This window comes from Chlorocebus sabaeus, chromosome 23, assembly GCF_047675955.1.
Source record: "Chlorocebus sabaeus isolate Y175 chromosome 23, mChlSab1.0.hap1, whole genome shotgun sequence".
NCBI lineage: Eukaryota > Metazoa > Chordata > Mammalia > Primates > Cercopithecidae > Chlorocebus > Chlorocebus sabaeus.
In genome coordinates, this window is record NC_132926.1 from 41054920 (window position 1) to 41170351 (window position 115432).

Genomic DNA, 115432 nt, shown 5'->3' on the forward strand with positions numbered 1-115432 from the left:
AGACTTCCAACCTCTAATACTGTAAAAAATTACTTTCTGTTATTTATAAGCCACTCAATCTATAGTATTTGTTACAGCAGCCCAAACTCATTAGGACAGTGACCTTGGGGAAATTGCTTTACCTCTGTGTGTTACAGTTTGTTCACCTTGAACATGTTGACACTAATTGTACCATTATTTTGAGGATTAAATGAGATATGTATAAAGCATTCAGAAAATAGCCAAGTACGCCGAAAGTATGTAGTAGTAATAATAGTACATAATATATAATAATGTTTAATAACAAAGTTTGTAGAAACTTGAATATGCCACTAAGACTAAAATTTCATTAGAAATACTCAAAAATAAAGTGAGAGACTTCAGAACATAGAAGAAAAGCTAAAGATGTAAAATAAAAGAGAATATAAGAAACAGAGAAATAATTGAGAATATTCAATATCTGACAAGCATAAGTTTCAGAAGGAAATAACAAGATTAAACTTAGGGATACAACTATTAAGAAAATGATAGTAGAAATGGGCCAGGTACAGTGGCTCACACCTGTAATCCCAGCACTTTGGGAGGCTGATGCAGGTAGAACACTTAAGGCCACGAGTTCGAGACCAGCCTAGCCAATATGGTGAAACCCCAACTCTATTTGAAAAAAAAAAAAAAAAATCAAAAAAAAAAAATTAGCTGGATGTGGTGGTGTGCACCTATAGTCCTACCTACTCAGGAGGCTGAGTCGGGAAAATCGTTTGAACCCAGGATGCAGAGGTTGCAGTGAGCAAGATTGCAGATTGCACCACTGCACTCCAGCCTGGGCGACAAAGTGAGATCTGTCTCAAAATAATAATAATAATAATAATAATAATAATAATAATAATAATAGAAATGAAGTAATCCCAGAGATAAAAAGGTATAAATTGTTAGAATACACAAGTACATTGAGTGTTCAGCAAAATGAATGAAAAAATTATAATACTATTATGAAATTCAAGACATCTAAAAAGAAGAGAGAAAATTCTGAGGGAAGGAGACACAAAAAATTCTTTTCTCTACAGAAATATGGAAAGAGAGAGAGAGAGAGAGAGAGATGGGGGTATAAAAAATCAAGAATCACACTGGCATAAAATTTTTAATAAAAAATTATAAATCAATAATCAATATATTAATGATTTTAAATTTCCAAGCAATAATTCTGTATCTGACAAAATAATCAATTAAATATGAAGGAAAACTAAATGCATTTTCAGACTGGCAGCGATGCAGAAAGTTGTTTTTTTGTGAACCCTCCCTTAGGAAGACATTTCAGGATATATTGTAGCAAAGAGAGGGAATAAAAAGGGAAACAAGTGATCTGACTCAACCAGGAGAGGTATGAAGACAAGATGACAGTTTTGTACAGACTTAGAGATCATTTAGTCCAGATGGAAGCAGAAAGCTAGAGGGCTTCAGGTTAGGAAATATGGTAAAGTGAATTATTGATTGAGATTTTGAAAATATGGTAAAGCCAACTAATGGAGTCTAAAATGATGAATCTATTTGGTCTTGATTTTAGGAACATACTGTTTTCAATGGTACAGGAAGCACAACATTGGATCCAAAGAGCAGGAAAGATAGTCCCTATCACTAAAAAATAAAGTGAGAGACATCAGGACATAGAAGAAAAGCTAAAAATGTAAAATAAAGGAAATATAAGGAACAGAAAAATAACTAAGAATATTCAATATCTTTTCTGTTTTTTTGTTTTTTAAAATTTTCATTAAGAATATTTAATAATGGACAAGCACAAATCTCAGATGGGAATAACAAGATTAAACTTAGGGATACACTCTTAAGAAAATAATAGTAGAAATGAAGTAATCTCAGATCTAAGATTACTTATATCCCTAAGTAATCCCAGACTACTTAGAGGTTTCAGTAAGTAATATGGCTCAGCAATGAACAATATTTTGAGAAGATAATCAGCCCAACAACCTGGAACTGTTCTGACACTCATAGGTCGGCCATAATCTTCTCCTATTGAATGCAAACAATTTCATACAACACCAAGACCAGAAAATAACCTTGTAACCCTGATGGAGCAAGACTTCATGCTTGAGGAGACAATGTCTAAAACAAAAAAGAAAAAACAAAAAAGCTCTTTTTCCTTGCTAGTATGAGCGAATGCTGCTTATTTACCAATAACAGATTTAATTTCAGTGTTTTTCCCACTTCCTAAGTGAAATTCATTAAAATAATACAGAATTACCCCAATTTTCTGAAAGCATCCAATCCAGAGCTAACCTGTACTTGTTGAATCTCTGTTAAAAACACCTAACAGAAGACCAAATCCTATAACTCCTTTGTAAGACTCTGTTACTAAAGTGGCCCCTGTTTCCTACTGTGAGCAGTCTCCTTCATTGCAACAAGTCAATAAACCCAACTTTGTTCTGATGCGGTGTGTTCTTGGTAATTTGGAACTGCAGGGCATTCATAATTTATATAGTCATGAAAAGTAAATTTTAAATATTATCTTCATGTTCTAAAATATATCTATAGATAAGACAAGTAATTCTTAGCTATGGTTGTAAAAATGTAAAATGTAAAAGTAGAAGTTAACTGAGAGAGGTTGGAAAGTGTAAGAGAGAAACAGATATAAAAGGAAGAATAAGAATGATACTTTTTTTCCATATAAAAATCTAATGAAACTGTTATTACTGGAACAATAAAGAGAGGTTTCAGTTTGACCAGAGAAGTACCCAAAAATGGTAATATAGCTTTATCTGAAAAACAAAAGATTGAAGTTGTTTTAAGTGTGCTAGTTACTCAGCAATCTTAATAGGAAATTGTCTAAAGTTTGTGAAAGTTACTACATTAGTTTGCGAGGGGTGCTGTAACAAATACCACAGACTGGGTGGCTTAAACAACAGACATTTCTTTCCTCACAGTTCTGGAATCTAGAAGTCCAAGATCAAAGTGTTGGCAGGGTTGGTTTCATTTGGAGGCCTCTCTCTTTGGCTTGTAGATGGCTATCTTCTTCTAGTGTCTTCACATAAGCATCCCTCTGTGTGTTCACATGTCTGGCATCTCTTTATGTTCTAATCTCCTCGTCTTATAAGTACAGCAGTTATATCGGATTAAGATCTGCCCTGATGACCCATTTTAATGTGATTACCTCTTTTTTTAAAGGCCTATCTTTAAATATAGTCACATTCTGAGGTAGTGGGAGTTAGGGTTTCAACGTATGAATTTGAGGGGATTTGGGAACACAGTTCAGCTCATAACAGTTACAAACATATTCCTTAGTGATAAGAAAGTAAATATAAGAAGAGCTTTTAAAAATGTATAAAGTGCTTGCCAATGGGATAAAATGAAAAAATAGACAATACTAGTTTGTTGGCAGAAATGTGGAAAAATTTGTACATCCAGATACTGGGGATAGCAGTGTAAATTAGTGCAACCACTGGAAGACTATTGGGAAATGTCTACTAAAAGTAAACATGTACTTACAAGATGGGCAAGAATTCCACTTCTAGGCATATACCCAACAAAACTGCGTATACAGGTTGCCAAAAGGCATGTTAAAATAATGGTTATAGCAGTATAATTCGTAACAGCCAAACTTTGCCCTATCCCAAATACTGATCTAAAGGATAGAAAATAAATTGTAGTATATTCATACAGTGGAATATTATACAGCAATGAGAATGAAAGGACTAAACTTAAAAGCTGTATTATGGATAAATTTCATAAACATAATGCTGAGTGAAAAAAGCCAGACACAAGCAGTTCATACTCTATTACTCTGTTTATGTAAATTATAGTATAGGAAGTCAGCATATTTGCCATACTTGGGCTAGCAGTGATTGTAAGGAGTAATTTGTGTGGCACCTGGGGTGCCAGTGATGTTTCATTTTCTCTTCAAGTTGCTGGTACTAAATATGTTACTTTGTGAATATATATTGAGTTGAACATAAAGGATTTGTTCACTTTTCTTCATGTAAGTAATAATTCAACTAAACTGTTTTTAAAAAGTTTGCTAATAGGAATCAGGGCTGCAAAAAAGAGTAAATAGAAGATTGCTGCCTTTTACACATTTTTTCACATATTTGTTAGCATATGTATGTATTTGTCTTTGTTTTAAATAATTAAAATAAAATGATTTGAAACATTTTTAATTTTTGCATTTTAGCATCAAATATATAATACTTAAGAGTGTCATGAAATAGAATGGATAGAATATATAGAAAATAAAATTAATATTTGATTTTATTAAGATGGTTTATCACAACAAGTACCAACAAGAAGAGAAAAATATCTCAGGAAAATCAACAACATGCATGGATTTGGAATGACCCTATGTAAATAAATGCAATGAAATAAAATTGAGTTTTCAATACTTGGACAGAATAAAGTTCAGCAGACAAATCCATTAAAAAGGGAAATAAAAGCTAAATCTCAAGGTGAAATTTTTGTCCATGACACTCTCGAATTCTAGATCTGAAAAAGTTTGGGATAAATGGCAGAAAACAATGTGTTATAACGAGATCTCTAATTTAATCCAAAGTTATTCCGGAAGGCGGCAGTTTTCCCTATTTCTTCACCAGCGCTCTGGGGCAAAAGGTTAGGAATAATAGGCTTCAGGAATTTGAACTCGCCGGTCCCTGAGTCTCCAGTCAGACACACCTCGTACTGGTAGCTCTGGGACAGGGTCCCGGTGCCGCTTACGTCCACCAGATGCCCTGGAAAGGGGCCCTCGGGCACCGAGCAGCGACCCACTAAGGCCTCCCTGCTCCTCCTGCACAGCCGCACCGCCACGAACAGGAGCACCGACAAGAGGAAGAGCGACGACACCGAGGCCAATGCCACCACCAGGTAGACGGTGAGCGAGTCGGCCTCGGCCTTGGCCGGGGCCGCCTCCGGGAGCGGCAGGTAGGGCTGGGAGAAGCCGTCCACCAGGAGCACGTGCAGCGTGGCGGTGGCAGAGCGCGGAGGCTCGCCATTGTCTTTGACCAGCACCACCAGCCTGTGCTTGGCCGCGTCGCGCTCGCTCAGCAGCCTGGAGGTGCGCACCTCGCCATTGTGTGCCCACACGCCGAACAGCCCGGGCTCAGTGGCCTTGAGCAACTGGTAGGACAGCCAGGCGTTCTGGCCCGAGTCGCCGTCCACCGCCACCACCTTGGTCACCAGGTAGCCCGGCTCGGCCGCCCGGGGCACCAGCTCGGTGCAGGGCGCGGAGCCATTCTGCAGCGGGTACAGCACGAAGGGCGAGTTGTCGTTGGCGTCCAACACCAGCACGCGCACTAGCGCCTCGCTGCTCAGCTCCGGGGAGCCGCGGTCTGCGGCGCCCACGCGGAACTCGAACTCCTGCAAGGCCTCGTAGTCCAGCGACCGGAGGGCGAACAGGTGGCCGTTGTCTGCGTTGATGGAGACCAGGGAGACGAGGGGCATGTGAGGGTCCTGGGGCGGCAGTAGCGAGTAGGTGACCAGGGCGTTGGTGCCTGAGTCTCTGTCTGTGGCGCTGACACTGCCGATGTGCAGGGCGGGGCTGTTGTTCTCGCGGACGAAGAGGGTGTAGGAGGTTTGGGTGAAGGCGGGGGCGTTGTCATTGACGTCGGAAACCAGCACGGTTATGTTGTACTCGGTTTTCAGCCTGGGTGTCCCCAAGTCGGTGACGGTGATAGTGATGTTGTACTCGGCTTGGCTCTCTCTGTCCAGTGTTCTCTGTGTCACTAGGGTGTAAAAGTTTTTTAATGTGGGCTTCAAAAGAAAGGGGAGATCATTCTGAATGGAACAAATCATCCTACCGTTGTCCCCGGAGTCTGGATCAGAAACACTGAAAACAGCAACTATAGTTTCTGGGGCATTTTCTGGGGTAGGGCTGGAGAGCGTCGACATGGTGAGTTCAGGGGCGTTGTCATTCACATCCACCACTTCTATAGCCACAGTGCATTTTCCTGAAAGGCCCCCACCATCTGTGGCTACAATTTCCACGTTATAATATGGAATTGCCTCGAAATCCAATGCCCTTTTCAGGCGAATTTCTCCTGTTTTTTCGTCTATTACAAAGGGTTGAGTAACTTCATCGCCTTGGAATAGAGCATAGGCTACACTTCCGTACGCTCCTGCATCTAAATCTCGGGCGGAGACAGCGACAACTAAGGAGTTAAGGGGGCTGTTCTCGGGCACCTGTACCTCATAGAGTGATTGCAAAAATTCAGGGGCGTTGTCATTATTGTCCAAGACGACAATGCGAACTGTGGTGGTCCCAGACCTGGGCGGAGCACCACCATCCAGTGCAGTGAGCGTTAAGCTGAGCTCAGGCCGCTCCTCCCGGTCCAGAGCTTTGTCCAGCACCAGCTCTGGGTATTTTCTGCCATCTCCGCGATTATGAGTAGCAACATGAAAGTGGGAATTTGTGCTGATTGTGTAGTTCTGAACAGTGTTGCTACCTATGTCAAAGTCCTGGGCTATTTTTAAAGGAAACACAGTCCCTGGCTGGGTGCTTTCTGGGATTTTTAGCAGCATTTCCCTCTCTGGGAACTCTGGGGAATGGTCATTTATATCTGTGAGCTGCAGATCAGTTTGAAAAAACTGCACTGGGTTTTCTAGTAAGAGTTGGAAATGCAATATACAGGGTTCTGTTGTCCCGCACATCACCTCCCGGTCTAGTTTTTCATATAGAAGCAAATTGCCGGTCTTTATATCAAGCTGCAAGAGCTCTTTGTCTCCTTTGTAATGGATTCGCGCGCTCCGAGTGGCCAGTTCCCCCACCCTAAGACCAAGGTCTTTTGCCAGGTTGGCCACAGAATAGCCACTTTCTGTTTCTTCTGGTATGGAATACCTAACTGCCTCAGAGCCAGCCTCCCACAAAAGCAACAGTATAGCAAGAAACATAACTTGCCTTTTCTGTGGCGTTTTTGCTAGCGCAGTCTCCATTGTTCAGACCCGGTCCAGAAGGCGCAGTTTCTTTAACTCTGTATACAATCCACCCAGATGATTTGCTTAAATAACCGCGATTCCGATCTTTCTTAACCGATTTCCACAAGAACGACGCCCACTCTGAAGATCTAGCCACTAGATCTTACCTAAAATGCGTCCTTCTTTTAGGAAGCATTCAGGCTTTGGATTTCTCAGCTTAATGGCGCCTGAGTTATCCGTAGAGCCCACTATCCACACTCTTAGCCTGCAGCGCCACCAGGCGTCCTAATTTACTATTGCATATAGTATTTGCCATTTCATCCTAAATTCTAACCCTGACGTGTATCCATACCCTTTTGTCACATAAGCTTTCCCGATGGTATCTCCAGCTCTTAGTTACTGAAAGTTCTAAATAAACGTTGTGGAGTTAATTTTCAGTGAGAGAATACTTTTGAGAAAAAACTAAAATTATATATTAATCTCCATAAAAATACCCTTGAGTACACAAATATACTTTATTTGGTGTTTCTTATTTGATTATATTAAATAAGTGATCATGAATAGCTATAGAGATTTAAAGTTTAAGAAAAATTACTTTTACTTTGAAGTAAACACCAGTAACACCCAGAAAATGGCACAAATGATAGGTGTACAACTCAATGAATTTTGCAAAGTGAACACACTCCTATAAGTAGAACCTAAATTTAAAATACTACCCAAACCCAAGTCCTCACCTGCTATTGTCTGGTTACTGCCCTCTCCCCGAAAGATAAGCACTGTCCTGACTTCTGTTGTCATAGGTTTTTTTTTTTTTTTTTAACTTTATACAAATGGAGTTATAGATTGTTACTCTCATGTGTCTGGCTTCTTCTCCTCAATATTATGTTTGTCAAATTGATCTGTGGCATCTTGTTCTTATTTGTTTTATTCTCATTGCTTTTTATTATTCTGTTGTATGAATATACTATGATTTGTTTATTCATTCTCCAGTTGATGAACGTTGTTTTTTTCCCAAGTTTAAACTATTTTGGGTAGTACTGGTATAAACATCCTTGTACTAGTCTTTTGGTGACTACATGTATGTGTTTATGTTGAATATTTTCAAAGGAGCTGGATTGCTGTGCATTAAGGTGTGCACATATATGTTGCTTTAGCAGATAATCGGAAAGTTTTCTCAAGTAGTTGTACTAATACCAGCAAAGTATGAGAGTTCCAGTTGCTCCACATTCTTGTCAACATTTGATGCTATCTTTTCCATTTTAAACCACTCTAGTTAGTGTTTGGAGATCTCATATTGTAATTTTAGTTAGCATTTTCCCCAGTGATTAAACAATTTGAGCACATTTTCCTGTTTATTGGCCATTAGGATACAATCCTGTGAAGGGCTTACACAAACCTTTTTACTTTTTTGGGGGGAGGCATTTGCCTGTTTGCTTATTGATCTGCAGAAGTTTCTCATATATTCTGGGTATAAGTCCTTTTTCAGATATATGTATTGCAAATATCTTTTCCCACTCTATGGTTTATATTTCAAGTCTATTATGTGTCTTTGATGAATACAATTTCTTCACTTTAGTCAGATTTGTCAATAATTTTTCATTTACGATTAGCATTTTTTGTGTTCTATTTAAATGTTCACATACTCCAAGGTCATGAAAATATTCTTATATGATGTATTTTGGAAGATTAATTATTCCACTTTTCACATTTAGAGCTATAATCAACCTGAAATTAACTTTTCAAGTGAATGAGGTTGGAGTCAAAAGTTTTAAAATATAAGTGTCTGAATGCCTTAAACCTTTGCACCATCTATTTAAAAAACAATCCATTTTCCATTGTTTTTGAAATGTCGTGTTTGTTATAAATTAGGTAACCATAGCTCTGAAGATGTTTTATTCAATCTTGTTTATCCTATAATAACTCATTGTGTTAATTATTATAGCTTTACCATGAGTTTTGTTATCTATGAAGTAAGTTCTCCAGTTTTTTAAAAGTAGACTTTAATTTTTAGAATGGTTTTAGGTTCACAGCAAAAATGAGAGTAAAGTATGGAGATTTCATATATACCCCTGTCCCCACACAAACACAGCCTCACCCATTATCAACATCCTCCACCAGAGTGGTTCATTTGCTACAGCTGATGAATCTACATTGGCATGTCATTATAACCTGGAGTCCATAGTTTACATTAGGGCTCACTCTTGGTGCTGTATATTCTATGGCTTTGGACAAATTAAAAATGATGTGTATTCACCTTTATAGTGTCATACAAAGTAGTTTCACTGCCCTAAAAATCCCCTGTGCTACACTTATTTATACCTCCCTCCCTCCCCTAGAACCCAACGTAAATGGATTTTTTTACTCTCTCCACAGTGTTGCTTTTCCTAGAGCACCATGTAGTTGAAATCATACAGTATGTAGTCTTTTCAGATTGGCTTCTTTCACTTAGTAATATCCATTTAGATTTCCTCAATGTCTTTTCATGGGTTGGTAGCTCATTTCTTTTTGATGCTGAATAATATTCTACAGGTTGAATGAACTGCAGTTTGTTTATCCATTCACCTACTAACCGACATTTTGGTTGCTTCCAAGTTTTGGCAATTATGAATGAAACTGCTATAAATATCCCTCTGCAGGTTTTTGTGTGAACATAAATTTTCAACTCCTTTGGGAAAATACTAAGGAACATGAGTGCTGGATAACATGGTAAGAGTATATTTTGTTTTGCATCAAGCTACCAAATTGTCTTCCAAAGTGTCTGTACCATTTTGCATTCCCACCAGCAATGAAAGAGAGCTCCTGTTGCTCTCATTACCAGCATTTGGCACTGTTAGTATCCTGGAGTTTGGTCATTCCAATAGGTGTGTAGTCGTATTTCACTGTTATTTTAATTTACATTTCCCTGTTAATATACGATATGGAGAATCTTTTCATTTGTTTATTTGCCACCTGCATATCTTCTTTGGTGAGGTGTCTGTTAAGGTCTTTGGCTCATTTTTAAACTGGGTTCTTGTTGCTGAGTTTCAGTCATTCTTTGCGTATTTTGAATAACAGTCCTTTATCAGATATGTCTTTTGCAAATATTTTCTCCTAGTTTATGTCTTGTCTTTTCATTCTCTTCATAGTATCTTTTGCAGAGCAGAAAGTTTTAATTTTAATGAAGTCCAACTTATTAACTCTTTCTTCTATGGATCATGACTTTGGTGTAGTATCTCTAGTTTGGTTCCTTTTCATCAAAGTTCCTTTGGTTATTATTGTTTTTGTATTTTCAAATAAACTTAACATTCAGCTCATTAATTTTCACAAAGAAAGCTGCTGAAATTTTGTTTAAGATTTTATTGAATCTATAGAATGACTAAGGGAGAGCTGACATACTCCCAACACTGAGTCTTCCAACTAGTGAACATTGTATACTCCCGTAATCATTTAGATCTTCTTTAAGTTTTCCCAATACTTTAGTGTTCAATGTAGAAGTCTTATAAATATCCAACTAGATTTGTTTATAAATAGCTGCTATTTTTGAAATTATTGTGCATAATATTTAAATTTTTCACTTTTTTGTTGCTATATAGAAATAGAACTCATGTTTGTATGTTGACCTTGTATCCAGTGGCACTGTTAACTTCATTTGTTAATTCCAGTAGCCTGTAGATTCTTCATGGCTTTCAATGTATACAATCATGTCTACTTAAAAAGACATTTTTATTTTTTCCCTTCGAACCAGAGTGCCTTTTATTCCTTCTTTGCTTTATTCCGCTGTTTAGGACCTGTGATAGAATACTAAATTGGAGAAGAAAAGACAGGTATCCTTGTTTCATTCTTGATCTCCAGGGGCAAGTTTTTGAAAATTTATCATTAATGATGTTTCCTGTAGGTTTTTAAAGTCATCCTGAAAGTTCCCTTTGATTTTAGTTTGTTAATAATTTTACCACTACTGTGTGTTGAATTTTATTACATGATTTTTTCCTGTATCTGTTGAAATAATCATGTTTTTTCTTTATCTTTTAATATGGTAAATTACAATGATCAATTTTCAAATATTGAACTGCCTCTGTATTCCTAAAATAAAATCCATTTTCCAATTATTATTTCTCTTTTATACATTTTAAATTTTTATTTGCTAATATTTTTTAAAATGAATTTTCCATATATATTTATAAAAAAGAATAGTTGGTAATTTTTATTTCTTATAATATCCTATTCAGGTTTGAATGTTATAACCTGTTCAGATTTATGCTGGCACCCAAATGATTTGGAAAATGTTGTCTATTTTTCTACTCTCTGAAGGAGTTTGTACAAATTAGTGATAATTTTGACATAAGTATTTGGGAGAATTCACTTCTGTGAATTAGAGTGGGAAGGTTTTTAATGAACAACTTCCATTAATATAATAGATATGACTAATCAGATCTTAATTTTGTCCTGTTTTTAAAGGATGGTTTCTGTTTTACATAAATTGTCAAGTTTGTTGGCATAAAATTGTTCATAATATTTCCTTTTTATATTTTAAATGTCTGCAGGTTGGTAGGTTTTTTTTGTTTGTTTGTTTCGTTGTTTTTTTTTTTTTTTTTTTTGAGACAGAGTCTCGCTCTGTCGCCCAGGCTGGAGGGCAGTGGCGCGATCTCCGCTCACTGCAAGCTCTGCCTCCCGGGTTCACGCCATTCTCCTGCCTCAGCCTCCCGAGTAGCTGGGACTACAGGCGCCCACCATCACGCCGGGCTAATTTTTTGTATTTTTAGTAGAGACGGGGTTTCACCATGTCGACCAGGCTGGTTTCAAATTCCTGACATCGTGATCCGCCCGTCTCTGCCTCCTGAACTGCTGGGATTACAGGTGTGAGCCACTGTGCCCGGCCTCAATTCTTTTTTAAATATTTGAGGCTTCATTCATGACAAAGAACATGAACAATTTTTATATATCCCACAAGCATGTAAGAAGAATATGTATGCTCCAGTTTGCTATGTATGTCAATTTATTTGAATATGATGTTTGTGTGGTTCGGATCTTCAATATTTTTTGTATGTGTGTGTTTTTTCTTCTTATTCTAATAGGAATTGAGAGAGTTGTATTAAATCTCCCAGTGTAACTGGGTTTGTCTACTTTGTATTCTGTCAACTTTATATATTTTGTAGTCATCTAATTGGGATGTATTCAGGCTTAAAACTAACATATTTCTGGTATATTTACCTCTAAAACTTCTCTTTATCTCTAGTAATGTATCTTTCCTTAAAGTCTCTTTTGTCTTATGTAAGTATACCTACCTAGATTTATTTTGGCTAGTGTTTATATAACTATATACCTTATCCAATTCTTTAAATCTTCACTCTTTCTGTGTTCACACACACACACTTATTTGATAGCACAGAGTTGAGTTTTTCTTTAGTCTGACAATTTTTGTTGTTTAATTGGATTATTTAATCCAAATAAAATTAATATAATATCTGATCTCTTTCCATTCATACTTCCATCTAATTATTTTTCTATTTGTCACTAAAGTTTAATTTTTCTTTTGGATTATTCAAATATTTTTAATTTTTCTTCCTTCAATTACTGTTTTATTACTTTGAGGGTTATCCAAGAAATTACAGCATGCATCTTCAATATATAAAAATCTAACACACATTATTAATTTTACTACTTGCATGATAATGCTTACAGCCTTAACACTTTTTTTTTTTTTTTTTTTTTTTTTTGAGACGGAGTCTTGCTCTGTCGCCCAGGCTGGAGTGCAGTGGCCGGATCTCAGCTCACTGCAAGCTCCGCCTCCCGGGTTCACGCCATTCTCCTGCCTCAGCCTCCCGAGTAGCCGGGACTACAGGCGCCCACCACCTCGCCCGGCTAGTTTTTTGTATTTTTTAGTAGAGACGGGGTTTCACCGGGTTAGCCAGGATGGTCTCGATCTCCTGACCTCGTGATCCGCCCGTCTCGGCCTCCCAAAGTGCTGGGATTACAGGCTTGAGCCACCGCGCCCGGCCAGCCTTAACACTTTTTAACTCTATTTATACCTTTGCCTTTTACATTATTGTTATAAATTTAAATTTTACATATAATTTAAATCCTTTAAGAAATTAGTGTTAATATTATTGCCTTGTATAATCAATATTCAATCAACATTCATTTACATTGACCTTTCTTATTGCTCTTCATTTATTCCTGCAATTCTGTGATTTCTTTTGGATTGTTTTCCTTCTGCCTAATGCATTTCATTAAAAGTATTTCTTGGCCAGATGCAGTAGCTCATACCTATAATCCCAACACCTTCAGAGGCCAAGGTAGGCAGATCCCTTGAGGTCAGGAGTTTAAGACCAGCCGGGCTAACATGGTGAAACCCTGTCTCTACTAAAAATAGAAAAATTGGCCAGGTGTGGCGGCACATGTCTGTAATCCCAGCTACTCAGGAGGCTGAGATGGGGAGAATAGCTGGAACCCAGGAGGTGGAGATTGCAGTGAGCCGAGATTGTGCCACTGCACTCCAGTCTGGGCAACAGAGTGAGACTCTGTCTCAAAAAAAAAAACAAAAAAAAGTATTTCTTTTCATGCAGGTATGACTGTCGTTAATTCTTAATTTTTGTCTGAAAACTGCATTCATTTTTTAAGGATATGTTTGCTGGCAATAGAATTCTAGCCTGGTAGTAATTTTCTTTCAGGACTTTAAAGATGTCATTCCTTTGTCTTTTGATTTCCTGATTCATGTTGAAAAGTCAACTCTCCATTTTACTGATGTTCCTTTAACAGGAATGTATTATTTCTTATATGATTGGTTTTAAAATTATCTCTTTGACTTTGGTCTTGAGAAGCTCTCCTATGATTTGCCTAAGTGGGCTTTGTTTTTATTTAGCCTGTTATTATTTATTTCTTGAATATCTTGAAATATTAAGGATTTTCACCAACTTTGGAAAATTCTTTATCATTATCTCTTCAAATATTGCTTATTCCTCATTCTTGTTGTCTCTTTTAGTATGTTAGCATTTTTAAAAATTACATTCCATATATCACTAATGTTCTTTTCTGTATTTTTTATTATTTTATTCTTTGTGCTTACATTTGGATGTTAATATTGAATTGACTTGCATCCACTAATCCTGTATTCTTTAATGACTATGACATTAAACTATTTAAATAGTTTTAATTTCAGATAATATAATTTTTCAGTTCTAGAACTAACTTCCACTTTTAAAGTTCAATTCTCCAGTGAAATTATCTCTTTATTTTCTCTATTGTTCTTTATTTTTAACATATTAGTCTTACTTATTTTAACATCATTCAGTTAATTTTAATATCTGAATCATCTATGGGTAATTTTTATTGTCTGTTTTTGTTCTTTTGGTTTTATTCATGTTATCCAGTTTTTGGTGTGTGTATCTAGGAATTTTTTATTGAATGCTGAATATTTACATAAAAAGCTATCCAAGGTTAAGATACTATCTTCTGGCCGGGCGCGGTGGCTCAAGCCTGTAATCCCAGCACTTTGGGAGGCCAAGACGGGAGGATCACGAGGTCAGGAGATGGAGACCATCCTGGCTAACACGGTGAAACCCCGTCTCTACTAAAAAAAATACAAAAAACTAACCGGGCGAGGTGGCGGACGCCTGTAGTCCCAGCTACTCCGGAGGCTGAGGCAGGAGAATGGCGTGAACCCGGGAGGCGGAGCTTGCAGTGAGCTGAGATCCAGCCACTGCACTCCAGCCTGGGCGACAGAGCGAGACTCCGTCTCAAAAAAAAAAAAAGATACTATCTTCCTCCAACAAGAGTTCACCTTTTCCTCTGTTAACTTGATAGAGTTCTGTCTAAACAAATCATCTCAACTGAAACAGGCACTGGGTTTTGTCAAGGTTCCAGCTCTCCAGAATTTTCAGCTGAGAACTTGGTATATTCTCCACAGTCCCTTCCCATGGCAGGTCCTAAGCTCTAATGTTTCTGTAACAAGACTATTAAAAGTTCACTTTGCTTTTCAGAAATTTTCCAATTAGGTTTTTAGTTTTTTTCCCTGGGCTTCCCTGAGTTTGACAAGTGTCCTGAGGGGAGAATTTGGCCATGAACTTGAATCTTCCAGTGGACCCCAAGTTACTCTGTCTCTGATGAAAGTTTTTTGTTTGTTCTCAGACTTAGCATATTTCCTCAGGGTAAAACTCCTATCAGGAATCAGTTTTCACCTCCAAGAATTTTCCTTCTCAGGAATCTTGGCCCATTCAGATCTTATTATATTATCTGTTTTCAGTTACTTCAAACAGATAATTTTACATTTTAACAAATTTTTAGAGTTGCTTTCTGCTGCTAGATAATCCATCTACTCTGGAAGCAGAATTTCACCAAATATATGCATAAGCTTTAACCTTAGACTATTTAAAATATATTTTGTAACTTTTGATAGTAAAAGAAGAGGGGATGATTTTGTTTTTGTTTTGTTTTGTTTAGTTTTGAGACAGGGTCTTGCTGGGTCTCCCAGGCTGGAGTGCAGTGGCATGATCGTAGCTCACTACAGCCTCAAACTCTTAGGCTCAGGTGATCTTCCTGCCTCAGCCTCCCAAGTAGCTGGGACTACAGATGTGTCCATGACCAGCTAACTTTTTGTTGTGGTTGCTGAAACAGGGTTCTCGGCCAGGCGCGGTGGCTCACGCCCCTAATCCTAGCACTTTGGGAGGCCGAGGCGGGCGGATCACGAGGTCAGGAGATCGAGACCATCCTGGCTGACACGGTGAAACCCCATCCCTAGTTAAAAAAAAAAAATAGCCGGGCACGGTGGCAGGTGCCTGTAGTCCCAGCTACTTGGGACGCTGAGGCAGGGGAGTGGCGTGAATCCGGGAGGTGGAGCTTGCAGTGAGCAGAGATCGCTGGTCTCAAACTCCTGGCCTCAAGTGATCCTCCCCACTTGGCCTCCCAAACTGCTGGGATTACAGGCATGAGCCACCATACCCAGCCAAGGAGAGGGGATTCTAAATTGAGATGGGCTACAATGCCTTCAGAATTTCTGTCTCCAAAACAGCGTGTGTTAAATTCACTATATGCTGTGCCTAAAAATAACAATAGCAGAGGAACTGTAAAAGATGCATATATAATAATTTGAGAAAATACCTGTTAGAATGGGTGTTATTATCAAGATTCTTGGCCTCCATTCTCTAATTTTATTCTGTGACAAGAGAACTGGCCTATTTTCATAAGGTATGCATGTTGTGAAAGTTATTTGGATCATGTTTACAACTAAATTCTAATAATTGAGTTGTTAAATGTTGATCTATACTACACCAAACTCTGGTAGTAGCCCCTAGGTGGTAAGAAATAATTCATGCTTTATGAATACATCCAAGGATGATGTGGGTTTGGGGTGTTTATTTGAACAGTCTCATTTGGGTGATTATATAAATTGGACTTACCCTGCATAAACAACAACAAAAAAAGATTTTGGACTTTCATCATGTCAATATATAGTTGGTGAAAACTGCAACCAGATTTCTTACTTGTCATAAATAAAAGCTATTTCATTCCTTTTTTTTTTTTTTTTTTTTTTTTGAGACCGAGTCTCACTCTGTCGCCCAGGCTGGAGTGCAGTGGTATGATCTCTGTGGCTGGAGGTGCGGCTCACCACAACCTCCACCTCCTGGGTTCAAGGAATTCTCCTGCTTCAACCACTCCTCTAGCTGGGATTACAGGTGTGCACCACCACACCTAGTTAATTTTTGTGGTTTTTTTAGAGACGGGGTTTCGCCATTTTGCCCAGGCTGGTCTTGAACTCCTGGCCTCAGGCGATCCCCCTGCCTCCCAAACTGCTGGGATTATAGGCATTAGCCACCACGCCTGGCCTCAAAGCTATTTCATTTAAATAGCTAATAATAAATGGAAGGAGACATTAAAGTTGGCTACCATATTTATGTCATATATTTGTATGTTATATTCTATTCTCACTTTTATCTCTTCTTCACTTTGATTTTTAAATTGAATAAATGCTAAAAAAATATGTTTCAAGAATAACTTGGTCAATTTTCCTTTTTATTTCATTACATGTTTAGAAAAAAAGAGTAATTCACAGAAAAGTGCAAGTAATTTAACTCCAGTAGGATGATACTTGAGATTTAAAAAAAGTGCTAGATTATAAAGCAAGTTCTTCAATTGCTCATATTCTGCCAAAAGTAAAATAAAGGTGTCCTATAGTTATATCCATACAACTTTACCTGGTTTACTGGACTTACTGATCACAGCATAAAACAATTTAAATTCAGATAAATTTATTACTGTTCCAGTCTATACAAGGACAAAATAATATTTATTTCATGCAATGCAACTTTGGCATAATGGAGAAGTTAAATTAATTCAAAATAACTGAAGTTTACATTAAAGAACAAACAAAAATAATTAAGCATTTAAAAATTATTTTTGTAAAGACTGTCCATATCTGCAAAGTAATGTACAGTGAAAAACCTGAGATCAACTGATTACCAGATTTAAACAGAATAGCCAAGGTGCAGAAGAAATTTCCTGATTCTTTTGAAAGATGGGGAGAAGCTGTAGGAAAACCAAAAAATATATACATATTAAAGTATACTTGGATTTCTATTTATAGGGAGTAAAAGGGAGCACAAGGAGACCTATGATGCTCTCAAGAGTCTTGATTTTGGGGAGAAATTTGGGGCTTATTTCAGATTCTGGGTTTTTTTTTTTTTTTTTTTAAAGATGATACCAGGCCGTGATTTAACAGTTTTATTTATTGAAAGGTTATGGCAAATTATATGAGATTTTTCTCTTTAATAATTATTTATAAATAAGTTATTTTGACAAAATTTAATATTAGCATTTATGGATCATTACAATGTGCTAGGTAAGTAGCACCCAAATAAACAAAATAATCACTAGACGTATGGTGGTCACGAGAAGAAAAGGACCACAATTTTAGTGTGTTACTAATGTAATGAAATGCATGTTTATATACAATTTGTGAAAAACGAGTATACTAAATTTTATACTCATGGCTATTAAGAGGGCTTAGCCTAGTATAGTCAACCAGGAAGGACAAGGCAATTATAAAGTTAAATACAAAAATTTCAAACACTCTGGCCTTGCAAACATTAAGTTACATGGTAAAGACAGGCACAACGAATATTGAGAAATTCAAGAGTTCATATATTCATTTAAATGTTCCATTAAAAAGATGTTAATTTAAGGATTTCATTAAAATATAATTTATTTTTATCCTAATTGAGTAATTTATGGTTACAGAAAGATTAATCATCAATAGATCAAATATAGAGAAAACCCGTGCTCAATATCCAGTATAACTAAAAATGTTAAGTGCAATTAATAGCAATAAAAAAGGGACAAATTTAGCTCTATCAGGGACATGCGTAGGTTTGAAATTGTGATATAAATATTTAGATAACTAGACAATTTTTTAAAATAAAGGCATTGCAATGGGAAGTTTGACAAAACTAATAAACGGTTCACTAAACTAAATACAACACTTAACTGAATACAAAGCTATTCCTGAAGTTGGGGTTTTCCTTAACTTCCCTCCCGGTGTCCTGGACCAAGAGATTAGGAAATATTGGCTTCAGGAACTTGAACTCACCAGTCCCAGAGTCTCCTGTCAGACACACCTCGTACTGGTAGCTCTGGGACAGGGTCCCGGTGCCGCTCACGCCCACCTGATGCCCTGGAAAGGGGCCCTCGGGCACCGAGCAGCGACCCACCGAGGCCGCCCTGCTCCTCCTGCACAGCCGCACCGCCACGAACAGGAGCACCGACAAGAGGAAGAGCGACGACACCGAGGCCAACGCCACCACCAGGTAGACGGTGAGCGAGTCGTCCTGGGCCTGGGCCGGGGCCGCCTCTGGGAGCGGCAGGTAGGGCTGGGAGAAGCCGTCCACCAGGAGCACGTGCAGCGTGGCAGTGGCCGAGCGCGGAGGCTCGCCATTGTCCTTGACCAGCACCACCAGCCTGTGCTTGGCCGCGTCGCGCTCGCTCAGCAGCCTGGAGGTGCGCACCTCGCCATTGTGTGCCCACACGCCGAACAGCCCGGGCTCGCTGGCCTTGAGCAGCTGGTACGACAGCCAGGCGTTCTGGCCCGAGTCGCCGTCCACCGCCACTACCTTGGTCACCAGGTAGCCCGGCTCGGCCGCCCGGGGCACCAGCTCGGTGCAGGGCGCGGAGCCGTTCTGCAGCGGGTGCAACACGAAGGGCGAGTTGTCGTTGGCGTCTAGCACCAGCACACGCACCATCGCCTCGCTGCTCAGCACCGGGGACCCGCGGTCTGCAGCGCCCACGCGGAACACGAACTCCTGCAGGGCCTCGTAGTCCAGCGACCTGAGGGCAAACAGGTGGCCGTTGTCCGCGTTGATGGAGACCAAGGAGGCGAGGGGCAGGTGCGGGTCCTGGGGCGGCAACAGCGAGTATGTGACTTGGGAGTTGGTACCTGAGTCTCTGTCTGTGGCGCTGACACTGCCGATGTGCAGGGCGGGGCTGTTGTTCTCGCGGACCAACAGGGTGTAGGAGGTTTGGGTGAAGGTGGGGGCGTTGTCATTGACGTCGGAGACCTGCACGGTTATGCTCTGCTGGGTTTTCAGCCTGGGTGTCCCCAAATCAGTGACGGTGATGGTGATGTTGTACTCAGCTCTGGTCTCTCTGTCCAGTGGTCTCTCTGTTACCAGGGTGTAAAAATTCTTCAAAGTTGGTTTTAGAACAAACGGTAGATTATCTGGAATAGAGCAAATCGTCTTTCCATTTTCTCCGGAATCTCTATCTCGAATTCGGAAGATAGAGACTACCGTCTCAGGAGCATTTTCTGGGATGGAGCTGGTGAGTGAAGATATGATAAGTTCTGGGGGATTGTCATTCACATCCACCACTTCTATGACTACAGTGCCTTTCCCAGAAAGGCCTCCTCCATCTGTGGCCTCAATTTCTACATGGTAAGATTTAATTTTTTCGAAATCCAATTTTTTTTTCAGTAGTATTTCTCCCGTGACTTCATTTATTGAGAAAGTTTGCTTAATTTCATCTGATGCTTGGAATAAGCCATAAGAAACACTCCCGAAGTTTCCAGCATCTACATCTCTAGCTAAGACCCTAACAATTGGAGAGTCTAGGGGGCTGTTTTCCAGGACCTGCACCCCATATGGAGTGTGCACAAACTCAGGAGCATTGTCATTGATGTCCATGATCAGGATTCGAACCATGACAGTGCCAGACCTAGGTGGAGACCCACCATCCAGCGCCACAAGGGTTAAGCTGAACTCAGGTTGCTCCTCTCGATCCAGTGGTTTGTCCTGCACCAAATCTGGGTATTTCTTGCCCTCACTATGATTTCGAGTGAGAATGTGAAAATGAGAATTGGGGCTGATTGTGTATTTTTGGAGACCATTGCTGCCCACATCCAAATCCTCAGCTATTAGCAACGGAAATAGAGTCCCCGGCTGACTATTTTCTGGTATTTTCAAGAGCACTTCCCTTAAAGGGAATACTGGAGAGTGATCATTTATGTCCTGGATCAATAATTCTCCTTGAAAAAATTGCACGGGCATTTCCAGGAACACTTGGAAATGCAGTATACACGGTTCAATAGGACCACAGAGCTCTTCCCGGTCTAGTTTCTCCCTCAGAAACAAAGCTCCAGTCTGACGATCCAGCTGCAAACGCTGCTTGTCATCGTCAGACACCACCCTGGCTGACCGGGCGGCCAGTTCCGTAATTCCCAGGCCCAGATCCTTGGTCAGATGAGCTACAAAGGAGCCGCTCTCTGTTTCCTCCAACACAGAATAACGAATAGTCTCGAGGTGAACCTGAGACAAGAACACCATCAAAATAAAGGCCAACACTTGCCTGTTTGGATGAATTCTCCCTAGCTTCTTCATGTTGGAGTCCAGGTCCTTATATCCAATCCCTTCAGCAACCACAACAAGACTTTAGACATTCAATTCTAAAATCTTGCTTGGAGGAATTATCACACAGTTGCTTTTAATATTAAATTTGTTTAGTATATCGCTGCCCCAAGCCGTTGATAAACCTGCACTGCTTGCAACGTTTCTTCCGTGTGTTTTTTATTGCGTCTAAGCGACACAAAAGAATACGCGAGCTTTTTAGGACTCTTTATTCACAACTTAGCCTGCAGCGCCACCCTGCGTCTTGATTGAGAAATTAACAACTTCGAGACAGCGTATTTGGGAAGTTTTCAAATGAAAGCCATTTTTAACTGTACAGAATTTTTACAAACTTTGTTATTACATTAAACTGCATAATTTAAAAGGTTATTTCTTTACAGTGCATGAACCAGAATAATCATGAGCACAAATCAAGAAGATATCTCAGTCTCCCCACACCCTTATCAGTGAAACTTCAAAGAACTCCATTTCTTTACATAATCCAACCACAGGAGACAAATTTTTATACACTTCCAATTCAATTCATAATAGTTACATATATTCTTTTTAAGAATGTGAGAACTTTGTGATGATGCAAAAGTTTAAGATGCTCTCTATACATGGTCTAAAGGGGGACTACTTTGAAAAGATAGGTTCTATTTTCCTACTTTAATGTGCAAATAGTAATACAGGTGAATAAACAGGTATCTTATTTTGTACCAAGTAATTTACGGTGTGAACCTACACTGAACCTAGGAGTAAGGCAAATACTATTAGAATCACAGATTCTTATAACTAAAAAGGAAATAAAAGATAAGGAAACTGAAACTGAAGCTCAGAGGGTGACAGGACTTGATTATTCTACATGACTATTATATGGATAATGTCAAGACAAAAGTGAGTCACAGTCACAGAATTTTGTGAAGATAAAGGTTTTAAGCTGAACTTATTTAGTGAGATAGATGTAATCTATATTTTATAATGAGTTTGCCTGTTACCACACTCACCTTTTGTATCCCAGATATCTTATTCCTTGACCAGCTAATTTTGGGGGAAACAAGAAGCACTGATTTAAAATATTTTATTCTGTGACCAAAGGGTGACTTAGGCTGTCTCTACTCAGACATGGTCAAGTAAAGAGACGTGTATATAAAATGGATCCCACCACAGCATGCAGCTACTGTGATTACTCTCCAACAATAAGAAAGAATGGTACCACTGAGACACAGTTAACCAATTTATTGGTTGCAATTAATATATTGAATGGAGCACCACTTATCTTGCTACATATAAGATTTTCTCCCCTTAAATATCTTGTTATTTTAATTATCCAACTCATATAATGATAATTTATAATTCATGCTAAATGAATTATTTTTAAAGCATGAAATCTGAGATTTCAGATTCTGGTAGTAATAGAAAGTATTAGTAAAAATTATTTTTGAAGGATATATGGATTTTATTTAGTAAATACCGGTTGAATTAATAAATTAATCCACTCAAATGATGTTTTTATCTATATAAGTAGATTATTGTCAGATCATATATTCAGCCATGAACGTGTCTGAAATTGAATACAGAATTTTGAGAATATAATACATGCTAAGCATTATATAACTCAATTTACTTTGATTATATTTCCATTAATTACTATAAGGGATATATCAATGGCGGTAATAATATTAACATCTTAGAATTTTCTTTCACATTTAAAGTAAATCAGAAGGCCGGGCGCGGTGGCTCAAGCCTGTAGACCATCCTGGCTAACACAGTGAAACCCCGTCTCTACTAAAAAACACAAAAAAATAGCCGGGCGAGGTGGCGGGCGCCTGTAGTCCCAGCTACTCGGGAGGCTGAGGCAGGAGAATGGCGTAAATCCGGGAGGCGGAGCTTGCAGTGAGCTGAGATCCGGCCACTGCACTCCAGCCCGGGCGGCAGAGCAAGACTCCGTCTCAAAAAAAAAAAAATAAATAATAAAATAAATAAATAAATAAATAAATAAATAAATCAGAAAAGATACACTATGCATCACTATTAAATGAAAAACAATAAAAATACACACTGAAAAGAATAAAAAGAAAGAATATTATTTTAGACATAACTGGAAAACAAATCTCCTGGGCAAACCAAAGAGAAAATTGTTTCTAATATAGTAACCAGATTTTAGTTAGATTCAATTTAATGCATTCAGGACAAAATTCAAACCATATTTTGTTTACTTATTCCTACCTGTTGACGTAGAATAAGAATTGGGTCTTTTCAGTTCCTTTTGCAATCCAAAAGTAAATGAAATCTCAATAACATTAACATATGTGACCACTATACACCAGATGTTATTCTAAGCATTTTACACATATTGACTCATTTTATCACCCCAACAACCCTATGAGGTGGGCAGTCTTATGAGCCACATTTTTAAAGATTAAGAATTATGGCACACAGAGTTTAAATAATCTGTCAGAAGTCATACAGCGTGTGAAATGGCAGAGCCAGGATTTAAACTGTTACCATGTGACTCCAGAAACCATTCTTTTATATGCCTAAGTAGAGCTGGAGAGGTGAACAACTTTTTAGATAATTTAGATCCCAACTTCAGCCTTGCCTTGGGTACATGGTATGAAATATATTTATATTCAAGTTTTCAATTATTATTAGAAACTTAAAAATTATTTGTCTCCCTTTAGAGACAGTTAGTTACCAGTAGAGAGAGATGTTTATACAACTTACACATTGGAAGGAAAACTAATACTCAACATTTTTGCTGCAATCATTAATCAGGTGAAAAAATTAAGAGTGACATAATGAATTACTTATAGCCTTAAATATTGGGGAAAAAAAAGTATAGATCTTTTGAAAAGTTGTTTAGGTTCTGATAAAGAGTTTAAAGTTACAATCAAGAAGGGTGGCCTAGAAGAATGGCCTAGCATATTATGCCATAGTTTATTTCCCTAAACTGCCATATTTATGAGAAAAGAAAGATCTATTATACCTGAATGGAGGATAAGCTAATTATATAAGATAAGCTAATGATATAAAGAATGAACACCTGAAAACTATTTCGTCCCAGTCAGAAAAGCTGTATTATCCATTCTGAAGGATTCATATGACTATTTACATAATTGGTTGCCATATCTGAAGCATGATATTTAATTTTTTTCATTTTAAATATACAAAGAAAGATAAAATAGAGGGATACGCAGGAAACTAGTTGCTTTCTGGTAAAATATAGGCAGGAACCTTATCACTGAAAAAAGATAAAAATCATTTTAAAGAAATTTTAGGCCGGGCATGGCAGCTCATGCCTGTAAATGGCAGCACTTTGGGAGGCCAAGCAGGAGGATCACTTGAGCCCAGGAGTTTGAGACCAGCCTGAGCAACACAGCAAGATCTTGTCTCTCAAAAAAAAAACAAAAAAAAGTATACCAGTGGTGGCATGCACTGGTAGTCCCAGCTACTTGGGAGGCTGAGGTGGGAGGATTGCTTGAGCCTGGGAGATTGAGGCTTCAGTGAGCCATGATTGTGCCACTGCACTCCAACCTGGGTGACAGAGTGAGACTCCGGCTCAAAAAAATAAAACCAAAAACTACTAAAATAAATAATTGAGTTCCGCAGGGTTGCAGGATACAAGATCACTATGCGGAAATCAATTGTATTTCTATACAGTAGCATTGAACAAACCAAAAATGAGATCAAGAAAACAATTCAATTTATAATAGATATCATCAAAAGGAATAAAATGCTAAGGAATAAACTTAACAAAAGAAGTGGGAGAACTGAACACTGAACACTGCAAAACATCATTGAAAGAAATTAAAGAAGATCTAAGTAAATGAAAAGTGTTCATAGATTGAAAGACTTAAGATTGTTAAAATATTGGTACCTTTCAAATTGCTCTACAGATTTATTGCAATCCCTATCAAAATTTCAGCTGGCTTTTTTGCAGAAATTGGTAAACTGACCCTAACATTCACATGAAAATGCAAGGGACCCAGAATACAATCTTGGGAAAAAAGGAACAAAGTTGAAAAGCCCACACTTTCTAATATGTGTGTGTGTGTGTGTGTGTGTGTATATATATATATATATATTTTTTTTTTTTTTTTGAGATGGAGTCTCGCTCTGTCGCCCAGGCTGGAGTGCAGTGGCGCGATCTCGGCTCACTGTAAGCTCTGCCTCCCAGGTTCACACCATTCTCCTGCCTCAGCCTCCTGAGTAGCTGGGACTACAGGTGCCCGCCACCATGCCCAGCAAATATATATATATATTTTGTATTTTTAGTAGAGACGGGGTTTCACCATGTTAACCAGGATGGTCTCGATTTCTTGACCTCGTGATCCGCTGACCTCGGCCTCCCAAAGTGCTGGTATCACAGACATGAGCCACCGCGCCCAGCCCACATTTTCTGATTTTAAAGATGTATTCTAAGTTATGTATCACATATTTGAGTATTTTGATATATTAACACAAATACTATTTTTATTCTAGAAAAAATTATTAGAAATTATCTTAGATTCCATCACAAATTTCTCAAGTCAACTCTAATTATTCAAGTATCTCCATCCTACATTTACATTTCAGTGAGTGTGACTTTAAAAATATCTTACAGGTTTAAGTTTGGAAGGTTGGCTAATGTAAAATTTACTTTGCTTTCACCACTGAGCACTAGTGTTTGCTTTACAGCTATTTCATTCAAATGGTCAGCTGATGTATCTAATGTACCTATTTAATAGAACATTCCAGGAGATCATTCCTTTTATAAGAATTTCCAATAAATTCCACAAACCATTGATATGAACCATTTATTATTGATAGCTTAACATTTTGAAATAGGGCTATTGGAAATATGATTTAAGGAAATAATAGTCAAAATCTAATAATTATTTCACCCTTTATCTCTCTCAAAAATTAATGTTTAATTTTCCTCTATTCCTCCCTTTCAAAGTAAGAACAAAACCATCCTCAAGTCATGGTGAAGTTTTAAAAATACTCTTTCATTTTTAAAATAGACATTCAAAATAGTACAAATTTAACATTTTTAATTTTAGGACTACGTATATTTAAATCTCTTTTTAAATCTTTTTTTCTTTTTTGAGACAAGGTCACACAGGCTGGAGTGCAGTGACACAATCATAGCTCACTGCAGCCTCGAGTTCCTGGGCTCAAGCAATCTTCATGCCTTGGACTGCTGAGTAGCTGGGATTACAGGTGCAAGCCACCACACTCAGCTAATTTTTTAAAAAAAAATTGTAGGGATGGGGTCTTGTTATGTTGATCATACTGATCTTGAACTCCTAGCCTCAAGCATTCCTTCCACCTTGGCCTTCCAAAATGCTGGGATTACAGATACGAACAACTGCAACTGGCTCATTGCTTGATTTTAACATGCTGAACCAACCTTGCATTCCTGAGCTAAATCTCACTTGGCCATGGTGTGTAATAATTTTTATGTGATACTAGAGTCAGTTTGTTAACATTTTGTTGAGAATGTTTGCATCTATATTCATAAGGGAAATTGGTATGTATTTTTTTTGTTGTGTTATCACTGTCTGGTTTTGTCATCTCGTTAATACTGGCCTCTGTAGAATAGAGTTGAGAAGTGGTCCCTGCTCCTCTATTTTTTGAATGAGTATATCAAGTACTGGTGTTAATTCTTCTTTAAACATTTCGTAGAATTGACCAGTGAAGCCATCTGGTCCTGAGCTTTTCTTTGTGGAAAGTTTTTGATTACTGGTTCAATCTCTTATTACAGGTCTATTTGGGGTTTTTGTTAGGTTGGTGTAAAAGTAATTGCGTTTTTTGCCATTGAAAGTAATGGCAAAACCACAACTACTCTTGCACCAACCTAGTATTTCTCCTTAGTCAGTTTTGGCAATTTCAGGTCTATTCACATTTTCTATTTCTCCTTAGTCAATTTTGGTAGTTTATGTTTTCCATTTAATTTAGGGGTTTTTTTTCCGTTTCATCTGGGTTTTCTCATTTGTTGGCTTAAAATTGTGTATAGTATTCCCTTATAATTTCCTTTAAGACCTGTGAAATAGGTCATACTTTTCCCTCCTTTTTCTTAATTTTAGTAATTTGAGTCCTCTTTTTTCATCATCAGTCTTGCTAAAGCTTTGCCAGTTTTATTGATCTTTTCAAAGCACCAACTTTTAGTTTATTTTCTCCATTGTTTTTCTATTTTGTTTTATTTATTTCCACTCTAATCTAATAATTTTCTTTCTTCAGCTTGTATTGGCTTTAGTATGCTCTCCTTTTCCTAGCTTCTTAAGGTGGAAGTCTGGGTTACTGATTTGAGATCTTTTAAAAATATATAGGTATTTCAGCTATAATTTTCCCTCTAAGCACAACTTTTATTGTATCCAATAAATTTTGTTATGTTGCATTGTCATTTTTATTCATTTCAGAGTATTATATAATGTCCCTTGTGATTTCTTCTTTGATTCATTTTTTTAATGTTTAATTTCCACATATTTGTGAATTTCCCAAATTATCTTCTGCCACTGCTTTCTAATTTCATTTCATTATAGCTGAAAAACATACTTTATATGATCTTAACTCTTTCAAATTTATTAAGACTTGTTTTATGGCCTAATATACAGTCTATCCTGGAGAATGTTTCATATGCACTTGAAAATAATGTGTATTCTGCTGTTGCTAGATGGAGCATTCTGTTAAGTACTGTTGGTTTATAATGTTATTCAAGTATTCTTTTCTCATGTTGATACTCTGTTTCATTGTTTTATCATTTTATTGAAAACTGGGGAATTAAAGTCTTCAGCTATTATTGTCAAATTGTCTAACTCTTCATTTGTGTCTCTTTTTGCTCCACTTATTTTGGGTTTCTATTATTAGTTGCATGTATGTTTATTATTATTATGTTTTCCTGATGGATTAACTCTTTTACTATTGTAAAATTCCCCTCCTTAACTTTTTATTTTTAGTAACTTTTTTGTTTGTTTTAGAGTATATTTTGCTTGATATTAATGTAGGCATTCTAGCTCTTTTGGTTACAGCCTACATAATATATCTTTTTCCATCTTTTTACTTTCAATGTATGTGTGTCTTTGAATCTAAAGTGTCCCTTGGTAGACAACCTATAGTTGGATCATTTTTAAAAATCCATTCTGCCAATTTCTGCTTTTTAATTGGAGTGTGCAATTCATTCACATTTAACATAGTTGCTGATAAGGTAGATTTATATTGGCAATTTGCTTTGGTTTCTACATCTTATTATTTTATTTCCTTATTGTTCTCTTTTGTGTTAAACACATATTTTCTTGGGTTCCATTTTAATTGACTTGTCATTTTTTTTTACCTCTTTTAGTTATTTTCTTGGTGGTTTCCCTGATTATTAAAGTGAATATCTTTTACCAATCAAGTTCAGATTAATACCAATTTAATTTCAACAGTATACAGAACTGTGTTTCTATATAACTATGTTCTCTCTCCCCTCGTTTGTGTCACATTGTCATACAATTACATCTTTACAATTTATATACCTATGAACATAGATTTATAATTACTGCTTTATGCAGTGTTCTTTCCAATAACAAGTTACAAATAAAAACACATTTACAGTTCCCTAGATATATATATACCTATAAGTTACTTTCCCTTTATGATGCTTTTATTTTTTCATGTAGATTAAAGTTACTCATTGGTGTCCTTTTATTTCAGCCCAAATGACTACCTTTAATATTTCTTTGTAGAGTAGGTTTGCTAACAGTGTAATCAGTCACTTACTGTTTTTTGGTAATGTCTTAATTTCTCTTTCATTTTTGAAAGATACTTTTGGTGGATATAGAATTATTGGTTGATAGTCCCTTTTAGCACTTTGAATGTGTCATCCCACTCCCCTTTGGCCTCCATTATTTCTGTAAGAAATCAGTGTTAGTCATGAGGATAAGATTTTTGAGGATAAGGTATGTGATGAGTTGCTTCTCTCTTGCTGTTTTTGAGGTTCTCTTTTTGTCTTAACTTTTGACAGTTTGATCATGATGTGTCAAGGCATGAATCCCTTTGATTTTATCCTGGTTGGAGTTTGCTGGGCCCCTTGAACGTGAAGATTAATGTTTTTCATCAAATTTGAGAAATTTTCAGCCATTACTTCAGTTACTCTTTCTGTCATTTTGTCTCTTTCCTCTCCTTCTAGGACTTCAAGTATGTGTATTTAGTAGGCTTCATGGTGTCCCATAGGTCTCTGTTGATTTTCATTTTTAAAAATCTTTTTGTTCCTAAGACTGGATAATTTTCGTTGATCTATTTTCTTTCTTTCATTTCTTTCTCTTTCTTTCTTTCTTTCTTTCTTTCTTTCTTTCTTTCTTTCTTTCTTTCTTTCTTTCTTTCTTTCTTTCTTTTTCTTTCTTTCTTTCTTCTCTCTCTCTATCTCTCTCCTTTCCTTCCTTCCTTCCTTTTCTTCCTGTTTTTTTTTTGTTTTGTTTTATTTTATTTTATTTTTTTCCAAGACAGGGTCTTGCTCTGTCACCCAGACTTTTTGCACTAGACAAGCTCTGATTCAAGGCAGTTAAAGATAGCCTTGCAAGTGGAGTCCTCCAGGGAGCCAACAAACAGATCAAATAATAGCAATTCTTTGTGGTACTGTTCTGTTTCCTCTGGTGGCTGCCAAGCTGCTGATTTTCACTGTGATTGTAAATTGTTAATTTTAAAGGCTTCTAAGAGGCTAGAGAGATGGAGATGGAAATAGGCCAGTTAAAACGCCACAAAAACCACCGTTTTTAACCAAGAGTCAGACTGTTTTTCCTCAATAAATTCTCCCTAAGTTGCTGCACACCTTTGTTTAAATTTCAGAGTTCTGAAACAGTTGATTTTGACAATTTCTCTCAGTTTCCTCATTGCTTTCCTGAAGAAGAGATTTTTCGGAGGTTCATTCTCTACCATTTTCACTGATGTTCAGAAATATATTCTTTTTTCAAATTGCAGTAAAATATGCAATACCCTTTTTCATAATAACAAACATAGACAATGAAACTTCAACACTGCCGGTTACCTACTTTAAATTAAATAGAACTGAAACATTTGGGATGAAGAAATTCATTTCCTCAGAAATAAAGAAATTTAAACAAAAAAACCTCAGAAAGATACAATTTAGAGAATACAATTTCTTTTTTAAAAATAAATCCCACATTGTTCTAGAAGTTAAATTTCTTTTAAAAGTCTTTCCTCATAGATAGCTCACATTAATTAGAGAAAATTGGCTTCTGAAATTTGATATTTGTTTCTGATATTCCAGAAACTTCTCACATTGAAAGCTCTAGAACTAAATCCCAGTGGTGTTGATACTCCCAAAATGCTCAGGAAGAGGCCTTGTTTTGAGCAGCAGTAAACTGAAATTTCCCAGTTGACCCTCCACATCTGAGTAGCACAGGAAGAGAGAGAATCGAAAGAGAAAGAAGCCTGAGTCGGCCGGGCGCGGTGGCTCAAGCCTGTAATCCCAGCACTTTGGGAGGCCGAGACGGGCGGATCACGAGGTCAGGAGATCGAGACCATCCTGGCTAACATGGTGAAACCCCGTCTCTACTAACAAATACAAAAAACTAGCCGGGTGCGGTGTCGGGCGCCTGTAGTCCCAGCTACTCGGGAGGCTGAGGCAGGAGAATGGCATGAACCCGGGAGGCGGAGCTTGCAGTGAGCTGAGATCCGGCCACTGCACTCCAGCTTGGGCAACAGAGCGAGACTCCGTCTCAAAAAAAAAAAAAAAAAAAAAAAAAAAAAAAAAAAAAAAAGAAGCCTGAGTCAAATCAGTGATGAAGAAAATGGAAATCCTTTTATGGGTGCTTAAAGAAATGGAAGAGAAGACTAGGGTAAGTCCTAGACCAGGTGTAGGACGATCATGGCAAATAAAGGTGGCTTCCAGTTGTCCTTAATAACAGCACCAGCTTGTGCCTGGTTGTGGTTGTCTTTTAGGAGCCTATATGTGCTTCACATACTCTGTACTTCCAGATTGTGTGCCTACATGCTAACATCCAGGGCTCTGAGGCCTTGAATCGCCAATAAAATAGTCATGAGTTCTAGCCCAAGTCATCATCTGGGTTACCACTTTTTTCTACCTGGACAGCTCAGTACACAATATAGAATTGTTTTGTAATAAATTTTCTTTGTTATCTAGCTATTACAGTTGTGTGTCATCCAGGATCTCCACATCTTGATGCTCAACTCCAGAAAGCCCCAGACACATTTAGAACTCAAACTCTTCAAGAATCTCAAAAACCAGGGACATCAAAGCACACAGGTTCCATTGTCCATGCTGATGGATACCGAGAGGACTGAGGAATATGTCCTTGGGCAGCTGTGGGAAAGTGACTTAGGTATTAGTCCCTAGATAGTCTCTGTTTTTGGCAGTGATACTATCAGCATTCTGAGTAGGACTTTTTTTTTTTTTAAACTAATAAGGTGTATGAGGTTTGGGTCAGGGAATTGTTGACAGTGTTGAAGAACAGTATGATTATGCTATGCTGTATTTCTGCATGTTAGATTCCACCCTAGTAAGAGATGGTACAGAGCCCTGACTTCTCTGTTACAAAAATAATTTTATTTTTTGAGATAGAGTCTGGCTGTATCACCCAGGCTAGAGCATAATCATGGCTTGCTGCAGCCTCAACTTCCTGGGCTCAAGGATCCTCCCACCTCAGCCTCTTCAGTACCTAGGAACTCAAGTGCATGCCACCACACCGAGCCAATTTTTAAAATTTTTTGTTGCGATAGAGTCTCACTACGTTTCTGAGGCTGTTGTTGAACTCCTGAGTTCAAGCAATCCTCCTGTCTAGGCCTCCCTAAGTGCTGGGATTAAAGGCATGAGCCACTCTTCCCAGACTCAGAAAACTAATTTTTGACAAAAGGTTTCATGAGGAGATTGTCTTGGAAGGAGCAAGCCCATTTTGCATTATCACCAGAGTCCCAAGCTATTTTCTAAAAAAAAGAAAAAAATAGCAACCACTATTTCAGTGGAATCTTGGATTATGTTATTATTTTTCTGAGCATTACCATGAATGCTGTAACTTGAATCAAGACCATGATGTTTTCCATATAGTCCCCATGTGTCAATTGCTTCAGCTACAGTTCAGTTTTCCTAAAAATCAACTTGTTTACTCTGAAGATTGAAACATTTTAAATTTATCCATTAGCTTCCATGTCTATAGCCTTAGCAGAAACCATGACAACCAAGGAGCAATGACATTCCCTGAGATTTTTGCCTTATTGAGTGAATGCAGAACAATACCACCCAAAAGAGCATGGGTCCCATCTCAAACATACTTTTAGTGCTTGGTCTAGAACTTTTACCTGGGTGTGGCAAAGTTGAGCTAAGCTTTTAAATGAAGGCTTGGGTTTGCAGCAGCCAGGGCGAAACCACCTTGAGACCCCTCTTCTTCCTCCCTTCCCCAAGATTGTCAAAACAAGCGCTACTGTGAAAGAAGCTTCCAATAAGAGATAAGTTCTCGATAAAATATCAGCAAGCAAATGAAGATTAACACCACAAAAAACAGACTCAACAAATAAAAGAGTTGTTTTATCTACTATAAGAAATAGAAATTTGAAACAATATGGAAAGAACTTAAAAGACTCAAACAACAAAGAAGGAAATAGCAATTGTGAAACAAGAGCAAATAGTTGTGAAAACTTGCCAAATGAAAGTTTTCAAAACAAAATTGTAATTTCTCAAAGAAAAAAAATGCAGTACGTTATGTGAATCTCAGGTTGGGGCCTACCATATATATCAGAACAGCAAGAATAAATGAAAAAATCTAAAAGAGAGTAAAGTAGTTTACGGATAAAAGAATGAGAAGTAGACTGACATTGTACTTTTCATCAATGTGTTGAATACCTAAAGAATAGAAGGAAAATAAGCTTAAAATTTTGAATCTATGATCAAGCAAACTATTGGTTAACCATATGCATATTTGACATTAAAATAATTCATAATTAGGACTAACAGATTTCTGGCTTAAAAAAATCTAACAATTACTTTAAGAAGCAAAAGATGTTTCCAGAATAAAGTAGGGGGATATAGAGAAAAGCTGTTATTTTTTTTAAAACAGAGTCTTCTTTTGTAAGGAAGTAGAATTTATTTATCAAAGAAGATTTATGAAAAGTATGGTGGTATAGCAAGTGGCCTCACTAGTTTTAATGATTGATATTTGAATATAGCTTAGTCTTGTAACAACCCCACATAAAAATTTAAAATTCATTTGTATCCCTTTGATTTTCAGTGTTAAAAACTAGATTGTGAATGTCAAGGAAATATTTAAGTTATTTCTGAACTAAAGTATTTGTAGAGAGAAGAAGGGAGTATGCACATGATCGAGAATTATGTTTTGAAAATAAATGAATGATTGACTATTTTTAAAAAGCTAAGCCTTTGGGATCTTGAAAATTTTATTTAATCTTGATATCATTAAGACTAATCCAAGTTCAATAGAAGTACCAATTAGAGGCCAGAGAATTTAAATACCAATTTCAGAAAGTTAATTTGATGTACAAAAATGTCTTACATTTAATTTCTTCTTTTTCCCTGAAATCAAAGATATGAATAAGCTCAATTTAGAACCAACTTGGAGATTAATACATAATTTTACAGTTCTCCAAGCTTCCACAAGTCTCAAGATGCAAAGGGAGACATTAAATAAAAAATTGGCTCTATAGGGAATTATTCTTTATTCTTTATACTCCATCCCTTTCTGAATATAGATAGTTCTTTTAAAATTCAATGTGTAGATCAGGTCCAAATAAACAAGTCTGTAATTCCTTAGAACATTATTTTATTTACCAAATAATTTAAAATGTATTTATTTAACAAATATAAACTGAGCATCTACTATGAATGAGGCATTGTGCTATTTGCTGGAAATACCACTATGAATAAACCAGAAACAGACGCTACCTTCAAGTTGCTTAGAGTCTACTAAGGTCATTTTACATATTCTAGAATGAGGGAAGGGAGTAAAATTTTTCTTTCTCTTACTTTTTGACAATTGGAATACTGGTGAGATTGATTTGTAAATATTTTACAATAATAAATTAGCCTGCCCAGAAGAAAAATTACTAGAAAATTATTAATAATATATAAAGTCATCCCTTTTACCTTGTGCCAGGCTTTTAGTTTCTGGAATTCCAAAACGTGGCAACACTAGTTAGTACCGTACATGTGGTACTCTCTCTATATTTAATGAAATATCCAGATGAATACATTGTTGGAAGTTGTCTTCAAATAAAAGGGTAAAACGTTTCTAACTGCCTTGAAAGAGAAGCAGGTTTGAACCAAGAGTAAGATGTGATTGCTTCCCATCTTCAAATTTAGTCTAGATTATCTTTTCTGGCTTTGCTAAGTTCTATTCATTTTCTCAACAATGTATAAGTCCAGTACATCTAAAAACTAAATTACTAATGGTATCTGTTCTTCTATTTTCAGTGTCTAAATGACTCAGCATATTGCCTTTTGAACTTTAGTCTCCGATCATTTACCATATTAGTCCCCAAACGAACTGCCCTCTATATTTTCCACAGTTGAATACTTCCCTGGCTCTGATACCACCTGGGACTATGGTAATCAAAGAGAGATAAATCTTGATAAGAATTCTATGCCTCTTCCTGATATTCATGGAAAATCAGCTACATATGCAAAGAAGAAAAATATCTGACCAAAACAGCCAGATTCTACTTAAAGTGAAAGGAAATATTATATTAATTTTCCTCTGACTATTAAAGATTCACACATTTGGCTGTGCATGGTGGTTCATACCTGTAATCCTAGCATTTTGGGAAGTGGAGGCAGGAGGATCCCTTGAGCACAGGAGTTCCAGACCAACCTGGGCAACATGGAGAAACCCCCTTTCTACAAATAAATTTTTTGTTGTTGTTAAATAGCTGGGTGTGGTGGCACACACCTGTTGTCCCAGCTACTCTGGAGGCTAAAGTGGTCAGATCCCTTGAGCCCAGGAGACTGAGACTGCAGTGAGCCATGATTGTACCACTGCATTCCAGCCTGGGCAACAGAGCAAGACCCTGTCTCAAAAGATTTTTTATAAAAGGGTTTACACATTTGATGCTCAGTTACATAAAATGACACCATTTAAATGTGATAATAACTACACTTTAACATATGTTTGAAAGCATGTCAATCTTAAACTCTTGCTTTTTGGGGAATTTTTAAAATCTTTGAGAAATTCTCTTTTCTCTAGTCATGAGTATTTAATTCCTAGGAAGATATATAGATGTTCTGTGGATGAGGAAATGCTTATAGGAAGAAAATTAATTTTTTCCTAATACAATTCCCTAATTAGGAGCTAAATATTTTGTTGCTTAAAATAAGTTTTTTGATTTTACTCAAGATAACCATAAGATTCAATGTTTTGGTTGTTTCCAGATTTTATTCTTTGTTGTAGCTAATTTAGAGTTTCACAATGATATTGCCTTCTCCTTTTTAGAACTTTCTATTCTTGTACATCTTCTTTTAATTACATTGTAGGAGGCAGGATGCTGATATGGATGGACAGTTCCTATCCCAGAAAGATCATATATAATCCTAAATCATGTTAGGTTAAAATCTGAAGGAGGGAACCAAGACAGGAAAAAAAGAAAGTATCTTTCTCCTATATCACCATACAAGTAGCAAGTAGGTATTAATTATAAAGTAGGACTGGATAGGATATAACTTTTCCCATGAAGCATTTAGATATCATATACCCATGTATTTTCTTAAAATTAAAAATTGGCTCTCAGATTGATAACACTTACATCTCAGAATTTATGAAACAAATAATTGTCATTCCACCAGATGTCTTACTAAACAATGTTTTTGTGTCAAATGGAAAAGAACAGTCAGTTTTTAAAATGGCATAGGTTTAATTTTTTTTCCTCAGTCATCATGAACACACTTTAGACAAACTTCAAAGGGTAATTATCCCTATTAGTCTATATTTGTGTCCATATTTTGGCCAATATAAGCACATAAAATATTGAAATATTAATTGCAAATGTCAACACAGAAAATGAACTAAATTACTTTCATTTGAGTACTACATCCCTAAAAAGATGATATATTACTATAAATTAAAGAAAACACATTCTTGTCTATTCTCAAAACTTTGTTAACCAGAGACAAAGCTGCTTTGGGCATATTATACAATACATTATGTGAATATATTCAACAAGGGAAATTATAAAATTGGTGGTTTGGAACTCTCTCTACATTGCTTTATAATATAAAAATTGAAAGGAGTTATTTCAATAAGCTATTTGAAATCACTATTAAAAGATAATGAATTCCTTTTTGCTTCCCATTAGAAAAAAAAAGGCGAATTAAGACTGCGTTGGCAAGCTAGGATGAAAGGAGAGTATGCATGGATTAACTACGGAAAAAGTAGAATCAATATATAAACAAAATGTTCTATCGACTAAGGATTCTTGATTGAAATACAAAACATTCAGAGCCAAACAACTATTTTCCAGTTCTGTTAATGAAACCTAAGCCATCCCTGGATTTGAAATTTGGCTCTACTCTTGCTGCTTGCCTTGAACCATACCAAAAGAGAATTCTCCAATAGGCAAAGCAGTAAAAACGGACTTTCCACAGATTAACTGAGAAGCTCAGTAGATCCTTATTAACACTTAACTGAATTCAAAGCTCTTCCTGAAACTGGGATTTGCCTCGATAACCCTCTCTGCACCCTGAGCAACAAAATTAGGGATAATTGGCTTCAGGAACTTGAATTCATTTGTCCCGGAGCCTCCAGTCAGACACACCTCGTACTGGTAGCTCTGGGACAGGGTCTCGGTGCCGCTCACGTCCACCAGATGCCCTGGAAAGGGGCCCTCGGGCACCGAGCAGCGACCCACTGAGGCCGCCCTGCTCCTCCTGCACAGCCGCACCGCCACGAACAGGAGCACTGACAAGAGGAACAGCGACGACACCGAGGCCAACGCCACCACCAGGTAGACGGTGAGTGAGTCGGCCTGGGCCTGGGCCGGGGCCGCCTCCGGGAGCGGCAGGTAGGGCTGGGAGAAGCCGTCCACCAGGAGCAAGTGCAGCGTGGCGGTGGCTGAGCGCGGAGGCTCGCCATTGTCCTTGACCAGCACCACTAGCCTGTGCTTGGCCGTGTCGCGCTCGCTCAGCAGCCTGGAGGTGCGCACCTCGCCATTGTGCGCCCACACACCGAACAGCCCGGGCTCTGTGGCCTTGAGCAGCTGGTACGACAGCCAGGCGTTCTGGCCCGAGTCGCCGTCCACCGCCACCACCTTGGTCACCAGGTAGCCCGGCTCGGCCGCCCGGGGCACCAGCTCGGTGCAGGGCGCGGAGCCGTTCTGCAGCGGGTACAGCACGAAGGGCGAGTTGTCGTTGGCGTCCAGCACCAGCACGCGGACTAGCGCCTCGCTGCTTAGCGCCGGGGAGCCGCGGTCTGTGGCGCCCACGCGGAACTCGAACTCCTGCAGGGCCTCGTAGTCCAGCGACCTGAGGGCAAACAGGTGGCCGTTATCTGCGTTGATGGAGACCAGGGAGGCGAGGGGCAGGTGCGGGTCCTGGGGTGGCAGCAGCGAGTAGGTGACCAGGGCGTTGGTGCCTGAGTCTCTGTCTGTGGCGCTGACGCTGCCGATGTGCAGGGCGGGGCTGTTGTTCTCGCGGACGAACAGGGTGTAGGAGGTTTGGGTGAAGGCGGGGGCGTTGTCATTGACGTCGGAGACCAGCACGGTTATGTTGTACTTGGTTTTCAGCCTGGGTGTCCCCAAATCAGTGACGGTGATGGTGATGTTGTACTCGGATCTGGTCTCTCTGTCCAGTGCGCCTTCTGACATGAGGGTGTAAAAATTCTCTACGGATGGTTTCAGGATGAAGGGGAGATTGTTCTCAATGGAACACACCACTCTTCCGTTGTCTCCAGAGTCTAGATCAGAAACACTGAAAACAGCCAGTACAGTCTCTGCTGAGTTCTCAGGGATAGGGCTGTTTACTGAAGACAAGGTCAGTTCCGGTGGGTTGTCGTTGACATCAACCACCTGGACTATGACTGTAGACTTTCCGGATAGGCCTCCGCCATCCTTGGCCTCGATGTCGACTTCATAACTATTAACAGCTTCAAAATTCAAATATTTGACTAGTTGCATATCACCAGTAATTGGATTTAGCTGAAAAGTTTTGCGAATTTCTTCAGAAGCATGAAAAAATGCGTATGATATTGTCCCAAAACTTCCTGTATCTAAATCAGAAGCCGAGACAGTGACAATGACAGAGTTAACGGGGGTATTCTCTAGAACTGCAACCTCATAGAGCGGCTGTGCAAATTCTGGTGCATTGTCGTTTATATCTAAGACCTGGATGTTTATCTGGGCTGTCCCAGACCGAGGGGGAGCGCCGCCGTCCAGCGCAGTGAGCGTTAAGCTGAGCTCCGGCTGCTCCTCACGATCCAGCGCTTTATCCAGTACTAGTTCCGGGTACTTCCTTCCGTCCCTACGACTGCGAGTGAGTACGTGGAAGTGGGAATTCGGAGTGATAGTGTAGTTTTGGAGGCTGTTTCTTCCCACATCCAAGTCCTCAGCATTTCCCAAAGGAATTACTGCTCCTGGTAGAGTGCTTTCTAGGATTTTCAGATGCATTTCATTTTCAAAGAATACCGGAGAATGGTCATTTACATCTATGATATGGAGCTCGTTTGTAACAAACTGCAAAGGGTTTTGCAGTAATATCTGAAAATGCAGTATGCATGGTTCTGTGGGGCCGCATAGCTCCTCCCGGTCCAATTTCTCATTCAGAAGCAAATCACCTGTCTGATGACTGAGCTGAAAATGCTGTTTGTTCCCTTTGGACACAACTTGGGCCCCCCTCGCGGCCAGTTCCTCTACCCTTAGCCCCAGATCCTTTGCTAGGTTGGCTATTAAAAAGCCCTTCTCTTTTTCCTCAGCCACAGAATAGCGTCTTGACTCGGACCCAGCCAGAGACCCTCCCAGAAAAACAAAGAGAAGCAGGACTTGCCTTTGTCTAAGAAATCGCTCTCCTCCCGCCTCCATTGCACTTTCCGTCACGCTTTTCTAGGGAATGTCTCCAAGCTGAACCTCAGACAGCGCTGGGAAACAGTCTTTTGTCCCACAACCTTTGCAGACGGCCTAGTCAATAAGCCTTTCCAGAGGCTCAGACTTGCTGACTCAAAAATCTGCCTGGGCTCACAACCCCTGGTTTACCACACTGGATCCGTGCGTCACCGAGCATGCACAATGCCCGTGGTTTAATTCGCCTTCTTAGTCAACAGCGCCACCATGCGTTCGCTTGCAGTTTCAAAATCTTGGAGAAGGTGTTTTTGTTTTGCTTTATCGTTTATTCTTATCAACCCTGGTTGACGCTACTGGAGGAGTTTCTCATGTTATATGAATTAAATAAATGCAATCTAGGGAAATAAAATGCGCTCTTATCTAAGAGCAGCGATTCTTCCTGGTAGAGTCCTCATTTACATGATTTAACGGAAGTGTACAGACACTAGCTTACCCCTCCCCTTCTGTAATAATTACACACAAACTTCAAAAGACTTTTCCTCTAGATGATAGCATGCTTCGCTATCCTATTTGTTTTTCTTTTTTTTCTAAACTTTGTGAAATGAGTCCGAATTGCCTATACCAGAAAAATAAAAGGAAAAGACACCTCCTGCAAGGTGGTAAAAAGGAAAATATATAATGTCAGAGGTGGATCCGGAGGGCTACAAATGCCTAATTTCTTCCACATTATCACGCTCAAGGAACATTTAAAGTGCTTTCTCTTCTTATTTCAGAGCAAATTTGCAATTATTCATTTCATCTGTATTAGCTTGTTTCCACAGATAATTGTTGAGTTTGTAGAAGTTAGGCAAGTGGTGGTAACAAGACAATGTCTGTATATCTTACAACAATTTTCCATCTAGTGGGTGTACAGTCTTTAAACAGATGTTTAAACAGTGTGAAAAGTGCTACATAGAAAAGGTACTGAGTGCACTGAAAGTATGCAATACAGGGACCTACGTTAATGGAGAGTGATTAAGAAAGTTTCCCCCAAGGTGCACCATTTAATCTGAAACATGAAATAGGAGAAGTGTGCCAAGCTAAGACTGTAGAATGTGTGAAGGCCCTGAGAGAGTGAAGCATAGCTATTAAGAGATAATGAATGAAGGACAGTGAATACAAAACTTAATGTCTCAAGAGTAAGTGGAAAGGAAGGCTGAAAAGGTAAACCAAGGCCAAATAATGGGTGCTTGCATTTTATTCTGAGAACAAAAGGAAGCCATTGCAAGGTTGTTGGTAGAGAAATAAAACAATGCAAATATGTGTTCAATGTAGCCTCTTTTGTACTTCTACACAATTATCAAGAATGTTTGCTCTTAATACTAATCACTTTATGTCTTTATATTGAGTATAACTGCAAGCTATTCAAATACCTGTTATCATTTGGGGTAGAAGAAGAGAAACTTTGTGACTTATCCAAAATCCTACAGGTAATGAGTTGGTTGATCAGAGACTTTTGATACCAACACAGTGCTCTACCCCACTGCTAATCTCAAAACAAGACCTTCAAAGTTAATATTACAATTTTAATAGGAAAGCTCATTCAAATGTATGTAAAAATCATATAAAAATGTAAAGATAGATTGAATAACATTAATAATTAAGATTTGTTTTAATGTATGGATCAGAAAGTAAACTGCAAGAAATGAAAACAGTTGGGTGAGTCATTTAGGGAACTAGGGAAGGAAATTTAAGTAACAAAATTAAAAACCACAATTTCATCTGTATTTCTTACGCCAGTGGACAGGAGAGGAGGCTCAATTTAAGCATTAAGAGAAAAAGGAAAAATATGTTGAAGGAAAGCAACAACAGAATGATAACTGCATGTTTGAACAATGGTGACCAATTCAATTAATAAAAAAACTGTAATTCATTGTACACCGAAGAGTATTTGGCTCCAACAAAATGTTTTCTTTTAAGTGTTTTAGTTTATTTAAATATCAATATATCACAGGTAAAATACTTTTCTCTCTTTCAATCATTCAAAAATTTTATTAAGAACCTATAATGTTCCAGTGACTGTGTGAATCATGCAATAAATGAGGGAGCTGTTGAGAAACAGAACTCAAGCACCTTTATAAAAAAGCATTGAGAAGTCTAGGGAAATGAAAGGGGGAAAAATAGAAGTAGCCAGTGGAAAAAAAGAGAGTGAGTGGTGCTAGATACATTTTTCTCCCAAAAAGCTTATTTCTAAGTGAATCCTAAATGCTCCAGAAAATGTTAAAAACAGCAATACCAAGCTATATTTGAGGTTTCTAAAGGTCAAGGACAAAGACATGTACTCCCTCATATTTTCTGGATTTTAATGAAGTGCTCAATGTTAATAGGTTATTAATAATTTTAAAAGATTTTAAAGGGGGGTACTGGAATAAGCAGAGGGCTCTTAAAAAGCTATTTGAAAGAGAAAGCATGATGAATTAGCATGACTTTGAAAACTGCTAGACGTGTATTATTTACCTACATTTTAGAATATTAATGATTGATTTTTGACAAAAATTTATTAGAGCACTTATGATATTAATGCCTTGTAGAATCCAACAGTTAGAATTCTTACAGTCTCTAAAGATTAATACTTTTTATATGTCAGTATTTTAAGAAGTATATATATTGGGCCTGGGGGCGGTGGCTCATGCCCTTAATCCAGCACTTTGGGAGGCTGAAGTGGGCAGATCACCTGAGGTCAGGAATTCAAGACCAGCCTGACCAACATGGAGAAACCCTGTCTCTACTACAAATACAAAATTAGCCCCGCATAGTGACTCATGCCTGTAATCCCAGCTACTTGGGAGGCTGAGGCAGGAGAATAGCTTGAACCTGGGAGGCAGAGGTTGCGGCAAGCCGAGATTGCACCACTGCACTCCACTCCAGCCTGGGCAACAAGAGCAAAACTCCATCTCAAAGAAAAAAAAAAAAAGTACATATATTGAAAAATGTAAGGACGGTGCTTGTTGTATTATTCATAAATATACCTATTTAAATGGTTAGCCAATGTGAATTCACAGGATAGAATTTACACTAGCCTAAGAGGATATAACAAAAATATTCTGGGCTGGAAAATATAACTCATGTAATGATAACAAATATTTTCAAATGTAGGACTTCAAAATTATCTAGGACCACGAACTGTGAGGTCTGGAAAAGATGCTCTAACTTAAAGATTTCTGAAAATACAAAATTTACACTTAATGCAATTAAATTGCAATGAAACTAACCAACAATTAGAATACAAAGAAAATTTACATTCATTATACCGCAAAAACTCATACTTTATAAATACCAGTAACATGCATAGAATTGGAATAAGATAGTTACGTTCTAATAAAAGGAGACACCTCCAATGGGCAAAGCAGTGAAAAAGGACTTTCCACAAATTAAATGAGACTAGCCTCAGTAGATCCTTATTAACACTTAACTGAATTCAAAGCTCTTCCTGAAACTGGGATTTGCCTCGATAACCCTCTCTGCACCCTGAGCAACAAAATTAGGGATAATTGGCTTCAGGAACTTGAACTCATTTGTCCCGGAGCCTCCAGTCAGACACACCTCGTACTGGTAGCTCTGGGACAGGGTCTCGGTGCCGCTCACGTCCACCAGATGCCCTGGAAAGGGGCCCTCGGGCACCGAGCAGCGACCCACTGAGGCCGCCCTGCTCCTCCTGCACAGCCACACCGCCACGAACAGGAGCACCGACAAGAGGAAAAGCGACGACACCGAGGCTAACGCCACCACCAGGTAGACGGTGAGTGAGTCGGCCTGGGCCTGGGCCGGGGCCGCCTCCGGGAGCGGCAGGTAGGGCTGGGAGAAGCCGTCCACCAGGAGCAAGTGTAGCGTGGCGGTGGCCGAGCGCGGAGGCTCGCCATTGTCCTTAACCAGCACCACTAGCCTGTGCTTGGCCGTGTCGCGCTCGCTCAGCAGCCTGGAGGTGCGCACCTCGCCATTGTGCGCCCACACACCGAACAGCCCGGGCTCCGTGGCCTTGAGCAGCTGGTACGACAGCCAGGCGTTCTGGCCCGAGTCGCCGTCCACCGCCACCACCTTGGTCACCAGGTAGCCCGGCTCGGCCGCCCGGGGCACCAGCTCGGTGCAGGGCGCGGAGCCGTTCTGCAGCGGGTACAGCACGAAGGGCGAGTTGTCGTTGGCGTCCAGCACCAGCACGCGCACTAGCGCCTCGCTGCTCAGCTCCGGGGAGCCGCGGTCTGTGGCGCCCACGCGGAACTCGAACTCCTGCAGGGCCTCGTAGTCCAGCGACTGGAGGGCGAACAGGTGGCCGTTATCTGCGTTGATGGAGACCAGGGAGGCGAGGGGCAGGTGCGGGTCCCGGGGTGGCAGCAGCGAGTAGGTGACCTGGGCGTTGGTGCCTGAGTCTCTGTCTGTGGCGCTGACACTGCCGATGTGCAGGGCGGGGCTGTTGTTCTCGCGGACGAAGAGGGTGTAGGAGGTTTGGGTGAAGGCGGGGGCGTTGTCATTGACGTCGGAGACCAGCACGGTTATGTTGTGCTCGATTTTCAGCCTGGGTGTCCCCAAGTCGGTGACGGTGATGGTGATGTTGTATTCGGATCTGGTCTCCCGGTCCAGGGCTGTGCTTATCACCAGAGTGTAAAAGTTCTCAACAGAAGGTTTCAAGAAAAAAGGAAGATCATCTTGGATGGAGCACACTGTCCTTCCGTTGTCTCCGGAGTCAGGATCTGAAACACTGAATACAGCAATAAGGGTATCCTGCAAGTTTTCTGGGATCTGATTGATAAGTGTCGACATAGTCAGTTCCGGAGGATTGTCATTCAAATCCATTACTTGGACAAATACCACACAAGTTCCAGATAGGCCCCCACCATCTGTCGCCTGAATATTTACTGTGTACGTCTGGATGGATTCGAAATCCAGTTTCTGTCTTAAAAGGAGTTCTCCCGATTTTGCACTTAATCGAAACGTTTTGCGAATGTCTTCAGAGGCTTGGGAAAATGCATAAGATATTTCTCCATTAGTTCCAATGTCTAAATCCCTGGCAGAGACGATGGCAACCTGGGATCCAATAGGGCTGTCCTCCGGGATCTGCACCTCATAGAGCAGCTTTGCAAACTCTGGGACGTTGTCATTGATGTCCATAACTTCAATCCGTACCAGGGCCGTGCCGGACCTGGGTGGAGTCCCGCCATCTAGCGCTGTGAGGGTTAACCTGATCTCAGGCTGCTCCTCGCGATCCAGGGCTCTGTTCAGCACCAGCTGTGGTAACATTATGCCATCGAGACTGTCTTGTAAATTAAGATGGAAGTGGAAATTGGGACTGATTGTGTAATTTTGGAGACTGTTGGTTCCTACATCCAAGTCCTGGGCACGTTCTATTAAGAAAGTAGTTCCAGGAGTGATACTTTCTGAAATTTTCAATAGTATTTCTTTGTCTAGGAAAACTGGGGAATGATCATTTATGTCCCTAATCCGCAGCTCCGCCTGAAAAAATTGCAAGGGATTTTCTAGTAACACCTGGAAAGGTAAGACACAGGGCTCTGTGGGGCCGCACAGCTCCTCCCGGTCCAATTTCTCATTTAACAACAAATCCCCGGTCTGCTTATCGAACTGCAAATGCGTTTTTTTTCCTTTGGAAACGACCCTGGCCCCCCTCACAGCAAGTTCTCCTATCTCCAGCCCCAGGTCTTTTAACAAATTGGCCACAAAGGAGCCACTCTCCGTTTCCTCGGCCACTGAGTAGTGCCTAGGCTGGGAACTAGCCTGAGCTATGCCCAGCAAAACAAAGAATATCAGGACTTGCCTTTGTTTCGGAACGCGCTCCTTCCCCTCTCCGGCCTCCATTGCCTTCTGGTCTCACATCAAACCTGCTCCAGCTCGGGCTCACGTTGTCGCTGACTCTATCTCCCCGTATCTCGCTGATACTGGGATGAGTGGACAATCCTAGGGCCTGGATTTCCCGAAGCGACCGCCTTAAAAAGCCTCCTCTTCCTGCTTGCTGCTTCTTTAGCTGAGTATCTGGGTGAAGGAGCGTCGGCTGGATACTTTGTTTCTGCTACTTCTAAGGCTGCAGCGCCACCCCGCGTCTCTTTCGAGTATTTATTTTCTCCTAAACTAAGAAAATCCCAGGGCTTTCTTTCAGGTTGATGGCAATAGAAATTGAGTATTTTCAAGTAGTTTCTCTCAATATACCGAAGTCTTATTGGCGTTTCGAAAGGCTCTTCATTGCACCCACAGAGACATGGCAAGAATAAATAAATCTTCACTTCAGTTCCCTCACAGATCCAAGCGTTTTTTGGGTTTTTTTTTTTCAAACTGGAAAAAATAAATTTCAGAACCTGGAAGGGAGTGATCTCAGTCCTAGCATGCTTCAGAAAAAAGGCTTAGACTAAAAAAGTTCTATTTTTATTCAGAGTTTGGGCATGTGTGCAACTCAGTGGTGGTTAGGTTACCATCATCACACTCAAACCCAACCGAAAAACACAGAGACCCAGGAAAAGCACAGAATCCAAATAAGAGTATTTTAATGGGCACTGAAATAGTCTCCTTACTCATACTTCTTTCTTTGCACTGCTCCCGCTTCACATTTCCCTGAACTTTGATGTGTCTGAGCCTCATGAAACTCTCCAAGAGCAGCCAGGTATCTTCTTCTTGTAAATGTATCAATATTATTTTCCTTTCTAATGCCTAGAACTTTCAACATAACCTCAATTCAATTACCACATCTAGTAAAGTTAAGAGCAGTTTCATAACATTAAATAGCCAGTAAATATTCCAGTTTCCCCAATTATCTTTAAAAATGTATTTCCAGTGATGGTTTCTTCCAGCTGCTTCCAAACAAGGTATATATGTCGTTGTTTGTTGTTAGGTTTTTTAAATTTTCTGTCTCTTTGGGTTTTTTTAAATATTAATATAAAGAAATAAGTTATCAAGCCACAGAATGACACGAAGGAAACTTAAATGCATATTTCTCAGTGAAAGAATCCAGTCTGAAAAGGAAATGATACTGTATAATTCCAATTACATGATACTCTGAAAAAGGCCAAATTATAGAGACACTTAAAAGATCAGTGGGTAGCTAGGAAGAAGAGGGAGGGGGAATGAAGAGGTTAACACCGGGGACTTTACGATACTATAATGGTAGATACATGACATTATACAGTTGTCAAAATCCACATAAATATACAACACAAAGAGTGAACACTAAACTATGGAATTTAGTTAATAATTTACCAGTATTGGCTCATCAGTTGTAACAAATGTACCACAGTAATGCAAGATTTTGATAACAGGGAGACTTTGAGTGGGAGAAAATCGGTATGTGAGGGGAACTATTTGTACTGTTTGCTCAATTTTCTGTAAAACCTAAGGCTGCTTTAAAAAATAATTTTACTTTGGGAAGCCGAGGCGGGCAGATCATGAGGTCAAGAGATCAAAACCATCCTGGCCAACCCGGTGAAACCCCATCTCTACCAAAAATACAAAAAACAATTAGCCAGGCGTGGTGATGGGTGCCTATAATCCCAGCTACTTGGGAGGCTGAGGCAGGAGAAGCACTTGAACCCAGGAGGCGGAGGTTGCAGTGAGCCAAGATCATGCCATTGTACTCCACGCCTGGTGACAAAGTGAGACTCTGTTTCAAAATAATAATAATAATAATGATAATAAATATTAGGATGTGTCTCTAAAAGATCCATTGGGTTAAAAAATTGGAGGATGAAGAAAAAAATTAAACATATAGAAAAGTTAAAACAACTATACACAAACTACAACTCTAACCTCCATCCAAATTAACAATTTTTGTTTTACCATATTTATTCTATCTTATTCTGCACACACACCTGCTTTTCTGCTGACTCATATGAAAGTAACTTGCAGACATCATATTTCACCTCTAAATATTTCAACAGGTATCACATAATTACAATATTATTTCATATAATCATAATGCTACTATCATACTTAAGAAAATTTGAAAAAATTCTACAGTGTTATCTAAAATACAGTCCCAATCAAATTTCACTGTCTTTCCATTATCTTTTCCTCAATTTTGATAACAATTCACATTCACTCAAGTTCCTTTGACAAATGCACTTACTTTTTTAACTATTTGTTATAAGGAATGTCTTAGAAACTTTTTCAACCAACTTTGACAATGGTATTTGGGTGTTAGATCTATTTACTCTAGAATAGTCTCCCATCTTTAATGACATTAAATTTCTGAAGTGTCCAGACTAGTTGTTTTGTAGGATGTCCTACATTCTGAATCTGATTCTTTCTTCATGGTATCATTTAACCTGTTCTTCTATCCCCTGTATTTTCAGAAAACTGGACTGGATTATTTATTAAATGTAACAATAGCATAATATTTTAAAAAGCTCTCATTTATCCTCTGTAACTGCCAAAAAAAAGGATAATCACAGTTTCCCTTTCTTAATATTTAGAAAACATGCCTATTTCTACCTGTTGATATTATTTTTTGCTTTTCATGACTATTTTATATAGATGTTATAATAATTCAAAATATTTTTATTCATTGACATTGAGCATTAAACAAATTCATGGAGGTGAATAATATCCAAGGCCCAAGTTTTTAAAAACAGCTTTTTATATAAGCTGCAAAACCTAATTAGGGTCTGAAATAGATGTCATGAAGATCAGTTATATCATACAGGCAGGTTATAACTGGAAGGTTACTTGAAATTTTACATTTAACCAGGTATATGGCTATTTCTTTTGGACAGGTTTTCTGAACTAAAGCAGTTGTGGTTAATTTGAGATAAGATAAAGGAGAGGAAAATAGGTAATATGAAGAAAATAACAATCTTGCTCCTCTCACAAGTGGGAGAATAGAAAACTTAATATCTAAGATACTTCAGAGGATACAATAACCAAGAACACATTAGGTTTTATTGTGAAAAAAATTTTAAAACCTCTCATGTTGTCATGTGTCCTCACAATTCAGAAGGTTTTACCCATCTTTCATTTCAATGCTATTAACACATCTAGAAATAAAAGTAAGTTTCTCTTTTTCAAAAATGATATAACCAATATTTTATGTTTGTATATGGATTTCTAGCTTTAAATGCATTATATCTGCTATGCTATTTTAAATCATTTATTTTCTTAAACCTTGATGAGAATACACCTTCCTTCTTTACAAATGCTCTTATTTTCTTAATCTCCTTTAATAAGGAATCATATATATTAGATCAGAATTTATAGCATATTTATAAGTCTGAATGAAATATCATGTTTACATATAGTAAATTTATTGTAATGAGGGAATCTATTACATAATTTAAAAATTATGTTATTACAATAGGTTTAATTTCTTAGGTTTGGCTTTACTTTTCATATGCTGTACAAGCAGAGCCATTATCCTAGGAGTCACTTTCATAATTTTGAAGATTCATTTCAATAAAATCTAACATATTAAAATATTACACAAATAATTTTATATATAGGAATAGAAAAATATTTTCAAAAACACTAAAAAATGAAAGCAAGTCGTTACAGTCTTATTACAAAAGTACAGCCATTCAAAAAATAAACAAGAACACATTGTTCGAGTATCTGTCATAATTAAGCCTCTCTTTTTGGGACGAAAGAGTGATTTGATCTTTTGACTGCCATGAGATGAAAATTACAAGAATTAAGAGAAAGGGTAGTCAAAGGGATTTACATGACCATTTTCCTATCAAAGATAATACCAAATGATAGGGAGATATTATTCCCACTAGTATCCCTCTTTAAATAGAGAGGGATCTTCAGTTTTCAATGCCTTCTGCCCATAAGCTGGCTTTACTTAGCTATAAGACGGCAGAAGAAGGAGGTATTTTCAGTGATCTAACACTAAGACTCTGAAGAAAATATGAGAGAAATATTCTAGGATGAGAAGGGAGTGTTCTGGCATAGTTTATTACCCTAATCTAGGGGGAAAATTGGGGGCATATTCGACTAATTTGCCTTATTGAGGATACAAATAAGTTTTCCCATAATCTATCAAGACATACATTTCATGAAGCTCAAGCAAATAGGATTTCAAAATAAAGGTCGGCTAGACATGGTGGCTCACACCTGTAATCCCAGCACTTTAGGAGTCCAAGATGGGTGGATTGCTTGAGTCCAGGAGTTGGAGACCAGCCTGGGCAATGTAGCAAAACTCCATGTCTACCAAAATAAAAAATCAGCCAGGTGTGGTGGCTCACGCCCATAGTCCCAGCTACGTGGGGGGCTAGGGTGGTAACATCACTTGAGCCTTGGAGGCAGAGGTTGCAGTAAGCCGAGATCACACCACTGAACTCCATCCAGCCTGGGTGACAGAGCGACACCCTCTCTCAAACAACAAAAACAACAACAAACAAGCAAATGAAACATGAAATAAATGCCACTCAAAAGGGGGAAATGGTGTTGTTTATTCTCTTCCCACAGGACAAATAAGCAAGAAAAGGTTTTAAAAGTGATACCTGCACAAGAATCTTGCCCAATTTTGTTTAAGGAGAACCATCAGAGTCTATTAGGACAATCTGTCCCCTTGAAAATAAAAATCTTGACCAGGACTGCAGATAAAGTTAGATAGACAGATATAGATGGAAATAGAGATGATAGAGTAGAGGTATGACCTCTTCCAAAAATCTCAGACCTTTTTTTATGATTAAAATAGGCTAAAACTTAAATCGGGTTTAGGTAATCTGGTAGATGATTGAATTTTCACTAAGATCACTATTGAAATTTTACTTTAAAAGAAAATATGGACCGGGCGCGGGGGCTCACGCCTGTAATCCCAGCACTTTGGGAGGCCGAGGCGGGTGGATCACGAGGTCAGGAGATCGAGACCATCCTAGCTAACACGGTGAAACCCCGTCTCTACTAAAAATACAAAAAAACTAGCTGGGCGTGGTGGCGGGCGCTATAGTCCCAGCTACTCGGGAGGCTGAGGCAGGAGAATGGCGTGAACCCGGGAGGCGGAGCTTGCTGTGAGCCGAGATCGTGCCACTGCACTCCAGGCTGGGCGACAGAGCGAGACTCTATCTCAAAAAAAAAAAAAAAAAAAAAAAAAAAAAAAAAAAGAAAGAGAAAGAGAAAAGAAAATATGGCTAGGCTAAATACAATATCGAAAATTAGTAAATAATGAAGAAGTCCAAAGGTGTAGAGAGGGCAAATAATATGGGGTGAGGGGAAGAAACCTGAAACTCTGACTACAAAATACAAAGCATAATCAATTTAGATATGCTAAAGAAATACCAGGAAATACTTGAAAATTATAATATATATTTTCATATCAGAGTAATTATTTGAACATCTACTGTGAAAAGAAGCAGGCCAACAAGAGAACAAAGGAATACTAAAACCATGGTTATGACCAAATAAATGCTAAGTGAGGAATCTAAGTGACAGACCCCATATTCCTGAGGTCGGTCAAGATGTAGCCAGTAGAGCTGACAGAAACAGCTGACCAGCAGCAGTTGTACCAGCAGCAGTTGTTGTCTTACTCTGGAGTACACAGGTGGCATCTCAGTGTCCTGAACCATAACTTGAAGTCTATGATTGGCTAGATTACCATCACTCTCAAACCTGGTGTGCACACTTCCCAGTCTTGGGCTAACATGCTATGCAGATGGAGACTCAAGTCTTTGAGTAACTGATAGGACATGAAGATCTTCCAGACCTAGTCTCCTTCTACTGCCACCATCTTGAACATCACACAATCCATTCTGCATTAAATATAACACAAAGGGGAACTGCCATTGCCATCAAATATTACCAACCACACCAACACCATGCTGCTAGCTCATTGTACTAGTGTCTGTTTCTCTCATACAGAACTTGACTCCTAATGGCCTTACAAACAGATGATTTGTGTCCACTGTCATGGAGTACTGCACATCCTGGGAAACCAGAAGCAAATAAGTTACTTGAGTGTTTTTCTAAGTCTCTGTCTATGGCAGTGTGCTGCCAAAATGCACACTTTAGGGCTGTGTTTTCACACTTGATAAGTGTAGAGGCAGTTTGGTGAAAATGAAGACCTGGTTATATTGTTTCCTTTCAGCTTAAGGTAACTCCAGATCTCTGGCAGAGTTCATAGAATTGTACTTGTCTTTATTCTACCTCTATTGAAGGCTTTAGGGTGAAGGGAGGGTGATATTATGAAGCCAAAATATCTATTTTTTTCTGTGGTCTGGATCTGAAACACAGGAAACAGCAGATATGGTCTAAAGGCAGATATGGCTCCTTGGGACCCAGTTCATAAATGATAACATGATAATTAGGAGTGGACTGTCTTTTGCATCAAGAAGTTACATTTTCCAGAGTCTTTAATTACTGATGATCTCAGAATCCACACTGTAGATTAGTATAGCCTTGGAATTTATGGGTTTGCATGATGGGTTTGCTTTTGGTACTTTTATACCATTATAAATGTTTTATTAAAGTTTTCATTAAGTCTTCAGTAGCCCAGGAAAACCTTAAAGATAGTTTTCTATTATATCTTATATCCAAATTCCTGATAGAAAAGCGATAGCCAGGGAGGAAAAACTTTTTTTCTGGGATTACTGTGCTGAACTACTGTATATTACAGCTGAGTAAAATTACTAACAACCCACAACTTTGGTGAAGACCAATGCAGATTTGGATCTATGTGGTGACCCACCATCCAATATCATGATAGTTAAATTAACCTCAACCCATTTCTTTCCATTGAGAAAATTGCCCATCCTCTTTCAGGATATTTCCTGCCACCATTCTCTAAACAAACAGAAGAGAAAACATGGGAATTAGGATTCAAAATATGAATACTGCTCTGTCTACATGTTCTGCCATCTATATGGTCTCTACAAGATGCTCTCCTTGATTTTTTGCAGCATTCCTAGATCCAGTAATACACACTAGTGAATGGCTATATCTGTGAGTCCAAGGTACCTTGTAAAAATGTAACTCATTTTTCCAAGTTACCTTTCTCAAGGCAAGTGAGTAACTCAAATGAGTTACATTTTTCAAAGGTGCTCCGAGACTCACAGATGGATCCAATTTCTATTTAGTACCCACTCCTCAGTCTTTTGATTTGAAAATGCTGGGGTTTTTTTAAATCTATAGAAATTTGAGTTACCCTCTCATTCCCCGCACCTCTCAAGTTCCCCATCCTAAGGCCCAAATCTCTACAAAATTAGCAATGAAGGAACCACTCTCCAGCAGCTCTGGAACAGAATTATGCAGTTCAGTATCCTGAATGGTACAGGCCTAGTAAAACAGAATCATACTTTGTTTTAGACTGGGCTTTAAGTATTACATTATTCCTTCTTCTAACACCTTCCAGCAAATATGGTCCTGCAGAAACTCTGATCACCCTAATGTTTCTATTACTTATGCCACCAGAATCTTAGGCATCCAATACAACTTTCACAGACAAGGTAATATAATATGAAACATACAGCACTGTATTTGCAATCTGCTTTAACCACCATTTGAGCCTGCAGTGCCATTATAGGACCGCCCTCGCCCCCCGCCACCACTTAGTGTATTAAACTCTCTAGAAAGAAAAAAAGTATTTAAGAAAGGCCAATGAAAATACCAAACACTTTGTATTTATGTCATTATTATCCAGTGTATTGAATAATGTCTGTTTTCATTTTCGGAGCAACTATCATAAATATATTAAATATCAACAAATAGGTCTTATTTGAGGCATATTCTGTTGTATATTCTTTAATTTTCGTAAACCATATGGGAGAGTATTAAACATTGGCATGAAGAAAAAAAAGATAAGATTGTTTTGTCAGTCTATTTTACATGACATTTAATGTACTGGATATGCTGTGATATTAATTGCCAAAGAATTAATCATTTTTGATGTTTAATAAGAAAACTTAGTAAAAATTAACGAACACAAATTTAACATTGACATAAATAAGCCACACAGCAACTAAGTTGATTTATGTCTTAAATAATGAAAAAGACATTTATTTCTACAGTTTTTTTCTCTTGTAGTTGTACATCTGCATTTGATTTCGTGGTCATCAATATCACCAAAATCATCAAATGATTATTTCAAATAAAAAGTTAAAACCATATATTAATAATAGTAATCAAGTAAATAGTTACTTAAACTAAGTAAATGGAGACCAGTCCTGCTGAAAAGTAGACTATCACAACTTGTCAGCCATCATTTACGAAATATCAAGAAAAGCAAAAGATGACTTTAAAATAAATAGCTTGACCTTCTTTGAGAAGTTATGAAGACTATCATTTTATGGATTGAAGTGGGATGAGTTTCCTTGTCAAGCTTCAGAATATCTGCTAGGACAGTCTATTTAAAGTTTTACGGGTAATTTACCTTTGAGAAAGATCAAAGGAAATTAGGCATGAGCAGAAAAAAATGCGTTCCTTTTCTGTGCTTAACAATAAAGAGGAAATACACTACTAGCTTCTAAATAGACCTTTGTGAGATAGATAAAAAGATAAAAATAGCTAAGCCGTCAATATCTGTTAACTGTTAATAAACAATTAGCTATGCTTCAAGAAAAAAACACGATGGAAATTAGAGCCATAAAATAACCAAAACATTCAGAATGGTGCTGTTTTTCTCTACCTTTTATCCAGAATCCAAAAGGAAGAATGCCAAAGATGATAGCTGTCTCTACCTACTGTATTGTTTTGAGCTTCATGGAATCTAATTTCATTGGAAATAAAGTGATGTTGTGTGTAGCTGTCTTTTCTGGCCGGCATTATTAGGTTGCCAGACTATGCAATATTTTAAATATCCAGTGGAAAGGAAACTCTGGTAGGAAGGATCAAGGCTTTTGTTTTGTTTTGTTTTTATCTCAGGGTGCTGAGATTATAGTTCTTAAACAGATGAAGTCTTTCCAGAAGTGCTCCAGGATGAGGCAGATAAGTGTCAATATGACCAATTCTACGTAATTGTCATCCAACGGCATTGTCTTCCACCGTCCTTCACATAAAGAAACTATTTCTGAAACTATTTCTGCTGTTAATTGCCTGAGTATTTGCCACGTGGCACTGAAATTGCCTGGTAATTCTCTTGCAGCGGATGCTTATGATGCATGGGGTATCCGTGGTATTTAAAATGTTCTGCTAGCATTTAAAATGCTCTCCGGAGGTTGCAGAAATCCGTGAGCCTGGAGAATTCTGAGAGCCAATTCATAATTATTTACTCAGACTAAATCTTCAGCCGAGACTATTACAACCAGGTTGCTGTGAGACCTGCATCTCAAAGTTTGTCGTTGATTGTCATGACTTGGACCTAGGAGGTCTCAAATATCTACAATTCCTCTCTGGGAGAGTTAAACTTACCTTGGGTTGTGGTTCATCCAGCGATTTTTTCACACGTATGGACAAATTACTTAGCCCAATATTGCACAGCACATTATTGTGAAAATGGAAATTGAAAATGAGTGTGTAGTTTCCAATGATGGAAAATTCACCCAAACCTCATTCATGTTCCTGGTGCACATTCCGGAACATTCAGAAGAATTTTTCAAAGGAGGAAACGGTTACACCTCAGACACAGATTTTTCTCAAAAGACAAAAGACCAAAAAAAAAAAAAAAAAAAAAATTATACAGGTAATACTTGGAAATGCAGGGCTCCTATAGGTCCGGTTTTCTACTTGAGAGTAAGGGCTCCTCTGTGGGTCAATCTAAAATGTTATTTGGTCTCTTTGGAAACTATCTTGCTCCCGTCTTTTCTCCCGCCGCTCCCCTTTCCGCCGCCAGCGCCAATCTCCAGAAACCCTGACCATAAAAAAGCAGTTTTCCTTTTCCTGGGCCGCCTGCGCTACGCCCGGGAAGACAATGAAAACCCACCACTTGCGTTTTCTGCCAGATTTTTTCGCGCACAATTTCCTGTATATCCTCTGAGTGCATTGCCCTTAGTAAATGAGGTCTTCGGAAGTCCTGTAAGACTTCCAAACATTTGTGTAGTCCCCATTCATTTGAAGAAAGCTCTAAAATCTGAGCTCGCTGCGGACGTTTTCCATCTCGTATCTGTTCCCAGCACCTTTCAGATTTTGTCTTTTCTAAGATGGAGTCTGCAGGCAAATGCAGGGCTCCTCCTCCTACTACTTTTTAGCCTGTAGTGCCACCAGGCGTCCGAACTGAAAATCTGGTCTGTACAGCGCTTTCCTGCAGAAACTCAAAATCTGTTCATATTCACATCTAGTGGCGGAATTCTCACCTCTTGAGTTTTAATTACTTCTCCAATATTTAGTTTGCTTAATGTGAACAAAAACAATGGTTAATTGTTTATTATCATAATATCAGCTGTGAGATTTCCTTTGAGAGGAACCGAATTGGATTTCTTGCATTTCCATCAAGCCAGTCGTTTGGCCATGAATTCATTGAACTGATTAATTCTTCGCAGGTATTTTTTACACACAGATTATATTCAAGCACTGTAAAAAGCACTGGGGATATAAAGTTGAGTAAAGCCTGGTGCCTACACCACAGAAGGTTAGAATATTAAAAAGGTGACTCAGGGTGATTTGCACAGGCACTATCACGTACTAAAAAGGGATATTTAAGTAAGAATAGAAGTGAGTATCAGGAAGAGTCTCAGAGGAGGTGAGGCTTGAGCTAAGTTTAATTTTATGGTACCAACTTAAACACAAACCCATTGAAATGATCTTCTGCTGCAGATAAAGTATTTCTGATTTTGCAGGAAACAAGATTTTTTTCAAATGATGTGAATGAACATGACGGCCCACGGGGGGATTGCAGTCTTTCAGTCAGTCAGTCAACATCACAGAGACCTGTATGAAGTGTCAAGGGATGACAATTAAAAGACTAGGGATAGGGCCGGGGGTGGTGGTTCACGCCTGTAATCCCAGCACTTTGGGAGGCCGAGGCAGAAGGATCACTTGAGGTCGGGAGTTGGAAACCAGCCTGGCCCACATGGTGAAACCTCTTCTCTACTAAAAATACAAAACAACTGCCTATGGTAGCGCGCGCTTGTAGTCCCAGCTACTTGGGAGGCTGAGGCAGGAGAATTGCTTCAATCCAGGAGGTGGAGGTTGCAGTGAGCTGAGATCACGCCACTGCACTCCAGCCTGGCTGACACATCAAGACTCCGTCTCAAAAAAAAAAAAAAAAAAAGGATAGGAATAGGCCTCTTTTTTCTGTTTGAACTTGGCTCACATTCCCAGTTTAAAGGAAAATCCTGCAGCTTGAGTTAGCAATACCTTAAGGAAATATTTAAAGTGATGATTAAGACTTTATGATGTTGACTGGGCACAGTGTCTCACGCCTGTAATCCCAGCACTTTGGGAAGCCAAGGTGGGCGGATCACCTGAGGTCAGGAGTTCGAGACCAGCCTGGTCAATATGATGAAACCCTGTCTCTACTAAAAATACAAAAATTAGCCAGGCATGGTGGCATGCACCTGTAATCCCAGCTACCTAGGAGGCTGAGGCAGGAGAATCGCTGGAACTCAGGAGGCAGAAGGCTTCAGTAAGCCAAGATCGCACCACTGCACTTCAGCCTGGGGAACAGAGCAAGACTCTGTCTCAAAAACAAAAAACAAAACAACAACAAAAAAAACAACTTTATGATGTTAAGTGTTGAGATTCATATTCAAGTCCTGGCTCTGCTTCTTCACATACATTAAATTAGGAAAATTATTTGATCTCTCCAAACTTCTGCTTTATCATCTGAAAAAAATTATGGATATAATGGTGTTATCTCCTTCATGAAGTTGTGACAATTAAATGAAACAGTGCAGACTGGGCGTGGTGGCTCACATCTGTAATCCCAGCACTCTGGGAGGCTGAGGTGGGCAGATCATGAGATCAGGAGATTCAGACCATCCTGGCCAACATGGTGAAACCCTATCTCTTCTAAAATACAAAAAAATTAGCTGGGTGTGGTGGTGCGCACCTGTGGTCCCAGCTACCCAGGAGGCTGAGATTGCAGTGAACCGAGATGGTGCCACTGCACTCCAGCCTGGCAGCAGAGCAAGACTCCATCTCAAAGAAAGAAAGAAAGAAAGAAAGAAAGAAAGAAAGAAAGAAAGAAAGAAAGAAAGAAAGAAAGAAAGAAAGAAAAAAGAAAAGAAAAAGAAACAGCACTTATGACATGCTCAGCTCAGAGCATGGAACATCATGGTACCTCATAAATGTTTACCGTTATTAGTGTAATACTATGAAAGCAAGAACTTCTCTACATTGTCTGGTTTACTCCCACAAACAAATATAAGTCTAAATGACTCCTACACTACACTCTATTATCTTTCTCCCTTACCTCAATGGAACATGCAGCACATTCTTCTTTATGCAAAAATTTAGAACCTTTAAGCACATCATAAGTTATGAGAATTTCACTCACAGTTTCACTTTTGTTGAATATGAATTATTTTAATTCCTGCATATTCAAACTCTCTCTTTTCAATGAATTATTTGATCTTATCATCCAACTTAAAAATCTTGCCAGAAGCTGGGCATGGTGGCTCACACCTACAATCCTAGCACTTTGGGAGGCTTAGGTGGGCGAACTGCTTGAGCTCAAGAGTTCAAGACTTGCCTGGGCAACAAGGTGAAACCCTGTCTCTACTAAAAATACAAAAAATCAGCTGGGCATGGTGGCGTATGCCTGTAATCCCCGCTACTCGGAAGGCTGAGGCACAAGAATTGATTGAACCCGGGAGGCAGAGGTTGCAGTTGGCTGAGATCACGCCACTGTACTCCAGCCTAGGCGACAGAGTGAAACTGTCTCAAAAAAACAAAACAAACAAAACAAAAGGCGAAAACAAACTTACCAGGGTCCCACACTTCCTTTCAGCTACCATCTCATTTCTATGAATTTCTTAAATATTCAAGCTTCTTGAAAAGATTTTATACACGTACTGACAATACTTCCTCAATTCCTCAGTCTCTCCTTAAACTTTTACAATTCAACACTAAAAGTGTTCATTAATTCACTTCCATAATGCCAAATCCAGTACTTTCATTCTCCTCTCATTTGAACTTTCAGTAACATTAAACATAGTCCACTATTCCGTCCTTCTTGAAACACTCTCTTCTGACTCCTGTGACAGCACACTCTTGAAATTTTTTCTCTCTACCCATTCCCTTTTAATCCCTTTGGGGACTCCTTATTTATCCTTTACATATTAAAGCTTCTTAATTTTGTATCCCCTATGCACTCTTTTCTTGTTCTATCTTCTCTTTCATGGAATTTTAATATACCAATTTCTACATACTAAGTGTGCCATAGTGGGAAGACCCTTTAACCTCCCTGACCTTACTAAGATTCTTCATTTATAAAATGTATAATGTGTTATTTATACTTATACAATACCTAATTTCTACAAGACTCAATTTCTTCATCTGTGAAATGGGCAATAAATTCTTAAGAGACAATGAGATCAAAGATGTAGAGAGACATATTAAAATATACATTTTTCTTTTTTGGGTCTCACTCTATTGCCCAGGCTCAAGTACAGCGGCACAATCTCAGCTCACTGCAACCTCCATCTCCTGGGTTCAGGGGATTCTCATGTCTCAGCCTCCCAACTAGCTTGGATTACAGGTGTGTGCCATCACACCATTCTAATTTTTGTATTTTTAGTAGAGACAGCATTTCACCATGTTGGCCAGGCTGGTCTCAAACTCCTGACCTCAAGTGATCCTCCTGCCTCAGCCTCCCACAGTGCTGGGATTATGGCATGAGCAACTGCGCATGGCCTAAAATATATTTTTTTCATACTGGTCTCCAGTCTACATGGTTTGGTAGCCCTGCCATGAATCTATCTAATTCTTTTAAACTACGAAGTCTATCTTGAATGTCATATTCATGTTGTAGGCACGCTAGCGAGTCTCAAAACTTTTTCAGTTTTCCACTGTTGACAGTGGAATGTTTCTCAAAGAACTGCTATGACCTAAGTTTCTTAAGGAGCCCATATATGGTAGATTCTTTCAAGATTCAGGATGCATCTTCCATACTGTACTACCATAATGAATGTCATATGTTTTGCCACTTTTGAGGGGAGAACAAAGGATTTAATTTCTAAAGCCTAAAAAGGAAGATCTTTAGGCTTCTGAAGATGGAATCAGAAGTATCTTTAACATCTCCATCTCTCTCACCACCCTGTCTAACCCATCATCAAGTTTGGTGTATTTTCTCTTCAAATTATTATGACAAATTATTCCATTTCTATTTGCATCCACTTACAACACCCTCACCCAGAATATCTTCATTTGCTCACTGGACTCTTATAAATATATCTCTTGTCTTTTTCAAACCCACTCAGCCAGTTCTCCACACACCAGTCAGAATGACCTTGTAAAAATCAAAGTAAAATTCGGTCACTCTGAGGCTGAAATATCTGCGGTGAGTTTTCATTGCTTTAATAATAAAGTTTAAAATCCTCAGTATAGACTAAAAGATCTGGCAATGACCCAGCCCCTGCCTACTTTTCTGGCTTCATTTTTAAAAGGCACTCCTCTCCTTAATAAGTGATTTCCAGCCACACTAACCCACTAACCTCTCTATTCTCCAGGATTTCCAAATTCCTTCTAGTCTTCCTTTTTTTTTTTTCATGTGATGTTCTCTCTGTATCCCCATGTTGCTTAGCCCTTGCTTTCCTTTGCATTCTAGTTTAAATGTCAACTCTCTCAATGAGGCCTTCTCTGACTCCACTAGTAGGGTATATATCTCTACACACATATGTATATATGTTAGATACATAGTCTTTCCCAGGATACTATAAGTGCCATGACAGCATGGTATTCCATGGAACATAATGGTTCCTTTATTTGTTAATTGACTAAATCTGATGTGACATTCATATTTATTTCCTTCCCATAATAAAGATTACTGGAGTATAATGTGACAAGCATGTTCTGAACAATACTCTGCTTTTTTCCAAAGGAATATGAATTTTGGAATGAAAGGCAGGTTGTGTTGAACGAAGCCGACTAATATCCTCCCACCAAACTTTTAGTAATTGGATGACAGGGATTCTTATTCATTTTTATCTCCTCTTTCATTTAAATATCACCATAGTTCAGTCTTAGACTTAGATATTAACTGATAAAACACTATATTTTATTTATAGAAATATGGTCCACAGAGATCTGATAAAGAGTATCACTTTCCTACTTCTGAATTTTTATTTACAAACTCATTTTCAACCCTATTTAGGTTTTGCAGTAATCTATACTCATAGTCTGTGGTTTCCCTGCAGAAATTTCAGTATTTACTAACATCCATTTATTTAACAAAATTGTATTGAGGGTCTACTCCAAGAAACGGAGATCATCTCTGAGGAATACAAACTGTAAGTAAAACCAAACACTATCCCTACCCTCAGGGAGCATGATCTGATGGAGAAGAAATAATTTAATCAAATAATCCCACAAATGGATGAAAGACTGAAATTTGGCTACATACTACAAATGTGATCTGGTGGCTCTATGGGAGCCTATAAAAGCCTATAATAATAGATTTTTATCCAGTCACAGCAGTCAAGAAAGACTTCCCTGAATATGGCAAGGATAGATAGGCAAAGAAGGAGCGAAACAGCAATTCATGCAGAGAGAAGAGCATGCACAATATAGTGAATTTCTCTGAAGACTGAAGTCTTTTTTTTTTTTTTGAGACAGAGTCTCACTTTGCTGCCCAGGCTGGAGTGCAGTGGCATGATCTCGCCTCACTGCAACCTCCGCCCCCCAAATTCAAGCGATTCTCCTGCCTTAGTTTCCCAAGTAGTTGGGATTGCAGGTGCCTGCCACCGCGCCCAGCTAATTTTTGTATTTTTAGTAGAGACAGGGTTTCACCATCTTGGCCAGGCTTGTCTTGAACTCCTGACGTCGTGATCCACCCGCCTCTGCCTCCCAAAGTGCTGGGATTATAGGCGTGAGCCACTGTGCCCGGCCGACACTGAAGTCTTAATATATACATTCCCCCCATCCAGATTTTCAGTGAGGACCAAATTTGTTCATAAAGGTTTTTATTCTCATTTCAGAGTTGCTGCAACTAATGGCAACCAAGAAGCCTGGAGGTCGGGTGCGGTGGCTCACGCCTGTAATCCCAGCCCTTTGGGAGGCTGAGGCGAGTGGATCACCTGCGGTCGGGAGTTCGAGACCAGCCTGACCAACATGGTGAAACCCCGTCTCTACTAAAAATACAAAAATTAGCCGGGCCGTGGTGGCAGGCGCCTTTAATCCCAGCTATTCGGGAGGCTTAGGCAGGAGAATCGCTTGAACCCAGGAGGCGGAGGCTGCAGGGAGCCCAGATCGCGCCACTGCACTCCAGCCTGGGCGACAGAACGAGATCCTGTCCCAAACAAACAAAAAATCACTAGCTGTCACCCTCGTCCGCACAGTTAGACATCTGTTGGAGCCGACGCGTAATTTCGGAGGCTGTAAAAATTCCCATCTCGGCCGGGCACGGGGGCTCAAGCCTGTAATCCCAGCACTTTGGGAGGCCGAGACGGGCGGATCACGAGGTCAGGAGATCGAGACCATCCTGGCTAACACGGTAAAACCCGGTCTCTACTAAAAAAGACAAAAAACTAGCCGGGCGAGGTGGCGGGCGCCTGTAGCGCTAGCTATTCGGGAGGCTGAGGCAGGAGAATGGCGTAAACCCGGGAGGCGGAGCTTGCAGTGAGCTGAGATCCAGCCACTGCACCCCAGCCTGGGCGACAGAGCGAGACTCCGTCTCAAAAAAAAAAAAAAAAAAAAAAAAAAAAAAAAAAAAAAAAAATTCCCATTGCCTAAATTATACATCCAGGAGAGAAAGCCGGTTCTATAAGGTGTGACTCCAGGAATCCTGAGCAGTCTACTGGCCTCACTTCCTCTTCCCTCTGGTAGGACCGATTTTAGGGCCGGTACCGGAAGTGCTGGTCACAGCGACTTCCGGTCGTCTAGGTCTTAGCGGAGTCAACGAACTTTCTAGTGTTCCTGCCTACTGCACTAACCGAGCGACCGATTGATACCAAAGTTTAGCCGATGTTTTGAAATCAGTTCTGTAAGAGCCTAAGACAAATTGCGGCTACAGAAGCTGTTTTGAAATGCGCTTGGCTTCCGACTTCCGCAAGGGGAGGCAGCTGTTTCTTGTGTAAGCAAAGCCGAACTGAAAGAGGAGGAAAAGGAAGGAAAGGGATATGTGAAGATTTTATTTGGATCTTTTCCCCTCTTTAGGCTGGAACAGTTCTTCTAATTATTCTTTTTTTTTTTTTTTTTTTTTTGAGATGGAGTCTCGCTCTGTCGCCAGGCTGGAGTGCAGTCGCGCGATCTCGGCTCACTGCATCCCCCACCTCCTGGGTTCAAGTGATTCTCCTGTCTCAGCCTCCCGAGTAGCTGGGACTGCCTACAGGCGGGCGCCACCACGCCCAGCTAATTTTTGTATTTTTAGTAGAGACAGGGTTTCACCATGTTGGCCAGGATGATCTCGATCTCTTGATCTTGTGATCCACCCGCCTTGGCCTTCCAAAGTGCTGGGATTACAGGCGTGAGCACCGCGCCCGGCTGGAATAGTTCTTTACTATTTCTGGCACATTCCGGGGATGGGATAGCTGCGACTGTTTTGCATTGCCCTCATCAGCTGATCTGAATGCTCTTTCGTTTGCTGGGATCACAGCGTTTTGATCAAGTTAAGACCAAAAAAAAGGGGCGGGGCATGAATAGGGGTAAAACTACAAGTGGCATAAAGATCGTTTTAAAATGCATACATTTGAAGAGCCCTCCTTCCATACGTAAAGTGTAATTTGAGGCAGTTTTCTGAATGGAATTGAAATACTCCGAGTTAGGAAATTACACAACCCAGTTAATTTATTTCTGTAGGTTACTTTGCAAGGGTAGGTTAGTAACTGTATACGTGGGCTGATTGTGCTAGTTACATCTGAAAGCATATTAATTCTGGCTTCTGAAGTGGAAATATTACGTGTGAGTGTTTCGTGTGATATGGAGCAGCAAGGTAAAAAACTAGATGTTGAGAACTGGTGCGTTTGTCTGCACAGGCAAAGGTTGGAGAAAAGAGAGAGTAAATCTGGGTAGGTTGAACAGACAGGCTGGAGCGTCTAGGAAGAATTATCCTGAGGCTGGTTCAGGTTAATTGAAAGTTTTAATAGAAAACTTTCAAGAAGGTGTACTTGCTGAACTGCTGGTACAGAAAATTATTTTTCTGAATAATAATTGTCGAAAGTAGTTTGCGTAGGTAGAGCAAACTACTCTTTCCTCAGCTTTTCATTCTCTTTTGGATTTTCTCGGCTTCTCCCAGTTTTCTACTTTGCATTGATTCTTTTTCCATTTTCAGCGTAGAGTAAGGTCAGGTGACTGAGTACAGAAAAAGAGATCAGTTGGCAACTCACCAGTGAATGTAACCATGTACAAAGGGAAACTGGATTATTAAGATGAAAACAAGATAATTTTCCCCTAAACTATACACCTATAATATCACAATCAGAAGGTGTCTTAGAAAGTAAGGCGGTTTTATTTACAAAAATATTTTTGTGTATATATTTGTTTATATAGATAGTCTTCCATAAAGAAGCAAGTACAAATAGCTACAATTGAACTGTATAAATCAACACAAGTGGGAATTAATTCAAGTTTATTTAGTGAATACTAAGTGCAAAATAGTAGAGTAAGAATTATTTTAACACTGAAGATAAAAGTAGATTAAATATTTCTGAATAGGTGCAATTCACTAGGTAGGTTATGTTAAGGACCATATTAAAAAGACATCCCAAACAAGAAAAACCTAGATTCGCATAAAATAGCAATTTAAAAATAAATACCTACTTAAAATAAATTCAGAATCATCTTTTTTCTAGAGCTGATTTTTTTTTTCTAACATGAGGTATTGTCTGACAGTACCACTTCTCTCTCCTAATTAAACATAATCAGGGTTCAGATTTGGTCAAGTAAAATACGTTTCAGGTTCTCCAGATACTAGCATAATACTTGCTGTGTATTGATTACTTAAATGTAAATTCACGGAAGAGAATCCAGGTATATTTGAACAAAAACAGCACTTTTAGTTAAGCATGTTGACATTCTATTGAGTATAATTTCTTCTGTTCCTTTATTCCGTTATTTATTCAAATTCTATTGCTGTTTTCCCTTGTGTAAAGCTGTGCATACTGTGTGTGCAAATACATAGAGGAAAAAATTCAAGCTACCTTGTCAGTCACAATTTAAGGTTGACAAGTATTCAACTGAAGATCAGTTGAATTTTTTCCTTCATATCTCATTTGTTACGTGAGATGAATAGTTTTATTTGGAAGCAAAATAGAGGTTTTTAAGATTTTGCAGGGCTTATGAAGCATAATCTAAATAAACAGATTTGTGACTGTGTGCCTTTTGAGTACTCTGGGGTTTTCTATTACCGTTTAGTTGTTCCAAAAAAAATTTTTTTTTAAATTTGAGACACGGTCTCTCTCTGTTCTCCAACTCCTGCTCTCAAGGGATCCACTCACCTAGGCCTCTCAAACTGCTGGGATTACAGGTTGAGTTACCCCATTGACCTTAAAGTATTATGAGGCTTTCTTGTGTTTGTAAAAGTACTATCTTGAAATTCACAATAGTGGTATTTTTTATGATTTTGCTAGGAAAACATGGGGGGTGAATGGAAGCCCAGTTTAGAAATGTTGAGAGGTCAATGAAAGTCCAATTGACTAATACGTTAAGAGGTTTTATATTGAGTTCTCTGAGAGCTCATTTGATTACAAAAGAAGTCTGCTTATTTACTAAGGGAGCAATGAATTATAATTAAGTTTAATGTTTAGGAACAGGCTTTTCTCATATTCTCCTAAGGCCAAGGGATATTTCACTCTGAAACTATTTTGAGGTCAAAGAAGTGCAGTGTTAACTGAAATGTCAGGAAGAAGGGAAACTCTTTTTCTGAGTTTTGTATGCACACTAGAGAAAATGTGTTTTTATGGGGTTTACTGGGAGTGCAAAGGCTTCAACTAAAAGTCACTGAAGTCCTAGAACATTGAGTTCAAATTTGGATATTTTGCGAGACATTTTTTCTTTATTTTTATTAAATTTTATTTTTCTATTTGTTTATATAAATAGCAAGCAGGGATTTTAGAGGGAAATGGGAAGTTCCTTTATGGTTCTTCATGTATTTAGTGACTGTTTAGAGGTGGAAGTGTATATTTGTGGATTTTATTTTGAAGACTACATTTTCAAATTCCTTTCAAATTTATGTATAATTAGATCAACCAAATATCTATGGCAATTAGAGAGGATCAAATTGACACAAAATTTTGTACTGAAAGCATATTGCACCTCAGGTGATCCACCCGCCTCGGCCTCCCAAAATGCTGGAATTATAGGCATGAGCCACTGCGCCCAGCCAACTTTTAAAAATAAATTTTCTTATTATTTGGTTGCCTAGTACGCCGTGATTTTTTTTTCTTTTCTTTTAAATTTAGGTTCAGGAGTACATGTGCAAATTTGTTTTATACGTAAATTGTGTGTTGCTGAGGTGTTTGGTGTACAGAATCTTTTGTTACCCAGGTAATAATCACAGTAGCAGTAAGTAGTTTTTTTATCCTCCTCCTTCTCACACTCTCCACCCTCAAGTAGGCCCTAGTATCTATTGTTCACTTCTTTGTACCCATGTGTACTCATCATTTAATGAGTATAAGTGAGAACGTGCAGTATTTGGTCTTCTGTTCCTGAGTTAGTTCCCTTAGGATAATGGCCTCTTGCTGCATCCATGTTGCTACAAAGGACATGATTTATGAGGTGATATGATTTTGATGTGTCTATAACGTTTTTGAGCATATCATCTTATATGGCTTTTTTAGTGGCATTCTAGGTATCACATTATATACAGGTAATTTGTCATACTCTGTTTATGTCATGATTTCACCCACTTGAGTGTAGTATAGCAATATCCCCTCTTTTTTTCCCTTTACTTCCCCATGTATAATTGTCTTATTCCCTCTACATACATTTACAGCCATATTAGGCAGTCTTACAATTTTTGCTTCAGCATAATTTAGAAAAGTCAAGAGGAGAATAAAGCCTATTGTATTCACCTACTTTTTTGCTTACTGTGTTCTTCTTTCATAATGTTCCTGTATTCCTTTTTAAATGGCATCCTTTCTGTTTAGATAACTTCCTTTTTAGCCATTCTTTTAGAGAAGGTCAACTGATAACAAATTCTCTTAGTTTTCCCTCATCTGATAATGTCTTGATTTCATTTATTCTTGAAGAATATTTTCAGTGGGTATGAGATTCTTCATTGACAGTCCTATTTTTTCAGCCCCTAAAAAATTGAGTTACATCCTTTGGCCTCCATGGTGTCTGACGAGAAGTCTTCTGCCATTCAAATTGTTTTCCCCCTAGAAGTAACACGTTACTTTTCTGTGGCTGCTTTCAAGAGTTTGCTTTGTCTTAATTTTCAGAAGTTTGACTACAGTGTGTCTTGATGTGGATTTATTAGGGTTGTCCTATTTGAGATTTGCTCAGCTTCTTGAACATCCAGGTTTGTCTTTTGCTAAATTTAGGGAGATTTTCACTCATTATTTCTTTAAGTACTTTTCAGCCCCATCTTCATTATCCTTTCCTTCTCTAATTCTGGTGACATAAATATTAGATCTTTAATTATTCTACTACAAATCCCTGATGCTCTGTTCATTATTTTTCAGTCTGTTATTTTTTTGTTCAGATTGAATCATTTCTTTTGTTCTATCTCTGATTAACTAATTCTTTCTTCTGTCCCCTTTATTCTACTGTTGAACATATCTATTAAGCTTTTCATTTTTGATTATAGTGTATTTCAGTTCTTTTATTTCTTTGCTGAGACTTATTTAATTTTTTTTTTTTTTTTGGCCTAGATATTACTGACCAAGAGAGACTTTCTATTCTTTATTGAGGCTTTCTAGTTCTTAATTTGTTTCAAACATGTTTGCAATTGTTTACTAAAGCATTTTTATGGTGGCCTCTTTAACATCCTTGTCAGACAATTCTAATATTTCTTTCATCTTCGTGTTGGCATCTCTCAATTGTTTTTTTTTTTTTTTTTTTCATTCACTTTGAGATCTTCCTAGTTCTTGGGATGACAAGTGATTTTTTAAATTGAAATCTGGACTTTTTCATATTATGTGTTGAGACTCGGGATCTTATTTAAACCTTCTACTTTAGCTGGATTTTTTCTGACACTGCTCTACCCATGCTAATCATTTTCTGCATAACAGGAATGTTACTTTTTCTAATACCTGGGACAGATGATCTAAGATAAAAAAAATTTGTTCCTTTAATATAAATAAAAACTTTTTTTGAGAGAGAGAGAGACAGGGTCACATGTCACACTCTGTCACATAGGCTGGAGCGCAGTAGAATAATCATGGCTCACTGCAACTTCAAACTTTTGGGATCAAGCAGTCCTCTGGCCTCAGCCTCCCTAGTAGCTAGGACTATAGGTGTGCACCACCATACCTGGCTAATTAAAAAAAAATTTTTTTTTTTTTTTTTTTTTTAGAGATAGAGAGTCTCACTGTGCAGCCCAGGAAAGGCTTGAACTCCTAACCTCAAGCAGTCCTCCCACCTTGGCCTCCCAAAGTGCTACCACACCTTGCTGGATAAATCTTTTGAGGCCAGGCATGGTGGCTCATGTCTGTAATTCCAGCACTTTGGGAGGCTGAGGCAGGTGGATCACTTGAGTTCAAGACCAGCCTGGCCAACATGGCAAAACCCTGTCTCTACTAAAAATAAAAAATAAAAAAAAATGGCCAGGCGTGGTGGCATGTGCCTATAATCCCAGCTACTTGGGAGACTGAGGCAGGAGAATTGTTTGAACCCGGAAGGCAGAGGTTGCAGTGAGCCAAGATGGCACCACTGCCTCCAGCCTGGACAACAGAGTGAGACTCTGTCTTTAAAAAATAAATAAATAAAATAAAAAATTAAACTAAAAAGTTAAAAAAAGAGAGAGAGACCTTTTGAGCCCACTCTCCTCCCTGGAAATGTGTGTGGTACATACTTAACTACTGATTCAGTTATTTTAATTGGATTAAGTCTATAAAATTTTACTATTTTTCTTCAACCAGTTTTTCCAGGATATTCATTTTCATAGAGTTGTTCATAGGTTTTCTTTTGAATTGTTAATCTCTGCTATATCTTTTTTTTTTTTTTTTTTTGAGAGACAGAGTTTCACTCTTGTTGACCAGGCTGGAGTGCAGTGGTGCAATCTCAGCTCACTGCAACCTCTGCCTTCTGGTTTCAAGTGATTTTCCTGCCTCAGCCTCCTGAGTAGCTGGGATTACAGGCACATACCACCATGCCCAGCTAATTTTTGTACTTTTAGTAGAGATGGGGTTTCACCATGTTGGCCAGGCTATTCTTGAACTCCTGACCTCATGATCTGCCCACCTCAGCCTCCCAAAGTGCTGGGAGTACAGGCATGAGCCACTGTGCCCAGCCCAATCTCTGCTATATCTTTAGTTTTGTCTATTCCAAATATTATTTACTTATGCCTTTTTTTCTTTTCTCAATCACATAATTATCTTTTTTTTTTTTTTTTTTTTTTAGACAGGGTCTCCCTCTGTCACCTAGTCTGGAGTGCAATGGCATGATCACAGCTTGCTGCAGCCTTAACCTCTTGGACTCCCTCCACCCTCCCATGGTAGCCTCCAGAATAGCTAATACTATAGACACACACCACCATGCCTGGATAATTTTCATACTGTTTGTACAGCCAGAGTTTTGCCATGTTGTTCAGGTTAGTCTCAAACTCCTGGGCTCAAGCCATCTGCCCTCCTCAGCCTCCCAAAGTGTTAGAATTACAGTCATAAGCCCTGCTTCAGCCATAATTACGTATATAAAGATTCCTTTATAATAGAATCATTTAACAGTACATATTTCTAAGTAGCACTTTAGTTGCATCTTCCAAGTTTTGGTATGTAGCATTTTCATTATCACTCAGGAAATATTTTCAGATTTTCATTATAAACTATTTTCTTCAGGTTTAAGCTTTAAAACTTTACATGGGAGGTTTATGATTTTTAATTATTGATTTCTAATTTAATTAAATTGAGGTCAAAAGATGGTACCTTGGCCGGGTGTGGTGGCCCACATCTGTAATCCCAACACTTTGGGAGGCCGAGGCAGGCGGATCACTTGAGGTCAGGGGTTCGAGATCAGCCTGGCCAACATGGTGAAACCCCGTCTCTACTAAAAATAACCGGGTGTCCTGGCGCATGCCTGTAATCCCAGCTACTCGAGAGGCTGAGGCAGGAGAATCGCTTGAACTGAGGAAGTGGAGGTTACAGTGAGCCAACTGAGCCAAGATCACACCACTGAACTCCAGCCTGGGCGACAGAGTGAAACTCTGTCTCAAAGAAAGAAAGAAAGAGAAAGAGAGAGAGAGAGAATGAGAGAAAGAAAAGAAAGAGAGAAAGGAAAGAAAGGAAGGAAGGAAGGAAGGAAGGAAGGAAGGAAGGAAGGAAGGAAGGAAGGAAGGAAGGAAGGAAGGAAAGGATGTTGTCCTTATAAATTATTGGTGTCTGTTAGATTTATTTTGTTATCTAGTATGTTGTCATCTTATTTAAAAATGTTATGTGTATTTTAAAATAATGGGGATATTTAAACTGTAGAGCATAGGGTTCTCTCCCTATATGTATCTTTTAGACCAAGCCCATTCCTTGAATTATTCAAATCCAAATTTGGATTTCCTAGCTATTTTCTATTTGGTTGATCTATCAAATACAGGAACAAGTAGGTATGTTTAAAACCCCACGTATGATTATGGACTCACCAATTTTTTTTTATTATACTTTAAGTTCTAGGGTACATGTGCACAATGTGCATGTTTGTTCCATATATATACATGTACCATGTTGGTGTGCTGCACCCATTAACTCATCATTTACATTAGGTATATCAGACTCACCAATTTTTATTTTAAATCTTTTTGCCAGGCACGGTGGCTCACACCTATAATCCCAGCACTTTGGGAGGCTGAGATGGATGGATCACCTGCGGTCAGGAGTTTGAGACTAGCCTGACTAACATGGCAAAATCCCATCTCTACTAAAAATACAAAAATTAGCCAGGCGTGGTGGCCAGCTACTCAGGAGGCTGAGGCAGGAGAATCACTTGAACCTGGGAGGCGGAGGTTGCAGTGAGCCAAGATGGCCCCACTGCCCTCCAGCCTGGGCAACAGAGCAAGACAGCGTCTCAAAAAAAAAAAAAAAAAAAAAAACCTTCTGTTTGCTTTATAAATGTTGAGGTTATATTGGATATATTTAGTTGCAGAATTGTCCTATAATGCTTTTTGCCATTAGGACTTTTTTCTGATATTCATACAAGTTTTCAGATATTGATATTCTGATAACTGATATTCATATTTAGTATTATATACGTTTGTTTTCCATGTCTTTACTTTCATTTTACTGGGTGATGGGCAGAATAATAGCCCTCAAAGATGTCTACATCCTAATCCCTGGACCTTGTGAATGTTATGTTACATGGCAAAGGGAATTAAGGTTGTACGTGGAATTAAGGTTACTAATCAACTGACCTTAAAATAGGGAGATTTTCCTAAATTGTCCTGCTAGGTGCAGTGTAATTCCAAGGGTCATTAAGATTGGAAGAGAGGCTAGAGAGGAGAGTGACAGAGTGAGGTGGATATGTGAATATGAAAGAAAGGTATAGAGAGATGCAACATTGGTGGCTTTGAAGATGAAGGAAGGAGGTCTCCAGAAGCTGGAAATGTCAAGAAAAGAGACTCATAAAACCTCCAGAAAGGTATGTATTATTGCAGACATGTTGTTTTTAGCCCTGTGAGACTTGTGTCAGACTTCTGACCTACATAACTGTAAGATAATACATATGTGGTGTTTTAAGCTACTACATTTGTAGTAGTTTGTTAAAACAGCAAGCAGAAAATGGATAAACAGTGTTTTAAAGTTTTAGCTATGTCATTTGTAAAAAGCATTTAGCTGTATTATTTTTAGTTCAATGTGATATTTTTGTCTTTTCATAAATGAACTTGGGAGACTGAGTATTGCTTGAGGCCAGGAGTTCAAGACCAGCTTGGGGAACATAGAAAGACCATTACTGTTGGTCTTCACATAAGGAACTGTTGGTCTTCACATAAGGAACTGTTTGTCTTTATTGTGATTACTGATAAATTTGAATTTATTTTTCTAATTTTTTTTGTACTTTCAGTCTTCTAGGGCTTTTTCTCTACTTTCCTGCTTTTTACTCGATTAAGTTTTCTTTCTTTTTTATTCCACTTGTTTGGAAGTAACACATTCTTTTTCTTTTTAATCCCAGGTGCAGATGGTTAATTGTATTTCTCAGTTTAGAGTACATTATCAACTTTGGTCTGTGCAGGAATCCCCTTATTTTATACTTCATTTTCCCCTAACTTTCAGCACTCCTGTTTCTCTATTTACATACTTAGCCTATATGTTTAATATGTGTCTTTAAATGTATGTTTATGCTTACAAAATATTGTTTTGTTGTTTTTGTCCCTGTAAAATATGTTCAATACCGGGGGGCATTTTAAGTTTCTTATTCCATTTCTAGTTTTTTAAAAAACTCGAATCGTGTTTTTGAGATCTAGTTACATTGTTTTTGAACATCAAGTTTATTGCATATGACCTCTGTGTGACATTCAATAGTGTACATTACCATTACCATTTTACTCTTTCTTTTTCCTGTTGTTGGACAACTACATTTAACTCAGTACCCAGCTATTACAAACAAGGCCATGATGGACTCATTGTATATATTTCCTTACAAGTCAGTGTAAGAAGTTCTTTGATATATTTATACAGAATCTGGATAAATACATTTATTTTCATTAAATAGTTCTAGAATGCTTTCCAAAGTTACTGTACTTGTAGCTGTTTCCTTCAGATGTGTATAAGATGTCATTACCTCACATCCTTGCCAGCACTTGGCATTTTCTAGCTTTGTATTTCTTTTTCATTTTGCTGAATATAAAAGTTATTTTATTTTTAATTTGTATGTATGTGATTACTCATGAGTTTGGGCATTTCTTCCTATGCTCTTTTCTATTTTCTATAGCATTTGACTATCTTTTAAATATTTATTTGCATGGGTTTTTTGTGAGTTCTAAATGTCAATCTTTTGTTGGTTTTAGACATTGGAAATATTTTCTGCATTATACCATCTGCCTCTTATTTTTTTTTATTATGTGCATCTTTGAGCAGAAATCATAAATGTTGAAGTAAATATATAAAACTTTTTGCTTTATAATATGTACTTTTTGGCTGTTGTTTAATCATTTTCTACCCTTAAAGCACAAAAATTTTACCCTAATTTTTTTTTCTTTTTTTCTTTTGAGATGGAGTCTCCCTCTGTCATCCAGGCTGGAGTGCAATGGCACGATCTCAGCCCACTGCAACCTCCGCCTCCCGGGTTCAAGCGATTCTCCTGCCTCAGCCTCCCAAGTAATGGGGACTACAGGCAAGCACCACCACACCCAGCTAATTTTTAGATTTTTAGTAGAGATGGAGTTTGACTATGTTGGCCAAGCTGGTCTCGAACTCCTGACCTCAAGTGACCCACCCGCCTTGGCCTCCCAAAGTGCTGGGATTACAGGTGTAAGCCACCATGCCTGGCCGAGAGGTTACTGTTTTTTGTTGTTTATTTATTTTGTTGAGACAGTCTCACTCTGTTGCCCAGGCTGGACTGTAGTGGCACGATCTTGGTTCACTGCAACCTCCACCTCCCAGGTTCAAGTGATTCTTGTGCCTCAGCCTCCCAAGTAGCTGGGATTACAGGCGCTTGCTACCATGCCCACCTAATGTTTTGTATTTTTAGTAGAGATGGGGTTTTACCATGTTGGCCAGGCTGGTCTCGAACTGCTGGCCTTAAGTGATCTGCCCTTCTTGGCCTCCCAAGTAGCTGGGATTACAGGCGCCTGCTACCATGCCCACCTAATGTTTTGTATTTTTAGTAGAGATGGGGTTTTACCATGTTGGCCAGGCTGGTCTCGAACTGCTGGCCTTAAGTGATCTGCCCTTCTTGGCCTCCCAACTGCTGGGATTACAGGCATGAGCCACTGCGCCTGGCCAATTTTTCTATTAGTTTTATTGTTTACCATTTATATCTAGATCTTTAGTCAATGTGAAGTCCAACTTTATATGGTGTAAGCATGTATCTAGGTTATTGTTGTCCATTTATGAGGCAAATTTTCCCAATATAATCTACTAAACAGTCTGTCCTTTTCTTATTGTTTTAGTGCAAATTTTATCATTTCTCGAATTCCTATATGAATATATGTATTTTTAAGCTCCTTGTGTTATTCTGTTGGTTCATTTATGTGATCTTGTGTTAGTTTTCTTATTACTTTAACTTTGTAGCATATCTTTATATTTGGCAGGACAAGCTCATCTCATGCCTTTTGTTGTAAAAGATAAATTAGCTGTTTGTGAAAATATATTGTTTTATACTGATATTAGAATGAGTTAAGTTCCTCAGAAATCTACCTGGAATTGTAATGAGATTTTATGAATTTGTAGAACTCAATAGAGAGAGTAGGCTATTTCTGTTAAGTCATTCCATACATAAATGTGTTATATTTCTCCATTTTTAGAGTGGTTTTTTTTGTTGTTGTTGTTTTTGTTTGTTTGTTTGTTTTTGTTTTTTGAGATGAAGTTTCACTTTGTCACTCAGGCTTGAATGCAGGGGCACAATCTTGGCTCACTGCAACCTCTGCCTCCTGGGTTCACACGATTCTCCTGCCTCAGCCTCCTGAGTAGCTGGGATTACAGGCACCCGCCACCACACCCAGCTAATTTTTTGTATTTTTAGTAGAGACAGGGTTTCACCATGTTAACCAGGATGGTTTCGATCTCCTGACCTCGTGATCTGCCTGGCTTGGCCTCCCAAAGTGCTGGGATTACAGGCATGAGCCATGACGCCTGGCCTTGAGTAGTTTTATATCCTTTAATAGCATTAAAATTTTTCTCCATAATGGTCCTGTGAATATTTTATTGAATTTATTCTGATTCTTTATAGATTTTGTTGTTATTGCAGCACATATTTTACTTTATATAGTATTTTCTAGTTGGTTATTACTGGTATGAGGGAACACTTCTTTCCCCCTCTGGTTGATATTGTATTTAGGACCTTTGATAAAGTCTTCAGAAAGATGACTTTAGCAAAAGTGCTACATTCTAGTGATTTTTCTTCATAGATGATTATTTCATCTGCACATACCAATACTTTTATCTAGTCTCTTCCACACCTCATACTGCTTAAGCCTTTTTCAAGTTTTATAGTAGTGGCCAGGATCTGTTTACTCTGTTAAGAAGTAGTGGTTCTGGTAGATATTCCTTTCTTCATCCTAATCTTATTGAGACTATTTCTAAGGTTTCCTTGTTAAGTATAATGTTTACAGTAGACTTTTGATATATAGTCTTTTTAAAGATAAGTGTTTCCATATGTATCTATTATATGTAAGTGTTCAACTTTATTTTTTTCTATTACTATTAACAGTTTATTGGAAGTTTGATAAACTATAAAACCATCCAGACTAGTTCTTTTTTTGGGGGGGTGTCAGGTCTGTGATTACCATTTTGATTATTTTAATAATTATTATCTATTCAAAAATTATATGACATTTGTACCAATTTGTCATTTCTATTTTCCTACAAATTTATCTAAGCACTTAGTTTTTCACTCATCTTATTTATTTACTATAGTCTTTATAGTTACTTCTTTTTAACTCTGTATTTTAAGTTATTGTACCTTTTCCTTTTTTGGACAACCTTCCTCTAATTTTTCTGTTTTATATATACATATATAATTATATTTTATATATACATATATAATAGAATAAATATTACATTTGAAATATATATACATATTTCAAAATAACTTCATTTCCTTTGGCTAATTCCTTTTCTTTATTTATACTTTAATTGGTTTCTGCCCTTATCTTTATTACATCCTCTTTCCTCTTTGAGTTCGCTTATTGCTTTTTTTAAATGTTTGAACTCATTTGCTTTAAATATTTCTTTTTTTTCTGACATATGCATTTAAAATAAAAACTTCCATCTAAATTCTACTTTTTCTCTGCCCCACAAATGTGGGCTCATTGTGTTTTCACTGTTGTTAAGTTCCAAGAACATTTTACTTTTCTTTAATATTTCCTCTTTAACTCAAATATTACTTAATAATTTGCTATTTAGGTTTCAGTAAAGTAGGATTTGTTTAAAGAAAATTTTTGGTAATTATTTAAAAATATTTTTGCGCCGGGCGCGGTGGCTCAAGCCTGTAATCCCTGCACTTTGGGAGGCCGAGACGGGCGGATCACGAAGTCAGGAGATCGGGATCATCCTGGCTAACACGGTGAAATCCCGTCTCTACTAAAAAATACAAAAAATTAGCCGGGCGAGGTGGCGGGCGCCTGTAGTCCCAGCTGCTCGGGAGGCTGAGGCAGGAGAATGGCGTAAACCCGGGAGGTGGAGCTTGCAGTGAGCTAAGATCCGGCCACTGCACTGGGCAACAGAGCGAGACTTCGTCTCAAAAAAAAAAAAAAAAAATTTTGCATTTTGATAGATATATCTGCTTTGATTTACCTAGATTTCATGACGCTTGCTTTCTAGACTAGTATTCAGCCATTTTTTAAGATCATTCTATTGTGTGTTCAAAAGAATGTTTTTTGTTCTTGTGATGAATTGTTTCTGAATATATTGCTGCACATCAATTGTGATTTTCAAATATTCTTTATTTTTACTTATCTTTGAGTGATGTTTCTCAACGTAGTGTATTAAAAACTCCATCTTAGTTGCTGATTATCTATTTCTTTCAGTGTTTTTTGGTTGTTCCTTTATGTATCTTGAGGGTACATTATTCTGTGTATATATTTTCATGATCATTATATCTTATTGATTTGTATTTATTTTTGTACTTGTCTTTTACATTATTAAAATTATTCTATATTTTATTGGGTTAATATTTGGATGTAATTCTTTTCTCATCCATTTACATTTAACCTTTCTTTATAACAACTGTCGTGAATCTGTTTCTTATAGGCTCCACATTTCTAGGGCTTGATTTTTAATTCAAACTGAAATTCTCTAACTCCTGATGGGTGAGCTTATGTATGTTTATTTTAGTTGCTGTTATTTTAGCACATATCTCTGCCGTCATATTTCAATATTTCTTTACTGTTTTTAACCCCTTTCCTGACTCCTATTGGCTAAATAAGATTTTATTCTGCTAACTGGAAAGTCGTGCATTTTATTTATATTTTTCTGGTGGTTACTACTAATTTATTAAGACCCATGCTCACATTCTTTTCTTACCTATATCTTAAATTTATTTGTGTAATATCTGCAAGGCATTTTCCTTTGATCCCAGAATGCTGGGATTATGATCCTTAAAGAGGTAAAGTGTGTTTCAGGAAGTGCTCCAGCATAAGGCAACTATGACAACATGACCAGTTTTAGGAAATTTTCCTCCAGCATCCTTCACGTGGAGAAGTGTTAGAAAAATAATATATTTCTGAAAATATCCACACTATTAATTGGCTATTTGCCACAGGAGCCCTGAAATTTCCTTGTAGTTCTCTTGGATGTTAATGGCACACAGCCATCAGCTATTTTTTTCTATTTTGTTAGTCTTTTCCAAGAACGAATACCATGTATTGCCTCCATCCAGTGTTGCTAATGAGAAGTCTGTTGTAAGTTTGATATTGTTTCATTTTGTGTAGTGTGTTCTTCCTCTTTGTCATTATTATTCATAAATTTCATCACAATTTGTCTAGGCATGGCTTTGTCTTGTTTACTACTCTGCAAGACTTCCAATCAGAGGCCTTCTTTCATTATTCTTTAATTCTTAGACATTTTTTTCTATAATTTCTTCAAAAACCATTCTCTCCATTTTTATATTTCTGTTCTTCTGGGACACCAATTTTTGTGCATTGCTACTTCTTTTAGCCTCTGTATCTCTTAACTTTAATTATATATCTTCTAATTATTTTTCTTTCCCTACTTCCTTCTGAGACAATTTTTCAATGTGATCTTCTAACTCACTAAGTAGTTCTTCAGTTTTATCCTTTCTGTTAATTATCTCATCTATTATATACTTTGCTTCAATAATTATAGTTTCATGCTTACTATTTTCACCTTATTCTTTAAACTATAGTTCTTGTTTTATATAGCTTATTTCCATAAGTTTATTATGCTTACTTTTATATTCTTGGTTCTACAGTAATAATATCTCAGTTCTGATATTAACGGTGTAAGTTTATTTTGCTTTTTAAGTACGTATGTTTTCAAATATACCTACTATACCTAAGTAGGTTTACTTTCAAATATACCTACTTATTTTGAGCCAATATTATCAGCTATTCTTTCTGATAGTGTGTATGAAGAAGAGACATGGACCAGATCTAGTCCTTGTCAACCAAGATGAGATAGAGAAGAGCGGGGAGGATGCAGTCTATGGTGGAATTTCCTAAATGCCAGGGAATTCCAGTTCATCACTACTGTCTCATAGCCCCCTAATCAAACAATTCTTCAGGCTTGGATTTCACCTTCCATTCACCTTTTTCCAGGAAAAAGCATTACCTGAAGGAGTTACTGTAAATTATAATTCACCAACAATGGGATTTGAGGTGAGGGGAACGGGAGGGTGCATGTCCAAGGCTAGTCAGTATACAGTTGATTAATACAAATTTTGACCCAAGTAGATTTTTTTAATTGCCTTGACTTTTACCCCAATGACAACTATACCAGCAGTCTGAACTGTTGCCACTTACTTCCAGTGAGAAAGCAGGAAATCACTGTCCAAAGGTGGGAATAGGATATTTATTTTAAATATACCCTACCACAAACATGATGGCTTACCTTCCTTCCCAGGCTGCAGCCACCACTAAGCCTTAACACACCAGTATAAAACAGACTCCATCCTCCTCAAAAGCTTCTTAGGGTTTTTTCATTATTTCCTAAGTTCCTAAGTTTGTTCTCTCTCTCTCTCTCTCTCTCTCTCTCTCTCTCTCTCTCTCTGTTTGAAGCAAGAGTCTTGCTCTGTTATGTATGCTGGAATGCAGTAGCACGATCTCAGCTCAGCTCACTGCAACTTCCGCCTCCCAGGTTCAAGTGATTCTCATGCCTCAGCCTCCTGAGTAGCTGGGATTACAGGTATGTACCACCACACCTGGCTAATTTTTGTATTTTTAGTAGAGATGAGGTTTTGCCATGTTGGCCAGGCTGGTCTCGAACTCCTGGCCTCATATGATCCACCTGCCTCGGCCTCCTAGAGTGCTAGAATTACAGGCATAAGCCACTGTGCCCAACCGCCTAAGTTCTATAATGTTTCAATGTATGGTTCCTCCATGACTGCTCTAGTGGTATCTGTAACCCATGCTAATCTGCCATCTTGACATGAACCAGAAACAGTATATTTCTCTTCTCTGTCATTTCCTCCATTCTTCTTCTGGAATATCTCTGGGACCTATATTACAGTTTTTCCATCTATCTTCCATGTCTCCTATGGCAGCTTTAAAATCTTTTCCCAAATTCTTTACCACTCCTTTATTCAAGAGGTAGGACATATGTCCCCTCATCTTGAATTTGGTCTCTGTGACTGTTTGACCAATGGAAAGCATGGGGAAAGTGACACTTGCTTTTGTAACCCAGCCACCATGTTTTAAAGGCCACATAGGATATATGCAATTATTATGGTTCACTGCCAGCATCAATCATGGAAGAGAGGTCACCTCCAAATGATACTAGCTCGCTGCCACTATGTCACTCCCAGCCTTTGAGCTTTTCTACCTGAGGCCTCAGGCATCATAGAACAGAGGCAATTCATTCCCACTGGGCCTTGTCTGAATTCCTGACCCATGGAGTCCATGAGCATAATATGTCTGTTCTATGCCTTTAAGTTTCAGTGTGGTTTATCACAGTAGATAACATCTTTTAAATACTCTTTCATAATTTTAATCTTTTTGTTCTGTGTTATTGGGCAGATCTTTTTTTTTTTTTTTTTTTTTTTTTTTGAGACGGAGTCTTGCTCTGTGCCCCAGGCTGGAGTGCAGTGGCGCTATCTCGGCTCACTGCAAGCTCCGCCCCCCGGGTTCACGCTATTCTCCTGCCTCAGCCTCCCGAGTAGCCGGGACTACAGGCGCCGCCACCTCGCCCGGCTGGTTTTTCGTATTTTTTAGTAGAGACGGGGTTTCACGGTGTTAGCCAGGATGGTCTCGATCTCCTGACCTTGTGATCCGCCCGCCTCGGCCTCCCAAAGTGCTGGGATTACAGGCTTGAGCCACCGCGCCCGGGCAGATCTTAAAAATCTTCCTTTATCTCAGATAAAAGGGTTTACTGAACAACAAAATAAGTGATAGAATTGGATTATAACCTAAATAATAAATATCCATGTGTCCATATATAATTCCATAGTTACATACCAATTTACTAATTTAGTCTTCATTAGCTTCCAGACTAAAGTTTATACTATCTATTGAGGTTTTGATTACAATGAATAAGTTTCTTTTCTAAAATTTCTGGTTGGCTATATTTATATGAATCCATTCTTTATTTCAGTCTTTTTTTATCTCATAATTTACTATCTTCTGTGGGTGTAACTTCTAAATTCATCTCTGCAAGCATCTTAGTTTTATTTTGAATGACACTTTTTGAAAATGTCTTCCTTTTCATTCCTCTCTCTACTTGTGTTCATTTCCTAGACCCTGGGCATGGTCTAGAATCAGGTTGTATAGTAATGATTTGGGTTTCTGACCCAACATGATACTGGAAATGGTACAGATGACTACATTAAGTCTGTTGGCTACAGAGCCTAGTACATATTCTGAAAGTTGTTTCTCCAGCCTTCACAGGCCTGCAACATACCATAACTTACAGTTTCAGGAATTTTTTGGCAATGGCTTTTCAACCTATCTTGACCCATCCTACCTCTTGACTCTAACCAATGACGCTGGCTTTTATTCTCCATTTATTCTCCATTTTTCATGGTGAACATTTTGTTCCTGAGAGATCATAAGAGCCAAACTAATGGTAGCCAATGCCAACTTCCCATCCCGATAGCTTGAAAATCCAAGGATTTTATCCCCGCTCACCACTTTATGTCTGTTCCATTTCTGGTTTTCCTTTTTTTTTTTTTTTTTTTTTTTTTGAGATGGAGTCTCGCTCTGTCGCCCAGGCTGGAGTGCGGTGGCATGATCTCGGCTCATGCAACCTCTGCCTTCTGGCTTCAAGCAATTCCCATGCCTCAGCCTCCTGAGTAGCTGGGATTAGAGGTGCATGCCACTCCACCCAGCTAATTTTTGTATTTTTAGTAGACAGGGTTTTGCCATGTTGGCCAAGCTGTTCTCGGACTCCTGACCTTGGCCACCCGCCTCAGCTTCCCAAAGTGCTGGGATTACAGGCATGAGCCACCATGCCTGGCCTTGCATTTTTTTTTTTTTTTTTTTTTTTTTTTGGTTGTGGAGGTGGGTAGTGGGGGGGGACGGAGTTTAGCTCTTGTTGCCCAGGTTGGAGTGCAATGGCCTGATCTTGGCTCACTGCAACCTCCGCCTCCTGGGTTCAAGCAATTCTCCTGTCTCAGCCTCCCAAGTAGCTGGGATTACAGGCGCATGCCACCACGCCTGGCTAATTTTTGTATTTTTAGTAGAGATGGGGTTTCATCATATTGGTCAGGCTGGTCTCAAACTCCTGACCTCAGGTGATCCACCTGCTGTGGCCTTCTGGGATTATAGGCGCGAGCCACCACACCTGGTCACATTTTTAAAAATTTTTACCTGTTACTACTGTATTTAGAGCAGAGCATGGTACACAGAAGCATAAACTTACTTCACCAGCTTGACCAGAAACCCTTTGTTACTTTCACTTTTTAACATTCGTTTCAGTGGATTTTTTGTTTGTTTTCGGGGGTTTTTTTGTTTGTTTTTTGAGACTGAGTCTCACTCTGTTGCCCAGGCTGGAGTGCGGTGGCATGATCTCAGCTCACTGCAATCTCCACCTCCCGGGTTCAAGCAATTCTCATGCCTCAGCCTCCCAAGTAGCTGGGACTACAGGCGTGAGCCACCACGCCTGGCTGATTTTTGTATTTTTAGTAGAGAGGGGTTTCCACCATGTTGGCCAGGCTGGTCTCGAACTCCTGACCTCAGGTTATCTCCCCACCTTGGCTTCCCAAAGTGTTGGGATTACAGGCGTGAGCTACCATGCCCGCCTGTTTCAGTGTTATGTAAACACAACAAATACTTTAATAATGTTTTTTAAAGGTGTTACATATATTTGAAAATGAAATCAAACTTTTGGTTGAAGAATGAATGTCCAATTAGTCACATAGTTCGAAGATATTAAACTCTACAGAAAATAGTTATTTATATGGGAGAATCATATGAATGAATTATGCTTCCAAGAACAAGACAAATCATCACTAAATGGAAAACAATAAAAAGTGCACAGACTTGATGAAGAAATTAATTATTTATTTTTAGGAGAATTACATAAAATCAGACAGACCAATTCCATTTCTTGTATATCTGAAAGTCTAATTTCAGCATATAAGTCTATTTTTAAATAGCATCTCCAGTATACATAGCTTAAACTATATAAACATGTCTGCATAATAAATTTAAAATTTTTCAGTTTATATCTATTTTAAAATTTATGACTAATTTAAAATGCTAGTATAATTTTCATTTAAAGTTAAAACTTTATGCATAAACCTTAATGGGCTTACTTTATGATTGTTTAAAATAATCTAACATGTAGAGTTACAAAGAAATACTAATTTTGATAAAAATGTATTCTACATGGATAATTCCAGTCTTAAAAATCTGTTCTTCATCTCAGATAAAAGGGTTTGCTGAACAACAAAGTAAATGATAGGATTAGTTTGTAACCCAAATAATAGAGGAGATATCCAGGTGTCCTTATGTAAAGAAATAACTAACTAAGTGGGGGGAAAAGTAACAAGTTTTCCTTCCGGAAGAATTTTAATTAATGTAAAAGGAATTAGAGAAATAGTAAATCACCATTAGAATGCCACAATATTAATTGCCACAGGAAATATCTAGCAATGGATACTAAAATTGGTTTAAGCAGAAACATGATATTTGCATAGTTTCAAAGTATAACCCCCCAAGTATTTATTAATTACAAAGAGAAAAAAGTAACTTTATAATAGAGAAACATGGCAGACATTATGTTAACCAAGCGATCAAAGTTAGCATCACCTTAACATTACTGAAAAATGGCTAACATACTTAAAAATGGCTAACATGGTACATTTTATAAGTCATTTACCACAATTAAAAAAAAGATTAATATCACCAGTAGTATGACATTGACATCACATACCTGCTGACATGATACACTGAAAAGGATACAATATCATTTCTGCAGTATTTTTCCCAATAATGCATAACCTCAGTTTAATAATGAGAAAACAATCCCAAACTGAGGGGCATTCTACAAATAACTGGCTAGTACTCTTCAAAAGTCTCAAGCCATGATAGGTAAGGTAAGAGTAAGGAACTGTCACAGGTGGTAGAGAGAAAGGAAACAAATCCTTTGCAGGATCCTAGATTGGATCCTTAAATAGAAAAAGGACATTGGGGGAAAACTGTTATATATGAATAAGGCCTGTAGTTTACTTCATAGAATTATACCAAGGTTAATTTCTTAATTTTGATAACTACTATGGTTATGTAAGATGTTAGCATTCAGGGAAGTTAGGTGAAGGATATACAGGAACTATGTATAGTATTTTTGCAATTTTATAAGTCTAGAATTATTTCCTAATAAAAAGCCTTTTTTGTACAAGACACTTTTCAAAGTTCTTGGGTCATAGCTTTGAATACATATAAATAGTTCTAATATCACTCGACACTTTGGAAAGAGTAATTGTCCTAATTATTTACATTCTTTGTCTTAATTTGCTGATGGAGACCTGGACTTAATCTCAGCTAGTGTATAGAGTTCTCTCCAAAAACAAGTAGCCTACTTCACATTCAGTGAATTGATATATTCTTAAGTTATCAGGTAGGACTGGAATTTTCTTGGGAACTTGAAGTCTAAATAAAATTAGATTAGAGTGACAAAATTTTCACCTAAGGCAAAAATAAGAGAAATAGTGGCAAAATATTTTTATATTAAATCAATACATTTTTTAAATTTAAAGGATGGTTTCTTTTATGAGATTATTATCTTACCTTTTTTTATTATTTTTTTTGAGATGGAGTCCTGCTCTGTCACCAGGCTGGAGTGCAGTGGCACGATCTCAGCTCACTGCAACCTCCACCTCCTGGGTTCAAGCAGTTCTCCTGCCTCAGCTTCCCAAGTATCTGGGACTACAGGCGCATACCACCACACCCAGCTAATTTTTGTATTTTTAGTAGAGACAGGATTTCACCATGTTGGCCAGGATGGTCTCCATCTCTTGACCTTGTGATCCGTCTGCCTCAGCCTCCCAAAGTACTGGTATTACAGGTGTGAGCCACTGCGCCCGGCCCATCTTACCATTTTTATATTAAAATGCGATTTCGTTTATGGACTAATGGTGGCGTGAAATGGTAGGTTTTATTTCATTTAATGTGAAAAAATAAAAAGTTGGCAAATCTACATATTCTGTCCATTGTGTGTGTGTGTGTGTGTGTGTGTGTGTGTGTATTCATGAACTTCACTGCTATTTGAATATCAAAGTCTTAAAATCATGAATCTACACCATTTTCTTTCCCTATCCTTGACATGAAGGCAGGCTCCATTGTATGCCTGTAGTCCCAGCTACTCGGAAGGCTGAGGCAGGAAGATCACTTGAACCCAGGAGACAGAAGTTGCGGTGAGCCGAGATCGTACTACTGTACTCCAGCCTGGGTAACAGAGCAAGACTCTGTCTCCAATAAATAAATAAATAAATAAATAAATAAATAAATAAATAAATATTCTAGCTCCTTTGTCACTTAAAGGAAATAGAAATTTCAGCATGCCTTCACCAATTGGAACACAAATACACTGGAGCACTATTCTATGTTTTGTGCAAGAAGACCTTTACTCTAAATCAGCAGAATCATAACTCAATGTATATAAAATATTTAATATTAAAAATAAAAGCAATTCATTGATATAGTGCATTTGCTTCATCTATTCTTTAACATTTTAATATTGAAGGCAGCCATAGGTTCCACCAGTTCTGCCCTGAGCATCTCCAACGTTTAAAAAATAACAGCACTAAGTTTTAGTGTATTCCTGGCCAACAGGTAAACAGCCAGGTGATGCCATTAGGTATCAGTCATTAAGTCCAAGAATGAAGTTTATATTAACAAATATGATTTGGTATATTTAAGAAGTATTTTGAGAGATAATGCTCTACCCTTAAAATTCCAGGTACAAACATTATGTCCTCCTGTGCAGGAAGGAAGAGGATGTATTCTAGTGACTCTGAATTTACACAAATTTGTATAAAATAAGGCACATAATTAAAGCCTCACTAAAGCACACTTTTTTTTTTTTTGAGATGAGGTTTCACTCTATTGCCCAGGCTGGAGTGCAGCAGTGCAACCATAGCTTACTGCACCCCTGAACTCCTGGCCTTGAGTAATTCACTCCTTCAGACTTCTGAGTAGCTGGGACTACAGGTATGAACCACCATGCCCTTCTCTAAAGCAAACTTTTGACTTTCAAGGCACAGTTAGTAGTATTGGGAGAATTCCTGAAATATGTTAATGTTTTAACATTGGCTTATTTTAGAATGAGAGGGCTCAGAATAGCTTATGAAGGCAAAACAGTGGTGATCAAAGAGAAGCCTAACTTGTCTCCCCACTCCATTTCATTTTATGAATGATTTACTAAAAATGCCACTTTTTCTCAGTTTGCATGTATTAACTTCAGAATACTCAGAGAGGTAAATGGCTTACAATCAAATCTGGTACTATGTGAAAATGTTTCTTTCCTTAATGCCACTTAATTAGTATTAATGAACTTTTTCATTTTAATGTCTTTTTATTTTGTATTTATAAACTACAAAATGGTTTACAATAAATGTTGTGTACACTTAATGGCACAAAATAGTTTAGAGTGTTCCGTAACACTTATTAACTACAGCAGGCCTTATTTATTTATTTATTTATTTATTTATTTATTTATTGAGACAGCGTCTCACTCTGTTGCCCAAGCTGCAGTGCAGTGGCACAATCTCAGCTCACTGAAACCTCCACCTCCAAGGTTCAAGCGATTCTCCAGCCTCAGCCTCTGAGTAGCTGGGATTACAGGCACGTGCCATCATGACCGACTAAATTTTGTATTTTTAGTAGAGATAGGATTTCGCCATGTTAGCCAGGCTGGTCTTGAACTCCTCACCTCAGGTGATCCGCCTGCCTCCGTCTCCCAAAATTGGGATTACAGCCGTGAGCCACTGTGCCCAGCCATCCTACTTTATTTTTATCCTCATCCACCCTCCATTTCCCTGCTTTCAAATAGATTATCTCTGGGTCTGCAAGGATAGACATCTGGATATGAAAGAGGGAGATTTGAAACTTGCCTGGCTCCAAACAATCGTTAAGAAATCAAATCTGGCTGGGCACGGTGGTTTACGACTGTAATCCCAGCGCTTTGGGAGGCCTAGGCGGGTAGATCACCTGAGGTCAGGAGTTCGTGACCAGCCTGGACAACATGGTGAAACCCCGTCTCTACTAAAAATATCAAAAAATTAGCTGGGCATGGTGGCGCACACCTGTAATCCCAGCTACTCAGGAGGTTGAGGCAGGAGAATCACTTGAACCCAGGAGGCAGAGGTTGCAGTGATCTGATATCGTGACTTTGCATTCCAGTCTAGGCAACAAGAGCAAAACTCTGTCTCCAAAAAAAAAAAAAAAAAAAATCTACATCTAATTTTATTTTGGAGAACATTCCTAAACTGAATCTTTTTATCCTTATTTCTGCCCTTACTCACATTTGCAAATAAGTGAAATCCTTTTCTTTCTCCACCCTTCCTCCCACCATGATTATTTGGGAAGACCACAATTTACCAGGCATTTCCATGATTATGATTACGAAAGATTGCAGGCAAGGCATTGATCAAAGATAATCACTCATCATGGACAAGAATTTAGAGATTCCTGAATAATAAACTATATCTCTGCCTGTCAAACCTAATCACTTCCCAATATATCAAAAAGGGAAGGTAGTTCTCTTCCCTATGCATGCATAACTTTCTACTGGAAAATAATTTAGAGGCAAATAAAAGGATCTCTCTATGGAACTAAGCCTTTCCTGGGCCAGGACCAATGAACTTCTAGGGGAAATGTGAATAATGGCTTATTCACTACTTGCTAGCACAGAGATGGAAAAGCAGAAGTTCCTACCACATGTGCATTTATAGAGGGTGACATTTCTTTAAACAGAATTCCAACTGGAGAAAGGGTTATAGATAAATGATCTGGGGATCAGGATAACTGCTTTGTATTGAGTAAGCCTAGCCTCACTCTGGGTTTCCCATTTTCACCAAACTAAGTACTCTTATCTTCACTAAAGCTGCAATCTACTACCAGTTTTTGTTTTAATGAGGATGAAACATCTTTGCATACCAAGTATAAAATTCCGCTTCTCTTCTCTCACTGAGGCTGTAAATAGGAGCTACATATAGTCATCAGATACCTGATCATGGCCCTCTGATCTCCGAGACTTATTCCTTTCAGAATTTAGAGGCAAACTGGAGCCAGCCTCCATTTTTATCTCCCCAGTGGCATGAGGGAAAGGGAAGTTGGGCATAAAGCACTTAAGAGAGTGAAACTCACTATTACCAGTGCCAGTGGCTGAACACATTTCATATGGACAAGGTTGGGATAAGGATCCATTGCCTTGTCCTTGTACTAGATTGTTAGAGAAATTACAGTCATCATAGAAATGCTCTTGAATTGTAAACTTTTCTCTATATTTAATCTTTTGGTAGACATGTATAATGAAGATCACTGTGACAGAGAGGAGAAAGAGAAAGGAGAGGATAGCCAGAGAAATTACCAAATATTTAGTGGATGGATTTACCTTTCTGGAATGCTTGGTTGGATCCTGGAACTGCAGGTAGGGCTCTGAAAAGCCATCTACCAGCAGGATGTTGAGTGAGACAGTAGTTGAAAGAGCTGGTTGGCCGTGATCCTGAACAAGAATGATCAATTTCTGCATCATGGGGTCTCTCTCAGATATCTGCCGTAATGTACGGATTTCTCCATTTTGTCTTTGAACACAAAATAACCCAAGGTCAGTGGCCTTAAGTAGATGATATGAAAGCCAAGAATTCTGACCTGAGTCACCATCCACAGCCACCACTTTGGTTACCAGGTAGCCTGCCTCTGCAGACCTGGGCACCAGGTCATTGCAGGGCAAGGTGCCATTCTGCTGTGGGTACAAGATCATTGGACGATTGTCATTGTCATCTAGGACAACCACTCTGACAGTAGCTTGGCTATTCAGTGACAGGAAGCCCCCATCAGTTGCCTTTACCACAAACTGAAAATCTTGAATGGCCTCATAATCCATGGTTCTCAGTGCGTAGAGCTTTCCATTGTCTGAATTTATGGATATGTAAGCAAAGACTGATAGATCTCCATTTTTTGGAGGCAACAGAGAATAAGTTATTTGGGCATTCTCACCCAAATCAAGATCCTCAGCATGGACTTGGCCAATAAAAACTGCAGGACTATTATTTTCTCGAACAGTCAAGATATAGGAATCTTCCCGAAATATTGGAGGATTGTCATTAACATCAGATATTAGCACCTCTATCATAGTCTCAGCAGATAAGCTAGGTGGTCCAGTATCCATGGCAACAAGGGTGATATTATAGCCTGAGACCTCCTCCCGATCCAAGCTTCTGTCAGTGACCAGTGAGTAAGAATTCCCGAATGTAGGTTTGATTACAAAGGGAAGGTCTTCTCTGAAGAAGCAGGTGATTTTTCCTCCCACTTGAATGTCCCGGTCTCTGATAGTGAAAAGGGCTACTACCGTCTGTGGTGGTGAGTCTTCAGGGAGTGGGCTGAACACAGAGAAGACCATCACTTCGGGAGGATTGTCATTCACATCCACCACTTCTACTAGGACTTTGCTGTGGGCAGAGAGGCCTCCACCATCTGTAGCTTGAATGTCAATGTCGTATGTTTCAATGTCTTCAAAATCTAGGGGTCCTCTTAGTCGAACCTCTCCAGTTTGAGAGTCAATCTGAAACGTCTTGAGAATTGCTTCTGGGTTTTGAGCTAAAGAGTAAGTTATCGCTTTGTTCGTGCCCTCGTCTAGGTCCATAGCAGTCACCGTGGCCACCAAAGAGCCATTGGGGCTGTTCTCTGATACCTGGGCTGGGTACACCGGTCGCGAGAACTGGGGCACGTGGTCGTTGACATCCAGAACCACCACGCGGATGTGAGCTGTGCCAGACTTGGGCGGTGACCCGCCGTCCACCGCCGTAATTGTCAAGTTGACTTCAGGCTGCTCCTCTCGGTCCAGGGGTTTGTTCAGCACCAGCTCAGCATATTTAGGCCCGTGGCTGCGGAAGCGGGTGTGCAGGTGGAAATAGCCGTTGGCACTAAGGGTGTAGTTTTGGAGACCGTTGAGGCCCACGTCCAGATCCTGGGCGCTCTGCAGAGGAAAACGTGAACCCAAGGGGGTGCTCTCCGGAATCTTTAAAAGCGGCTCCTTGTTTAGGAAAACCGGGGCATTGTCATTGATATCAAATACCCTGACCTCGGCACGGAAGGACTGCAGCGGCTCCACCAGGATTATTTCAAAGTGCAGAACACACGGGTCGGCTTTGCCACAAAGTGACTCCCGATCCAGTTTCTCCTTCACAAACAAATCTCCTGTCTTGCGGTGGAGCCGGAAGTGCATTTTGTTGCCCTCGGAAACCAGCCGCGCCCCGCGCGCAGCCAGCTTCCCTACCTCCAGTCCTAGGTCCTTAGCTACGTTGGCCACAAACGAACCGCTCTCCATTTCCTCCGCCACTGAATAGCGGATCGTTGTCGCACCCCCCACAGATACGCACAGAAAAATAAGAAGAGATCCCACTTGCCTGCTTTGCAAAGATTTTCTGCGCGCACCCGCCATCAGTTCTCACAAGCGCACTCTCTGCAATCAAAGCCAACTGTTGCGGATATACTTTCACTTTTCTGCAACAGGTTACTGCAACAGTTGCTCTCCGCTTCACCAGCCTCTAACCGCAGCACCACCAAAGGCTAGCCGAGCCGATTAAGCTGTTTTGCACTTGAAAGAAAATTTGCATTGAGCAACTCAACTCCCCAGTTTAGCGAATGTATTAATAGGTATGTTCTCATTCCGGAGAGTTAGGTAGAGGTTGAAAGTTTGTTGCCAAAGCAACCACAGACTCATCTGTTAATTCCCTTTCAGGAAAAAAAAAAGTCCTTGGGAATTGAGAAGCCAATGAGATTAGTCGTTCAAGCTGAAGTCATTCTATCTGCTCGCTTTCTGGAGCCACTGAAGCAGTGGGCGAACAGCAACAAGTTTAAGCTACATCTGCACACTCTGCAGTCCATCCAGAGACGAAGAAAGAAGCACAAGGATCCTGCAGGGTCTTCTGAAGCCCAAGCCAAATATATGAGGCAGGGAGCTGGAGAATGTGGAGGAAGTGGTCAGTAGGAAAAGGAAAGGGAACAAACAGACATTCTCCTTCAGAAACTTGAGGTCCAGTAGGTACACTTACAGGGGACTAAGCCAACTGGCCTCTTGATTTGCGCTACGCTATCATGCTACTTCTACGTATATGCTCCCCCGCAAAAAAATATCTGTATACACGTGCACAAAGGGAGCAACTGGCTTGTCACTTATGATTATAATGGCAGTAGTATCTATTGGATATGATTTCCATGTACTAAAACTATGACAAATTATTTACATGTGTTATTTAATACTTCAACAACTATATGAAGTAGATATTATTTAAAAAAAAAAGACAAAGAAAGTGAGATGGGAGAGGTTATGTCAAGGTCCCCTACCTAGCAAATGTTAGAAATAAAATTCAGTTTAATTTTGTCTGACTCCCAAGTCTATGCTCTTAATCAGTACACTACTCTGCTTCCCAGATAATATAATGAATAAATCAAATGAAGATAAATATTTGGTTTTGGATTTTAAACCAAATAAAATGATTGCTTACACATATTGAAAATGGCCTACTAGAAATATAGGAGATATTTGTTGAGAGTTTCCTTTATGATCATAGGATAATAGAATGTTTAAGAATAATAAGACATTTCAGAAAGATGAGATCCAGTCTCCTTCTCACCCACCCTCCACTTTAAAAAAAAAAAAAAAAAAAAAAGATGAAGAAACTAAGGCCCAAAGTGATGAAGTCACTTGCCCAATTCATACAGCTACTCATGGCAACGTAAGAACTAGAACTTGTCTTCTGCTGCTGTCTCGTGCTTATTACCTAAAACATTTGATTCCTCATTTGTGCTCAATATTTTATGTCCCAGGTGCTATACAATTATGGCCACTTAAGAGAAATCTAAACTATATTTTCCAATAGGAAAAAAGAAGGAATGAAAATAGAAAGTGTACAGAACACTGATTACATCCTGACATGAGGGAGTTAATGAATCTTTCAATCTCTGTCAGATTTTTAACACCTGGCTTAAGTGTGCATCCTTAAAACAATTTAGTTTTGCCTCTTTTGAAAACTGTATATCTTACTTGAGTATGAGTAGAAATAAAATAAAACAAAACTATATATCAAGTAAAGTGTACAGTAGGTAATCCTTTGAATTTTGTTTCTCTCATTTTTTAGCTCAATGTAAGATTGGTGTTATCTTTAGCTCTAGTTCATTTATTTCCATTGCCATATAAAATTCCAATATATTGTCAATGACCTTTAGCTAGAGACCATCAGAAACACACCTGTAGTTGAACAAAGTTATGTTTACTGACTTATTGTAACAAAGGAAGCTGCACACCATAGAGAATCATGGAGCATCTCAGTGAAAGGGTGTTAGAAAGAACATACATTTGGTCTTGTGTTAGGTGATTTGGGGGAGGTTTGAAGCAGGGTGCTCTGAATTGGATGCCATTATAAGTGGAGTTAATTCTATGATGAGTATGTTGATAATTCTTAGTAGAAGGTGAGCGGAATGGGGTGAGACTAACGCTGTCATTGGTAAATAAGCTGTGGTGAGTAATATTAGCCAGGACAGAAAGATGTTTGGGCATTTTTGTGGATTGGACAATACTCTTTTTTGTCTGTATTTAGACACACTTATGATGTGCTCTCGTTTCCCTCTTGCTCCATCATAGTCATAGTGTGGCCTTCTCTGATACTGGTGTCCTATGAAATCATTTTTAGTTCAACAGAAGATCACTATGGCCTAGCTGTTGAGTGTCAGGCCAGCTCCTATGGACTGTTTTTGTCTTTTTCAGTATGAATGCAGCAAAATTCATTTACCTATTTTATTATTCTACTGCTCATAGCATATCATTGTACATGTCACTTTGTGCACATGTATACACATATTTTTTGCAGGGAGTATATATTAGAAGTATATATAAGTAGCATTGATATCATAGGGTATGCTCTTTTCAGCTTTACATGATGTCACCAAACTGCTTTCTCAGAAGTTGTACTGGCCAGGTGTAGTGGCTTACGCCTGTAATCCCAACACTTTGGGAGGCTGAGGTGGCCAGTCACGAGGTCAGGAGTGCAAAAGGAGCCTGACCAACATGGTGAAACCCTGTCTCTACTGAAAATACAAAAATTAGCCAGGCATCATTGTGCGTGCCTGTAATCCCAGCTACTCAGGAGGCTAAGGCAGGAGAATCGCTTGAACCCGGGAGGTGGAGGTTGCAGTGAGCGGAGGTCACGCCATTGCACTCCAGACTGAGCCACAGAGTGAGACTCCATCTCAAGAAAAAAAAAAAGAAGTTGTACTGATTTACATTCTCATCAGCAGTGCAACTTCTAGTTGTTTGAATTATTTCCAACACTTAGAATTACTAGTCTTTTAAAATTTTGACCATTCTGGTGAGTGACTGTGTTCATATGTAATTGATTAATTTGCATTTCTCATTAATTACTGATGAAGTAGGGCACTATTTAATATATTTGTAGTCATTGGAATATCCTTTTTTGGAAAGTTTTTGTTCAGTTCTCTTGCCTGTTTTTAACATTGCATTGTTTACCTTTCTCTATTAATTTCTATTCTTTATGTTCTGACTATGAGTCTTGAATACATTAAAAAAGATGTTTACTCTTGGTCAACATACATAAACAGAGAATAGCCTTCAGCAATTTGGATAGAAAAAAATGGAGTATACTACCCACCCACTAATATTACTTAGCGTCATCAAAAAGGCTATTGGGGTGGTTTTTTTAAAAGGAAATATTTATTTAGTGATTCACAAATTATGCAGAAGCTTCCCACATCCTAGGAAGTCTTAATACAATCAATTTCAAAATAATTCATTTAAAAAATTGTAAGTTAAAAAAATACATTCTTGGCTGGGTGTGGTGGCTAAAGCTTGCGATCCTAGTACGTTAGGAGGCTGAGGCAGGAAGATCACTTGAGGCCAGGACTTTGAGACCAGCCTGGATAACATAGCAAGACCCTTGTCTCTACATAAATAAATAAATAAATAAATAAATAAATAAATAAATAAATAAAGTATGGTGGCAAAGCCTGTAGTCCCAGTTACTTGAGGAGGAAACATTGCTTGAGGTCAGGAACTTGAGTTTACAGTGAGCTATGACTCTACCACTGCACTCCAGCCTGGGTGAGAGAGTCAGTATCTGTCTCAAAAAAAAAAATTCTTATGAGGTGAAGTATAAGCAGTGCTGCTTTTCTTTTTTTATATTCTTTTTTGTTAGTTTATTTTTAATTGATAGACAAAATTATATTAATCATATACAACATGATATTTTATAGCATATTTATATTGTAGAATGACTAAATTCAGCTAATTAACATATATATTACCTCACATAGTTATTATTTTTGTGGTGAGAATACTTAACATCCATGTCTTGGGCATTTTTAAAGAATACAGTATGTTGTTATTAACTATAGCCACCATGTTGAGCAATAGATCTTTTGGACTTATTTCTCCTAACTGAAATTTTGTATCCTTTTGGCTCTCCAACCTCTCCTTCCTCATCCCAGCCCCTAGCAACCACCATTCTACTCTCTAGTTCTATGAGACCAACTTTTTAAGATTCCACATATAAATGAGGTAACACCCTTATGAAAAGCAATATAGAAGGACCTCAAAAAATTAAAAATAGATCTACCATAGAATCTAGCAATCCCACTACCAGGGATATTTTCAAAGGAAATGAAATCAGTATGTTGAAGAGATATCAGCACTCCCATGCATTGCAACATTAGTCACAATAGCTGAGATGTAGAATCAGCCTAAGTGCCCACCAGTGGGTAAATGATTAAAGAAAATGTAGTATATGTACATAATGAAATATTCTTCACCCTTCACAAAGAAGGAAATCCTGCAATTTGTCACAACATGGATGAACATGGGGGACGTTATGTTAAGTGATATAAGCCAGGCACAGAAATACTGCTTTTCAATTCAATTCCTCTGAACCTTGATCTGTTTGGTTAGCCCCAGGCAATTTATTAAAATCTGCTTGATGGAATTAAAATCCAAAATATTTTCTTTTGCCTTGGAAAATGTTAGGAACTTTAAACATGGTGGCAGTTTTTTTTAAAGCCTGTATTCTTTCTGGTGAAGGTAGAATTGGGAGCCCACAGACTAAATCTACAGCCTCTTAGCTTGTAAAGTCAGGATCAAAACCTACATGTTGGGAAGAGGGACAATCCACAGTTAGTAGGATATCATGAAGTTTTGGGAAAACAAAAATTCACTTCAAAACTGTATCTGAGTACTAACTTTTAAACTTTAAAAATCTTATTTTGAAACATTTCAGAGTTTTGGAAGAGTTCGTAATCACTTATGACTTACCCATTGGCTTACCTTAACTAAAGTGTAATAAGGCTTCTCTTCTCCCCACAGGTCCCTGAACTTTAGCTGGCCCCAAAACTTGAGCAAGCTCTAAAAAGCAGAACATCTCCCACTTAACAGTTTATTCTGAGAACTAGCCAACTACAGGAGGGAAAATCATATCTCCAGTTAAAGTGCCCTGATCATGCCACCTGCTCATCCTACCTCCCTTGCCCTGCTCCCATACAAACGTCCTGCTAGCCCTGTTTACACCTTTTTTTTTACTCTTTTTTTAAACTTTGATTTTTAGACATTTGAAGATTTCTGTGGTCAGAGGGTCTGTAATAGTTTTTTTTTTTAAATAAAGTTGCTCCTTACCTAAATCCAGATTTGTTTTTATTGAATATAATAATAAATGACCATATTACCTTCACCTAGATTTATCAATTTTGCTACATTTGTACACTTTCTTTTACATATTTTACTGTATTATATAATACATTATAATATATATACACATACATTATTCAAAAATAGTTATCTCTTCCTCAATTTTTATGGGAGATGTATACCTCTCCGCTCCAATGGTGCTGAGTTTAGCTGCATGATATGCTTTGACTTTACCTTGGGTTCAATATACTTCCTTATCTCTTGACTCTGGAGTTGGCCATATGAGTTATTTTGGCCCTCAATGGGATGTTAAGAGTGTTGTAGGTTGAATTTGTCCCCCAGAAAGATATGTTGAAATCATAACCACGGGTCTTTGTGAATGTGACCTTATTTGGAAACAGAGTCTTAGCAAATGTAATCAAATTAAAATGAAGTCAAACTGGATTAGGGTGGGCCCCAAATCCAATGACTGATGTCCTTATAAGGAGAGAGATTTTGAAGACTCATGGACACACATAGGGAAGAAGGCAACATGATGACAGAGACAGAGGTTGGACTGATGCTGCTACAAGGATTGCCCACAACCACCAGAAACTTGGTAGAGTCAAGGAAGGGTCTTCCACTATGCCTTCAGGGGGAGTGGAACCCTTCTGACATCTTGATTTCAGACTTCTAGCCTCCACAACTGTGGAGTAAAATTCCACTGTTTTAAGCCACTCAATTTGTAGTCATTTCTTATGGAAGCTCTAAGGAAACTAATACACAGAGAGAAACAAGTTGTGCCTTGAAATGTGCTTGCATAATTGGGCTTGTCCTTTTGCTCTTCTGCTATCTTCATAAGAACATTCTCTGGATAGCCTATTGATCAAAGAATGATGAAAGCCACATGGAACAGTACTGGACACAACCTGCATATTGAAGCGGAGCATGGCTGATCTCAGCCTAAATCTGCCGACCCCAAGATGCATGAATGGGAATCAATGTTGCTTTGAACTACTGATTTTTGAAGTATTTTGTTGCGCTACATTCTGTGACAATAGCTAACCTGTGTAATATGTAAACCTTTTATTTTGACATAGTTAGCTGCAGACATTATTATATCATTCCTAAATATCTCAACATGTACCTCTTACAAACAGGGACAGTATCCTTCATAACCTCAATACAATTATCACACTCAGGAAGATTAACATGAATACAGTGCTATTATCTAATACATACTTCATATTCTAATTTCCCCCGTTGTTCCAAGTATGTTCTTTGTGCTGTTTTTTTTAAATGTAGGATACAATCAAGGATTGCACATTGCTTTTAGTTGTTATGTTTCTCTAGTTTACTTTAAACTGAACAGAGAAAACATTTTTATGATGCTGATTTTTAATAACACTTCTTTTTCATGACACTGCTGTTTTTATTTATTTATTAAAAAAACTTTTATAGTAGGTTCTGGGGTACATGTGCAGTTTGTTATATGGGTAAACTCATGTCATAGGGGTTTGTTGTACAGATTATTTCATCATTCAGGTAGTAAGCCTGGTACCCAATAGTTATTTTCTGTCATCCTCTCCCTCTTCCCACCGTCTACCCTCAAGTAGGCTTCAGTCTCTATTGTTCCCCCTCTTTAGGTCGATGAGTTCTCATCATTTAGCTCCCACTTATACATGAGAACATGCAGCATTTGGTTTTCTGTTCCTGCATTAGTTTGCTAGAGATAATAGCATCCAGCTCCATCCATGTTCCCATAAAAGACATGATCTGGTTCTTCTTTATAGCTGCTTAGTAGTCCATGGTGTATATGTACCACATTTTCTTTATCTAGTCTGTTATTGATGGACATTTAGGTTGATTCCATGTCTTTGCTATTGTGAATAGTGCTGCAATGAACATTTGTGTGCATGTGTTTGTATGGTAAAATGATTTCTATTTCTTTAGGTATATACCCACTGATTGGATTGCTGGGTCGAATGGTATTTCTGTTTTTAGCTCTTTGAGGAATTACCACATTGCTTTCCACAATGGCTGAACTAATTTACACTTCCACCAACAGTGTATAAGTGCTCCCTTTTCTCTGACACTTTCATCAGCATCTGTTATTTTTTTACTTTTTAGTAATAGCTATTCTGACTGGTTTGAGAGGGTATCTTACTGTGGTTTTAATTTGCATTTCTCTAATGATCGACACTGATGTTTTTAAAGAGTTGTTTTACAGTATATCCCTCAATTTGGAATTTTTTATTGTGTTTACCCTTGGTTAGATTGAGGTTAACTATTTTTGCAAAAATACCACGTAAGTGATATTGTGTTCTTCTCAATGTATCACATCAGAGGGCATATGATGTTATTTTATTCCATCATTGGTGATATTAAGTTTGTCAATTTGGTTATAAAATGGTGTCCATCAAATTTCTCAGCTGGATAGGTACCTTTTAATTCTTTTTATAATTAATTAGTGATATGTGGAGAGATTTGAAACTATGAGGCTATGCTATTCCCAAAACAATTTTATTAACCATTGGTTTCCAACATCCGTGAATGATCCTTGCCTTCAACAAATACATATTTGTATATATATTGTATAAGTATATGTGCATACATACATCTATATGGATCATGAGACTTACACTTTCAATACATTAATACAGGTATCTTCATTTTCCTCCCCTACTTCATATTTTGTATTTTCCTTGTCCCAAAGTGAGAAGCCTTAGTTCCCAACAGCATCAGTATATTTACCCATCAACTAAATCTCAAGATACACATTAAAGAATTTTGGAATTATTACACTATTACCTAAGTGCTAATTAATTTTTTTGAAAATCCACTCAGGGAGGCAAGAGAAATGTAGTTAGTCTCATATTGAATAACAAATTCTTTTTAGCCAATATTCTTCCCTTTAAGACTCTACATTTTCTGCTTATAAAATTAGTGTAGATCAAAATTGATTCTGACATTAATGTAAAATGCATTGTTTATTTTTATTTAAGTCGTAGGTCTAAATGGTTCTGAAGTTGTTCTGCTGATAATTTTGTCACTATTTTCAACTTATTTTAGAAAAAAATACCTTAACTAGAATATTGGAGAGTCTCTTCTGATTTGTTGCTTCTACTATTGTACCCAAAGTTCAGATAGTTTTAAAATTTTAATATTGATAATATTTATTGTGATAGTAATTTTTATAAACAGGTTAATATTTGGGGTCACCTCTAATTTTCATTCATATATACCTTTTAAGCCTGAAAAAATGGTCTGTTTTTAGGAGTAGATGTTATTTTGAAACATTGAGGTCATACCTGCAGTTGTAAATTTTAGTACTATTTAAAAATTTTATTCTACCACTGTGTCTTTTCATGCATTTAAGGTTTCTTATCCATGTTAGCAGAAACAGGATGCTTTGGTGGATAGAAGTCTTTTTTAGGCATCTCAGTTTATTGCAGCTGCTCTTGATCTCCCATCTGTTGCTTTAAATGACAATGCCTCTTATTGCTCAACCTGTGCATGTGCGTATAAAGTTTCCTTCTCTCACAGTAACACAAGAAGCCATAATATAAACCAATACTACTTATAGACTGGACTTGTATTACACTCTTATTTAAAACAGATGTCTTTCATCTTATTATTCATGTTTTTTTTCATATTGGTAGAATAGGCTGTGGATGTCTTTCCATGAAATCTGACAAGTGTTTGGAAACGTCTCAATTTAATCAAATAGAGACTATATTAGAGTGATAATTCTTTCCCTTAATAAGCTCTTATCAATTTCTTCTTTTTATAAGACAATTCAGTTAACAACACCAAAATCAGTACCTACATTTTTGTTGAAATTAATATCTATTCAACAAAATTTCATTTTAAACTTTTAAACAGAAATGGTAATTTTTATGTTAAGTAACTGTGCTATTATATTTTTATTATATGTTAAGACCCATAGAAGTGTAAATGAGAAAATAGCTATAAGAAAACCAAATACTAACTGGGTTGGTTGACATATAAAGCCAAATGTGCCCCCGGATGGGTCTTTTTTCTGAGAGTGGTAAACTTGTTTGCTTGGGAAAGAATTTTCACTCTCAACTTGCTAGAATTGATTTTACACTGTAACCCATACATCTGAATATACAGTAAGACTCTGAAACAACATTTGAACAAGGTATTTCCACTATTTTTTCTTGCTATTTATCAAGATCTGTACTTACAAAGCAACTTAAGTTTCCTCCTCTGAAGCTGGATGTACATAATTCACAGTAACTTAATCATCACTGTGTAAAATAGTGTAAATAATATACACAGACTAAAAGTAATAAACATACCATAAATTTCCGTATTTTTAGCACTCTGATAGTTTATATATTAGGCTTGGAAAAAATAAAAAACAAGAGTTTTCTTCCTAGTTCCCACCACCTCTTACCAATTCCTAAATATTGTCACACTTTTTGTCTTCCAGAAACTGAGATCACAGTAGTACTCTCGGCTAAGCTTCCTGGATATGTTTGGCTAACAATATAGTGCTTCCTTAGTATTTCTTTTAGTAAAATATAGCCTGTGGAAGTTTTAGTAAATATTTTTAAATACCTTTATATACAGATACTTTAAAAATATCTATTTGATTACAAGATGTGTTGGAAAAAATGCTTGGAGAAATTTAAACATATTCGTAGATTATTTTGAGTAGAAGCGAGAGCTCACTCTGAAAATTCTACATTTTTCCATTTCTCTTTAGAAATAGGCAGATCTCTCAAAAAACCACTTCCTTACGCCCCAAATCTTCAATTTGTGTCTTTTAAGTTTTAGGTCTTAATCCAAAGAACCCTTTAAACTTTGTCAATAGCATTTTCCTCATCTGCCACCAGGTGGCAGGTGGATCCACTTTTCGGAGCGCGACCCCGACCCCGCCCTACCGGAAGCTGTCATGTAAAGGAAATCTCTGGCCACGCCCAGAGTTCAGCACCCTGGCCACGGACAGCGACACCGCCCAATTCAGTCCCATGACTCGCTGCAGAGATTTTCACCTGACAAAGGAAATGGCCAATCCCAACTGGTTCCAAGGGCCGTGTGACTGGCCAATTTACAATGCCAGAGGTGGAGGGGGATAGGAACCCTTTGTTTTGGGATTTTTAGCCTGGAGGAGGAACCGGCTGATATTAAATAATACACCATATTGCAAAATTCTGTGGTGGTTTTTCTCTCTCTACTCTCCGGAATCTCAGTGACTCGTAAATGCTGTCTTGCTGTGGTACAGGGGCTAGATTACCCAACCTCCGCATGTTGGTTTATTCCGACAAAATGCGTAAGACAACAAAGGCGGTACAAAAGTCAGTGTGAGTTATGGCGGCCAATACCTCGGCTTGCACAAAGCTGCCTGTCAGCTTTCCTAAGACACCAGCATCGGGACGGACTACATTTTCTTTTTCTCGATTTCCAATTAATTAATCTTGGAAACACAAACAGCAGCTGATTTTTTTGTTGTCGTTCGCTTGAAATTACTATTTGAGGCAAAGACACTGATTGGAGTGAAGCACGAGTGTGTTCTAGAAATAATGGTTTAGTTGTTATCTTCCAGTTGCCTAGCGACTAGTTAGACAAAAAGAGCCTTGTGAGTGGGAATTATTTGCGTTTTAGAACGGCAGAAACCCAGGGGCAAATGAAAATGGGTTCAGGATGGTATAATATATTACCTGGGACTAACGTTTAGAATCAATCTCATTAAATCTCAGTGCTGGGGAAGTAGGCAGCGCTAAAGAGGAAGAGTAGCCAGTTAAGGTTCACAAGTGGGTTAAATTAAGCCGAGTTTTTGTTGTAATTTATCCGTATTATATGGATTGCTTTCTCATTCTCCGTTGTTTTGTCGGCGACAAATGCAGATCTTTAACCAGCAGAGGGCGAATCGACTGCATTTTTCAGCCCTCAGACACTCCCTCTTCCTCCCTTCTCTGCCCCTGGGAAATTAATTTACTAAGCTCTTCAAATATAGACGAAGCTGAGGAAGGTGTTGTGGAAGGCGAGCAGCGCACAGGACTTGGCAGAGTGCCCGCCCTGTCAGCCTTGGATGTGTGGCTGCGCCGCACTCCTGATGACACACATTTCCTTGCTTGGGGCTGCAGAGGGGATTGCAGGGGTTGTTGCAGTAGAAGGCGGGGATGAAAAGCACCCTCATCCCCAGACGCCATAGATATTTAGGATCACTAGCTTCAGAGAACTGAGAGGGCCAGAGGTAGCCTAGTAAAATGAATGTAAACTATGAAGGTGGGAAAGAGGAAATAAACCGTTTGCGTCTCAGGGCCAATACTCAGTGAGCTAGAACAATAACCAAAAGGGATGGGGCAGGGGGTGGGGGGTGGTCTCTGCTCTGGCTTTGCCTCTCTGGGAAGAAAAATTGGAGAATGAGGAGTAGGGAAAGGGAGCGATGAGAACAAAGACTAAAAGTTTGGCTGAGTCATCTTTAAAAGACAAGCAAAGCAAGCCAGCCCAAGGGAAGAGACAATGAAAGCAAGCCTGCCAGAATGCAGAGCAGAGCAATAAAGCATGCTGTACAACGTTAATTTATTGTTGGGCGGAACCCTCCTCATTCTGGAGGGGCATACCACTTGCTCCAGAGGGATGATTTACTTTGTATTCTAAGACTTTGCAGAATCCCCCTGGGCAGGCAGCCAGAACTCCCATTAATTCAGCATGTCCTTTCTCCTTCACATATTTATGTCTTAGAATTCATCTAACTCAGTTTCAAACTAGTAAAATTAATTTTTTTCTGGAGGCATTAAATTTTATGCAGTATTGCATTTTCTCTCCCTCAGTCATTAAATTCCTGTAGTGCTTCTGTTTAAAGGACACTATTTTATTAATAAATTCAATTCATAAGATAGTATTATAGTCCCTTGGAGTTGGTATTGGAGAGGACAAGAGTAAGATATCTTAAGATAGATCAACACTTTTCGGAATGCATGATTTGACTCATAGTTTCATGACCAATTTTACAGATAAATTGCACTGTCGTGGTGTTTTGCAGCACACCTGTGTTTCTGTAGCATTTCCCCTGTAAAAGAGCACTTGTAAATTTCCAGTGCATACACCAAAATGTATTCATGTTGTTTCAAGATCCAAACAAGTGCTTAGTATTGACTAATATAATCTCCCCATAGAAACAAGGATTATCTTTTTAAAATCTAAGTACTAAGTCAGTGAGCAGGCATGCAATGAAAGAGAATATCCAAATAGCCAATAAGCATATGAAAAGGTTTATAACATCCTTAACTATTAAAGAAATGGAAATTTAAGCCACCACATCGAAAAGCCTGTATCTATCCAAGAGCATGGCTAAATAAATAAACAATAAAAGCTGACATTTTCAAGCCTTGGAAAGGATAAAGCAGCTCCAGCTATCACACAGTACTGATGGAGTGTAAATTGTTACAATCACTCTGGAAAGCTGGCAGCATTTACTAAAGTTCAATAAAGCATAACCCTAGATATGCACTCTTAGGTATTTATCCAATAGAAATGCCTACGTGTATGTACAAAAAGACATAGACAAGAATGTTAATCATAGCTCAAACATGGAAGCAATTCAAATGAACCTCAATAGTTCAATGGATAAAGATGTTGTTGCCATATACAGAAACATACACAGCAATGACAATTTTTTAAAAACTACTACATACAACAATATGTATCAACCTCACAGACATAATGCAATATTTAGCAGGAAAAAAATCAGAAACAAATTTTTATATGATTCTATTAATTTAAAGCTCAATAACTGCATAAACTACCCTAAGATGATTAAAGTGAGGATAGTGGTTGCTTCGATGGAGATAAAGACTGGAATGGGGAATGAGGGAGGCTTCAGGATTTGGTAATGTTCTATTTCTTGATCTGGGTGGCAGTTACATGAGAGTATTCACTGCAAAAGACTATTAAACTGCACACTATGGTTTGTGCATGTTAAGTATGGTTTATTACAATAAAAATACACTAAAAAATTTTACTGATACCAATATTTGTATGTATTTATGGAGTACATGTGATATTTTGTTTAAAAGACATAAGACAGATTCTGTTGCACCCATGCTTAAAACAATTCAATGTCTTCCCATTGCATTGAGAGTAAAATCTGGATTCCTTAATATGGCCTGTGAGGCCCTACATAAACAAATTCTATCTAAATTTCCAATCTTATTAACCACTTCCTCCCTCAGTCACCACACGTGAATTACTCTGACCTTCCAACAGTTTCTAGAACATTAATCAATCTCTTTTCAGTCTTGGGACCCTTGAGCTTGCTGTTTTCTTTACCTGGAATAGGTTATCACCAGCTCTTTGCATAACATGTTCCTTCTAATCTGTCAACTCAGATTAATGACATCTCTTTAAAGAAGCTATCTTTGACTCCCATCTAAAATCTCTGTGTTATTTTTCTATTTGCTGCTGTGAGAAATTGTCACAATGTTAATTTCCCCTTGCTATGTAATACATTCACAGGCGTCAGGACCAGGATGTAGGCGTCTTTAAAGGGGACATTATTCTGCCTGCCACAGTGCACTTCTTTTATTGATTACAGCATTATGCTTATTTCAGTAGAGCACTAATCACAATTTTTTTTTATATATTTATTTTTTATTTATTTTTGAGACAGAGTCTTTCTCTGTCTCCCTGGCTGGAGTGCAGTGGCGCGATCTCGGCTCACTGCAAGCTCCGCCTCCCAGGTTCATGCCATTCTCCTGCCTCAGCCTCCCGAGTAGCTGGGACTGCAGGCTCCCGCCACCACGCTCAGCTAATATTTTGTATTTTTAGTAGAGATGGGGTTTCACCGTGTTAACCAGGATGGTCTCGATCTCCTGACCTCGTGATCCACCCGCCTCAGCCTCCCAAAGTGCTGGGATTACAGCCTCCCAAAGTGCTGGGATTACAGGCGTGAGCCACCACACCCAGCCTACTAATCACAATTTTAAATACTTTTATATGTATTTGTTTACTTGTTCACTGTCTAACTTCTCCACTCTAATGTAAATTCTAGTGAGAGCAGAGACCCTATCTGTCCTGTTTTCTTCTGTTTTCCTGGTGCTTAGCATGATACCTGGCACATTGTAGCAGTTCAGTAGGTATTTGTGGAAATAATAAGTAAATTATTAACGTTTAGCCTCTGCTTTGATACTTAACAGCCCTATTTGCTTTTTATCGTTCTTGCTCATATAAAAATAAATATTATGTCTCAGTAGTAGAGAAATTTCTGAAGAGATATTAGCATAGATTTTTTTCAAGTTCTCCATCATACTAACTCACTATAAAAATTCATGCCTACAGATATAGGCCCATATATGTCACATAGGCCTATATCTGTAAATTGATTGTAAAAATTTACACTCCACTATATATATATTCATATATGTATATACATATATCTTTGTAATATAACTTTATGTTTTATTGGAGTTAAAGGGATAGTTCATAAATTGCCACTTCATGGAAAATAGCACATCACAAGACTAATGCAGCTGAAGCAAAAGTAATCTAGAATAAAGAGTTGGAATTTGTTACAGTCACATGAGAAAAAATATGGTACATGGGGCTCTAAGTATGATACTACGATGTAGCTAGAAAAACAGTTATCTGTCATCAAATAATCATTGCTTATTTCTCTTTTGCCAGGTTGTAATACCAGATACCAGAAAATTTAAAATATTTGGTAATTTATTCATTTATTTAGCAGATATTTATTGAGCACCTATGAAGTGCCAGACACTAGACTCTGGGCAAAAGCATGAATAATATATGGTATGAATTATTAGGGAACACCTGCCTTTAGGGAGCCCACAAATAGATACACAATATTATATGAAATAGTGGCAAACGTTATAAAGGAGAAGGGGGATGATGAGAAACCAATTAAGGGTTTTGAATGGAGATTTGATTTACATTATGAAAAGACAAGTCTGGCTGTTATATGGGTAGAAGAAGGGAAATTCATTAGAAGGTCATGGCAATAAGGCAGGCCAAAGATAATGGTAGTTTGTACAAGGGTGGGAGTGCTGAAGTTAAAAAAATTGATTGGTTTGGAGCATAATTTTTTAAAAACAAATTGGCATGATTTCATGGTGGATTTAATGGAAAATGAAATAATAAAAGAAAGAATGTTCTCTGTTTTGAATATCTTAGTGATTGGTGGTGTCATTACTAACATGGGCAAAGTTAGGGTTAGTTTCGGAATGGAAAAATCAACAATTTTATTTTGGACATGCTAAATTTGAAATGCTTGTTAAATATCTAAGTCATATCAAGTGGGCAAATGAATATTTGGATCTGGGGACTTAGAGGAGATACCATATCTACAAATATGAATTTTAAAGTAAAGATTAGGAAAATTATAAAGCAATGAAATGAGGTCACCTGGAAAATTCATGTAGATAGAGAAGATGGTGAATCCTAACACACATCAGCTTTAGAGGTCTAGAAAATGGTTCGAAGAAGCCAGCAAAGGAGACTGAAGGAGGGAATGACCAGTGTGGTAGGAGGAAATCCAGGAAAGAATGTCCCCTGAGAGCCATGTGGAGAAACTGTTTTAAGAAGGAGAAAGGAAATACTGCTTTAGTTTAGTAAAATGAGACTTGAGATAGAAAGATGTAAGCCTCTTGTGACCTTGGCAGAGCAGATTCAATGAAGTAGTAAAATAAAAACCTGATCTAATATGATAATCCATTATGAAAATATTACAGAGCTTGAGTTCATTTTAAATAATGCTACTCAAAGTAGAGGTCATATGAATTGCTAAGATTGATGGTCTATATGCATATAATTAATTAACTTCTAAGTTCACAATTTCTTAATATTAGTAGATCAAAGTATATAGATTGTTTTACTGTAATGATGGCTTCCTAAAGGGAATACTGAGTCATGATTTCTTCATAGCTCTGAAGATACTATTTAATTCTATGATTTATAATAATGAAAATAATAGTTTTAAATTCTTCCCTTCTTCTGAGATATTACAAATACCTACTCTGGACCTCAAAATAGAAAAATAAGCTTTCTTCATGAAGACCTCTTTGTTGAATGTCCTATGTTTCTGAGGACTCCATGTGATGCATTGATGTTTGCAAGCGAGTTATTTGTATTACTTGTGTTTGTACCATGATGAGGCTGTTTCCAATAATTGTTGTAATTACTAGGTCTCCTAATCTTGCAAATTGTCCACTCTACAAAGCTCATGTCCATTCTATGGGCCCAGTAAAGGAGCTTTAGAATACTGTCACCTGAACCAGCTCTTTTTCACAGCATTGTACCATCAAGGGACTTCTCTTCTAAAGACTGGTTTTTACCTAACACTCGATCACCACTATAGTCATTCAGTTACTAAATATTATTAGGCATCTTCTATGTTTGGCCTCTCCTGGAGTCAGAAAATGTAATGTCGAATGAGATGGATCCCATCCTAGCCTCACAAAACTTAGATCCTAATGGGTAAGACAGACAAAAAAATTGTTACGACAAATATGTTACAGACCGCCAGGATAAGAATACAGGGTAATAGAAGAACTCAAAACTACAGATGGGAGATGGGAGGCTGGGAAAGGCTGGGCTCTGAAAGATGAACAGTTATCTAAGCAAAGAGGAAGGAAAACAATTGTCAAAAGCTAGTACGAAGATTTAGAAGCAATGAAAGGATAGTGCATTTGAAGAACACTGTGGAAAAGGGGATAAAATTTATCATTATTTTTCTCTCCTTTAGGGTGACTTGCCTTAATATGTCTTAGTGACCTTCAAACCACCTTAAAAATTGATTATTCGGGCCGGGCACGGTGGCTCAAGCCTGTAATCCCAGCACTTTGGGAGGCCGAGACGGGCGGATCACGAGGTCAGGAGATCGAGACCATCCTGGCTAGCACGGTGAAACCCCGTCTCTACTAAAAAATACAAAAAACTAGCCGGGCGAGGTGGCGGGCGCCTGTAGTCCCAGCTACTCGGGAGGCTGAGGCAGGAGAATGGCGTGAACCCGGGAGGCGGAGCTTGCAGTGAGCTGAGATCCGGCCACTGCACTCCAGCCTGGGCGACAGAGCGAGACTCCGTCTCAAAAAAAAAAAAAAAAAAATTGATTATTCATTGTCAAATTTTATTTTTTGCCTATAAAGGCTATTTATTTTTATGTAGTAATCAGTATTCATTAGCTAATAAATATTATGATAGTGCTTATCTATTAGCTAATATTTCTCTAATTATTATATAATATACAAATTATAAAAATATATGATATATAAATTATAAATATATTATATAATGTATAATAATTAGAGAAATATTAGCTAATACAGATAAGCACTATCATAAGGTGATAATCAGTTTTAGCAATATTTTTGAAATTCTTTTCAGATAATTTTGGAACATTTTAAAAGTATTATTCTCTAAATCTTCCAAGATTGCCTAACCACTCCAATTGTTCATTACTTCACTCTCATGAGGCCCTAAGGGGTTTCTGTACAGATTAAGCATTTCCTCTTATTCCAATTCCATAATATGGATCATGATGAATATAATAATTTATCAAGAAATATTTAATAAGTGATGCTTTATTTCTAATATGCTCTGAGTATAACACTGAAAGAAATTCAATTTTTCTAAGATTTAATAAACTCAAAATAACACCTAACTGATGATTTATCCTCTTATTATTCCTGGAAATCTGAGTGTGAAAGAGGTAAATGAAAGCAGGTAATTAGGTGTTATGCAGAGTTTAAATTATAATATTTTTTTCTGTGCGAAATTGAAGAGATATCCAGTATAGTTTTAATTTTATATATAAGGAAACTGAAGACCAGTAAAGTAGAATGTCCAATATTACACCTCAAGTTAGCAAAACAAAAAGTCCTGGAAATCAGATTCTGACTCAAGTCTAGTGCTTTTCTCATTAAAATATCTTTGTTCTCATTTTTTCTTTTTCTTTCTTTCTTTTTTTTTTTTTTTTTTTGAGATAGGGTCTCACTTTGTTGCCCAGGTTGAAGTGCAATGGCATGCATGGCTCAGCAGCCTAGAACTCCTGGGCTCAAGCAAACCTCCTGCCTCAGCCTCCCAAGTAGCTATGACTACAAGTGTGTGCCATCAGACCTGGCTACTTTTTTTTTTTTTTTTTTCTGGTGGAGACAGGGTCTCACTGTGTTGCCCAGGCTGGTCTTGAACTTCTGGCTTCAAGTGATCCTCCTGTCTTGGCCTCCCAAAGTGTTGGGATTATAGGAATGAACTACCACACCTGGTCTCAAAGTGCTTTTGATCTTTAAAAGTTTGAGGGCCACTGCTTAGAAATCCATTTGTTTAGTCAATAAATATTTATAAAGGACCTATGATATTTTAGGATCATTCCAGGTATTGGGGATACAGTAATGAATGATTGACAAAAATTTCTGCTTTCTAGGAACCGGAGAGATCATCAGACCACTGATACCAACTGGGATATTTATAGGACTGGATACATTTGAATTTCAGGTATGTGCACATGTACGTGTGTGTGTGTATTCAGTTTGTTTCATTTACATTTGAGTATATGAAGATATAATTTCCATGCAATAAAACTCATTATTTTAAGGGGTACAGTCTGACAAGTTTTGACAAACATACATAGTCATTTAACTACCACCACAATAAAAATATATTCTTTCATTACCCCAAAAAGTTCTTTCATGCCTCTTTGTATGTACTACTTTACCCCACCTGCAGCTTCTGATAAAACTGATCTGATTTCTATCCCTGTTTAAATGGAGTCATATAGTAGGTACCCTTTTGCAGCAAGCATTTTTCATTTAGCATAATGCTTTGAGATTCATCCACCTTACTGCATGTATCAGTAGTTGGTTCATATCTGTTCATCTCCAATGTTCAGTAATTGAGCTTCAGTTTTCGCATCCTAACTGAGCACAAAGACCAAGTGAAAAGATTCCAAATCAACTAGTGTAGGAAGTCTAGTAGGAGATTCTCCTTCATCAAACGAGAGACCCTGAGATGGGTCTCTTAGTGTTAAGTGAACTAGATATGACTTCTACCCAGGGACTACCAAAAAACTCTAACTGAAAAACCTGACTGTTCCTGAGACTAACTAACTGTAGGGGCAGGATGGTGGGGAATAGGGATCACCACTAGGGATCTGGAACCACTTCTGGTTTTCATGTAGTTTTGTTTTGTTTTGTTTTTCCTTAATTGAAATACTTTATCTTATTTTTAAAATTTTTAATTTTTGTGGGTATATAACAGGTATATTAATTATTCTCATGTAGTTTTGAAGCTTGTATTCAGTGGACATGGATAGTTGGGAAACAGAAACAAAACATCAAGTTGAAAATATAATTTTATGTTGATCTCACATTTCTAGTACCCCTGGAGCCTGGACAAAGTAAGTACATATTATCTCTAGAATAATCCACCTTTATCCCAGGCTTCAAATAATTTCTAAATATAGAATTCTAAGGAAAGTGGGCGATTTACCATAAAAAACCAATATAATAAGATACTAGATTGAGATCCAGCAGAAATAAAAACAACTGAAGCAGGCATACAGTGACTTCAGATAATGAAATTATTGAATACAATATAAAAAGATTATATTTAATATATTTAAAGAAATAAAAGACAAGTTTGAAAATAAGGAGAGGGAAAAACATCATGGAGGAATGAGCAAGCATATTTGGATGAAGAACACATAAAACTTCTACAAAAACAAAAATGTAATGAATAAAAGTTTAAAATTCAGTTAGTAGGTTTAAGAACAAATCAGACATGAATGAAAAAGAATAATAGACTAGAAGACAAGCAGACTGTAAGACAGAAAAGAGATAGAGATTATAAAAAGAGTTTAAAAGACATAGGAAATGGAGTGAAATGATAAACATAGGTATAATTGCAGTCTCTGAACTATAAAAGGAGTAGAAGCAATATTTAAAGAGATAGTTAATTAGAATTTTTCATAATACCAAATCACAAATTCAGAAACCAAGTGAATCTCATATAAAATAAAAAATAAACACATACGTACAGCATAGTATAACTGCAGGACAGTGAAGATGAGAAAGATTATCTTAAAATAGATATAGAAGAGAGATTTCTTTTAAAGTAGTGACAGACTTCAGCACCATAGGAAAGGTAAATTTTTTAAAAAATTAAAAAAATAGAATGGGCGCTGTGGCTCATGCCTGTAATCCCAACACTTTGGGAGGCCGAGGTGGGTGGATCGCTTGAGGTCAGGAATTCAAGACCAGCCTGGCCAACATGGTGAAACCCCATCTCTACCAAAAATACAAAGATTAGCCAGGTGTGGTGGCCAGTGCCTGTAATCCCAGCTACTTGGAAGGCTAAGGCAAGAGAATCGTTTGAGCCTGGGAGGTGGAGATTGCACTGAGCAGAGATTGTACCGCTGAACTCCAGCCTAGGTGACAGAGTAAGACTGTGTCTCAAAAATAAATAAATACATAGTAAATAAAGTAGTGACAGACTGAGAATGAACTCAGCAGCAAAAGAGGAATGTTAAGACAATGGAATGATATTGTCAATGTTCTGATATAAAATAAAGTTAATCTAGAATTCAAAGCCTAGCATAAACATGGAGAAACCCCATCTCCACTAAAAATACAAAATTAGCCAGGTGTGATGGTGCATGCCTGTAATCCCAGTTACTTGAGAGGCCGAAGCAGGAAAATCGCTTGAACCCAGGAGGCGGAGATTGCTGTGAGCCGAGCCATTGCACTCCAGCCTGGGCAACAGGAGCCAAACTCCATCTCAAAAAAAATTAAAAATAAAAGTAAATTCTCAAAAGCAAATATGAAATAAAGACATTTTCAGACTCCAAAAGACAAGTTTACCACCAACAGACTATACACTAAAGCAATTCTAAAGGTTACACTTTAGGCAATATCTCCTTTTTAAGGCTGAATAATAGCCCATGGCATATATTTGTATCACGATTTCTTTGTTTGTTCATCAGTCAATGGAAAATTGAGTTGTTTCCATACTTTGGCTCTTATGAACAATGCTGCAATGAACATGGGAGTGCAGATATCTCTATGAGGTTATGATTTTATTTTCTTTAGGTATACATCCAGGAGAAGAATTGCTGGGTCATATGGCAGTTCTATTTTTAATTTTTTGAGGAACATCTATACCGTTTTCTTTAATGGCTATACCAATTTACATTCCCACCAACAGTGTACAAGTGTCCCTTTTTCTCTAAATTCTTACCAACACTTGCTATCTCTTATCTATTGGATAATAGCCATCCTAAGAAGGAGATACTGCCATTTACAACAACATGGATGAAACTATGGGACATTATGCTAAGTGAAATAAGCCAGATACAGAAGGAGAAATACTGCATAATCTCACTTACATGGAGAATCTAGAAAAAATCAAATCCAGGCCAGGCACGGTGATTCACACCTGTAATCCCAGCACTTTGGGAGGCCAAGGCAGGTGGATCATCTGACGTGGGGAGTTCAAAACCAGCCTGGCCAATATAGTGAAATCCCGTCTCTACTAGAAAACTACAAAAATTAGCCAGGCGTAGTGGCGGGCGCCTATAATCTCAGCTACTCAGGAGGCTGAGGCAGGAGAATCACTTGAACCCGGGAAGCTGAGGTTGCAGTGAGCTGAGATCATGCCACTGCACTCCAGCCTGGGTGACAGAGCGAGACTCTGTCTTAAATAAATAAGTAAATAAATAAATGAAACATAAATAAAAGAGAAAATGCCATCATGATTATGTAGGAGAATAGGAGAATGTCCTATTCTTAGGAAGTGTATGCTGCTTTATTTAGCAGTGATGTGTCATGTCCAAAACATATTTTGAAATGGTACACCAAAAATTACACAGAGAGGAAGGAAGAGAATGAAGGATGGAAAGGGAGAGAGGGAAGGAAAGGGTAAGAGAGAGAGAAAGAGAGAAGCAAATGTGGCCAATGTTAAATGGTGAATCTTGATGAAAGGAATATAGAGGTTTATTTTACTATTCTGTCAACTTTTCTATAGGTTTAAACTTTTTTAAAAAAATAAAATTGAGCATTGCAATGATCTCTTCAGGACAAGTACTAATTTCTAAAATGAAGAATAGTGGTTTCAAATGAAGTCATCTGAACCTACAGCCAAGCAGCTATGAGTACTAATTGTTTAAATATAATTATCTTAAAACTCAGGCCGGTTGCAGTGGCTCACACCTGTAATCTCAGCACTTTAGGAGGCTCAGGCAGGTGGATCACTTGAGGCCAGGAGTTCAAGACCAGCTTGGCCAACATGGTGAAACCTCATCTCTACTAAAAACACAAAAATAAGCCAGACATGGTGGTGTGCATCCATAATCCCAGCTACTCGGGAGGCTGAGGCATGAGAATCACTTGAACCCGGGAGGTAGAGGTTGCAGTAAGCCAAGATCACACCACTGCACCCAGTCTAGGCAACAAAGCAAGACTCTGTCTCAAAAATATAATATGATATAATATAATATAATAATTTTAAAAAGATATGGCCGGGCGCGGTGGCTCAAGCCTGTAATCCCAGCACTTTGGGAGGCCGAGACGGGCGGATCACGAGGTCAGGAGATCGAGACCATCCTGGCTAACCCGGTGAAACCCCGTCTCTACTAAAAAATACAAAAATCTAGCCGGGCGAGGTGGCGGGCTCCTGTAGTCCCAGCTACTCGGGAGTATCGAGGCAGGAGAATGGCGTGAACCCGGGAGGCGGAGCTTGCAGTGAGCTGAGATCCGGCCACTGCACTCCAGCCTGGGCGACAGAGCGAAACTCCGCCTCAAAAAAAAAAAAAAATAATAATAATAATAATAATAAAAATAAAATAAAAAGATAAAAAAGAAATTAGAGGAGGAATTAGAGATAGTATAGGGAACACTTTCAAGGAATTTTTTGTATAAAGAAGAGAGAAATGTGCAGTAGCTGAAAGGAAAAACGAGGTCGATAAATAGTTATTTTAAGATGTGAGAAATAACATGCTTGTATGGTGATGGTAAAGATCCAGTAGAAACGAGAAAATTGATAATACAGTGGTGGTAGGAAGCAATGTCCTTGAGTACATGACACAGAGAGTTCATCTAGTAGTCACAGAACATAACGTAGAGTACAAGAGAACAAAGGCAGGTTAGTAGGTCAACAAGATAAAAACTTATGGGCAGCTCCTATGATCATTTCATTTATCAAATTTATTCAAAGTTAGATGTTCTACTGATGGAGGAGAGGGAGGAGTGCTGAAAGTTGGAAAGAGACCAGAACGTAGAAATCAGTCAAGGTAGGATGAATGCAGATGAGAGAGTAAATGGGCTAGGAAAATACTATACAATTGCCAGACAACATTAAGGGCCACTTGAGATTTGTAATTACAAATATAAAATGAGAACAGCTAGCAATAATGTGATGTTTTTCTCCTGTTACATTAACATATGTGAATACAAGCCTGATGTGGGCAAAGTTTTAGGTTTACAAGTCTTTGAATTTATAAATCTAGTTTTTGATTTATGAAGCTTTGGATTTTTATAAACAAGTATATTCAAGTGAGGGAGGGTCATGGATTTTAAGGTATATAAAATGGAGTGATTACAATGATTCACCACAGACTTTTCACTGGATAAGAAGAATTAGGACATGAATGGTGGGGAAGATGAAAAGATGGTAGGACTAATAGATTTTATGTATTGAAATGATTGGCATTATTTTCCAAGTTAGGGTCTTAGAGGGAGTAAGCTGGGAAAATTGTAGGGGACAATTAGAAAGTTTGATGCTTGAAATTGATATTTAGAAATTAGGAAAGTGTTGCAGTCACTGATAACATAAAGATATTTGACCTTAGATGGGAGTAGGTAGCTGAGGTCAGTAGAGTACTGGGTAATTCAAGGAGAGAAGGTCAAGAAATGGAGAAGATAGGCTGTTAGAAGAAACATCTATGTGGATATTGAAATCACCAAGAATTATGTTTAGAATAATACTGGAGAAGAGGATGAGCCAGCAGTTAAAATCATCAAGAAATGACAGTGAGTGACATGGGATCCAGAGATGACTGCTACAAGGAGAGGTAGTGGGTGTTAAAATTTGACGACATGAGATTCTAAGCTGAATGTTGTTAGGCAGAAAGGAGGTAGGGAGATCTGGAAGTGGCAAGGTAGGGTGATATGGAAGTGGCAAGTGGTAAGGTGATCTAGAAGGAGCAGGGAAGATAATTTCTTATTTCTAGGCCCAGTGTTATAAAGGCTAAGGAAAAAATCACAGCTACATTTTGAGAAGAATAGTGGAAATAATCTCCTTAGGGAGAACCAGTGTTCAGTTTAAAAAAAGGAAGCAAATTTTTAGAAAAGAGGCTGCGGACATAGGGAATTTTGCTGATGACTGACCACAGGGCATAATACAAAGACTTCAGAAGTTAAGGAAGGACAGAAATAGTGTTTAAAAAAAAAAGTCTACAGAACAACATGGGATTTACTCTCTGAGTGAAAGGAGATGGTCAGGGAGTTCTGAACTTTTGGAAACTAGCATAAACCATGACCTTAATGTTGATGGTCACATAGTGATGGTAAGGCCATAAGTTGGGGGTGAATGATTTGGATTGTATAACAACTATAAAGAATTCTGGGGCTCTCGCTTAGCTAAAACTGATGCTTTCCTTTAAGCCCGGGGCCACATAGAGACTGTGTTTGACCTGTGCCAATGCAGATATGGAGACCAGAGACAAGGCAGTTGCTGTCTGGGGTGAGTTTCTTTCCATCTGTCTTGGATGTTATCCATATATGGAGGAATCAAGTTTCTGGCTTTGTACCCTTTTTGAAAACAAATTTATTCCTGAAGCCCATGCTTCTCAGATGATCAGAATATTGGGATGATAGTTGTGCTGCTGATGCTGCTAGCTCTCACATGGGGCAGTAGCCTGAGAAAACCAAAGGGCAATAAGCATGACTGAAATTTAGCACTGAGCTGAAGAATATTCCTGTTTTCCTATGGCTAGGTTGGGTACTCTTGAAATATGGAAAGTTCAGTTAGAACCTCCCAAATGAGTTTTTTTTGAAGTTCAAAAATTCACTACTTTTTATCACCAAGATCAGAAACACAATGGCCTAATCAGTAACTGTGGACATTTTGAAACATCCTAATATTTAAGAGGAAATTAAAAGTAAGCCTTGCTTACTATCAGTGTTAAAAATCACAAATAGACACACACATACTGAATCACTGTAATAACTCCCCTGGTCGTAGTTCACTGAGTCTCTGCAGATTCAATTTGGCATCAAATAACAGCCCATTCTTCTCTGCCACTGTGGTCATTTGGAGCTGATGAGGAGAGAGATAGCACTTCAGCTGCATAGAAGAAGAAAGAAGTGCTCCAAGGTGACATTTTGTTTTGAAAGAAGTGTGGAGATGTAAGTTTGTCGATCTGTTTTTATAAACAACACTTACCAAAATTGGAGACTTTCACCATAGTATCTTTTCTTACACCAACTTAATTAATTAAGGGTTAAGATACTTGAATTTGCCTTTGGTTATGTCCCTAACACCTAAAAGTCATCAAATTATTCTTACTTACAATTTCCTTATCTATGCAAGTGAAAAATAAAACTGCCTGAAAGCATTAAAAGGGATTTCCGAGTCACTGCTGATTTGAAACCAGGGTGCTTCAACTTTAACCTTCAAGATAAGCATGTTCACATCTTCAATTCCAGGCCTTGGCTAACATGCAAGACAAGCAAGCTGCTCTCAGAAGAGACCTGACTTACGCGAAGAAGGCAACCAGAGGTAGATGCCAAATTCAAAGTGGGACGCTGTAAGTAATGATTACAAAATGGATTAGGTTCCTAGAAGGACATGATGTGTGTACCAAGAAGGATGAACAACCTTTTGTTAAATAGCATGCTAAGGTGATGACAGGAATTTAGTTCACCTTGGTACCAATTCACCTAAAGTCAATTCTCCTGATGCCAATTTACCCTAATTAATTCATCTAAAATTATCATTTTCTAGAGCAATGGTTCTCAATCCTAGCTATGCACTGAGTGATTCTAACCTGGGGAATTTTTCAAAACAATGCCCAAGCCACAACCCCAGAGATTCTGATTTATTTGGCTTATAGTAGAGCCCAGGCATTGTCACATAAAGTGTAAGATATCAGTTAGATGTAAATTTTAGAGAAAACAAATAATATTTTCATATAAGTATGTCCCAAATATTGTATAGGAGATATTGCACGAGACATACTTAAAGTAAAAAGTTATTTGCTATTTATTTGAAATTCAAATTTAACTGGACATCTTATGTTTTCATTTGTTAAAAGTGGCAACTCTGTAACTCTAGGTTTAGCCAGGACTAACAACCACTGCTCTAGTGTATATAGGTCTTATAAACTGGCCTAGGTTTATTTAATGTTTTCCAAATAATTTTTCTTCTTTTTTTTGAGACAGGGTCTTACTCTCTCACTCAGGCTGGAGTGCAGTGGCACAATCTCGGCTCACTGCAACC

General features: G+C 38.3%; 5 protein-coding genes across 6 annotated transcripts; all 5 read right to left on the reverse strand.

The window, feature by feature from the left end:
* Positions 1–1109: 1109 nt before the first annotated feature.
* On the reverse strand, positions 1110–7270 carry PCDHB5 (protocadherin beta 5). The gene has a single exon (XM_038007037.2). It carries the CDS (start codon positions 6901–6903, stop codon positions 4516–4518), a length of 2388 nt encoding a protein of 795 aa, XP_037862965.2. The 5' UTR covers positions 6904–7270; the 3' UTR covers positions 1110–4515.
* Positions 7271–17510: 10240 nt separating this feature from the next.
* PCDHB4 (protocadherin beta 4) lies at positions 17511–22144 on the reverse strand. The gene has a single exon (XM_008015611.3). It carries the CDS (start codon positions 20721–20723, stop codon positions 18336–18338), a length of 2388 nt encoding a protein of 795 aa, XP_008013802.3. The 5' UTR covers positions 20724–22144; the 3' UTR covers positions 17511–18335.
* Positions 22145–30502: 8358 nt separating this feature from the next.
* LOC103244687 (protocadherin beta-3) lies at positions 30503–40157 on the reverse strand. Its single transcript, XM_008014726.3, has one exon. The coding sequence runs from the start codon at positions 38739–38741 to the stop codon at positions 36351–36353; it is 2391 nt and encodes a 796-aa protein (XP_008012917.3). The 5' UTR covers positions 38742–40157; the 3' UTR covers positions 30503–36350.
* A 114-nt stretch (positions 40158–40271) lies between these two features.
* Positions 40272–44762, reverse strand: PCDHB2 (protocadherin beta 2). The gene has a single exon (XM_038007040.2). It carries the CDS (start codon positions 44562–44564, stop codon positions 42168–42170), a length of 2397 nt encoding a protein of 798 aa, XP_037862968.2. The 5' UTR covers positions 44565–44762; the 3' UTR covers positions 40272–42167.
* A 36347-nt stretch (positions 44763–81109) lies between these two features.
* On the reverse strand, positions 81110–88810 carry PCDHB1 (protocadherin beta 1). 2 transcript variants are annotated; one of them, XM_073010622.1, is made up of 2 exons: positions 86681–88810; positions 81110–83531 (listed from the first exon to the last, which is right to left on the reverse strand). In XM_073010622.1, the coding sequence occupies exons 1-2, from the start codon at positions 88727–88729 to the stop codon at positions 83379–83381; spliced, it is 2202 nt and encodes a 733-aa protein (XP_072866723.1). In that variant the 5' UTR covers positions 88730–88810; the 3' UTR covers positions 81110–83378. The 2 variants fall into 2 exon arrangements, with proteins under 2 accessions (XP_072866723.1, XP_008013801.3); XM_008015610.3 differs by having other exon boundaries at positions 83422–88810.
* Positions 88811–115432: the final 26622 nt, after the last annotated feature.

Coding starts and splice junctions, on each gene's coding strand:
- PCDHB5 (XM_038007037.2), bottom strand. CDS start 6,903: ATGGAGACTGCGCTAGCAAAAACGCCACAGAAAAGGCAAGTTATGTTT.
- PCDHB4 (XM_008015611.3), bottom strand. CDS start 20,723: ATGAAGAAGCTAGGGAGAATTCATCCAAACAGGCAAGTGTTGGCCTTT.
- LOC103244687 (XM_008014726.3), bottom strand. CDS start 38,741: ATGGAGGCGGGAGGAGAGCGATTTCTTAGACAAAGGCAAGTCCTGCTT.
- PCDHB2 (XM_038007040.2), bottom strand. CDS start 44,564: ATGGAGGCCGGAGAGGGGAAGGAGCGCGTTCCGAAACAAAGGCAAGTC.
- PCDHB1 (XM_008015610.3), bottom strand. CDS start 88,729: ATGGCGGGTGCGCGCAGAAAATCTTTGCAAAGCAGGCAAGTGGGATCT.